Here is a 117,769-nt window from a genome sequence, read left to right as displayed (position 1 = left end):
TCAAGCTAACATAAAATACACAATAATGTCCTTATGTCTGCCCTTTTCCTAACATGGCTTCTTACACAACAAATCCTCCTTTCTGCTGCAGTGCCTCTGTTTGCCAGGAGATAGCAGCAGTTAGCTATGTAGCGCTCCCTCCGCTGCTCATCTTCATTCCATCTCAGACACTGCAGTGTGGGGATGGAACAAAATGTTCACTTACAGAGAAACAGTATCACGATTAGGGCTTTGCCTCTTGAGATATGATTGATGAAATATATCTATTCCGTGGCACAGGTGATGACTGTGCAAGAGTTCTGGCAAAAAAATATATTACAGGCCTCAATCCATGAAACCAATCTTCTATCTTTTATCTATCATGATTTTCAGAAAATGGGTTATGTATGTGTTTTTCTGTGTTTGTTATTTGGTCCAGTCCTCCATCCTGTGGGGATAGAGCATCAATTTGTCCCACATCCCTCTTTACTGTACCTCTAAATTTAGCCTCCTCTCACTCTTTCTTTGTCTCCCCTCTCTCTCCAGCCCTCCCCTCTCTGAGCCTTCTGAATGGAGGCTGAGAATAGATGGGAGGCTGTTTCAGTCCGAGCTCTTGAGCAGGAATGCCTATATATGGAGTCTTACACCACACCGAGCGCTGATAGAGTCGCAGGTACATCGAGTGAATGTGAGAAACTGTGATTTGTAAAGAGGGGTGGTGGGGGGGTCATATGCCTACTATCGTGTGTCTCTCTGTGTGCGTGTGTGTGTGTGTGTGCATCATCATAAGTGGGAGGCCAACTTTGTGTGTGCCTGTGCGTGCGCATGCTCGCACGCAAAAAAACCTCGACGCCAAGTGTGTGCGTCAGTCTGAGTCAGATAGTGTCTCATTCTGTCTCGTCATGTGTGTGCGTCAGTGCTGTTGCTGAGCGAAACTCGCTCCAGGGGAAGAAATGGAGGAGAGTGTATGGGAGGGAGGAAAAGAGGCAGGGATGGTGGGATGATGATGATGGTGGTGATGATGATGATGATGAGGCTGAGGGAGGAACAGGGGGCTTGACTATGACGACACAAATGCATCAGCCGCATTAAGTGCACTTTAATATAAATGCATTTGTATGACAACCAAATACACTTATAAGCAACACAATAGAACACTGGTCCACAATGTCCATTCTGCAGTAAGTAAGATGTTTTGAATATATTCCATCTTATGCAATAAAAATCTCTGTCTTATATATACAGACCAATAACAGTTTCATACAAATGTACAAATGTGTACAACCTTTCTGAAAAGAACATATGCCTATATCCACAGACATAATGCATATGCATTAACATCTTTTTCAAATATCACACATACAATTATATAATTTTACACATGTATATTAACTTAGCCTTTAATAGCTAGAACGTAGGAATCAATCCTTTACTTGACCGTAGACAACTCTACGTGAGCATGTCGACACCATGGGAATAGTACCATTCTCAACCCGTGTCGCTTGGTAACTGAATAGAAATAGCACCCCATCCCTATTTTCATTTTTTAAAACAAAACTTTTGTATTCTAACCCCTCTCAAAAAAGAAGAATCGCGCATTCACATAGTCAATTGTGCCTCACTACACCGCACTCCAGTGGAGCAACGATGTAACTGTCCATGTTGAATGGACATGGATAAAGAGTTCAGAGTTCAGCAGGTCAGGGCCATTTCAGGCACACAGGAGCCGCTATAAGCTGCCAGCATTGCAAATATTGATGCTGCAAGAATATCCAGCTGACTGCCTTCAGGCCAGGAGTGACCTGAAGAGCCCACATTCAGAGTCTAATGTACAGTACAGCGTAGCAGTGGATTTGTGGCATGATCAGAGCTCCGGCAAACTTCCAGACAATCTCTTGTTTGGTGTTACATCTCGTAAAGCAAATGGACACCTTCAACATTCTTGAGATCATCACATGCCAGGATCTCTTTACATGTTTTCTTTTTTTTTTGTTTGCACATCACATTGATACACAAGATTTTAGATGGAGAGATAAATATGAAATGTTAAAGGTTTTGAAGCCGCAAACTCAAAGCTCAAAGTATCTCAGGTTTTAAGTTGTATACTGTTTGAGTTTTGATGCAACCTTTAAGGCTGTGAGGAAGGAGTGCAACCAAATCAGAGCTGAAGTGGCTCTGAAGACTGTAAAGAGTTCTAAGCAAGAAATCTTTCTTATTTTGATGTATTGATAGATAGGGGTCATCCTAAGGATGTAAAAAATTTGTAAACATTTGACTTCTAATACATTTGAGGTTTGGGTTTGCGTTGCTGCATGTCAGGCAAAAGTGCTATAATTCATCTCCCTATTGAAATAGCAAGAAATGTTTGTTTTTTTTGTTCACAACTGATTTTTCACTATGAGTGAATACAAATGCGTGTCTGGAAGTTAAACAGCGCTTACAAGTTCAGAGAGGTTGCTCTGTCTGATCATATCTGAAGCTTGTGTTACAGAGAAGCTGAGAGATACCACATGGACTCAAAACCCAGTCAGTTATGAGTCCATACGGTTGCACCATCATGTAAATGTTGCACCAGTTTTGCAGTATACAGATTAATGACTGAACAAAAATATAAAGCCAATCTTTGTTCTTAGGAGACATGTAGGAGTTAAAGTCCTTAAGTTGTATATACATTATGTATATTTATACACTTAATTATTTTTTACTTTTCAGTAAAAGGGGCTCCACAAAATATGACAATATGCCATACTTAATGAAGTAAGTCACAGACTTATTTTAGAACGGAGGAACACTTCCACTCCCATCTGAAATGTAAAACAAGGAAAAGAGAGAAAGAAGTTAGTAATGCACTTTTAGAAAATGTTTCTCACTTCATTTAACAAAAATGTACTAAAACTGAGGGAAAAAAGAGGCTGAGTCTTACCTTTGTGGAAGCACTGTGGAGATGGATGACATTGGAGTTGATACAACTCAGGTTGTTGCCCTAAGCCAGGGGCGATCGAGGCACCTGCCCCAAACATGGGTTCCAGAACGGCCAGTTCCTCCAGGAGGGACTGAGTGCAAGACACGGCGGGCATGGGCGAGGCGATGGGCGTGGAGGTGGCGGAGCTGGGGGAGGCAGTGAGAATGAGGGGAGGGGAAGCTGGGATGGAGGAGCAAGAGGACACAGGAGATAACACCACCTCGATCTCCATTGCTTCCTCCGCTAGCCCCTCCCCTTCCGCCTTTGCCCCGGCCGCAGCAGCCACAGTCGCCCCGCACCCAGCCGAGGAGTTACATTGCGCCGATTGGACGCTACAGAAGTGGCCCACTCCCTCAAACTGGGAGGGTTGGCGCCAGCACACTGGGGTTTGAGGAGAGATTGGGCTGGAGGGACTGGGCATAGGGGAGGATGAGGGAGAGGGGGAGGAGATGCCGGAGGACTGGGGAGGAGCAAAGTCGTCTTGGATGAGGGTTTCTAGGATGCTCTCTTCAAACAGAGAGTCATCATCATCGAGGAAGATGGGAATGTCCAGACCTCTCCATGCTTTGATGGGATAAAACTCCCTAAGCATGTGGACTGAATCAACATCAGTGGTCTCTATGGCGGGAGACAGGAAGGGGGAGGGAGGGGAGGATGAGGGTGACATGGAGGGAGGAGAGAGTTTGGACAAGAGTGGATCCAGGTAGAATCCCTCTGCTAGTGAGCTGATATGCTGAGCTAAGAGGGAGATTTCTGCCCTCTCCTTCTCCCTCTCTCTCTCCAGGGAGAAAAAGGAGAGGCAGGGCTGTTTACCGGGTGATGCCTCAGGGGTGAGAAGGCCCTCAGGGGGACACTGGAGGGGCCCTAGTGGCACATCTACATACAGAGGACCCCGTACCTCGGGAAGGGTCATCACTGTACAGTCGCCATCTCCGGGGCTGTCAGGTGTAGGGGGCAGTTTCTCATAAAGAGAGCCACTGCAGGGATCGACAGGGAAGAGAAGGTCAGTGGTGAGGTTTGGTAGTGCAAGGGGGAGTTTTGTAGACAGGGTGGTGGGGGGAGCAGGGCTGGAAGCGGTAGTTGGTGGGGCTGTGGAGGAAGCTGCGGGGGCCATGGAGGTGGTGGCAGTGGCCGTGGTAGCAGAGGGAGGAGGAGTGGTAGTGCCAGTGGGGTCAAAGCTGAAGAGGGGTTCACCAAATGGGAAGCTAGCCCCTCCAATCTGTGGTGTGTAGGGTGGTGTGCACACAAACTCTTTGGTCTGCTGAGCTTGTGTGGTGGGCACAGGAGGGAGAGGCAGGGGGAGAGCTGGCAGTGGAGGTTCGAGCTGGAAGGAGGGCGGCAGGAGAATGTTCTGGGTTAAAAAGTCTAAGTCTGCTACTGTTTCAACAGTGACTGGAGTGGGAGAGGAGGCAGCTGAGGGGCTTTCAGTTGGATGCTGCTGAAATAAGCTTTCTTCCTCCAGAGAGGAGATACTGGAGCGAGGGTCACCCTCCAGCCTCATGGCCTCAGCAGTAGAGCTCCCTGGTTCATCAGAGGAACCAACGCTGCAGCCAGCGGTGCTGAAGTCAAAGGACTGGGCAGATAGGCCACTGCTGCCAGGGGTGAAGACCTGGTCTGGGCTGGAGAGGGTTTCTGGGGACTGGAGGCTCAGACCCTCCTGTTGGGAGGTACCAGAACTCAGAACCAGGGTCAGCTGGGTCTGCTCTGAGCTGAGCTGCTGACGCACTGACCAAGCCTCAGACTCACTGAGAGATAAAAGGAAAAAGAGGAGAAACATTGAGTTAGTCTTGTGTTTTTGGCTGTTTTTTTATCAGTGTTTTGTTTCCAAATTAATGAGTCCTGTGCAATTTTAAAAAGGCAGTACATACCTGATGATGTAGTTGTTGCTGCTGATGGGGATTTCTCCAGGCTGCAGCTGGAGCACCATATAGAGCCAAACCCACGACTGGTCTTGAGCTTGCACACGCACCACCATTTCAGCTCTGCCCTCCCCTCCTTCTCTCACTGTTGAGGAACAGTCACAGCACAAGTTGGCATCAGTTTGTTTTGTAATCCTATTAATCATCATAGTGTTTTTCACTGTGTGGATGTTGCCAGTAGGCACAATGTGTGTAACTGTGTGGGCATGCATGGTTGTAACGTGGTGTGTGCTGGTAGGTATGTGTGAAGAAGAGTACACTTACATAGGCTGCGATGCTGAGCAGAGGCATGTGACAGATCCTGTGGGTGGAGGAGGCTGTACCAGGAGCAAGAGCGTAAAGCTGTCACATCAAAGCCAAGATAGGAGCTCACACTGCAAGGGAGAGTGGGTGGTTGATGTGTTAGCAGGATCATGTTTTACCCCTTTAGTTATTACATACACAGATTAACCAGTTCATATTGAAGCAACAAGTGGAAGATAGGACGTTTTTTGTGGGAACTCACCTATCCTGGGCAGCCTGCAGCCTCATGTCCCGGCCGTGCTGGGAGTGGAAACAGGCCAGGAACAAGTTGGTGTCAGTCAGGGGAGGGGTAGAGGTTGACTCCCTCTCTGCCCCGGGGCCGGAGCGGGTCGGGTGGGGCTCCAGAGGAGAGCAGAAACACACCCAGACAGGGTTGGAGGTCCAGTAGGACCCGGCAGCAGGAGCGGAGGAGGGGGGGGAGAGGCAGCGAGCTCGGATCAGAACCAGCTTGTTCCCAGCACTCTGCCTCCGCACGGACTTGGAGGTGTTGAAACGACAGCGGAAGAGACGATCTGCAAAGAGGGTGGGAGGAGATTCATTAAAAATCATACTCAGGGAAAAATATCTTAATTCTTATGAATTCCATATATCATCATATTCGTCTTACCCGTTTCAAGTGATGTAGAGGTTGACAGGTTGGTCCTCATGATTAAGTGGTCTGAGGCGTCGATGATATCATACACACTGTCTCCCTGTGCCACAAGATCCACCTGAAAAAATGCAAAACGTTATTTATGAAGCCCAGAGTAGAGCTTAAACACGTCTTTACTAAATACTGGTTAAATCAGAATTGTGTAAACTCACCATGGAGTGTCCGAGGTGTTCGGTGACGCTCTCTGACAGGTACAGGAGCTTCCCTTCCCCAGTCAGCAGCATCAGAAACCCCGGCAGCGCCTGCATGAACTCCGACAGTTCGTTGAAAGACAGAAACAGTGAGCCCTCCTCAACACCAGCAGCAGTTCCCGCTTCTAGAGAAAAGATAAATGGGAAGGAAAGAACACAAAGGTGCTACATTTGTTAATAAAAGGTGGCTCTGATAAGTAAGAACATATTATACCTGATCCCCGCAGTAGAAAAACAGTGTCTGCAGTGTGTTTCAGCACCATGGACAGCGGTGCGGCTTATTATCTGGTGCTAAAACGTTTCAGCACCATGGACAGCGACTATTGCTACTTAAACGCATTTATCAGCTTCCACATTGGTCATTAACGATAAATGAATGGCATGTAGCTCAATATGTTATCAAAAATCCGATTTATATTAAGACAATTGCTTGCGGTGTCACTGAAACACTTGTTGATTCCACCACTATGAGGAATTGCAGTCAGTTTTTGCAGCAGTGCTACAAGAGACTCATCAACAGGTCGTTATATTCAGAGTACATTCGCGCTTACCTTGAGTAAAGAAGACGGATTTCCTGGTGTACATGCAGGCAAGTGACATGATGTGCAGGTATGAGAGCCGCGCTTTATCTGCCTCGGATATGGGCAACAAGTCCTTCAGGTTCCGGATCTCGGCGTTGATCTGGTCCCGTCGAGCCTTGGATGCTCCTTTGGTTGAGCGGTACATTGTGGCCGGTTGTTGCAGTGAACTATCGGAAATTCCTCCAGATGTGAGTTGCAGAGTTGCGAGCGGAGTGTTGTTTAACGTCGTGCCTCGGCTGAAGTCGGGGTGCCCTGTCTCCGAGGTGTGTTAGGAGACAGGTTGTAAAAGTGGTGAAGCTCTGAGGTGTGTTATTGGACTTTCATCTCAGCTAATTTTGTTTTTCGTCCAGAGCAAGGTTTAAAAAACCTTCTCCTGTCCTGTCTCCTTCTGCTTTAGTTCCGCCACAGCGTCCAGCTTGGATGTTGGACCGGCTGCTGGATGTCTGTCCCCCCTTTCGGAGTGCAGGTGAATCGGCGGCTGTGGTAGCCGTCTCTCGCACAGAAGTCCGGAACCCGTAAATCTGGTTGAGGGACTCTGCTCGCCGGTCACTTATATAGCCTGGGACTCCGCCGGAGTAGGGGGGCTCCCAACGCACCAACACCGACGTAAAACGGAGGGAGGGGGGTGGAGAAAAAGGGGGGGCCGAGGGGGGATAGATATGTCTCATATCAGTGTTCGCAATGGTGAAACTCTCCCCCTCCCTCTCCCGTGCCCTCTCCTTTCGGTGACTCTGCCTCGACGTCAGCTCTTCCCTCTACTCGGTGATGACGTCGGGATGAAATCGGGAGCTCCGGCGACGCAAAAAGCCCGATTTGGACAAAACCGAGTAAGGGGAGGAGCAAGCGTAAAACGTAAACGGAGTCACCGGACTCCGGTGTATTGGAGGAGGAGGAGGAGGTGGAGGAGGGGGGTGCAGGAGGTGGGGGGGATGGGAAGACTGGGTTGCGTACGAAAGAGGTCTCTGTGTTTATATGTCTGGCACCTGAGGTAGGCTACCTGTCACTGTTTGCCCCGGACCTGTCAGTAAACACGGCAGGTGCTTGTTAGGTGCGATTCATCAATTCATTTCGAGCACGTTTATGCTGTCAACATCTTAAACATGTGAGACGGATCGTGCTGCATGTCACACATTGTACCGCAGAGCTAAACACAACATGCTCAGTCACCGAGCTGCTGTTACAGGAGGCGGATATGGATGCTGAGGCTGTTTCACATCGCTCCGTCTCTCCGTCGCCTTTTATGAATGGAAATCAGTTGAAAACAATAATGACTGCATAAACCTACACAGAAATTTTCCGATAGCTGCCAGTTTTTCATGCTGTTAGACATGAATGTGACGCATCTCCCGCTCCTTCGCCGCATTTTCATATTTTTTTTCTTGTCGTTCAGAAAACCTCTGGCATAACGTCCTTATTTCAAAATAGGACACGAAATACACTGAAATGACAGTTAACAGGACGAGATATTCATAGAGAAACTCTGAATGAATGCTGTGGAGGTGAGTTTTGATTTTTGATAATGCCTTCATTGCATTGTAGAATAAAAAAACATGTTATCACAAAAAAAACCTGCCAGACACTCTTACTGGTCAACCAGCTTGACCAGTAAGGCACCAGTAGGCCTGATATGATCCTCAAATACCAGATTAGACCATCAAAACCCCAGCAACCATTATCAAATATGATCATTTTAATATTGCTATCGACTGTTTAACAAATGACGTTTATGTGTGATTAAGGCTTTGTTCTCTTTGTCTCTTTTAAAACTTCCAGTGACGATGTTCAAGAGCTTAATGAAAAGTGAATTTTTTTTAATGAATGACATTCATGAATAATTTGAGGCGCGCGCGCGGCGGGCAGTAAGGTATTGCGCAACCTGCAAACCTGTCGCCAGTAGCACGTGAGGTAAGCCGTGTTGTTTCTAAAAATAGACCTAACCGGTGACCGACACAAGGACTGCGAGGCGCGCCCCCGCATCCAGCTTCTGTCGTCCTATTTATAGAGAGGAGAATTCACTTTTAGCCCAGAAATAGATTTGTAGTATGTACTTCACATGTGGAGCAGGGCAGGGCCGGTCCTGAATATGTTGGTGCCCAAGGCGAGATTTTAGACTGACGCCCCAGAAGATTTAGATCAGAACCCCCAAAAAGGTGCAGCCTCCAGTCCAAAAACTTCAGATATGAATTCACACTAAAATCAACCACAATGGTACCTCCAGCCCAGACAAAGTCCTCCTAGTCCAGGCCAGCCATTAGGACCCACTACCACCCACCCTTAGCTCTAATACCAACACAGGCAATTTCAAATACATTAGCCTTGCAATGACACAGATGGAGTCTCTAACAACCATTTCCAAATCCAGTGTTATAGACCTAATCCAGGTCAGGCTGTTTTGCATACATATACTCAATATGATTATAAAGCACAAAAGGTCAAGTCAGTTATTTCAAAACACAGAGAATTTTTTTCTTTCAAATTGGACTGTGACAAAAAGCCAAGTGGGAGTCAAAGTGTCACTCAAGGAGTGTTTGGTGGCATCGTCTGAGGTAGCACATGATGACTGGTGGTTGTCGTGCAAAAACTGATAAGTAAGACTTTGGAAAATCAAATCAGATGAAAACTCATGTAAGTTAATGGGGAAAAAGACAGGAAGAATGTTAAGAAGGGACAAAATCTGTACGTATTTCCAAAAGCTGTATAAAAGCAAACCTGTTGGTAAGAAAAAACAACATAACAAAAACCAAAAAAAAGACAATTTTCCACTCATTTAGCGCCCCCTCCCTCATTTGGCACCCTAGGCAACCGCCTATGTGGCCTATATGCCACGAGCCAGCCCTGAGCAGAACATACACATATAAACACACACACACACCTAGATCTACTATATGCTGCTGGTCTCACACACACACATATGTTTCGTCCGAACAAATTATAAACACATTTGGCCGTTTTTATCTCTAATTATGTCCATTGTTCTGTATTTTACGGGATGGGAGGAGTTTGAGATAGTGGCAAATATGTTCCTTTGAAAACTGACTGGAGATAATGTTTTGACACATTTTGTCTATTTCAGTTGTAGGAAAGTGATCTAAAATCTCTACAGGTGTGCGCCTGTTTGTCTGTGTTACTCATGACATCTTACTTTGTAAATTATTAAGCCTTGTTTTATGGTTAAGGTTAGGATTAAGTTTAAGAGGGAGGTTATACATGTAGTGGTTAAGGTTAGGGGAATCCTCAAGGGAATTAAAGTCAATGCAATATTTCCTTAAAGTGATGGAAACAAGTTTGTATGTGCATTTGTGTCAGTGTTACAAACAAAATTCAACAAATAACACAACAAAGTGTCTCTAAAAGGATACAGAACCCAATCTTTTACCTTTTCTACCTCAACTTGATGAATTAAGAGTTAACAGAGACCCATTTATTAACATATGTCGATTAGTTTTGGGCCACTGTTTACTTTGACATTTTATAATATGCAGCTCATTGATGAATCATCCTGCTTCTTGTTGGGGATCCTCAGTGTTGCTTGTTTCAGTCCCTCTGTGTCTAGTTTTTGTCCTGTGTTTCTTGTCCCGGTGCTTGTGGGTCTGTTTTTGTGTCGTATTTCTTTGGTTTTCTTATTGGATGACTCAGCCGTCTCCGCTTCCTCTTCTATAGTTGTATTTTCATCATTGGTTATGACCCAAAGGCAACTAGAGCGTTACCAGATGAACAAAGAAGACTGATGAATTTGCACCTTAAAGTACAGTTGAATAGTATTTTTTTCTTTCCTCTAAAAATTACTCCTGGTCCTCTTAATCAATCTGTACAGTTTTAATTAACTTTACCTGGTGTCCTCCGGGTCCTGTAGAGACGAGAGATATGAGTTCTGCACATCACATGGCAGAGCAGCTCCACTAGAAGAGAGAGAAATACATCATACACCAGTCTGTTGCTAAAGCGGGAACCATAATGTGTCAGGACGGTGACATCAGTTTTCCTTTTGGCTGTTGTGGATGCAGCGTGACACTGGTTCATTAGTGTGTCCACTCGGAGACGTATGAGGGCAGAGGTTTGTTAACTGACCCTGAAAGGACTAAAGTCGAGTCATGCTCTTTGTTTCAGGTCCATTAAATAACCTTTTATGTGGTTTGATGTTGCTTCAGCGTGGTGTCAAAGATCCAGAGAATATTCCTCCTTCTGGATGTGATGATTTGAATCTGAGTGCTGAAGAGTAAAAGTGCCACAGGTGGGTCTGACTAGATGCACTAAGGTGAGGATGGATGTCCACAGGGCAAAACTGAAAACTGTAGTGTGTGTCATACATGTGAGATATCATGAGTTCAGAGTTCAATCTGCCGTTAGGACAATTCTTTTCTTGAGATTTAAAGTACCTATTGAGTTCATTATAGACTCAAAAATGGTTATTTTTAGATTAACGAATGCAGATTAATTAGCTTTATTTGGCTAACTCAAGATTTGACAAGCAAGTTAAATTACTTACAAGACTGTTGTAATCCAAGAGTCACAATATTTACATGAATTCTCTAAAAGCTAACAAAGTGATTATTGTTATGGAAAATACATAAATAATATAACAAATTACCCTAAATCTCTCTTAGAGCTGGAACTATAGATTACTCAATAGACAGTTGATAGAAAATGAAAATATTTTCATAATTCATTAATTGTTAAAGTCATAATCAAAATGTCAGACATTCTTTGGTTCCGGCTTTACTTTCTCTTACGTGAACTGAATATATTTGGGTTTCGGACTTTTCATCAGACACAACAAGCTATTTGAAGATATTTTGTGGGTTTTTCCCGCCATTTTCTGACATTTTAAAGATCAAATGATTAATAAACTAATCAAGACAATAATCGTGAGCTTAATCAATAATGAACAGCCTGCTGCATGTGATCAAATCTGGTCTGTAGAGGTAAATCTTGGGCTTTTAGCGTCATTTTGTCACCTTTTAGAATCACTCCTAAAATATATTTATATTGTCCGATTGTGAAATAGTTCTGTCTTCAGTGCAGGATGTTAAGGCATGTTATTTCTTAATCATTACTGTATATTGGCAGTGTCTAATTTTGGTATTCCTCCTTAATGAAACTTAATACTAACTCTTTTGCCAGTTTGTCAGATTCATTACTTCTGCCTGATATTTCACACAATTTATACATGTTTCCTTTCATATTCTGGTTTTCATCCCTTCATGTTTCTCTCATTGTCTTGCACCAAGCTCCCACCTTCCCTTTTGTTTTTCTGTCAACTTTCTTCACAAACAGTTTTTCCTCCTTTTATGCTATAGTTGTAACAGTCTCAGTCCTTATTTATACAGTCAGATTTAATATTTATTGGTTTTATCTGCTGATTGTTACATGTGTGCTTGTATAGACTTGTATACACTTCTGTCTCTCACAGCACCAAACTCTCAGGCTCCTGACATTTTCTTCAGGAATATCGTCATACTGCATGATTGCATTTCTTTCCTCATTTCTCTTGTTAAAAAAAAAAACGTCCACCCTTCACCTGCTGAAAATGTACCCACAGTTTATACATGATTTCTTCATATTTCAGCCTCTTTGGCTTCGGTAAGGTATTGAATTGTACACCACAAGTTGCTCTTTTTATTAGAAACAAGCTGATTACGGTCTTCTGCTTCTTCGTGTCATTAGAAATAGTTCAACATAAATCAGACTGTTCAACATAAGTACTCCAGTGTTCCTTTTTCTTGTAGAAAACAATAAGTTGTGCAGACAACAAATTTAAGTCCACTGCATAATTAACTGGCCTTTAAGCAAGTCTGTGGTCTCATCTCAATCTTTAACCACAAGAAAGTCTAATTTTCCAGAGGACGACTGACTGCAAAACTACTTTCATCTCTTGTCCGACCTTGTTGTTGTCTGTCACCATCAACGCCATCAGATAGATCCCAACTCTCATCATCCCTAAAAAAGGATGCCAGTGTTTGTACATGGTTTGTGTCATTCACTGAACCAAATATTCATTAGACCATCCTCCACATCCTTTTTTCATATTTACGGGAATGTTTTTCTGAACTTTCTGACGCTCGATCAGATGTGCAAAGTGTTGTTGTACTTTGTTCACTGTGTTGATGTCAAATGATATTTCGGCATTTTTTAATTATCATCTTGGAAAAGACCTATTTTCCTAGCAGGCATTAAAGCTGCCAAAAGTTGTTCACTTTATGTTGGAAATTTCCACACACAGTCACCAAAACCCAAAAGATTTACACTTATTTTGATGTAATTAATTTGGAGCTGGGATGCAAGGGTGGTGAGGACGCATGACGCTAGGGAGGAAACAGATCTAGCCAAACAATTTATTTGTTATAGTCATCATCTGAATTTGTGCTTCCCTTTTTGCATTGTAATTGAAATTTGTGAGATGTTGAAGGGAGCAGGTGTCACGGGTGCGAGTTAAACTTTTATGTTCTCTTTATTCTTGTTAATCACGGTTACCTTTTTGTCCCTTCAGTTCTTACCATATGCAATAATTAAACACTTAGAGTAGGTCATGACCAGCATAGAGACTTTGAATTACAGGCTTAATCACAAAACCAGGGTTAAAAAAAAGTGCCTGACAGTTACAAAAAAAGCATTTGAATAAACAATCAAATCAAAAACATGCAAAAATTTCTTTTGAGAATAAGAATGAATTAGTGCAAGGAAGCATCAATAAAATGTCTTTGAGGATAAACAGGCTTTGAGGTAAGATTTAAAACACTCAGCAGAGTTTGTTGACCTGACCTCCAAACTGTTTCATAATGTACGAGCCACAACAGAAGAATCTCAGTCACCACAAGTCTTGTTTGTCTTGTCTGTTCTGATGACCTGAGAGGCCCAGCGGACGTGTCTAGTATCATCACCTGACTGATATATGATGTATGTATGATGATATATACTTTGTGTAATCCCTTTAAAGTAAGCAGAAGGAATTTAAATTAAATCCCAAATTTGGTCATTAGAAATCTAGTGTGATGAAGAACTGGGGTGATATGGGAACGCTGTGGAGTTTTAGTTAGTAAACATGCAGCAGAATTTTTAATTTGTGAGGAGATAATGGGGGATTTGTTTGAGCTGTTGGAAAGATAAGAAGGGGAGTAGTTTGGCAATGTTCCTTAATTGAAGAGAACAGGACTGAATAACTAATTTAAGATGTTTATCAGTTCAACTGGGAGTCAAAAAGCATCTTTGCGTACTCTGAAAAGTGCTCTATGAATAAATCTATTATTATTATCATTACTAAAAATGAACCCAGGGTTTCTGGAAACCAATTTTGAAGCCAAGAAACCAAATTGCTGTGGTAAATTTTAAGGAAATTAGTGCCTGGATGCGTCATAGTTTCGTGCAGTTAAATCACAACAAAACTGCACTTCTGGTTCACAGTTCTTTCAAGTCTGTCTTAAAACTACAGTTTTTCCTCACTGTAATCATTCAAACTGCCCAAGACGATATCCCTTCTTAATGTGCCTCCAATGTAAGCAATGGGAGACAAAATCCACAGTCGGTCTGTGTAAAAATCCAAGTTTATTTTACATTACTGTAATCTGAGGCTTCAGCAGTCTTAGTTTGTCAAATCAAGTGGATGTTTTCCAAAGTTATTGTCATTTTAGTCCAGAATTCCCTGTTTGTGTTTGGATTGACTGTTTCCCTGTGAAGCTTCAGTGGTGGGATGAAAACACAAAGAGGTGTTGTACTTCAAAATTGTAACTTTGGAAAGTAACAACATGATTTGACTTGGTCTGAATTATGTAAAATGGTCAGATTTGAAAGTTCCCCAAATTTCACAAACATATAAATCTATAAATTTGAATTTTTTTCATGCCTTATGAAACTCGATGTACAGTGATTCATTGAACAGCACAAAAACAATCTTCTGCACTCAGACTCAGTAAATAATGCGAACGATATATGAAAAATATAAACATTTTCAAACAAATAAAGGGTCAGCAGGGTAAAGCAGGAGTAACTGGTTCCCTGCTGTCTGAACGGAGCACAGCTTTAAATCTCCACCCTGCTGCTGCTGCTGCTGCTGCTGCACATGTGAATCTCATTTTTGTGACTAAGCAGGCACCACTTTCTTCAAGCTGTAGTGTTTTCAGAGAAAACGCCTTGAGAAAAACAACGCTGGCAGACTTTCTCTGGGCAAAAAATAGCACACATCTTTATGCAGGAGCTCCAAGAAGAAAAACACTCAAAGTTGTTTGTGTTTTTTTTCCACCCAGCAGTCTCGTAGGTACTTAAGCTGTCCCGCTGTCCCACACACTCTGTTGTCTCAAGCGCTGCCATTGTTGCGGTTGTCATGATAATCCCTGCCATTATGAGACAGGGTTGTGTTGGTATCATAGGTGGGTGGCAGAGAGGAACATGGCTGTGGAGAGGCGGATATGTGAAGAGCGAGGGGTCGGAGGGATGAGTGCCTCGTCTCCCTGACAGCAAATGGACTCAAATGAATCCAATTAGTTGGTCGTCTTTGTGCCAGAAACTCCGGTTTGTCTCAATATTCATGTGGAGGCTCATTTAGTCGTATATATCCCTCTTAAGCACAATCACTCACTGGGGCGCATTAACTTGGCCACTCACTCGCTCATTTTCCCACTCACGGATACATTTTTCCCCTCACTTGTTCACTTGCTCACTTACTCGTTAACTCACCCGTTCACTCAGTCACAAGGGGGAAGGACTGAAACAGGCTGTAGCAGGAGAAATTTATTTAAAAAAAAAAAAAATCTGTGCTGCTGTCACTGCTGCCCTGACCCGCCCATTTTCACTCATTCATGCACTGACGCATCACTTGCTCACTCATTCATTTAAGTTTCTCACTTATTTTCTCTGTTATCATACATTCACTCTGTCACTCACCTGCTCACTCACTCTTATGGACATATTAATTTGCTCATTAACTCACATTTTCACCCATTCACTGTTCACTCACGCTCACACGCTTCCTCATCGACTCACTCACTCACTCTTACCTTCACCCGCTCATTCATTCACTCAGATCTTCACTAAATTTCTTTACCTCTTCATTTACTGGCTCATTCACTCGCACACCCTCAATCTTTCACACACATTCACTCTGTCACTCACTTACAGTACTCTCTCATTCTCTCTCTTCACACATTCATTCTTTTAGTCACTCACTCACTTTTTCTTTTATGCACATATTCCCCTTTTCACTTGCTTCCTCACTCACTCATTCAAATCTTAATTTGTTGACTTGTACCCTCACTTATTCACCCAGATTTCACATGAAATCACTCACTCACTTTCTCTGTTATCCACATATTTAGTCCTTCACTCACTCACTCATTCACTTGCACACTTATACCTCTCTTAGACACACATTCACTGTTCTCACCCACATATTCACTTGCTCACCCTCTTACTTGCAGTCACTCACTCGCCCATAACTCATTTTGTTATCTACACATTAGCTTTTTCACTCACTCACTCACTCACTCACTCACCATATATTTACTTGCTCACCCCTCTCACACTCATCCAGTCACATTTCACTCATTCACTAATTTAATCAATGGCTCCCCACTCACTCATTCACTCACTCACTCAGTCAGATTTCTCCCTGTCATTCACTCTCTCTGTTATCCATACGTTCACTCCTTCACTTGCTCACTTGTTAACTCATATTCACTCACTCATTCAGCCGCATATTACCTTGCTCACCCTCTAACTCACAATCACCCATTTTCTCTGTTATCCATCCATTAGCCTTTTCACTTGTTCACTCATTCATTCAGATTCACTCACTCACACATTAACTCACTCACTCTTTCTACCTACCACTACCTTCACTCACTCACCCACTCATAAATTTACCCATGCATTTCTCTCATTCACCCAGATTCACTAACTCACATATATTACCTTGCTCACCCTCGCAAATTCACCCAGTCAGTCCCCTTTTACACACTCACTCACTCAGATTTCTCATAATTATTCACTTTCTCTTTCATCCATACATTCACTCTTTCACTTGCTCACTTGCACACTTGTTCACTCATACATTCACTTATTCACCCAGACTCACTCACCCACACATTAACTCACTCACTCTCAAAATTTATCAATCACTCACTCATTCATTTACTCAGATTTCTAACAATCATTCACTTACGTTGTTGTCCATACATTCACTCTTTCACTTTGCTCTCTTGTTCACTCATGTTCACTCACTCACTCACTCACTCACTCACTCACTCACTCACTCACTCACTCACTCACTCATACCTTTACCTCAAATTTCCCAGATCACAAATTTACCTCAAAGGTCTTTACAAGCACACAACACCCTCCATCCTTAGATCACTCACTCATTCACACATGTACTGTATTGCCTTGCTCACCCTCTCATATCATATTCACACATTAAATCACATTTCTTATTTACTCAGCAATTCACACAATCACACACTCATTCATCAACACTCACTCTCTGTCACTATCCTCCACACACACACACACGCACACACACACTGAGCTGGTGTACAAAGGGCGGGAATATTCTGGCTCTTTCTGTCCACAAACACTCGTACAGTCACGGGCAGCTGACTCGCCAACAACAGGTGTGACTTTCTCAGCTCCGGCCGCCGTTGGCAGCGACTGAAACTGCGGATGAGGGACGAGCTGCATGTTCCTCCACAACCTTAGTCATCACATCACAGGGAACAGATAGGATAGATCATCAGTCTCTGCTACAGCTCCATCATGGTGTGAGTTATGAAAGTTTATTATCACAGACACAATACCACTGATTTTACTGATATAATATGTGAATTATTTTTGGACCACTTCAGGGTGAGGAGTAACGGAGATGAGGGGGTAAAAGGAGTGGAGAGTATCTAAAATGCTTTCAGGGTAAAAGAAAAAGTGCAGGGCGCCCCAGTAGCTGAATGGTTACTGCGCATGTCACATAACCGCAACGTCGCTGGCTGGTTCCCAGCCAGGGACCCCCGCTGCATGTCATACCCATCACTCTCTCCCCTTGTTTCCTACCTACCTCTTCACTGTCCACGTGCCAAAATATATATTTATGTATAACCTTAAAAAAGTATGGTTCTCATGTCAGAGGTGAAAGATACTTGTCTTTTTTTCTCTAAGACTGTCTTTTCTCTTTCTATTTATTTTTACACCCAGAGAGTCAAGGTCTGCGCTCTGCTTCTTGAGAGGAAGGAGCTAATCTGTCGCCTAGCAACACCTCCCACTCCTGCATCGAGGCGGGAGCGAGAGAGGATGTGGAGTAAAAAAAAAAAAAAGGAGAGTTGAGAGGGGGGAAAAAAGATAGAAATTTAGTGACACAGAGAAGGACAGCTGGGAACACTGGGAACTGACCAGCAGGCGGACATTAAGGGTATAAAAATCTGCATAATCACATCCTAAAAGCTAAAATACTGTAGGCCTATACATGTATATTTAGACTTGTACACACACACTCTTGCTAATATATGAATGCATGCAAAGACACACACACTGTTTTTTTTTAATCTGTTCTGTTGTTTTTACTCTCAATCTGTAATTGTGCAATTTGTTTGTTTAGTTGTTTTAACCAGAATTTAAATCAGAAACAAAGGTTGCAAATGACTGATAGACATCTCAATATAAAGTACATAACATCTGTTGCATTGCTTCTCACTGTGTAACAATGTTTATCTGTATTGTCCCTGTGGAATAAACCCATACATAAATGAATAAAAAGTAGATTTCAACAGACAATTCAAGAATTCATACATTACTGATATGGTCTTATCAAAATTGGGATTTATTTGTGTAAAAATGGACATGTAGAAGCTCAACTTTGATTAAGATGAATTACATCATTATTCAGTTTGCTGCATGGACACTAAATGTGACATTTTTCAAGATTTATTTCTTTATTTGTTATGTTTGAGATATCTGTTGCTACATTTTTACATCATAACGTCAGTTCTCAGGGGGCTCTTGGGTCTAGGATGATAGCCTATTTAGGTAAAAAATAGTGTCAGTACAACCTGAAGTACAGTATAAGATAGAGTCCATATGGGTTAAGCCTTATTCAAGGAAACCAGTTGTCTGTGTCACGGCTCAGATAGTACTGGAGATGTGGGGGAATTGATTAACAATAAGCCTTGCTGTAACAGCTACTCACAGGCCACAACATGTACTCAGTGTTTCACTTTGCCCACGATCAAGACAGGATGCGGACCCCAGAGAGCTTGACTCATCTTCCACGTGCTGGGTCAGCCCCGCGTCCTCTGGTTTGTCGCCAAAATGTGCACTGATGGCTCAGAGTTCATTTAGGTTAACTAACAGATGCTCATGTTAGATAAGTCCTGCCGTCTTGATGTTCAGCAGTTAATCAACAGGACAAATAACCACCATGTGACTGTGAAATCTGTATTTTCGTATTTTAAAGAGGTTTGTTTTCTTTAACAGTTCTGAATATGACAAAAAAAAATCAAAGAAATCAAGAAATTTAGGAAATGTTTATTAGATCCCTGGACTTGTTAAAGAATTGTGGGTAGCATCTTAATATCCACCCTTTTTTTGGGAATTTTTGCCTATTTTTGCATACCCAAATGGAAAAGCTTAGAGCAGAAGAACTGTGAAGCCATGTATTAGGTTTCATTTGAAAAGTAACATCTTCTGGTTCTGGAAATGTGCTTGTTTAGCATGTGGCTAAAACAACCAAAAATACATCAGTTCAAATATGGCTCAAAATAGTGTTTTTGGTCCTCGTCTATAATGAGTCATATTTGAATAACAATAACTAGGACATGCTTTACGCTAGAACTATGCAAATCACCACATACCTTCTACATCTTGTCAACCATACCTGTATAAAATTCCAGACCTCTAGACCCAACCTCATCAGATCTAGGGAGTTTTTAATTTGTGGTGTCACTGGTGTCCCTGAACCTCTCCAAAACATCTCCAAGTGGCCAAACCGTGCCAGTTGCTTTTATTCATTACTGTGTGATGCTAAGCTGCTTACAACTGGCTCAAGCGGGTCACCGGCGACCTGGTGGATGTTAAGAGGTTAAACTGCAGGTCATCCTCTAGCTGCTCCTCTCACACTCTGGAGACACATATATTAGGTGAATTTGAGACTGTTGGACAGTGGTTCCCAACCTTTTTGTCTTGTGACCCTTGAAAGCAAAGAAATCTCTGCTTGCGCCCCCACTGCTTGCACATGTCTACCAGATGTGACTGGTTAAACCAAAGAGAGATTTTTTTTTTCCCCTTTGTTTTATTTTGATCATTTTAAGAATCCTAAAGAAGTTAAATTATCCAGTAACTCACAAGAGAAAAGCAAATATTCAAGGAAACTACGAAAAAATAAGCATAACTTCATATAGCAGTAATGTGTTTCCTCTTCTGTCAATCAAATATATCTTGTGAAATTATTGCTCTGGGTGAATCCTACCTCTTACCAGTGCATGCTGGGATATGCTCCAGCCCCCCTCATGAACCTAAACAAGATAAGCAGTACAGAAAATGTAAGATTCATTAATGCAGGCCAAATTGTGTTTCTAGATTGATTGATAGATACATTTTTTATCCCGATGGGAAATTCATATGTCGTAGCAGCACCATACAACCAAGAGAGCAATTAGCAACATAAAGCAATGTTAAGAAGAAATTAAATCTAAGAAAACAAAAAAAAAAACATTCAAGTTGCAACAACTGAAAGTGATGATGTTATTAGTGCAAAACTGTTGATGCCGGTCAGATAAAGTGAGTCTAGGTAAAGTAGAGAGAGAGAGAGGTAACACTTACAAAAACTGTGTAAAATAGGCTGATACAGATAAATAATATAGACAGACAGAGAATGTAGTTATCATCATTTGTGCAGAAAAAGGACTATATAAAATATAAATAGATAAATAGACACAATGGCCAATAGCAGTGACTTTATTATGAGGCTGTTGATGTGACAAAGTAAGTACAATTCAGTCATTTTCACATGGATGTAGTAGAAGAACTGGACTAAATGTCCCAGCATGTAATCATAATGCTTAACATGCGTGTTATCAGCTGCTCAGCTCACACTCCGACACCTTCTAACTTCATGTCGCTTTGTCAGATTTGAAGCCTGATGGATCCATCGACAGACAGACGCAACCTGTGAATATGAACCATACAAACACCCACACACACACATACAGCTCCACCCACACTGCTGCTCTTCACCTCCTGTCTTTATCCATCACTCACTGCCTCCCTTCTCTCGGTTTTGGCTTTGTGAGCCAGTAGCCTTGTACCTTTCTCTTCGCTTTTCAATATCCAGTTTATTTTTAGCAGCCAGAGCACAGAACAGGGGGCAGAAGTTTTTCACTAGTGCTCTTAGTTGTGTTCGAGTTCTCTGTCTCCTCAAGGTCCCTGGATTATACTTAGACTCAGAAGAGAACATGGGGACAATAACTCGGTAAATAGCTGAGATATTTCTATTAAGGATGGAGTCCGCCACAAGAGGCTTTATTACTGTGTGAGACTGCACGTGTCTCTGCACAAGGACAAGATCAGTATCAGAATATGTTTGACATGTATTTATGTGCATTTTTAAAGATGAAACATGTATCGCAGGAACATCTGATTAACAGAACATCATTTTTTTCATTTGGAAATGGTCACTAGCAAATATTAATTTAGTGTTTAATATGTATATTTACATATTTATATAAGTATTGTGTCTTTTTTTTTGTGGTGGACACATGCAGAGTACTGTACAGTAACATACCAGCACAGACACTGACTCTTTCTCCCCACAGTAAATTGGTGCTGATGCAGGGTTGCCATGGTGATGTGATGTAGATGTGTTACATCATGAGAGACCTCCGAGCAGCAGATCCTTCATTGAGACTCCCTCTCTATATACCCCCCCACCACCACCCCACCTTTGTTTCTCTCTGTCTCGCTCCCCCTCAATTAACTCTCACCCCCCATTTTTAGACTAAAGGTCGAGCACATATCAAAGACCGTGGACGGAGCGTATGGACGGATTTAGTTAAGCTCAAGTGTTGATTTGAATGTATGACATCCGGACATATGTTCAAGATGAGCAGCCGTAGCGAGGTGTTGCATAAATGCAGAGAGTGGGTTGATGTTCTGACAGAGACAGCGAGAGTGAGGGAGGAACAGATGTGCTGAATAGGCTTCATTATCAGCCAATAAACTACATTTGTACCTTGTTCTTTTCTTAGACTTGGTCCATTTGTCCTCTTTTCCCTTGCTGTCCTTGTGCAATGTGGCTCAAAATACACCGCTATTGACCAGGCGTTTCGAAACAGATCACATGACATCCTTCACATTACGGCTTTACTTCATTTTGTTCTCCCATTCTGTGTCTGCTGTCCCGAGCAATTTACAGATTCATTCATCCTGGGCTGATTCATGAATGGATGGGGGTCAATTACTTGTCAGCTGTGGCTTGTTAGCTTTTTTTCCCCCTCATTGAAACCTGTTTTCTATCTATAGCGACTCCAAAAATACATTTACACAAACAAGACCTGTGTGATGTCAACAAGCTGTAAACAGGTAACAGGTTATAGATAAGCCTTTTTCCAGGAAAGCAGCCTTTCACTGGGTATTATCATTGTATTGGCTTGTTAACAGAACACAAAATTAGAGACGACTATAAAAAGCAGGTTTGGAAATATCGCCAAATTGCAATATTGCAGTCTTTTAATTGCCTGTTAAGAAGCCTGATTGTTGTGGGTGATTTGTTGTGTTTTAACCTTTCAGTGGGAATTTATCTTTTTTTAGGATGACGCACGTTTTTAGTCATTTTTTTGTCCCTTTTAGTGACATTTTTCAGGTGAACCACAACTCTCAGGTGCTGCTGTCAGTTCAAAAACTTCACCTGAACTTCAGTATTTAGTTCACTGACTCCTCTGAGTCCTGTCCAAAGACTATCCTCTGCATAGACACAACAGCACACTCTAAAAATATATAAGAAACCATATAATTTAACCATATAACCTCTCCCTTTCCACTATGCCCTGTTCCTCCAACATCACCATTGTTTTGTGTGTTGAATCGCTACTTTTCAGACTAATGTTTCTGTAAATCTGTTCATTCGTCAGCTAGGTTGTAACAGTAACAGAACAAGCTTGTTTCAATACAGTCTGTTAAAAGGTTACAGCCCCACTGTCTGTACCTGTTTAGATCACCCTGTACTTACCTGAGCAGGTGGTTGTTGCCGGTTAGGTGGCGCTGAGAAGGTAAAATGCCATTCACTGGTCAATAGAAGCAGAGAGGAGGTGGCTGCTTGCTATGAGGCTGAAGATTTTTTCTGTTTTGCTTTTTTTGTGCTATTTTTGTCTCTGTTTCATTAAAAATGTTATTAATAAATACCAACTTTTTTAGCACATACTCCTACTGGTCTGCTTCTTCAACATCCCCCTTTTTAAAGTTTTCCAGTGCTAAACAACATCTTCTGCTTTATGTGGTGTGGCGGCGCTACAGTACGTCTTTAAAGCAGAGTTATTCTACTGTTTTGATTTAAATTGCTTTACTAATTTTACTGTATTTTAATGAAATGTCACCGTCGCTGCAGTATGCTGTGTAGCCATAATAACAATAAAATATTGAATTGGATTTAGGTGGCAGATACTCAGCATATAAATATTAAAGACTGATGAGGATCAGAAGCAAAAAAATGTGATCAAGACATCCCTGGTTTGAACTCAAGCTAACAGAGGCCCCTTGACCTGTTAGGCTGCAGTACCTGTGCCCGTTAGACTTTTTTGGTAATCCGTCCATGGTTTTTTGGCAGATGTGAGGGCTCCTGTGTGACTAGGCTGCTTATTTTGCCAACTTGGTTGACAACATTTGAGGGGACAATCAATATTTTTACCAGGATGAGAGATAACTCTGCAGACTGCATAGTGAATCCACAGTGAGCTGTTTCTAATCTGAATTCACAAAAACAGTCACAGCTTTCGGCAAAAACTCACAGACCAAATAACTGTTTCACAATCAGTTTGTGTTTTTCTGATTCACAAAATTCCACTCCAGCTTCTACTCTCTGCTCTCTGGCATCCGCATACCTTTCAGTTTTTCCATTTCTGTTATTTTTCTCAGGGCTGAATGTCTTTTCAGCATAGGTCCCTTTGCTGCTATACACCCACACACCCCTAGCAACACGTTGTCGTTTCTTGGTAACCACATTTACGCAATGAGTAAAGAAATTGAAGGTAGAGTAGGCATGGGTCGAGCTTAGAGCCTTATATAAATCCATCCAAGGCTCCAGAGAAACAAGAGAGAGAGAGAGACTGTCTCAACATCTGGACCTGAAGTCTCAGCAGCTCTCATTTAATGCAGCGTCTCAGCTCGAGTTTTGTTTGTTTGAATGACAAAGTCAGACAGAAATGTTGTAAAAGTGCTCTGTGGACACCTGAATCTCCACATAAAGTACATGTTTTATGTGCAGTCACCCTCTCAGACACATGCACAGTCATATTTTTAATTACTTGGTTGTTAATTACTGAATTGTGACCCAATATCCTGCTCACCGCGATGCCCTGCACTAAATTCCCAGGGTGTTCGTAGGAGATTACACTGACCCGAGGTAATGAACATACCCAGCAATTGAACCTGTAATTGGACTAGACTGATAAGCTAATTATTTCCACAGCTAACAAGAAATGACTCCTGTTGTATTACAGAGGGGCAATTCAGGGAGCGTTTCACATCTAAGCTGCTGTGTGATTTGTGGAGGTCACTTCTGCTCTGATAAATGCTTATAATAAAAAAAAAGAAAATCCCACAGGATTTATTTCTAAATAATACAAAATCCAATCAAAACCCATTACGTGTGGAAAATTATTCATCCTGTCAGACAGTCAAACATGTGATTCCCAGTAGATTTAAATGTAAATGCCTGCTGCTTTTTATCCATGTGAGTAGCGTGGCTGTCGGTCGGTCCACCTCCTTCAGACATAAATATCTCAATAACTTTTCAATGGATTGACATTACATTTTGTACAGACATTCATGATCCCCAGATGATGAATCTCTTTCATCTAGTGCCACCATGAGGTTCACATTTGTGGTTTTGAGTGAAATGTCTCCACAGCTAATGGGAGGCTTCCCATGAAAATTTTATACAGATATTCATGATCTTTGTGAACTTACAGTATGTTTCGCTGACTTTTCATGTTGCAAAATCATCAGGTCAAAATTAAAATCTACTTTTTTTATCTATCTATCTTTACAATGAGCGTTACAGCCTCACAAATCTGCTAGCATGGCCACATTCATGTGCCCCTCAGGGTGAATTATAGCCACTTAATGGTGATCCAGACTTTTCCTCTAATGGCATCATCAGGTCAAACTTTTGTCCAATACTTCGCTTTATGACTAAATACTAGCAAAACTAATTCACATCAGCCTCAGTCGTACTTTGTAACTGTAATTAGCATTGTTAGCATGCTAACATGCCGAACTAAGATGGTGAACATGGTGAACATTAAACCTGTTAAACATCAGCATGTCATGGTGAGCATGCTGACGTTAGCAGGTTTTACTGTAGATGTAGGTTTTTTATCATTAGTACATTAGATATAATTACAATTAGACTTTTTTCTCTGACATTTCCACACAGCCCTGTCACAGGAGCTCAAGTACCCCTTCACCACCAACCCATCATGTTCCAAATGTGCTCATTTGAATCCACTTTAAACTGTATGTTGTAACGTTATTGTTAATTATATAAAAGTGGACACAGTCTTGATCCTGGAGTTGTTGGTGCTGAGGTTTAGTCTCTTTTCTGTTTGTTTGTTTTTTCAGGGGGCTTGGTTAAGTTTGCATTTATTTCTAACACTTAGAGTAGTTAAATGTTTTAACCATTTATCTGTTACTTTTTAAAAATCAATTTCAACTCTGTGTTGACTTATCTAACTAATTTTGGTGTATTATTAGAATTAACTCATCCTGTGCACATTGTAGCTGGTAGTTTATGATTATAAACAAATACACTGATCACAAATATATAGGCTTTTTTTAAACAATCATTATTTATATTTTTTTCAAATTAGTTGATCTACCTTACTGTCTTTCCAATGATCCCCCAGCGAGTGTAGAGGCACCTCTGGCTGGTAAACACTGTCCTGTTGGACTTCATGACTAAAAGTGCCGTAGAAAACATCATTATCATCGTATCATCAGTATTATTAGTCATCCAAAGACAGTCAGTAGAGACTGAAGATACCATTCATTTTCTTATAGAGCAGCTGGAGTCTGCCAGTAATTTAGATTAGCATACTCTCATTTGTTTCATTTTGCTGTCATTTGTTTCTACTGTGTGATTCTTAATGTATTTATGAAAAAACAGAGTCTGAAACACAACTTGTATATAATATTGTGTTTGTAAAAACCAGCAGACATTGAATACAAACTCAGGGGGTTGTTGGTTAGTCACTGATGTGCTTGTTTACATAGTATTGTATAATCATTCTCTCCTTCCTATCACCCTCTCCATATATATATTTATATACTGTCAGAAATATCCAGAGGAGAGAGCTATTTCCTGCCTCATGCCCTCGCTAATTTGCACTCCCTAATCACTTGACCCTCTTTGTATTGTCAAGCCTGTTTTTGATGTCCCACAGATTCCACTGCCCGCTCTTTTCGTTAATGAACTAATCTCGCTGCTCGGTGGGTGTGGGTGGAGGGAAATGACACTCCACCTCACTCTTTCATTCATAAATATAATACCTGCATTGTGGTGTAATGGGGAGGGGGGCATGGAGAGCTTTTGTAATGCAATAGGAGGAGATCAAATCAGGAACAGATTGCACCTCCATCATGGGAGCACGTCACAAACTAAGAGACAGAACAGAGAAGGTGTTTTTTTTTTCTGTCCGCCATGTTTGTTCCTCTAGTATGAAGTCCTCTAAAGTGATAGTGGTGTGTTGGTGCACTCTGCCCTTCTCTGCTCTGCATGCATGGGCCTTCGAGTCTCTGCTTCCGGTCCCACGCCAATCCCCCCGCTGCAGCCTACAGGGCACGGCTTGCCCAGATATGAGATCATACTTGGGCGAAGGTGCCAGAAATGAGGCCCAGGCGCTCCAGCAGTGCCCTCTGCCACCTGAAACACTCCTCCCACTCGTCTGTGTGGGCACTGCCACTCTCAAACACATGCTCTCCTATGTAAACACCCACACCCTGCACACACACAGACACACACACACACACACACGGACAAACACATACACATGATACTGGATGCAAACACACAGAATCAGGTTTTCTTTCTGTGCCGAGTGCCAACAGGAAATGCCAGGGGGACTTGTGCCACAGCTTAACGTGAACAAACACACACACACACACACACAGACCTCCTGCCCTACTGCTCTCTTTAACACCATCACCAGGCTCTGTCATGTTCGATCGCCATCACAGTCTTTTAAACTCTGACAAGATGCCAGGTTACGCAAGAGAAGAAATCTATACTACAAGATATTTCAGAGCTCGGGGTGTATTTGTGCGCTTTAGTTGCTGTGTTGTACTTTATTTGTAAAAAGTAAAACAAAGTTGCCATCACTTTTTCCCTCCCACAGGTGTATGAGTTCATGGAAAAAACTGGAGAAAATGTAGGCTCACTAGTCAATCAGGTTATAAAACCAACACTCTCTCCTCAGGTTGTTGCTATTCTTGGACTGCTGAGAGAGGAGATCTGTGTGATCTGCTGCCTCCTGGTGGCTGAAAGCTGCTTGCTCAGATTACATAAAACGAGCTGTGTGTGTGAGTCATCACCCCCCAGTGAGGACAGATGGGAGGTGTGTGTGTGGGGTGTGTGTTTGTGTGTAGGACTGGGCGGAGCAAACAGCAGTGGACTGTGAAATAAGGGCTTTCCCCTCTCTCTTTTTCTCCCTCTCTCTCTCTCTTTTTCCTCAATTTTTTTTTGTGGGTCAGGAGAATCAGTTAGCACACAAGCGGAGTGACTATGACAGCAAAAATAGATCAGAAAGCTGCAGAGCTTCAGACCTCTTTAATTGAAACTGCAGCCATTTGTTTCCGCTCTTGCCTAATTTAGGGATGTTGGGATATGGATACAAGATTTAATCTCCCCCGTCTTACTGCAGGAGTCAAACATTTTATATTATTAGTGAAGAGGAGAGAAATGAAAATGAGGCAGTGAGCTTTCCGTCTCTTTGTTATCATACTAGTATGCAGGCAGTTCAGCTTGGAGTGAAGTGTATTTTAGTGTAGAGGTCATTTTGGAAAGGACTGAAATAAATAGAAATAAGGCTACAGCTAACAATTATTTTCATTATTGATGAATCAACTGATTCATTTTTCAAAAACACTCAACACTTTCTTAAAAGATAGGTTCACAATTTTTCTAGTCTGTCTTAACACATCAGTGAACACTGACACATGTTTTTCTGGCTGTAATCATTCCTCCTGTTCATACTGACCATTAGAAGATCCTGTCTGAGTTAGTCAAGTAAAGCGGATATCTTTCACAGTTAGTCTTTTTAGTAAACATTTTCCTCTTTGAGTCTTGACAGACAGAGTTCTGTTCAGCTGTAGTCAAAGGATTGTAACAAAAAGAGGGAATTTGGCACTAAAAAGACTAATATTGAAAGATATCCTCTTGATTTGACTCGTTTGGACGACTTAAGCTTCATATTAGCATCAAGTAAATTTTTAAATACGTTTTTCACAAAAGGCAGCTTGTGGATTTTGGCCCCCATCACTTACATTGTAAGTGCATTATGAAGAGATCTTCTAATAGTCAGTATGAACTGGAGGAAGAAAAATATGTCAGTGTTCAAGAAAAACATGTCAATGTTCATTTGGGCTCCTGACTGTTGTTTTAGGACACACTTGAGACATTGTGAACCTGTCCTTTAAGGTAATGCTAAAAGACTAGTGTGCAATGAATAATATTAGGACCAAATTAGAATAAGGTTAAAAATAAGAAGAATTACAAAGTTTGACACTAAAACTCTGGCTCAACAGTCATCTGGACGTTATGTTTCATGAACTACTGCCAGAATAAATGCAGCCACTCCTGCCACAGTCGGTTTATGGGAAGATGGATTTCTATTATTATTATTATTATTATTATTACTATTATTATTCTTTTTTACTTTTTGCACAGACTTATTATTTTAAATCCTGTACTCCCTTTTTTAGGTCCCATGCAAGGGAAGAGAAGGAGGGTGGATGTTGAGTGTTCCTGGGCAATGTGAATTATTCCATGTTGAATGTTTATGTATGTAATATGAGTATCAAATTGGCCCAGTGTATAGAGGGGCTGTGCAATATTTCAGTTTAATCAATCATTTAATGATTTCATCAAAAGTGTCAGAATATTGTGAAAAAATGTTCCCAGAGCCCAAAGAAACATCTTCAACTTGCTTATTTTGTCCAGCCAACACAAAAATAATCAGTTTACACTCATATAAAACAAAGAAAAGTAGCAAATCTTCAAATTTGAAAAGCTGGAACAAGTAAATTTTGGGCATTTTTGCCTAAAAACATTTTGGCCTTTTTAAGAAAGCACAGGTGTTACTAATAACATTAATGATGGCTCTGTTCCATTCAAGTGTCCTATTAAGCCATGACAGTGTGACAGTGATCCAGTACACACAACACCAGCGCCTTGAAACTGGAGCAGCTAAATGGAATTCAGCCAACATTAGTTTTATTATTTACACTTGTGCTTTTCCTACTGCGACATCTCAACATATCCTCTAAAAAAAAGGCCTATCGATGAATTGTTTCAGCTGCATGAAAGAATGAAATGGCAATCAATTTCACTGAGACACAGTTTAAAAGGTATATTGTTTTATTTGGGTTCAAATCTTAGACAAAAAAAAAAATACAAAGTACAACACAATCAGCAATGTGACGAACCTACAAACGGCAGTGACGGAGAGCTCGAACAAAGGAATGGACCGTGGAGGGTAAAGGAGGAGCAGGGATGCTGAGGTCTGAACTGAGTGGTTACTGAATCACATCTGTCAACAGGAAACGGGGCTGATAAAGTGACAAACAGAGCGGAACCAAAAGATAAGGATGTAAACTGGTGAAAAACAGATTAATGTAGTGACGCTGGGTGTGAATCATTCCATCTGAAGGCAGACAGAAAAAAAAACATGTCGCACAGATTTGTTATCATCCTGCACAGATGAGTACAATCCCTTTTTATACACACTGACCACAGAATGATGCTGTCAGATATGTGTAAAGTTAAAAAAAAATAATGGTGAGAACAGACAGATTAAATACAAGGGAACACATTTGACTGGGCTAATTATTTTAAAGCTGCTATTTATCTGTGAGACATTGTGTCTGTATGCTGTTCTGCATGTATGTTCTTATACTTAACATGGTGGGCTGACAGAAATGTGTGACTTTTCTCAGAAGACTAAAAGCTAAGAGTGTAACATCACAGTGACTGGTTGAACTGCATTGACCACTTGTTTTGCATCTGTGTTTCTCTCTCTCCATCTTTCTCTTTGTGTCCCTCCACTCTTCTTCTTCTCCTCCTCCTCCATCTTTAAAAGGTGTACGGCCCGACGTAGATGGAGAGTCTGAGGGCGGAGCTGGTCTGGTAGTTGCCCTGATAGCTGAGCAGCGGGTTAACGGACACCATCTCCAGGTCCAACGTGTACTCCCTCGGCCCTGACACGGCACGGGCCAGCACTAGCATGGCACTGATATTATTGATTTGCTGGAAAAGACAAAACAAATGTTATTGAGTACATATCTGCTGCTGCAGAAATTACCGTCAGTGTGCAGGGGACATGAGTCTTTGAAAGCCCTGCGTACCCACACAGGTGTTTCCGCTTACTATCTGATTAGACTGTTCAGCAAGAATGATAAAGGTGTAGGTTGTCCCATCTTAACAGGTGCTACAAACATAAATGGGACACATGTTTTTTGTGATTTTGTTATTTTTATACTGTTATGATGTTGGATATCTTTGCTAAACATGATCAAAGTTACAAAACTTGAGGTGAACGTATTTAAAAATGCTCCCTGAGAGACAAAAACCAGGGCTTCAGCCTGCTCTGAATGCTTCTTTGCAAAGTTACCTCTACATCCTCCTCGTGATGACGTCAGATCATTCACATATGCCAACAAACAGCTGTCCGTTCCAGTTGTTTCATGAGTTGTTTGCGTTGTCCACTCACATATTTCGGATCGTATTTAGGATGTATGGATGTATTTAAGAAGTTTATATTTTGATTAAAGAATGAGAAAAAGAAGTGAAATCTGACTACTACTGTTTGTTTATGTAGCCTCCGGAGCTTGAAGCTAACCAGTAAGAACAGAGTGGGCTTATCGCGAGGGGGACCTTAAGGAGACAGGAGCTAAAACAGCCTGTCTGAGACAGAGGCCGAACTGAAGGCCTGGAAATGTGCATGATATGTCCCCTTTAACTGTCCCAGGACAGTGAGTGAAATGTCAAACGCAGCCTGTACGAGCTCACACAGGTCTAATTAGTCAGAATAAGTGAAAACACATGTGTGTAGGTGTGTAGATGTTTTAAGATAAATGACAGGTTCACTGTTTTCAACACAAACCAAGTTTGTTTTTTAACCTAAGCAAAAAAGCTTTAACACAGTAACCTAGGCATTAAAATCCATGTTAAATCTTGTTCTCACATCAGGATATTTACAGTACAGTCAGACAGGTTTGTATCTACTACATGAGGCCACAACCATCACTTCCTATGAAATATAACTGACTTTATGTCTTGTTAGTAGCACAGATGTAGGTATGTTTAAACAAACTGAACCCCTCTTTTTATCAGCAGGACATACAGACATGGCTGACTATATCCTGTGAGTTCATTAAAAAAAAAAAAGATAATTTATCAATTACATTATCTTCAGTGAGAAGCTGCAGCAGAGAGGTTGGTTTCTTAATATTAAAGCTATCAGTAAGGCCGGGCTGTGCAGGGTAGTAAACAATGGGAAAACAACATTTTAAATATGTCTTTGTTGAAAAAACACAGCAGAAACAACAACCTCATCTTATGACACTAAAGCTTTCCTTGGAAACTCTGGCTAAATCATTTTTTTTTTAAATTTACCAATACTTAATCCAGTCTGACCTGCCACTCTAAATCAAGGGTAAAAGAAACTCTTAATATATTTGGCCTTTATAGGAGGAATTAATTTGTTAAGATGCAGTGATATGAATGTATAGAATGTGTTAAAGGACTTTTTAAGTAGTTGTGGTCAGGAAAGAATCACCATCTTATTAAGTGCTAACCACCAGTAACCACCAGCTGACTAATGTTTAATAAAAAGACAATGTTTTCTTAATATATCCATCTAGCACTAAATAAAAGTGTTTTTAAAGGTCAGTGCACTTTGAATATGAAAGATGTCAGAATCAGTGGTTCATCACATCTCTTCTCACCCTGATGTAGAAGTCTCCGTTTTCGTCACCGGAACGGATGCGGAAGGTGTTGTAAGCCCCCGGGGAGACGCTGGTGGCCTGAATCTGGAAGATATCGGAGGGGACGGAGCGCTCGGAGGTGATGCTCATGTAGCGGTGGACGATGGAGAAAGGCAGTTCTCGACAGGCGGGTTTGTTGACAGGACACACACAGCGGCTGGCAGATAAAGTGATATTTGGTGCAGAAAAACATCAATAACTGACATGTGAAGACAGCAATATGTATGATGCAGCAACACTGAGTTCAGCTGAATATACATGCACATATATATGATGGAGCAGAGTCTTTATAAAAATTAACTGTGAGCTTTAATGTGTGATAATCACTACATCTAATTGCTATGATTTAGTTTTCATGCCTCTTATGAAAACAGCAGTTCATAAATCAGCCAGCAGAGGGGGTAACATGACTAAGAAGAAAGTTCTCCTAACATCTGGATAAATATTGAACAGTAGCCATTTTTGATCCTTCATGTTTTTCTAAAACACATTTATACTACAAAATCATCTGGGATATGTTAATATTGACCCACACTTGTTACCAATCCAGCACTTGTTCACAACTGTAATAGTTTTGTTATTTCACTGCACCGTGTTCAAAAGAAAAGGTTGCAAAGCTGGACTCATATGTGGAAAAAGTAATTGGAGTAATCTTGCAGTTTGAGCCATATTCAATAATGGGGCTGGTTACGTTCTGAGCAAATACATATTTTAGTAATTGGGAAAAGGTGTATGTGTATGTAAAAGCGTGTGTTTGTGTATGAGCACACACAAGCTTTCATAAGGTGTTACTCACTTCTCAGACACTTGTACGTAAGGCTCTTGGCATCGGTTAGTGTCCACGCACTGGTATCGTCCGTGGATATTCACACACGTCTGCGTCTCAGTACACTGGTGTTCACCTGTTTCACATTCATTTATATCTGCAGAGGACAAACAACTTGTGATTTGTTTGTTTGAACAGAACAAGACAGGACTGTACAAGAGCAGAGCTGCTGTCAAAGAAGGAATAAGGATCGAATCAGTGCTGCATTTCTGACTCTGAAAGCACAAAGAGGAAGGTGTTAGTCGTGGGAGGAAATGGAGGCGGGTCTGCTTACCCTGGCATAGTCTGGTGCCTAGCAGCTGGTATCCTTCTGGGCACACACAGGAGAACTTCCCTGGTTCGTTGACACACTGGTACTGGCACAGGTAACTGGAATAGCTGCACTCATCAATGTCTGTCAGGTTACACGTTCAGGTTTTATTAATTTCCCATCATTAAAAGCAGAAAAGGAACAGAAAACAGAGCTTATTCCCAATATAGAAACAAGGTATTTGCTGACTGTTGAACACATGCTTTAAAGACAGACAGACAGACGAGGTCTCTTACCGTTACAGGCAAAGCCATCAGGCCCCAGCTCGTAACCCGGGTCACAACGACAGAGGAAGGTGCCGTAAGTGTTATAACACTTCTGAGAGCAGGGGGCACCCATCTCACATTCATTCACATCTGAGAGGATTGAATGGACAGTGCAGGGAGGGGTATTCAGAACTTTTACTTAGGTAAAAATAGCAATACCACACAGTTAAAATACTCCATTACAAGTAAAAGTCCTGCATTCAAGTTCAGACGTATTAACAGATAAATGTACCATCAAAGGTGAAACTACTTGTTATGCAGAAATTACCCTTTTTATAATGTTATTATAATCTAAATACTTTATTAAATTTTCTGATGCATTAAGTGAGCATTTTAAGGGGTACTGCAGTGATTTAGTATTGTTTTGTGACTCTGCTTTGTAAAAGTAAGATCCAAAAACAATAACCTACAATTACCATAATGCAACTGCACAGTGTGATTTGTTAGACTCCCTCCTGGTAAATGCGTACATCTTTTAAACCCCACAAACTAACTTTACCTACTTCTGTTTAATCTGTAAAAATTCATCATATTTTCTAAACTGTATTTAAATTTTAATACACAAAGTAAATAGTAAATATAGCTGTCAAAAAATGTAGTGGAGTGAAATGTTCATTATTTCCCTCTGAGATGGAGTGGAGTAGAGGTATAAAGTAGCATCAAATTGAAATACTTTGGATGTAAGTGATGAATACCGAATGATTGTGTTTTGTGTGACAGCAGAGTGTCATAATCAGAGGGCGTTACTCACCAATGCAAGATCGGTTATTTCCTGCCAGCTGGAAACCGGGTTCACACTGACAAGAGAAGGAACCGGGGACATTGACACAGCGATGTTGGCAGTATCTGTACCTGCACTCATCGATGTCTGAGAGGAGGAGGAGGAGGAGAAGGGAGTCAGCAGAGGGATACCCACATTCCTACGGTTTATTACGCTCACTCTCCCAGCTAAAGTATATCTCAAGCTGCTTAGCTACACTTATGTATAACAGGGATGATCTCACCAATACACTCTGTGCCAACCTTGCGGTAACCATCCGGACACTGACAGGTGAAGGCACCCAGTGTGTTGACGCAATCCTGGCTCGGCTGACAGTCATCTTCGTCTCGCTCACATTCATCAACATCTGTGTTTGTGGGCGATGTGGTACAAGGACACAACATGCAAAAAAACAAAAAAAGTGTGATTATTGTGAGCAAACAAAGCCTCATCCAACATGACTGAATGATACAGTGTGACTGTTTGAGGGCAGACGACGGACGGCTCTGTTCCCCTCATTTGCACCCGACAGCTGAGAATATCACATCATATTGAATCATGTTTGCTGTCTCATGCGGGCGAATACCTCGCCGCTGTCCTCCGGCACCAGTGCCTTTCTCGCTAGCAAGTCCGTTTTTTAAAACACAGCAGCTGTCCTGGTGTGAAATCTTCCAAATTCCTACACTGTCTGTCTGCCCCCCGTGGACACATACTCACTCACACCCACGCAGATTGCACCAACATGCTGCCTCCAGTCCCAACACCTGCTACGGCCACCTGTCCCTCACAATCTGTGGCCCGCTGACAATAAATTTACACAATCACACACACACACACACACACACAAACATGCTTAATGATCACTCATCCTGTGGCCACCTGTCTACCTCCAACCCCCCAGACCTACAAAACCAGACACCCACCCACACAGCTGTCTCCCTGCGGCTCGTAGCCCAGAGGGCAGGGGTTAAAGGCCTCGGTGGGCGTGATGGGGGCCTCTGGGGCCGGGATGACTGACGCAGAGCGGGGAAGGCACAGGTAGCCTCCATAGTGGTTGAAGCACTTCATTTCCCCTTTGCAGGCATCTGGAATAGTCTCGCACTCGTTTATGTCTGATGGGAGACACAGAGACACATAGTTAGGTACTGAACATGAAGTGCAGACTGCGTGTCCTTGTTAGGAATAAATCAAAAAAACAGGACATACCACAGAGAGCAGAAGGATGATCAAAGCTGTTACTATTCATAAGGATTAGGTGTTGAGGTGGAATAAATGCCTTTAAGAGTGCTTTACCTTTGCAGTGCTCAGTCTGAGGGTCCCAATGATACCCATCTGTGCATTCCTGCAAGGAGAAGCAGAGAAAAAGAGAGTGTGAGAAAATGATGGAAAGAAAGATGTGAATAGCCCCTCTGAGCCAAGCAGTTGCATAATATATTAATAATACATAATAAATCCCCAGTAGTGGGACATGAAAAAAGAGTAGAGGATAGAGAAACTTGTTTCCTCTGTATTTGTGTAGCAGTGCTGAGCCAGAAAGACAAGAAGTCTGTTGCTCCTTCTTAAAAGGATGTGTGACATTTTAAACTGCTTCCCTTGAGCCAAACGTCACTTCAAAACGACAAAACTCAAACAATTTAAGGCCACTGTTTGGAAAAAGGATTATTATCATTCTGGAAAGAAAATAGTGCTTTGACCTGCATGGAAAAGAAAAACTGGGCCTAAAGAAACATGGAATTAAAACCAAAAATACCCCCAGCTAGCACTATCATAAAACACTGGAAAGCAAACACTGCTGTGGAATATTAAACCAGAAGAAGATGAGGGAATGTTAAAGAAGCTCAGAGAGAAGATGGAGGATTTGAGGCTGAAATTTCAACACAAAAAAAAGTATGGCAGGTATGATATATGGTATAGAAGCAAAGAAGAGAAGATGCAAAGAAAAAGAAGAGAGACAGAGAGAGGAAAAGAGGAGGAGGAAGAGAGATTCATCCATCCTTACCGTGTAGGTGTCACTTTCTGTATGTGGCTGTGAAATAGCACTGCGGAGGAGCACAGACACACATATGCACACGCACAAGATTGACACACAAACACCCTGCATACTAATGCACTAATTGTGGTGTGAGATGGGACAGGAACACACGTAAAAACATGCACACAAACACACAAACACACACACACACACACACTCACACACACACACACAGCTATCAGACAGGTAGAGCTGCTTTAAAGATGAGAGAGGCAGCCGACTTGTGATGTGCAGAGCAGCCAAGTGGTATCTGTATTTCAGAGAGAGACAAGAAAGTGGAAAAAAGACATAAAAAAGGTAATGTTAGAAACTCGGAAATCAAAAAATGGTTTGATTCAGTCTCAAAACACACTTGTGCTGTGCTTTCGAGCTCGGCGCTGTAAGCTGTTCCCACAGCTGAAATGGATAAATCAACTCGAAGCAAAGAGCTGCAGCCAATTTTTAAGTAGTCAGTCTGAACACAAACAGTTAGCTTCTTGGACTTGGTTCACTGTTTGTCGACCAAACAGTTCCCCCTTGATCGCAGCAAGAATAAATTGAATGAATCACTGCCAGGTAAAAACATAAACATCGTGACGTGCTCCCTCCTTCAGCTGAAAATAACAAAGTCAACATCACAGGAATACTTTCATATTAGCTGCTGCTAACAGAAAGCCCTCTGTGTCTTCAGACTGGCAGACTACAACTCACTGGAATGATAGTCTCGCTGAGCGCTGCCTCCAGAGGTTCGGTTTACTGTGTATCAGAGCAGCGTCGGTGGGAGCACATAAATTCTGGTTGTTGCTCGCATATTTTACAACATTTTACATCTCCTGCTCAGCTGCTTCAGTGTCTGAGACAAATTCAAATTAATTTGTCTCTGTGACAAGGAATCTCCTTCTCTGAAGATGCTGTCGTTGTGTCTCTGTAATGGATGAGTGCATCTGTCTTTGTCAGAGTGTTCTCCACAGTGTAGTGTGTTTTTGAGGTAGATTTATAGTGAATTATGTATGCTGAGTATTCTGAGGGCCTTGCTCTCAGCAGAGACAAAACAATCCTTCAGTTAATGTTCCCGGAGAGGAGCTATAAGTGTTTAAGCTGACTCTAAACATAAACAAACCATCTATTCCAGCTGCCGCAGGCCAAGACTGTAGAAACAACAGGCCAGTTGAAGAAATGAAAAAAAAAAGTTTAAGCAAGTGTTGTTTGCAAAGTCAGTGAGCTCCAGTTAAAATACATGACAGGAAAGTTATAATCACTGCCTGTCTACGTGCATACACACACGCACGCTCTGATATAAATTCCACATGCCACATTTGCAGGCATTGCTTATTGTTGTATTTCATATTGAGACAACCAGAAGGCTGCACAGTGACGTGGACTCCCTCAAATACTAGATGGGTGACATCACCGGCAATTTGTGACACTTGTGCGGTGAAAATCAGCAAAACATGCCTTTGCTCTGTGAGCACAGACGGTAACACATACCATCGTGCAATCAGACAGCCACATTACGTGACCTCTCTGACTTGGCCCGGGGGACACTTACAACCAGAAAAAATGTGACCCAAAACCACCCAAAAACAAACTGACCATCAGTGCGGGGTCCAGTCACTCACTGGCTACTGAGTGTGGGCAGGATGGATGCGTGGGTGTTGCCCCGTTGCCGCTTGAGATCAAGTGGCGGTGGACCTCTGGAATGCCCGTGGCAAGGATGTGGGCGCCAGTTTTCAGCTGGGATGCCCTGCCACAGCAGTGGTTCCCAGAGTATCAGGTTCTGGGAAACCCCCCATGGTTCGCATAAGAAGACAGCTGGTGCCAAACCTCCAGCCACTGATCTGAACTTCCCATATCTCTCCTCATTGTGTAGGAGGATGTGAGACAATGACGCCCTGGTGCAGAAGTTCATCGTCTGGTGTTTGGATAACCGATGACGTAGAGGAATCTCAGTATAACAGTTGAAGCCTCAACATATCGCTGTTCTAACACCTGTTGTGCACTGTATTTACTTATTTACCTCTAACGATAAAATAATTATAATCTCACATTATTTACCATTTGGGCCTCTGCCTCAGTAACAGCACATTGACACATTTTTAAATTCACACAGTCAGCACAATTTAACAAGCAAAATATCAGGCAGCTCTTAAAAGTGACCACATGGGGACCAGGAAAAACACACATTTAGACCACACACACACACACACGCTGTCATATCTCGTAGTGTATACATAGCTAGCTTTGTGTTGTTCTGCTCGGTTGTGCGTGGAGCAGCTTGAGAACACGGTGGCCCAGTGCGCTACAGCTGCGCTCTGTTACCGTTGTGGCAGTGAACCTGCAAATGCACACACACAAATCACACACAGCAGCAGCTTCACTCCTGTTCAGGGAAACTCCAAAGTCAATGACGGATAGCAGGCCTGCAGGAGAAATTCACACACTGTAACTGTACAAATCCCTCCTGAGCTGTTGTGCTCTCCCAGTGGTGATGCTGCTCTGTCTCCCTCTGTTTAAGTGTGTTAAAGGGCTGTGATGTATTAGTCTGTGCTGACAATGTGGCACCAGATGACGGGCTGTTTTCAGGGATCGGTGGTCCTTCCTGCTTTTTATAATCCCACCAGAGTCGTTATACAGTGACGGTAGAGCTGTCACATGTTAGCTATTAGGAGTATACTGTATAAACAGCAATATAAAGGGCTGTATAAAAGCAATGTCTTGCAATGTGATGTCATCCAGGTTTCAGGAGTGTGTGTGTGTTTGTAGCTGGCACCTGTTTCTCTTGTTTAATACGGACTGTTGAAGTTTCTCTTATAAATTCAACTTTACCCAAATTGTTTCGCTGCAGTTCCTCTTAGAGTGACTAAACTGAGATTGGGACACCCTCTTTAAGTGTTGTAAAAGAAGGAAGAATTTTGCAATATACTGTACAATAATACATGCCCTGTGACTCACTGCCTCTCTTCCTGTCTACCCTCCTATTACAGTGTCTGCAACACGGAGCCAAGAAGCAAACTACACAGACTGTGGGCCACGTTATCTTGGCTCCTCTGAGGAGCCAAGTGTAGCTGGGAGTGCAGTGAGCAGAGCAGAGCAGAGCAGAGCAGTGGTGCGACTGTGACGTGTATGGCCTGTACCAGAAAAATAGTTCAGAGGTACATCTCACCTCCTTTACTTCTCCTAAAGCGCTGACAAACTTGATAAGTCATCCACTAGTTCTCTATTTGACACAAATCCCTTCTTACGTTGATGTCAGACATGAAAGAAATGCGAAAGTACTCACAGACAAGTCTTTCCGGATGAGTCTCAGTCTCCCTCTGGCCAGTGTGTCCTTCTGCTGGCTGCTGTCGTCCCGGCTGAGTTGGCGTACAGAAGTGGTCCCTTAAACTCCTGCCTGCATGACCCTGAGAGAGTGAGTGGGGAGACAGCTGGAACAGCTGAACACATGCAAAGGGAGGGAGAGAGAGAGAGAGAGAGAGAAGGGAGGCCGAGAAGAGAGGAGGGAGGAGAGAGGGAGGAGAGAGGGACAGCCCATTCTTACCCCCCCTCTGGCCCCCTGCACTGCCATCCTCCACTCTCCAAACCCCCTCACCCTGACCCCCCAGGATACAAATTCCTGGTCTGCGGCCCAAATACCAAAATTCCAAATCCGTCCAAATCGCAGGCGGAACAACAACTCACAGATTCACACACATTGCCCCCACCCTGTTACCCAATGCCCCCTCTTACTGGTCCCACAACACACCTGGTTTCATTTAGACTAAACCCCCACAAAAGCCCCAAGCTCTCCCACCCCTTTCCTCCCTCCCCTTTCCCATTTACCCCCCATCTATCTATACTTACCTCCCCCATCCTTTCCTTTTTTTTTTTTTTTTTTTCCATAAAGCGACTAAAACTCTCGCTCTCGTCCAATCTGACATGCAGGATATTTATAGCTGGAGAGAGAGAAGTTAATGGAATGTGGACAAAAATTAGAGAGTGGAAGAGAGAGTGTATATGTGTGTGTGTGCACGGAGTCCTACTCGGAAAATTTGTCTGCTTATTTCATAGAATAAACTGGTGGCGCTTTCTGGGATAAAATACTGAAAATAAACTACTATCATTGCTCTTGACCAAAGTTCCAACTTTTCTGCTCTCTGTTTGTACATGACTAATCCATTACTTACGCTTGGAATCATTTCCGGCAGTATTTTTTTTTTTCTTTAAAAAATTGCAGTCTGTTATGTTGCAAACTGGTTAGGATGTTGCTTAACCCACATTTGTCTTATTAGTTTAGGTCTGACCCAATTGTAAGTCACTTAGTATTTCCCAAAACATACATGCAACAAACATTAACTACTCATCTATAATTAAAGGCTTGGTTCCAAGATACTGTGAGATGTAAGACTGATTACAAAATGACTGCATGCATTAAAGTTGATAATCTAATATGTTTTAATAAGCACGCTAATCTTTATATTTTTAGAGTGCAATTATGCAATTTTTAAAATTATGGGAGTAATTACTATATTTTTCTCCAGTTTTTTCCCCCAAACTAAAGTGTTTTGGAATAAAACCTTCACTTAGGCAGGGATTGTTGATTTGTCCTGTGTTTCTGGGTGGTGACAGCTGTCATTACGGAGAGAGGGGGGGGTGTTGTTAAAAGTCACACCGACGGCCCCCTAGATAGACCAACTGTGGCCCCCTGGCTGGTCCCTTATTGCAATGACCACACACAGACAGCCCACACATTGGCTAAGGTTCAAAATCATGATGTAAATGTAAATCATCATGTAAAATCTAGGACATCGATACAGTTTCTACACTATGCTGAGCATAAACTGCTGATCCAGAGCTTTACAAATCTCCTGCCACCTTCACTTTTGGGGTGTGCTCTATATCTTTCCTTCTGTCTCTAATCTCCACCCAAGACTCACAAGATCAGTAAATCCTGTCTCTGGAATGGGTTAATGATAACATTTCTTCGATATAACCCAGCGGATAAAACGATAACATAAAACAGAATGACATTTTGAGCGATAACATAAAACAGAGTGACATTTTGATGTAAATGTGTTCATTTTATTTACAAACCAGATTTACAGACACTGCAAAGAACACTAGGAGCACAAACAGGGGGGAGCAGAAAGCGATCATGGGGATTGAGAAGCCAAATTCATCACCGCTGATGAAATGAACAGAGAAAGCACAATCCAAGGGGCTAACATAACAGCTTCTGCCGGGGTGGGGTGGGGGGTAGAAAACAAATCGAGAAAAGGAGCGGGAGGGAAGTAGAGAGGCGAGCCGCGAAGAAAATGCTTTAGTCATGATACATTTTGAAGATACAGCTTTTGATGACGCCCATGTAACGGTCCCACACAACCTGATGTCTGAGGGGCAGAAAAAAGAGGAATAGAAAGAGTAAACTGTGAGTAAATGGAGCAAAGGGATACTGTAACTCTCATGACAAATTATAATTGTGAAATCTGTGTGAAGAGAGTAAATGAGGCAATCTTTGTCCACTCAATGTAATGGAGAGGTCTATGTTTCTTTTTTATGAATATCTCTTTGTTAAGCATGTAGTGGTGCAGGGCTGTGTAAACCGTTAACTACATTCCTGAGTGTTTGCATGAGAAACAAGGTAACTACAGTTTAAAAAATCAGGGGCGAGATAGGGTGACACCCACTGGTAGAAGGGACAACAATATCAGGGAGGATTTTAACATACAACTTTATGCTTGAGCAGCATTTCAGGACTGCCAAAGTGTATATCCTTATTTGGTTATTGGTTCGTTTCCCCAAAGCACTTGACAATATCATGACTGTATTTCAGGCATTAGGTTGCCCCCATGGGAATACGTAACCCTGGCAGGGCTGGTGCCGAATTTTACCTGATAAGCTTTCCAGAATAAACGCACATTAACTCACTTGAATGTGTCCAGTATGTGTGCAGAGTTGGTGTAGTGAGTGAGGTAGAGTTTCATGTCCGCAGCTGTCCATCTGTCTGAACGGCACGGCTCAATAAACTGAGGGAGAAAAAGAGGGAAGGAGGCGTTACATCACACCGTCTCAGAGCCAGACCGGAGCTGTGTCTGGAGATTTGTCTGTCTTTGCTTAAAAATGAAACTACTTTTTGAATAAAGTACACACCTTCTCGACAAGATCAATGAAGAAATCTCTGACATCTTTTGTGTTTGTTAACTTTGCCGCAATGTTGACAAGGCCTCTGGAAAGATTCTACAAAAACGGGAAAAAAACCACTGTTAACAGGCAAAACTATAATCAAAAGAATTTTATTTACAACTTCCCTTTTTCATCGCCTTTCACTCGCAGTTACATTTAAGATATGATGAGGGTTTGGAGTTTCTCACCTTGAAATTAGCCTCCATCTCATTAAAAGTTTTAGTTTTTCCCCTGAGGGCTGTACAGACCAGACTAAACAGAGAGACCAGAACACACAAATCAGGAGTAAGAGTGTGGATAAAATTACATTGCAATGTCAGTAACATTTTTCATTAATCAACAACAAATGGTGTAGGCTTTTGTGTTTGTGTGACCTTTTGTGTTGATCCAACAGATCTTTGTCAGTGATTAAAATCTTCAGCTCTTTCAGCTCTTGTAAAAACTCTTTATCAAGATCCACGTCCATGTCTTCCACCATGTTGTCTGTGATGAAAACTCAAGTCAGACACCGTCACATCACATTAACATATTGTTATTACTACTTACTCTTTTTATTTTGTTGCAGTCAGTTATTATATCATCACTCAGATTCTGCTGAACCAAATTAACCCTTTTTCATTTTTCTAGTTATTTACAAATTTGAAATGTGTCTTCTTTCCAATGGTGACCTGCAAAACCTGAAGGACCTCTGGTGGTCAACAGACCTCACTGACAGAGTCTCTGCTGTAAATGTATTATTCATAACACATAATTAACATCGACAGTGTAAAATGGGTTCTCGTGCGAGAGGTTTCAGCCTTCTGCACGTTGAGTCTCACTGTTGCCAATGTACGTTTTATATTTTTGTTTTTCTTGGATTTAATCACTCGTCTTATCGCTCTGTAACCCTCCAATTCAAACAAAGTAAGACAGTTGATTAATATACCTGTTACATAATTCATTAAGAATGTTATACGTGTCCTTTACATCTCAGTAGAACAACAGAAATCACTCACCGACTGCCCCAACTGTCCAGTTGTTGATAAGCAGCCCAGCACAGAAAGCAAAGTCCTGGAAAGTGAGATACTGCAACTTTCTCTTTCCCGTCTCAAAGCGATTGTTGGCAAAGAAAACAATGGCAGCATAATCCCTGAAACAAGCAGAGGAGGTATTACAGAGCTTATTAATTAAAACAAGACAATCAGAGTGCTGTTGTTTTCATTGGTGCAGATATCCTGAATATGATCTTTTTAAGTAATGTTTGGTTAAAATCATCTAACGTTACAATACCATATAGTGATTCATCATAAAAAACCGACATTATCAATACATTGTAAAATAAACCTGACGCAGCAAGGCTTGTTCCTCTCATGGATTACCTTGCAAGCTTGTCGGAAAGAAGAAAATGCTGACGTATGTTCTCCACCAGGGGTCCCTTAAGCTCTTCCACGACTTTGAAAACACGCTTGAAGTTGTCAAACTGGAATTAAAACACATGACGCAGGAGATTTACTAACGTGACTAGCGTAAAACCTGCAGAAGAAGTTGCAGAATAAATGACATAAATGCAGCTGTAATGGCCCTTTCACAACTAATAAACTGTCCCCGCTGCTCAACATTTTCACAAACTTCAGAAAAGCAGCTTGGTGAATTATGGAAACCTGTTATTCACATTTTGAGCATACAGTATTTTCTCACTTTTCTGCATTTGATGTCTCTCCTCATTTTATCAGAGTATAATCACTGGCCTGCTTGGGAGGCCTTTTTTTCCCCACTGTGTCACGTGGACACTAACAGTTTTAAAACTGATGATATGATACAGGGCAGAGTGCATTTTACCTGTCGTCTGCAGCTTTTCAGTGTAACATTTGTCTTGGCACCGATATCGTCCAAGTCTTTTTTGGTTCCTTTTGAGAGTTTCTTTCCCAGGACCTCACGGACAAATGCATCATCAAAGGCGTAGTATCTGGATAAGGAAACACAGATGCAAAAAGTGGAGAATAATCTCATCTGCCACGCCAGGGAACAAAATAAATAAGTGGGGTTGAATAAATAAACAAACACATGTTATGGTAACAACTATCTTGAGAGGAGAAGAACAAAGTTCAAGGCAGAAGCAAAATGTTCCAAAAGAGGAAAATACATGAGTCCTTAAATAAATGTTGACAATGAGAATGCAAAGCCTCCTGTTACTCAGATCAGATCAGAAGAGACGTTGGAATCACATCAGATAATTAAATGAGAAGAAATGAGAGTTTCATTGCCGCACCTCTCTATGAGCATGGCTTGTCGATGAGGTGGGATCTGGAACAGCAGTTGGTTGGCTAGTTTGGATGGACTGTGCAGCAGACGCTCACACATCTGGAAAGTCCTGTACTGGTCCATGGTGTCACTCAGCAGAACATCTGCACTCGCCTCAAACTCCTCCAGCACTCCTCCTTCCATCCGTACCTTCACTGCATCATTCACTGTTCATGTGGGTAAATCAAGACAAGCTTGAGTCACAGGGTTGGTGATCCAATCATGGCTAAAAAGTTGTAAAGTGTGCAATAAGCTATTCTAAGGAATGGTATAAACATACTGTAGCACTTTACATTGGTTACTAACAATCTGCATCACATGAAGGTGAATGTCACAGTATTGCTCCAGCTCATTAAAGGCTTCATAATGTGTTTTCCAGTTTCTTTTACATGTTGGATGCTTTAGGTCAGTGATTCTTAAACTTTCTGGCTTGTGACCCATTAAAACACATTTTTTAAATTCAGTACTGCTTGTCACACTTGCTATGTTCATTTTGTTACCATTTCAGCCAAAGAATGATGTTGGTAGGTCTGCAACTACCAATTACTTTCTTGTTCGATTAATCTGCCGATTATTTTCTTGATTAGTTGTTTAGACTTTGAAATGTTAAAAAATGGCATTCATGATATCTCAGAGGCTGCGGTGAGGTCTTCAAATAGCTTGTTTTGTCTCACAAATGGTCCAATTTGTTAGGAAATTCAATTAACTGTCATATGTGAAAAGAAAAAGGGAAAATCTTTACATTAGAGAAGCTGGAGCCATCTTATTTTTGGCATTTATGCTTGAAAAATAACTAAAACGATTATTTGAAAATTAAAATAGTTGCCAATTAATTTTCTTTCAAACAATTAATAGATTAATTGGCTAATTGTTGTTGCCTTCTCAGATTGTTTCATAGAACAGCTTTATAAGTGTGAAGAGCTAAAACTAAAGGCAAAAAGCAGAGAAAAGTCAAGACAAACATATCTTATGTAGCAGCAAAATCATGATAATGATCTTGAGACATCTCAGATTTATCTTGTGAACATTTAGGCGGTCCTGAGATGCAGCAGGAAACTAAAGCCAAACACCAGTCACACCAAGATTGTTCACATCTTTGGAAAAATTACTCCCAACACACCAGGAGTCTCTAGAAGCACCTCTACTCCTAATTTTGTCCAGTCTCCCTGAATACACCGTAATACTCAGAGACCCAGAATATTATAAATACATTGTGTGACCCACAGTACCTGTGTATCCATCCAACCAGAGCTGGTAGACCTCCTCATCCATGATAGTGGTGTTACCCACGAACACATCCAACTCTACTGCCATCTGCATGGAGGCAGAAGAGCAAACACAAGAGGGTCAGGAGATGTTAAACAGGAAGCGTTTAGCTCAAATAACCACCAACAAAATCAGCTGTCAGATTAGTTCAACACCATTTGAAGTGCTAAATACAGCCCGAAGGGTGCCACTATACCTTGTTTGGAGTGTTATCCCAACCAGTTTTAAGCTCCAAACTAAAGTAAAAGCTGACCTTTTAAGTTTACCGCAGCAGCCTAAGAGATAAGCTTAAAATTAGTTTCCATGGCTTCCTAATTAGCTCACTTCTTCCATTACATGCTAGCATCCAATGCTAGCTACGTCGCAAAGTTACCAGAATAAATTAATGACCGGATCTCAAAACGCTTAGTTAAGACCAAAATAACGTGTCGGTGTAATCAGGTATCTAGCATAAGTCTTTAAGTTCGTCTTTAAAGCCCGAACATACAATATATCAAATGGTAGAATCACTGTAGTGCTACTGTCAACAACAGCAGACGCTAACACATACTTCCGGTTTGTGACGTCACAGGAAAAGCTCAGCTGCAGTGTTGTCTCATATTTTTCTACATTAGTTATCTCCTCATTAAAGCTGTGAAGACATATGAATTGTGTCAGAAATGTAATATAAACAATATTTCATTTTTTAAAATTCTGCTTCATATATTTACTTTACATTATACATATTAAACCCTGGCTGTGTTGCACTTTTGTTATGATCCTGACAGTTGATAAAGATTTTTTAAAAAAAGAAAAAAATACACAACCTATTATTAATGCTGTATTCAATTGCTTTTATGTTGTGTAGGTGCAGATTATTGTTTAAACATCTAATAGCCTACAGCAGTGGCTCGCAACCTTTTTGGTATCAAGGACCCCCAAACTGATACACATCAGGCCGCAGACTCCTATTTAATAAGATGTAGTCTCGGGGGTCCCCATCTGATAAATTTTAGTTATTCCATAACTGTCTATACTGTATATCTGCAGATTAACAGTGAAGAGTGTGAAACCTATGAACAGAATGATCATCCTCATACATTATCTTATTGGTGTAAGTTCCAGTCAAAGAAATAATAGTGAAATTAAAATATCCTCCATATTTTGGGGACCCACTGGAACCCCTTCAAGGACCCCTTGAACCGCTGGCCTTCAGAGCCAATGAAGGTGTGTTTGTAGGCTTATATAACCTACAGTATGTAAACCTATGTAGTAAACCAAAACTGGCATCCGTTCACAAACTGTAAAATGATTATTACCACATATTCAATATTCACAGCGACATTAATGCGAATTTATGTGCGTTTCTTTGAAATGTTTACGTTTCAGTGGATGCTTTTGTTGTCATTTGTCTGCTACATTGTAACACGTTCGAATGTTCTAACGCTGTAACAATGTAGCAAAGATTCTGAGCGCGACTGTTGCTATGCAGCGTGTTCCAGTGTTCCAGTTCCAGTGATCCAGAGCTGACGTCACCACATCAATTCTGGCTAGACTTTTAACACAATTCAAAGATGAATATTGCTCCTAAATTAGGCCGACTGTTATTTAATACGTTACTGTCATTTATAGATTTGATCTTTTGTGCTTTTAGGTTCTGATTGTGTAATGAGCTTTACTGGACAACATCAGTAGGTGGATATAATGTGAGAGACAAACTAAACCATTGGACATCAATCTAATAGCCTATGAGACAAAAAAACACCGTGATTTTATTAAGACTCGATCAATTAAACTACACGTGATTTTAATCAGCGTTAGAGCATTAAAAGCACATAAATTTAAATCAGTGGTTCACAAAGTTTTCACGTCAAGGACCCCTAAACTGATACAAACGAGACCACGGACCCTCATCTGATAAGATTATTTGCTTTTAGATGTTTTATTACAGAAAGTGTATGAAACTCATGACCAAAAAATCATATATTCTGTCATTGTGTTACTTATGGATGAAATTGTAGTGAAAATAAATTATTCCCCTTTTGGCTGGGGACTCCCTGGAACCCCCTCAAGGGACCCCTGGGGGGATCCCGGACCCCACTTTGAGAACCACCGATTTATACAGTCATTATTAGGGAAAGCATGATAACATATTATCATAATTTTATTTGGTAGCGTGATACAAGCGATAAATGCACAATAGAATAGAACTAACAGTTTCTGGTCGAACTATCTTTCTATTATTTATTTATTTATTTTTATTGAATCTATTTATTTTGCATTCATTGTGTACCCCCATTTTTTAAACCAATCCTACCTCTTGAGTGACAGTGATTTGACTTCATAATGCAATTAGTGGTTAATAAACCCAATAGACTCAAAACTGGGGGCTATCCCTTTACAGTATAGACTCAAAACGAAAATGAACGATTATAAAGAGACTCGCATTACAGGCAATACAGCCTATTGTTGATCTCTGCCCTTTCATTTGTGCTCTTATAGTTATTTTCAAATGTGTCGGATCAGAGATAGGCCTCTGTAGGCTGTGAGCGCCGGGCCCTGTATGAGCTTTGCTTGCTGCGTGTACACAATCTGCCCTCTTTTCCTCCGGCGATTAATCTAAATAAATCCCTGTAAATCCCTCTCCTCTCCCTCCCTTTCTGTGTTTCTGCATGTGTCCTTCAAATTCACAACATGGGGGGAAAAACGACTCAGTCAACATGTCTTTTCTTCTCGATGCACATCGACACTCTCATTTCTAACCTCACATGACACCCTGATTCCGTCCCCAGCTCCCTCTTGCACGGTTAACACCCTACATTGTTATGGCCTCAGTGAAACAATGGAGGTGGGACACAGGGCGGAAGGATGTGGCTGAATGCCTCAGCATTAAACCCATGGAAAAAAGCCTGCAGTCACACTTTCCGCCAGTGCTGAAAAGAAACGAGTAGACTACAACCAGGAGTCACTCATGATACAACTATGATAGGCTATACTGTGCATTTCTACCTAAAGTGAACTCCAAAGGCATGTAGGGCCTGTTACTGTATATCTCATCATGCAAAGGTTTTGATTGGGAACTTTAATGTCTTATGTCATTTGTTTTTGAGGATGATGTCTTTCCAAACACAGAAAAACCCAGAGGAAGTGGCTTCCCACAGGCCTTTCCTGCTCATTTCCTTTATAGATACTGTTCATCTCTGGTGTTTTGATTTCATTGCATGATACATGTAAAAAAGAAAAATATATCTGTTTTTGAATCCAAATGGGGGCGCACAAGTTCCTCACTGAGAGAGCGCAATGAAGAGCAGCTCATCCTCACACATCTTGGTGTTTTTCTCATTTGTAGCGGAGCTCAGCTGGATCTCAGAGCAGCTCATTTTATTGTTTCTTGTATTATTATTATTATTCGTCATATTTGTGAAACGACCATGCTATAAAACCGGCTATGTCGAAGAGTCACTGGAAACCACTGAGGAAACCACAAATATGTGTGATTACAATCTGACCGACGTGTCAAAGCAGCAGGGCAGCCATCATAAAAAGTACTACAACATCCTGTGAGATCATTCAAAATAAAAGCATGACTGCGTCCAGACATCAGAGAGTAACGCAAAACGAAGGAAAGGAAACATTAAGAATAACTTGCACATATATAATTTAGTTAAATTGACATATTTTTTCGCAATACTGCCTCTCCTTTCATTAAAATTGTACATGTTGGTGCTTTTCTTTGAAAGATAGTGGCGCTTCACTGCCGGTAGTGCGTCAAGCTTGACGCGCAGCTCCCCGCTGAACGGAGTCACAGCCGTGAAAGTGGCGGAGGAGGCGGACATTGTTGTGGTAACAGTACAGCTCCAGAGGATGAGCAGAAATGATGCACTCAATTTGAGCGGATAAAGGGCGAGATTGGATTGTGGTTCATTTTTTATCTAATCAATTAATCGTTTGTAAATAAGAGGAAAGGAAAAAGCTGCTGCACCGTACGGACTCATCCTCTAGCCACCGGGGAACTGAGTTCATTCAGCCGAGGCGAGCGGAGCAGAGCCTGATGAGACGATGTCAGCGACGTAAAAGCCACAACATCTGCAGGGTGTGCATTCGAGGCTGCTGGATTAAGCCTCCGTGGATCGACCGGGCCTTTATACGTACATACAGCAAAGAGAGAGAGAGAGAGAGAGAAACCCCACGGTGCTTCAGTTGCCTTCAAAAATACTGCGAGAGGAGGTAAAATAAGGACAGTTGTATTCCTGGAGGCCTTTGGAGAACACAGCCTGCTGTTGAGAGGATGACAGATTGACATTAATGGAGGTTTGCGTGGTGCGTTTTCATACACGACCTCATTAAGGCATTATCCACGGAGATCAGACACTGGGTTCAGCACTGCGCCCACAAGAGGAGAAAGTATTCTAAATAAAGATATCACATGTGTCTGCCTTGATCTGGCCTCCGGTGGTAGCCTATAATGACTCCATATATGACATCTGGAACACACTGGATGATGATGAGGATGTGAGCACTGACACATTTCAGCGCTTTTAATAGATTCTCAGGTACCCCTCTTAGGTGTAGGTTTGTTTGTTTGTTTGTTTTAATATAAAATGGGTAGCGAAGCTGAGATGTTAAACAGGGAACTGTCAAAGATGTCTGACGAGGATTTGCTGGCGTGCTCCAAAGAGGAGCTGGTGAGCCGGCTGCGTAAAGAGGAGTCGGAGAAAATGTCAGCTCTCATCCAGCGCGGACGGCTGATAAAAGAGGTAAATAAACAGCTGCAGGGACACCTCCTTGAAATCAGGGAACTGAAAGTCATCAATCAGCGCCTGCAGGAGGAAAACGTGGAGCTGCGAGACTTGTGCTGCTTCCTGGACGACGACCGGCTCAAAGTGAAGAAGCTGGCCAGGGAATGGCAGCTGTTCGGGCACCACGCAGCCAAAGTGATGCGGGAGGACCTGGGCGGGTACTTGAAAAAGCTCGCCGACCTGGAGCGTATGCAGGACGGGCTGGTGAAGGAGAATTTGGACCTGAAGGAGCTGTGCCTGGTCCTGGAGGAGGAGTGCGTCAGTAGGAGTGACTCCAGTCCCGGAGGGTCAACCGAGCTAAACCTGCCCTGCATGGTGGCCCGGGACCTCGGGGACGGGAGCTCGAGCACAGGCAGCGTGGGAAGTCCTGACCAGCTTCACCTAGTGTGCTCACCTGATGACTGATGAAGATTGTGAGGACTTCTCCGACCTGAATATGGAAGCTGTAGACTAGGGGGTGAAGTGATTGGCAGAATGAGGAGCTTTGTCAGACAGTAAAAAATCAAATTGGTGCAAAAGCATTAGAGCCTTTTGAATGCTGCAAGATTTGTGTGCCATTAGGATTTGACTTGACAAAGATTCTACCACTACAGACATTTTCAGGACTTACAGAGACATTTAATAGATGTTTGCCACATGATAATGTATCAGAATTTTACAGTGTTTTTCTAATGAGTCTTCTGTTTTTTGGGGGGGAGGGTGGGATTCTCCTTTTTCAGTGGTCTGTTGTTGAAAAAAAGAAAAAAAATGGGACCAAAAAAGTGGGTCACATAAATTTATCTCATGCACTGGACTAGCCGACACTGGTAGAAAGAAGCCTTTTTTCTATTGCACTGGACAGCGTTACCATGGATCTTTAAATCACAAGATCTAAAGATTCATTTCAATCCAGTTTTGAGCCATATTTAGTCCACTGAATTCCAATAGCACTGAAATAGTTGTGATAAAAGAAAATATGAAACTATTTGATATTTGCTTTTTGCTAGATGCCCAATAATGTGTAATATTTTATGCACTCTCTCTTCCTCAGGACAGGATTGGAGTGCCATATGTGCATGATGATTGTCACAAAATTTGTACAGGCCTGTTAACCAGTCTGATGTGAAGGCCCTTCAGGTTTACTGTGGGTGGGGGCTGCTTAATGTGCATAATGTACATGTGCTAGAACCTGGGCAGAGCCAGCACACTTTGATAAGGTTTTGGATCAGACAGGATAGATGTCCTTGGACCTCACTCAGAGCTGAACTGAACATGCCTATGTTGTGTCACACACACTTTTTTAAAAATCCAACTGGAAACTCTTTGTAACAAACTGGAAGATCTACAAGTTTGAATGATTTCTATTCACATGGGCCAGAAAGCCGAGCTGTTTAAATTCACTTGTGTTACGTTTTTTATGACATTGTTGTTGTTGATGTTCAATTAGCATATCACAGAGTTTGTTTAAGTTGGCAAAGATCAGCTCTCTCTTCTGTAACTCATGCTTTGTATCTACCCTGTAACATTAGGGATACTTTTAACTTTGACCCTTCTTTATCTTGATTTATCTGTATTAACTAGCATTACTAACCGATTTCAGTTTAAATCATAGATAATGCACATGGATTAGAAAAGATTTATTTTGTCTTTAGCTGTTTATTGGTGGGCTATGCTCGTAGTGCATTGAAGAGCTTTAAATACAGTGGGTATGACACTCTGTGGTGTTTTGACCTTTCTTTGTGAGTCTGACTGTACAGAAACAAGCATTTATATTTACACAACACAGAATGAAGGATTGATTTCTGTGCTTGTTGTTGTGACCTTCGTGTCCGAATCAACCACACTTGATTGATGCGTCGCTCATGTCATACAGGGCTGACTTTATGGATGTTCATCAGTTTTATTTTTGGATCCCTATTTGCACAGTCTGGAGAGCTGGAGAGGGTAATGCTTTTACCCACTTAGTGATGGACAGACATCCTTTGACAGTAGCATACACACAGATTTCTTTTTTTTTAGCTCCCAAGCTCTCAATCAGACTCTCTTTCTGTCTCTGTCTCTCTCTCTAACCCCGTTTTAGCAGAGCAATCCAATGCCCTCTGAGCCATGTATGTATTAGCAAGAGATTCGCTTCATTTTTGGGAAATGGAGTAACAGAGGACACAGTGTTCACAGTTGAGGGGCATAGAGCGGTCATTAGAGTTTATGTTGCAGCCATCAAAACCCTTTTACTGACTCTCAGTATTTAAGAGCTGCAACTAACAATTATTTTCATGATCGATTATTCTGCAGATTATTTTCTCCATTAATAGATTAATCATCCAGTCTATAAAATGTCAAAAAAAATAGTGAAAAAACAAACCCAAACCAAAAGCTTTTCAGTTTGCAACAATATAAAACACAGAAAAGCAGCAGATTCTCATGTTGATTAAATACCTGAAATGATTAATTGAATGACCGATCAAGTAGATTTGTCTTCTGTATATCAATTAATTAATTAATTGACATCTTGTTTCAGTTCTACAGTATTGTGTGTGTATATATTCCAGTTTGTGTCAGCTGGTGTCTCAGTGTTCACTTTGCAAAATTGCACACTTAACATGATTAATTCTAAACTGAATCAGATGAATCTGTTGTTACAAAGATGCATTTCCTCGTGCTATTTGTTTTGGGATTTTTTTACAAATAATATTACACAATCACAGTTGTCACACAGTGATGAATCTTTGTTCTTTATTGTCTCTCAAACAGTACAATTTTGACTGAAGACAAAAGTAAGGCACTGCCCACCAAAACAATTCATTTGTCAGAGGAACTAAGAACATTATCAAAAATATATTACACTCTTAAAAAATAAATATGTGACAGTATGATCTATATTAACTCCTATGGTCCAGCCTTAGTGGTCAATTGTTTGCATAGACAATATCAGAAATTCTTAAAATACGCATAGAAAAAATAAGGACCTTTTATTTGTAAGTACTCTATTTTCCTTGGTGAGGACATATAAAGTGTTATATAACACGAAACAGTGTAACATGTCACTAAATACAATATCATGTAGACTTATTTTTATTAATATATTATTAGAGTTATCATATTCATTCCCAGATAGCTTTTATAATTTATATAATATATTCTGCATGCAATGTTTCAAACATACTCCTTATGCCACCTTACAGCTTTTAAAATCTGAAATATAAAGACTATATATTTAAAATATTCAAAATCTATAAAGAGTGTAATAATCATATCCTGATAATGCCGCAAATTTGCATTTTATCTAAGTGTAGAATTTACTTTCTAAAAAGATGAAATGAAGCAGATTCACACAGCTCACATTGAAATGGTTATCACAATCATCGTTTTCATCTCTGTCATGTTTCCCAGAGATCGTTTTTGTAACACACACACACACACACACTATGACTTAGACTGTGTCAGGACTGAACTTTAGTGTTTTCAGGATGACAGGGCCGTCAGTCACAGTGTGAGGATGGTCGGGGAGTGCAGGGAGTGATCTGATTGGTCACCGCTGCTGCTGCTGCGGCGATGAGCCACCCCACAAGGTTGTGGGGCTTGAGAATTGTGGACATTTCCCTGATGTGATGTAACGTGGGATGTGTTGGAGGTGCCAGCTTCTGAAGAGGCAGAAGGATAGGTGAAAATCATACTGGCCGTGAAGGGAGTGAGAGAGGGAGTGGATATGAGGACCGGGGTGTGGAGCGACTCTGCTTCAAAGGTAATAGCGGAAGCAGACGATGTCACAGGCTTGGTAGGGATGGTGATCTTTGGTTTGGGCTTCTCCATCTTTGTTGGCACTTTTCTTGAGGGTCCTGGTCTGCTGGAGTCTTCAGGCTCCATTTTGATGCCTCCTAAAGTGGAAAGTCCTGGGTTTGGGTCAGAATCTGAATCAGAGTCCTCTCTTTTACAAATGGGACGATGAGCCTCCAGTACCAGCTCGAGCTTCTCTTTCTCTTTTTGTAATTCAGCTATTTCCTTCTGCAAACTGGACTTTTCATCCTCCAGTTGGTCAGTTTCCTACACGGACATACAAACAGACATAATGTAAGCATTCCCTCATGCCCAGATTGAGATCTTATATTTCAAACATCAATGTTTTGCAGTTTTTTATAATGTACACTCACTTGTTGAAGTGACTCGGTCAGCTCCCGACGACGATTGCGACATTTTGCTGCCGCCAGTTTATTCCGCTCTCTTCTTACTCTCCGTCTCTCCACCTCTTCATGAGATAACTGATGAGAAAGAGGAGAAGAAGAGAATAAGGTTATTTGAACAAAATGAAATGCAAGCGTCAAAGTCTAAAGCTGGATTGCGTAACCATCTTGCTTTGGGCAAACAACAAATGTAAATACATCAAATGTACAGGGAGACGTGTTTGGAGTCCGCCATTGGCAACATGACACAGGAGAAATACTACCACCATGTGTCTACTCTTAGTCATCACAGTCATGGCGGCTGAATTACTTGGAAACGTCTGAGCTTTTGTGCCTTTGTAACACCCTAACTCTGACTACACCCAGTGCCCTACTGAATAATTACTGTTGGTCCAATGTTTCCCGCCCTTACAGGTTGATGAGTCACCCCTCAGACCCCAACGGTGAGTCAGGTGTGAGTCATAGAACATGACTTGCCCCTGTGAGTCACATGACATCCACTTCCTGTACCATGAAATTGCAACTCCAAGAACAAGACTATGACGTGGGATACATGCCAACGCGTGCCCGATGAAACACACACAAAAAATAATTGTATTGTGGTCGTGAGGAAAATGATGATGATCTTAAAAAGGTTAAAGTTGTAATGAATTGAGTCATTATAATTTCTATCTTGTTTGACATGTAACATTGCTCTGCTAACAAAAAGCAGATCTTTGCAAACAATGTGTCACAGGTGATCATTTCACTGAGTCAACATCGACTCAAAGTAAACACATCAAAGAACATAAACAGTGTGCACAACAGACTAAAGATTTCCTCTTAAATTATCTAAGAATGGAAAAATTATTTACATAATGTATTATGGAACATTACTAAGTAATCTTCCTGTTTCTGAAGAGAGTTAACTTGATTGCGAGGCTAAAGGAAATTGTGTCACAGAGTATTACAGGATATTACACCCTTGTTACACAGGCGTGATTGAGCCACTTTCCACACCCCACAATCTGGATTCCCACGAGGAAACATATCAATCACAAAAGGACTCCTGTCATTTTCTCTCAGGTTGACAACTCTCACTTTCCAAACAAACCCACAATCATCAGTGTTTCTTCAAAAGATGTTTTTTTTTTATCAGTATATACTTTCAGAAGATTTCAAACTTTGATATTTTAGGATTTCTTACATGATCATCGGCCCTGCGCCTTGTTGAAGTCGTAGTGTTTGCAGCTGCTCTTATGACTCCTGGTCTGAGAAAGTGGGATTGGGAAGGTGGTGGACCCAGCGGCCGTAACCCTGAGAGGGAAGGGTAAGGAGGTACTGGAGATTGTGAGGGACCTGGTGGATGCATGAGGGAGGGCTGGACCAGCCACTGGAGGTCTTGGTTGGTTGTGATGGCATTGAGGCTTGGTACAAATTGACTGCCAGCCATGGTGAATTTCTATGAAAAACAGATTAAAAAGAAAATAAAGTTGTGGAGGTGGAGGGTCTAAATCCAACACTTGATCAATAACAAAACACATGGTTTCACAGGTCTAAATTCAAAGTAATTAAAGTAAAACATGCCTAATGGTGAAAAGCATCATTATTATGTATCTGAGGTGGCTTTTGTTCTTCTATTAGACACATAGCATAACAACAACTTGTAGAATACTTTTTAATTAATATTTTTATTAATTATTTAGATTCCCTCCATTAGAGGGACAAGATGACTCAGAAAACAGCTAATACTTACAATCAACCACAAATAAAACATTTCTTATTCTAGACACAGAAATTACATATGATATAACAGCAGTATTACAGGTTTATTACTTTATTATAGCCTGACTAACTTTTTTTTAACTTTTACAGTTTAGATTATGTTCTATTACACTGATGTAAGCTAAACTGTAAAAGTTACGCCTAACTAGGATAGCCTTTAGCTTAGTCAAATGAAGGTAGACCTACCTGCTCCTGTTGTGTAGTGGAGGTGCTGGTGCTTCCCAGGGATACAGAGTTTGACCCAGACGCGCCTCCTGTGTACGCTGGGTTGTCTCGTCCGTGGCTCCCAAAGTTTCGATACATCCCTCCTGCTTAAATAAAACAGAAAATGATTTCCAGATGGGGCTATATAGCCTTCAGGTCTCGCGAAATTACTTTCGAGATGAGTCTCGTTAGTGAATTCAAACTCTGGGCAAGCCCACCTTATTGCGGTATATCGGTAGAGTCCAAACGGGCACGTCTTGAAGGGGGAACAAGGAAGGAAATGCCGCCTCGCTTTTTTTCAAATCGCCCGAAAACGTCTAAAAACGACTCTCAGCACAACCTCTCGTCCTTAGTCATACACCTAGAAGCCAAAGTCTGGAAATGATTGTGAGGTTGTAAACTCTTAAAGCGGCACTATATGTTCGCCACGCCCCCCAGTAGTTACGGGAAATAGTGCTGTCTGGAATCTCTCACGAAGTTCACCACGTGGGTATGACGTCATTGCCCATATATGGTGAGGATTTCCTCTTAAGAGTAACACGGGATCCCTCGCACAGAAGCAGCTTCACCTCATGGTGTGATACCACAAGTTTACTGTACAAGTGCTGTATTTGTGTTTTCTGATGGAAATAATACTACAATTTCCTTCTCTGCTGGTATTTTAATAACATTCTATTGAAGCTAAAGTAAAAATGTAGGTAGCAAATATAAAATGTACTTCACTGAAATTATTGTATTTACTATATTTTTAGAAGGGAAGATGTTATTGGGTGTGACAATTTCAATGAGCTGAGCTGATAGAAGTCACATAAGACTAGTTTTAAAAAAGCTGAGAGGACCATGTTCATTATTGTTTATAGTGGAACTTTTTTTATATTACAGAAAGGTTGACTACTCCTATATTGTTTGATGCAAATGGACCCACAGTTTTTCCATTTCCATAGCTAATGGAGTGTTGACAACATTTATATTCAGCAATATGTCATTTCACCTGCAGATAAAAGTGAATGACCCACAATGAAATTACTGGGTTTAAATTGATACTGTAAAGCATCATACATACATTTTGTGAAATAAACTAATCTTTAATCATTAACACAATATGAATATATGTTTTATTTATTAAATTTTATTATTTCCAACTTAATTTTTTACTTTAATATTTTTCACTCTGATTTTCATCTGCAGTCTCTGGGCAGATTGATGTTATACATTGAAAGAAACAAGATATACAAAAAGCAGGCAAAACAACAACAAAACACACCAACTTACATTTCTAGTTTTCATTTTCAGATCCTTTTCAGAAGTTATAAACCTATTGAAATGATGACAATATTTGTAATGAATGTACACCACTTTTGTAAAAACATAATCTGGAAGCAACTCTTGTTTTTTATCACATAACTATCTGAATTATTTTATTTAGGGGATTCAGTGGATGACTCGCTACAGTTGTTCTTGTAATGAGGGGAAAAACAGCATGAAGATAGAGGAAAAAATGCTACTTCTATATTGTTATAGTTGATATATTATTATATATGATAACAATTTGAAGATTGCATACAGGCATGATTATTAAATAGATGATGAAGTGTGGGCAAAGCTTGGCTGCATGTGCCTAATTGTGTGGAGGTTGTTGGCAGTCACTCTCCCTTTACAAACCACATCAATGTGCATGCATGCCTGTGGAGATGAGTCAGTCGAGTGCCACAAAGCTGCTGAATTATTTCACCATCCGTTTCAACGGCTGTTTTTTACTTGCAGGCACAATATAGCACCTAGTAAAGATTCAAAAAATGCATGGTGTAGATTCAGTAAGCTTAGTCTGTCACAACAGCTGCTGACCTTGCGCTCCCAAAGGACAGAGTTCCCGGCATGGGCTGATTTCTCTAAGCTGCTGAATGTCTCATATTACTGCTGATGCTCCTCCTGGGAGTTAGGATTGTCAATTTTTTGAAAGAGTCTATCAGTGAATTGCAAAGACAATTACTAGTCAGCTAAAAATACTCTATTTAGGGGTAAAGAAAAAATATATAGCGCAGATTAAACATCTTCATCTATACAGAAACTGAGATATTGTACTGTAGGCCTCCATCTCTTCATGATTTATGAATGAGAATAGTGAAACTGCTGGGAGCATGACACTCTACAAGGCTTATACCTGTTGCTCATTGACCCATTTGACTGCTGAGTCTCACGTGTCAGATTTCAACAATATTACACCCTGTAGTAATGAGGACACACATGCAGGATATTTTTTCCATATGGTTGATGGTATCAATGAAGGAAATATGGAGTAAAGGTGAGCGTCAGATGACTAAAGCTTCAGGAATGTAAAGATGACACAGCTACAGTATGTCTCTAATTGAGACATGCCATAACATGTTGGACACCTTTTTGCCTGCGCTTGCACTTCCACTCATCCACTAGCTGTTTCTTTAATATTTTATTTGACCAGGAAAGGTCTGCTGAGCACACATGACCAATCTGATTAATTAAAACAATAATTCATTTTCATGTTGAAATATGTGTTCACATACAAGTGTGTTGTTGTTTTCTATTTTCCTGCACATTTTCCCTCCAAAAGTTAGCATTCTTTGGGCGTTTGAAGGAAGTTAACATTCCATCACATTTTACTCACCCTAAAAAACTCCTCATGTATTCACATTACTCATCCACACCCACACACACACACAAACGTGCTTCACAGAGCATAACGGCATCTTCATACCACATACACTTAAATCTATTTGATTTAGTGGGTGTTGCAATTTACGCCTTGTCAATTCATGCTTAAGTACTGTGGGCAAACCTAGATAATCTTACTGTGATTGTTCAGTGCAGTTTTGAACCAGTCTGTGCCAGGACAGTATTGATTGTCCTGATCATGAATTGCTGAAGTAGTGTTGACATACAGTGAGTAAAGTATATGTCATTGCTATGCCTATTGCCTTCAACGGTGACAATATGAATAAATTGTGTCTAAAGAACATTAGTATGACATAAAATATTACAATGATCCACATACAAAACTGTAGACAGCACTTAAAGAGTATGGTCTAGACCTGCCCCATGTGAAAAGTGCCCTGAGATGACTTTTGTTGTGATTTGGCACTATATAAATAAAATTGATTTGAATTTAATTGAATTGGTGTCAGGTTTGCGGTATTAGCCGTGAAATGTTTTCAATTATCTGAAGTAAAAGTACTCGTTCTGAAGCATGATCCCTTCAAATTTTCATTTAAATAACAATATTGGCATTAAAATGTACTCAAGTATCAAAAGCAAATGTAAGTTATGATGTAGAGAGGCGCTTCAAGGCGCTGGAGATGTCTTAATGAGGAAGTAGGATTGCAGCTGCTCCAGGTGGAGCTAAATTTAATTTTGGGGATACTGTTAAGTAGTTTACTGTTTTACAATTTTATCATATGTTCTGTTTGCAAAATTGTAATCTGAAAAGTAACAAGTAATTTCAGCCTTGTGGGATAAATGTAGTGGAGTTAAAAGTGCAATATTTCCCTTTGAAATGTAGTGAAGTAGAAGTACTCTTTGATTTCTGGTGAAATATTGGATCATTTGAACATTTTATTGAAATGAAACCATGTGAGAAGTTTAGAGGGAAAAATCACTACTTGGTGGAGCTGTTAACAAGTCATAGACATCTGAAATGTGACCCCGACTACACCCTGCTTTTTGTAATGCATCAAAAAGGTTGAAAACCACTGGTTTCATCTTTAACAATGTGTTGTATTTTAAAAGCTTGTTATATTATCCATTGTGACAAATCTTCATCTGAAAAGTAACTAAAGCTGTCAAATTAATGTAGTGGAGTAGAAAGTACAATAGTTCCCTCTGAAATGTTGCAGAGTGGAAGTATAAAGTAGTATAAAATGAAAATACTCAATAAAACAATTTTGAGATACTTGTAGTACTTGTAGTACCTCAGAATTGTAGTACAGTTACTTTCCAGCACTCTGTAAATGATGTGTTGTTGAGCTGCTGTTTCAGTATATCTGCTGGTTTGTTGGTTGGTATTTTCTGCTCAGAGTTGGCTCCATGAAGCTTAAATGTAACCTACCTGCTGTTCCCACAGACAGTTAAGAATTGGAGAGGAAATAGGAAGCAAACTAACATTCAGACATGGAAGTACTAGTCTTAGCTGTGTGATAGTGTTACTGTGTACGTCAGGTTGTGTACTTACATGGTTTTCTGCCACGCAGGCACCGTGGATGGGAGGGACTAGCCGAGCAGCCTGATAGCCACGTAGCAACGTTAGCTGTGTAGGTAAGTGGTCTTTTATCCTCATGATTTACTTCATAATCAAAACATTATCCATTAGACAAGTTGTGTGGGCATTTGTAACTCTACTGTTGATTATGTTTATGTCTCCTGGCCTGTTCAGCCGAGTATCAGCTGAAAATATGATGCTATTAACTTAGCTCTCCTGGCTAAGTAGCTAGCATTAACTGGCAGCAGAAGTGGTGAACGGTAAATAAGTTTATACGTAGGTTAGCTGAGTCAGAGTTAGCATAAAAGTGTTACAAACCAGGCTCTTGTCATTTAATTCTAAGCAATGTTAGCTCTGGGAGAACATCCTGGTGCTTTGTATAGCTAACAGATGTTAGCTAACAAACAGATGTATCCAGTTAAATATAAGCTGCTGTGTAGCTAGCTAACGTGTCACTGTTTTTATTTCAAGCTAACGTCAGCGATAGATAACGTTACAATGGACCTGCCTCATCATGGATACCGAGCAAGTAAGTGGAAAAATGAATCACCATCATCGTTTTACAAAATTTTGCAAAATATCCTCTCACAGTGTCTACTTCCTATTTGCTTACTGTTGCAATACCCATTGTGCTGACTACTGCTGGTGTTCTTCATCTGACTGGCTTTATACACTAAAATTAATGTAATCAGTATCAGCACTGCAACAAATCATAGCGTCATGAAGGTTATGATGTCCACTCTCACTGATATACATGGGGTTGAAAAACTCCTTTCATTATAATGCAATACAATTCAACAGCATCACAAATTAGAGTCTACAAAATGACCGACACGTTGCACCTCTCAGAACATTTTTAGAGCTGCAACTATAACAATTAATCAGCTGATTATTTTCTCACTCAATCGTTGGACCAGACAAATGTCAGAAAACAGAAAAACGCCTGCTACCATTTCCTAAAGCCAAATGTAACCTCTTCAGAAGTCTTGTTTTGACAGTTAACAATAATATAAAACAAAGAAAAGCAGAAATTTCTCATAATATGAGAAGCTGAAACAAGAAAATGTTTTGTATTTTTACGTCAAAAAATGGCTTAAATGATTATTCAGTTATCAAAATAGGTGGCAATTGATTTTCTGTTGATCAACTAAACGATTCATCATTACCACTCTAAACATTTGCCACAAAAACTGAACCTTATAACCATATAACCAATCATGGAGACCAGATTATATGCAGGACTGTTGTATTACACTGTGTTAGGTTTGGCTAACTTTACCCAATAAACTGGCAACTGAGTGAAACTTCAGAAATCTTCAAGGACACAATCATAGTAGTTTACTAAGGGCAATTTTAATAATGGACGTGGGTCTATTTCTGGAGTGGTAAAATGAAATGAGCAAGAGATAATTTTAGCTTGCTCACTTATGTAAAGAGCTTTGTCTTGCTTTAGAAAAGACCTGATATGATTGGAAGGCTTTAAGGGATATGATAAAGCTAGTAAATGCATGAGACATCATGAAAGTTTTTAGATTTCCTTTGATATGAAGTCAAATGCCCCTCACTCATGTCCATGTCATGCCCATCTTTTCCCAGCTAAGCCGAGAGCTCGTGCAGCTCCCCCTGGTGCAGAATCTGTCCTGTTTGATGATACCAGCTCAGCAGCACCAGCAATGAACAGTCAGGGATACTACACTCCTGGGTACAATATGGGAGGGCCCTCAAATGACATGCAAGGAGGTATTGGGGTGAACAACCTGTTTGCTGACCCAATGGCCAACGCTGCCATGATGTACGGCTCGTCCTTAGCCAACCAAGGAAAGGATATGGTAAACAAAGAGGTGAGGAACAGCAGGTTGTGGTCGAATGGGGGGGATGGGGTGTTAAACAAATAACACATAAATAAGGTCAAGGTCTGGGTTGGGTGAATGGCACCACTTTGCTGACATGATAATGTGATTCAATCACAAGTGGAGAGCTTTGAACTCTGGTTTAAATGCATCCCAAAACACATATTGAAGCATTTACACTAGGTTTGAAGTTGTGCTGATGCTGTATGACAAAGCACGCAGATCTAGACACAGTCTTACTTTTAAAACATGTGATATTAAGTAAAAACAGAAGCACAGAGCAATCACAAACATAGTGATTTGGTTTCCAACCATGTAAAAGCAGATGATGTTTTTCTCCATCTGGGTGGTTATCTTTTTACCACTGTATTTAACCTCTTCACCAAAAAGTGATTATTTCCTTTATAGAGTCATAATTTAAAGCTTTTGATGTGTTCTTTCATCGGCAGTCACCTTCCAGGAGAAGTCTAATACTTCCAGGCTTTCAGCTACTCGCCATTGCTCCTCTAGCTGATCCAGAGCATTTCTTATAGTTGAAACTTTAATGTATACATGTCACTTTTTAGTAGACAGGTTTTCAATCAAACAGTCCATTTTCTAATAATGTCCTCCTTTCCAATATCAAGTAACAGTTATTGAATTTCCTCACCCAGGAATAAATGGTGAACAGTTTCAATGAAAGTATTGAGAGTGGATGACACATAAATAAAACAGATGTTGTTTTACTGGATGAGCAACTTTAATACACAGGTGGTTCAAAGTATATTCTGGGTTTCAAGCCAAAATGATGCACAATCCTGAGCGCAGGCAGAGCCTTCTTTCAAAATGACTATGAGTCAGCTGTATTTATTAAGTTTGGCTAGACATACGCTTCGCATCTGTTAAGTTAATGTTTGCACTTCCTTTGTCTTTCAGATTGGAAGATTCATGTCTGTGAACAAACTGAAATACTTCTTCGCCGTCGACAGCAGATATGTGTTGAAGAAACTTATGATCCTCATGTTCCCTTACACACATCAGGTAATCAGAGCCTCATCCCATCAGACTTTGTCCCACATCAACGTACAGCATGACACAATATTTAATAGTTAAAGACATGCATGATAATTTTCTCTGGTATCATGTTTTCAACCACTTATCAGCCACTTTATCACTGGCAGAGGGAGTGTCAGGGTTTATTTGTGAACATCATAATGCTATGATTGCCAATGCGGATATAAAAGCACACTGAGCTCAGTTGATTCCCACACATAACTTATTCAGATTGTAAATTAAGTCACCACTCTAAACATTCTGTGCCCTGATAATGTACAAACTACACAGAGTTCAAGTCTCCTTATAAGACCAGGGTCATATTGTTTTCACAAAACATTTGTAATGTTAGTATAACCTGCATAAAGTACCTCATGACTTGGGTTTACATAAAGTCTGGTGATATTCTATTTTTTCTTACTGTCAACAAATTCCAAACAATAAAACTAACTAATTAACCCTTTTAACATGTTGTCTGTCTAACCCGAGGCTGTTATAGCTTATTCCTCTGTTTGAATTGATGTCACAGACCTGTCCTGCTGCTGTGAATATAAAGTAGTGCCCTAAATCCGCGGCTGAAAATAGTCCAACAAACACTTGATTGGAAACATAAGTAATGTTTGATTCAGAAATGATTCAGCCTGTTTAAAAAATAAAACTATATACTTCTGACCTGTTCTTGAAACATCTTTATTAGGAATGAATGGCTTTGAGCCTGAGTGCCACAGACAGGTTAGGAAAGTTGAAAAGTAATGAAAGATGGACTGAAGAAGTTTCGGTTTTGGTCATTTGATGGGATTTGTTAACAACAAGAAAAGTACAGAATATGGCCAAACTTATTGTTTAACTTATATAGTTTTAAGTGTAAGATCTTAGTCTGTATTCACTCAATTCTTACTTAAAATGGATCATCTACCACTGCTGTTGCCCCTAATTTATCACTGACCTTATCAAGCTTAAATTAACTTTCATATATATATGTGATTGTATAAACTATTGTACTGGTTCATGCTAGCTAAGCTATTCCATCTAGTATCCCCTGCAGCTGAAAAAAGGGCAGCAAGCATCATTTCAGTATAACACTGTAGGGCTGAACAATTAATCTAAATTTTTATCGAAATCGCAACAAATATTGTGCCTCCTGCAATTTTCAAATCGCAGGAGGCACAATATTTGTTTAAAGGAGAAATGTGTGTCAAAATACCATTTTAAATTAAATATTATGCTACAGAGATGTCCTGGCTGACAACATCATATTCTACAGACTTAAGAAAACATCTTTGTCTGGCACAGATTCCCGCAATAATCACACCATCATCATTTTAATATGTTTTTCAATGAAAATGAGAATAATGATGTAAAAATTATCATTCCCTCTAATATCACAAATGATAACGCAATCGAAATAGAAGTTAAAATAATTTCAATTTGACTTTTTCAAAATCATTCATCCTAATAACACTGTTATATAGAGATGTTACATATTCATACTGTGTTTGTGGACTCTTTGTAGGATTGGGAAGTTCGTTACCATCGGGATACTCCATTGACTCCAAGACAGGATGTGAATGCACCTGATCTTTACATACCAAGTAAGTAGAACATTTAACTTCAGATGTGTATAATTAAACTTTGGGATGCTTGTACAATATGATAACTTTCCTTTTCCTTTTGTCTTTAGCAATGGCTTTCATTACCTACATTTTACTTGCTGGAATGGCTCTTGGCATTCAAAAAAGGTGATATATTCATAAATTCTTCCTTATCTAATTTTATTTTATGACACCCACTAAATGTGTAATAAATAAATAAATAAAATGTGTAATAAGTTAAATAAATCAGGACTGTGTTTGTTTTTGTGTGAAGGTTCAGTCCAGAGGTGCTTGGACTGTGTGCCAGCACTGCCCTCGTGTGGATCATCATCGAGGTTTTGGTGATGTTGTTGAGTTTGTACCTGCTGACCGTACACAGTGACCTCTCAACCTTTGATCTCATCGCCTATAGCGGATACAAATATGTTGGGTAAATATACATTAAAAATACATATATTGAGGGTTACGTTTATGTCAGAGCGTTAACTCAAATGGGTAACTAAGTAAAATAACTGCTAAATAAAAGGTGTAAACAAAATGATCAGCTCAGAGGTTTAAAGATAGTTTTGTAGGTGAGACATTTTAATATATAACCAGATTTACGGTAACTACATTAATTGATGCTGATGATGTAGTTCTAGATATTATAAATACTCTTGTATGTGTCTTTCCTCTAGGATGATCTTCACAGTGCTGTGTGGCTTACTGTTTGGCAGTGACGGTTATTTTGTGGCTCTCGCCTGGTGTTCTTGTGCCCTCATGTTCTTCATTGTGAGTATTTGGAGTCGTCATCAACATCATCCACTATATTTATAGGTCGGAAGTATGTTATAAAACAAAACCAAATCACTGGACTGACTAATTTCTGTACAGTACAGTAGGAATGAGAGCATGTGATCATTACTCCACTATAAACTGGACCAATTTTATTTATTTTTTTAACAAATTATCTTTGAATAATCTGGTCAAATGCATTTTTGAAAGTTTCTGCATCAAAATATTCAACATACCATCTGGCAAAACCTGCATACTTTTTTTATGTTATTTAACACCACACAAGCATAGTTATAAGCTGGTGAGAAATAGAAGGAAAAACTGTTAACCTCTTTTGTTGTTTTGAACAGATGGAGCTTGATGTATTTATTTTACATTTGTTTCTTTTCTATTTTGCCATTGAGCCTGAGTTGCAGGTTAACACACGTTTCGATCTCCACAGGTTCGTTCTCTGAAAATGAAGATCCTCCCTTCACTCTCATCAGACTCCATGGCAACTGGATCAAGTGCCAAACCCCAATTTCGCCTTTATATCACTGTGGTCACAGCTGTCTTCCAGCCAATCATTATATACTGGTTAACCTCTCACTTGGTCAGGTGACTGTGAGGTGTTTAAGAACCCAAAGTCCAAGTGTATTGGACCCAAATAATGTGGTTGTTGAGGTTCACTGTTTGTACACCTGCCTTTCTACGCTCTTTTGTCAGTTAACTCAAAACATATGTAGACAGTGTTGAGCTGCTGTGTGTGTTAGATGGACATGTTCATAACGAAATGGTGTCGTCAATTTAACCAGAAAGTATGAGACAGAAAATGTCACATCAGGAGACTTTTGTTTTCCACCGTGAGTGTACAGTGATACTGACAAATGCTTATTTTTGGCCACCTAACTTTGAAGACAAGGGCTTTTATTGTAAGATTTGTTTAATCATAACTCCAATTCAGTTCAAGTTTCCTTTTTATATGATGTCCCTGGACATACTTCACAGTATTTACACAAACACACATACACAAACACAAACATACATTACACACATGATTCAAATATCATTTTTCTGGTATGTTAATGTTGCTGCATTATTTCCCTCTTTTTGTGTGAATCCTGGATATTATTTATCTAAATTTCACAAAGCATGACAATGTTTGGAATTTTTGTAGAAAAAAATAAATATATTTAGCTTTGTGTATTCAACTCTGTTTTTCCTCAGTGTTTGTTTCTGTATGGAACTAACTTCTGTATTTGGTTTATTGTTTTATCTGAAACATTGATTTTTGTCAGTTAATAAGATTCATTTGTAAAGATCAGTATTTTTTTTAGTCTATTACTGAGATAGACACAATTATTTTACTCAGAAATACTTAAGTATAATTTTGTGGTACTGGCATTCAACATGAATATTGACATTTAGAGATATTCAGTGTTTATTGTTATATTTTAGAGCTGATGAAATATGATGCCTTGTTAGAGCTGAAACAAGCCAAAAGTACATTATTTTGCACCACCTAATATTGTTCTACCGTCACTACTTGTTTATTGAAGTAAAACTGTTGAATGTCGTACTTTTAAAGAGGTATCATCGCCTGAACACTCTCTCCTCACAGACAGTTTTGGTTATTTGGTGTGAGACTGATAATTGCCGCGGGAGCGCGCCCGGGCACGCGCAGACTGCAAAGCGTCCTTTCCGTTTCCATGGAAACCGCGGACGGCAACACAGCACGGAGGGAGAGGTGTCCGACCCCGGTCCTAGTTTTAGAGATCATAATTTCACCTTTAACTTTTGAACGACGGTGTTTTGGGCCATTTAAGAATCCCCGAGTCCTGCCAGCATCATCTGTTAGACTTGGTAAGTAATAGTTTCATTCGTCTCGTCATGTAGCCGCTGCTAATATCACCGAGTTGGTTACCTGTGAGAGGAAAAGGCGGCTTTTCTTGACTAGATGAAACTTTATATTGTTCCGCCATTTCCCAACTGAACTGCTTTGTAGAGCCATGTGGTGTTACATCCAAACTTTTAAAGCGCTACACATTTGTTTTTAAGTGTAATTAAAAAATCGATTAGCTTTCTTAGTTTTTGCTTTATGTCAGGACAGCCTCTGGATATATGAGCAACCTTGACTTTCTCTACCGGACCTGCACCTGTTCTCCACCGGCCACGATTTGCGTCTATTATGAACTGAAGGTGTTACGGTGAGAGTGGACACATAGTGGACTTTGAACGTTTTAGTGGATGTTCATCAGAGTGGAAAAGGATGGCTTAACATTTAACTTCATCAAGCTGTTTAGCGGTTTCTTTTGCAGTATTTTCCTTGACATCTTTTTAGTGTAAAACTTTTATTTGTCCTGCATGTTTGGATATTTATTTGTGTTGAAAAGTAGTATTTAAATTTTGGTTTGCTTTTACCTAAAAACCGATAAAACAGGAAAAAATGCAAATACCTCCGGTGCAATTTCGCTGCTGTTTTTTTCCCCTAGACACACAGCCAGGGTCTAAAGGATAGAGGATGTTTGAAACAGAAAATTATTGATTTGTGAATCTGGATTATGAAATACTTTATTAATCATGAGTGCCACCATAAATATAGGACAGACAACAGGTACACATCTCAAGTCAGTACAAAAGACAGGGAGAGCACAGCACCATAATAAATAGTGTAAACATCAATGTCACTGTACTGGTATGTTAGTGCTTTTATATGACATCAACATATTCATGGACACCAACATTACCACAAACCTCAGAACAACCACAATTATAAAAAAAAAAAAAAGCTGACCTGACCTGACCTGACCCAGTCCTCAATGCAATCCTTTCTCACAGCAGTAATTTTGATTCCTGTTTGACTTATTTTTCAGCAGAGGTACAGCTGAATGACAGAAGTTTCCTCCTGGGAGAGAGATGGAGAATAGCTCTCATACACTGCCACCCTCGTCTCCGTGTCCCACCACTCTCGGAGGGTCTCTGCCTTTCTCTTCCTCGCCACAGCAGACCTGCTCAAATGGCCGCGTCTCGCTCCCGCTTTCACCTATTTCATTCCCTCCATCCCCTACCTCACTTTCTCCAGCAACAGCAGAGTCTTTTCAGTCTTCCTCCCCTCTTTCACACTGCACAGCGTCTCAGTGCCTCGAAGGACAAAATGTACAATGCCTCAGCCTGGCGAACATATCTGACCAAGATGACCTGACCTGCCTCAGCTGGCTGCATCAGAGGGGCAACCTGCTACCGCTACAGCCCCTTCCCAAAATGGCACCACTGCCTCAGCTAGAGTCCTCCACGTCTTCTCAGTCTTTTTCTCCTGGCTCCTCCAAGCCGCCGTACTCCTTCAGTAGTCTGATCTTCATGGCGATAGAAGATTCACCGGACAAGAGGCTTCCAGTGAAGGACATCTATGAATGGATTGTGAACAATTTCCCCTACTACAGGACAGCGTCTGGAGGCTGGAGGAACTCCGTCCGACACAATCTATCCCTGAGCAAGAGCTTCCGTCGCATTCAGAGGGACAAGAGCCAGGTGGGTTTTCACACTGAGGGCAACAGCATCATGTAGTGAGTCAAGAAGTTTGTTTTTAAATTGTAGTACTGAGGTTCAGGAGGCCATATCTGAGGGCATCCATCTTACTGAGATGTTCTTGTGCAACATAACAAATCCAACTGTTAAGACAAAAATTAGACCTCCTTAAAGGGAAATTATTATGAACAGCACATGTGTTGCAGCTGTTATACAGTCTGATCTGTCAGTGTTGCTTAAGACTAATATCTTTGATTTCTTGTCTGTTGATTATTTGTTTCAGTCAGTGGGGAAGGGATCGCTGTGGTGTGTGTGTCCAGAGTACCGGCCGGCGCTCCTCGAGGTGCTCAGAAAGACGCATAGTTATCACAGCACCAACAGCAATCTGATAAACAAGCCTGAACTGTGAGTATGATCGCACAGTTTAAGTCTTTATAAGTCTTTTATAAGCATTAGGGATGCACCAAACAGTTATTTTCATTCTCAGTTAATCTCTTTTTTATTAATCTTTTAGGACATAAAATGTCAAAAATAATGATTTTAAATAATATATAATAATTGCTGATAGTTACCAGAGCCTAGATTGACTTCTTAAAATTGAGTATTTAGTGTTTACAGGAGCAAAAATTCCAAAGTATTACATTTATAATTAAACAATATTAAACAAAGAAAAGCAAGCAGCTTTTTACATCTGTGAAGCTGGAAGTTGTAACCAGCAAATGTGAGGTATTGTTACCTGATAAATGACCAAAACAACTGATAATCAAAGGTGGAGAAGATACAATTTTTGTGTTCATTAACTCTTCATCAGATAATGAACTACAAGTAAATTCTAAATATTAATGGTGATACATCTAGTTGGTTAATCAATTCATTGATTGACAATAAATTTGATAGTTGGTTAGGTCATTTATTAAGAAAAAAGGCAAAACATTTGATGGCTCCACCTTCTCAAATGTGAGAATTGCCTCAGTATTTTAATATTTTAAGAAGCTATTTGAAGACTTTTCTTGAGGCTTTTGGAAATTGCAATGGCAGTGACAGTTTTTATACAAAATGTTTTGTAAAAATATACAAATTAATCCATAAGGAAACTAATCATTAGTTAAATCCCTACTAAATATTAATAATATGTTCATTTAGCCTCCCTGGATATTATTTTTTCTACTGGGTTGGTCATTTTTATGTTAACACTTAATATTTTTGTGGACCTCTTTCTAACCAGAGCAGTATATGTGATGATGTTGTTTTATTTATCTGTAGTGTGTGAGGTGTTTCTGAATAATTTTGCATTTTTAATGACGCTTTTTTACTGAGGTATTTTAAACAAAAACACATCTGACCGACTAAATTTATGTTTAAGTATCTGTCTAACTATCTTTCCTCGTTGTGTCCAGATTGGAGGGAGCTGACTACGGGGTGCCTGCGGTGTGTGACTCTATGGAAATCTCAGGTTAGTGATGAGGAAACTTCACGGCAGGCTCATGTCCTTTAATTAGCACAAGAACCCGCATATTTGACCCTTTATGAATTTCTTTTAGCCTACAATATTTTATCAATAGAAAGCAACAGCTCTCTGTGACACTTTTATTACCTGCAGCTTTTCTCCCTCTCTGCAGCGTTCTCAGCATGCAACATTGTTCCTGTGTTTGTGTTCAGTTGTCATGGCAACAACCTTTTATTACCTTGGCAACCCAGAAATAGCCTAGCTAGTCTCCTTTATGCCCCCTCATTTTATTTCCAAACCTATGCACCATACGTACCCACATGCCCACTGAAGAATCTGACAAGTGGCTGCATGAAAACAAGTTATTATTTATATCTTTATTTATATAAAATATACACAAACACAAGCTTTCAATTCTTCTTTCATTGTTTCTACTCCTGCAGACCCTCTTTCACACACCCTCCTCCTGTCCACGCCCTCACCCCAAACCCTGATCACTGATAATCCATCTTTCGCTGAAAACCCACCTTGCCCTTTGACCCCGGATCACGAGGAGCTCGTCACCATGGAGTCGGTCGATTACCAGCAGGAGGAGGTCAGTGAGGAGATGGAGAAAGACCCCCTGTCAGACAGCGGGTACATCGAGTTACACTACTACCAGTCTCACCAGTACCAGTACCTGGTGCTGCCGGGTGACACCGAGCTGGACCTGGAGACTGTAGAGATCCTTCAGCTCGACGCCGAGGCCCAAGAGGCTGCTGGATCACTGCTGGACCTGGCAGGAGGTGGATATTAATATTATATCCAACTTAACAGTCACAACTGATGCAATGCTTCAGTCCGCGACGAGCAAATACTTCAACAGACCAACAAAAATGGGGATTTATGTTTTAACAGTCTTATGGATAATTGTTAAATCAGCTGCTTCTTCCCGTTGACACTGCCCTAAGGTTTGCGTATTGTTATGTAGTTAGTTAAAAATATAGATCAACTTTTCTGATGGACTAACAAGACTATGAATCACATTACGTCACTTGATTCAGGAACTTTCAATGCACAAGCTGATTTTTTCTCTCCTACCATACACTTGTCCAAACTGTGACATGGACATAGACTCATGAGTGTAACATTAAACTGAAAACTATGAAAAACTATTAAAATTATACTCTAAGATATTCAAAGTGAGGAGGAAAGTATTAATAGAAGTTTTTAGGTTTTGCACTGTGATTTTTTTTTTTTATCAGGCTCTGGTCATTCTCAGGGGTGGAAGTTGTACTTCCAACTCAAGTAGAAGCACTGTTTGTTAAGATATTTCTCAACTTAAAGTAAGATTTATATTGTGTTAAAAGCTGTTCAAGAGAAGTACAAAAGTAGCTCTTATGAGGAGTCACATCTGTTACTGTTTCAATATGAATACACCCCACACTTCTAATTCTTAAAAGTAGTGACCATCTTTTTTTATAATTAAGTTTTATTAGACACTTAAAGCAAAGATAAATTGAATAACTGCTCATTAGGGCTGCAACTAATGATAATTTTCATTATTGATTAATCTGTCAATTATTGTCTAGATTAATCAATTAGTTTTTGGTCTATAAAATGTGAGTAAATGGTGAAAAATGTTGATTACTGATTCCTAAACCTCAAAGTGATGCCTTCAAATGTCTTGTTTTGTCCACAACCCAAAGATATTCAGTTTACTATCATAGAGGACCAAAAAAACCAAGAAATATTCACATTTGGGAGGCTGGAACCAGAAAATTTGGGCATTTTTTTCTTAAAAAATGACTCAAAACAATTAATTAATTATCAAAATAGTTGACAATTAATTTTCTGTCAATCAACAAATCAATTAATTGAATAATTGTTGCAGCTCTATTGCTCATTATATTTTAGCACTGTAACTGTAGCCTATTCTGAAATTGCTGTCTTTCCAAACAGTAGTCAAGTAAATAATACTTCATTAAAAGATGACTTAAGCTATAATCTAAAACTGTAGATTTAACCCAAAAAGTATGTGAAAGCACTGATCAATTACAGCAACATAAGTACTTCCAGTTTTGATTCTAGTTAGTTTCTTTACACTCACTGGTCACTCTGTTGATCATGTTTGTTAGAGTTGATTTTAGCTTCAAAATGTGATGCTACTGAATTCCTGGAAATGTTAAATGTTTTCTGTAAATTTGGATAAACCTTGATGTAATCTTGTAAGCTGAGATGTTTTCAATCAGGAATTGTTTGATTTAAATTTTCAGTTAAAACTATAAGAGGAACTCACTGCCATTTCAACCCCTTTACATTTCAGGGTACTGAATTTCTGTTTTCTGTAAATTGTATGTATTTTCAAAAGCTTTCGATTTTGTAATCTAACAAATAAAAATCTGTTATGCTGTTCTTGTGACCTAAGACTGTATCTCTCTGCTTTTTCTGTTCAGGCAACATATCTGTTTTATTTTGGGAGCAGTACAGTTTAATTACAGTTTATAAAAAATGTTTGTATTATATGTGTGGGCATTTTACAAACCTCTGTAATCAAAAACAGTCTCTTCTACACATATTCACATAATATGTTGTCTGAAACCCTGTTGCCAAGCTACTTATTCCTCTATAGTTCCTCAGATATGATTTGCATATAGGCAAACTCCTGTTTTACATTACCTGCCCGGAGGTTCCGTATTCGTAACTTTACGTTTAAAAACTAAATTTCCCATGTCTGCGAGAAAACGAGGGCACACTGGGTAACGTAGTTCGTAAACAAATGAAGCACTAGCAGGGAAGGAATCAATGAAACTCTATTTCCCAAAGGGCATTGCGCGGGTTGATAACGGAAGTATGCGAGTTTCGTGTTGGAAAAAAGTTTTCATGGTTGTTTTCATGCCAGTGCAAAAAAAGAGTAACGTCTCAGTCGTTTCTCGACTCTCATGAGTTTGTGTTGAAGCAGTTTGAAGACACCAAAGGTAACAATACACTGAAAACGGGAGTTTAATCAAGCAAATAAGTCATATTCGAGCTGATTTAGGGCGTAAATCTTGAAATGTCGTTGCAGTGTTGTGAGTTTTAACAACTAATTTTCTTTAACAGCTAACAACGGCTACATGTTAGCTTTGTACTGTGTTAGTTTGATGTATGTTGTGCGCTAACATGCACCGTCAGCTAGGTAGTTAGCCCGTCAATAGTTATGGCGTTAGTTAAATGATTAGCTGGTCAAATTAATCCAGGTTAACGTCAGAGATCTGTTTAGCTTTAGTAACTTTCTGCCAGCGTAGACAACATCGCTGTCAGTGTGAGCGGCAGCTGCCACATAAAGCAATTTAAATTATAGAGAGCTAGGTTGTATAGAGGTATCGTTACTGTAATTTACAGTTTAACGCTAGCTAGTTATGAAGAGAAGTTTGTCTTGTGCAAACAGTCAGTGAGATTACTAAACAATGATTTGGAAGTGCAGTGATTGCTTCATGGCATCTACTTGGTCTACCACATTCACTGCAGAGAAATGCCAGACATACTTTATTCTTAGAGCCACACCTTCTGAGGTGTTGAGATGTTGGTGAAAGGAGAGAGCAAGCAGATAAGCTGCTTATGAAAGCAACTCCCTGTTTACTCATCATGGGAGAGAACATCCTCCACAGAAAGCTGTAACAATGCAGCCCATTGAAGGAGCTAAAATGAACATTGTATTTGAGAGCATGCTGGATCCACAAGCTGGGGGCAAAACAGCATGACACCCATAAGAGCACCCCACAGTCAGCTTTATACAGAGCTAAACATTGTGACTGATGCTGTGCAAGAGTCAGTGCATGTCTGATTTTAGCTACAACAAGCACAGCAGAGATGACATTTACTGTCAGAGTAAACAGCATTGAGTATAATTATCACCCAACTCTCATATCTTAATGAAGCTGGAAATAAAAGGCTCAGCAACATGATCTTCAAATAATATGCTCTGCAAGCCCACAACTTTGTCATGATTGATTAATCTACTTGTCTTTCCATTTATAGATAAATCTGTGACTCAATGCCCATCACAAGTAACCAGAGCCTGAAGTGCCAGCTGGCAGAAAAAAACTAGAACTGCAAGGACTTGTTGATTAATCGATTAGTCAATGTTTTGATGATTGTATAATCATTTTAGTCATTTTTAATGCAAAAACACAAAAAATGTGCTGATTGCAGCTTCTTAAATGTGAGGATTTGAAGCTTTTCACCGTCATAAATGGCAGTAAACTGAATATCTTTAAACTTTGGACTGTTGATCAGATAAAACAGAAGACGTCATCATGAATTCCAAGAAATTATAACAGGCATTTTTCACTATTTGTTGACATTTTATAGCCAAAACAATAAATCAAAAACATAGTCACACCTTTAAAACACAGAGGCCATTCAAGGCCTTTACACAAGGTGAAAAAAATGCAACATTTAAAAACACAATAAAAAATAGAATAGAATAAAATACGATTTAAAGGTATACTATGCAGGATTTTCTCAAAAAACAATGTATGGACTCATACAAAAATAATCCCTCTCAATCATCACTTATAACCCACTAGAAGTGTGTGGTGGTGTATCAGGATGTTTCTGGGGAACCATTGGGCAATGGGTGTGTAGCCCCCAACCAATAACATCCCACAGGGTAAATGGGCTGCATTTATATAGCGCCTGTCTAGTCTTCCGACCACTTAAGGTGCTTTACTCTATGTGCAAACATTCAACCATTCATACACATATTCATACACTGATGGCAGGGGCTACCATGCAAGGTGCCAACCTGCATGGTAGCAATGTAATGCATTCACACATTCACACACCAATGGCACAGCCTTTGGGAGCTATTTGGGGTTCAGTATCTTGCTCAAGGACACTTCCTCATACGGACTGGAGGAGCTGGGGATCAAACCACTGATCTTCCAAGCAGTGGACGACCCGCTCTACTTCCTGAGCCACAGCCCATTGCGGTCAGGACTTGTAGCGTAGCAACCAGGTTACATCGCTGTCTCAGTCTCTCTCCTCTGCTCTGCTCTGCTCTCGTCTCGTCTCTGTGTCATGGAGAAGAGGTGCAGGTCTGTGTGTCTGCTTGACCGGGGGTACGGCTGAGCTACACACACACACAGTGGACAGGATGAATCTCTGTATTCACACAAAATCTGGCAATGTGTCACTTTCCCACAGGGTTGTGCGGAGTATAGTGAAACAATCAGAAAATAACATTTTATTTAACTGAGTCACTGCTTTGTTCTCGCTAACACCACACCCTCATTCACTCTCTGTCTCTGTCTCTCTCTCTCTCTCTCTCTCTCTCTCTCTCTCTCTCTCTCTCTCTCTCTCTCTCTCTCTCTCTCTCTCTCTCTCTCTCTCTCTCTCTCTCTCTCTCTCTCTCTCTCTCTCTCTGTCTGTCTCTCTGTCTGTCTCTCTCTCTCTCTCTCTCTCTCTCTCTCTCTCTCTCTCTCTCTCTCTGTCAGTTAAAATTAAATGAAATACACATAGACAAAAATGATGTTGACAAAAAATGATTGCAAAATTGCAAAAATGATGACAGAAGTGCAGTTATGACACATCATTTGCTCCAAATTCAATAAAGGAAATAAAAATGCGGTAGAGAAATTAATCAAAGGGTTTTTAATTTCAGTTAGATTATATGGCTGTTGTTGGCCCCATCTGTGTGCAGCTCAGTAGCTGTTTTGCTCTGGTTCTGGTTCTGGCTGTAGGCGCTGCCACTTGTCTGCTCCCCAAAGATCTATTAGATCAAAGTATTCGAGATCAGAAATTTATTTTGGCCCAAAGCTGTTAATTGATGTATAAAGTCAGAGCAGCACTTTAAAATCTATTATCTATCTATAAGTAACTGGAAGGTAGAGCTGCAACGATTAATCGATTAGTTGACCGAGAGCAAAATAATCAGCAACTGTTTTGCTAATCGATTCATCATTTTAGTATTTTTTAAAGCAACAATTCCAGCCAGTCATTTGTGAGGATTTGTTGCTTTTCTTAGTCTTATGTGATAGAAAAATGTTTTTGGGTTTTGGACTGTTGGTCTAACAAATCAGGCAATTTGTCACCTTGGATTTTAGGAAACTGGCAGATTGATCGATTAATGAAAATAACTGTTATTTGCAGCTGTGCTGGAAGATTAACAGTGAACTGTTTTGGTAAAAGTCATTTATCAAGCAAACAGCAAAGATTAACTGGCTGCAATTTCTCATATGTGAGAAATTGCTGTTTTTCTTTGTTTTATTTCTTTATGAACTGAATTTTTTTGTAGTTTGGACTGTTTGTCGCAAAAAAAGACATTTAAAGACAGGAAACTGATGGATGTTTGACCTTTTTGTGACAATTTATAGACTGCACAGTTTAACAAAATAATAATGGACAGATTCCAGTTCAAACTGTTTTTTAATAATAATTTTTAAAAAAATAATATTTTTTTGTCTGTGATATCCACAGGGACCAGCACCTCTGAACAATGGGGAGTGAACCAGGCCCAGTTCAGGTCGTCACAGTGTGTAAGGAGGATCACTCCTTCACATTGGACACGGAGGCTTTGGCTAAGATTCTTTTGGCTCCTGAGGTCCGAGACAAGCATGTGGTGGTGCTGTCGGTGGCTGGCGCATTCAGGAAGGGGAAGAGTTTCCTGCTTGATTTCATGCTCCGTTACATGTACAGAAAGGTGGGTCACGTTATCACACGAAGTCTCGCTTCTCAAGACAAGTATGTTGATCCACATATCTGTCTACAGTACTCAGAGACTAGATCACAAGATGGCTACTAGCTAGATAGATTGATAGAGAGAGAGAGAGAAAGTACTTTATTAATCCCAAAGGAAAATTAAAGAGTTACAGCAGCCACTTGACATAAAATATAAAAACAATGAGTTAGGTAAAAGAAACAAATACAATGGGTTAAATTATAAGCAATAACTAAATAGACCAACTCAAATATATGTTACAAACTATAATATACTGTTTGCTGAGTAAACATAAACTGATAATGGAGTATTTCTGTGTTCACTAGTGAGTGGTTACAGCAGGTCATCCTGACTATACTCCTTCCTCTTCTGTGGAAAATCACTAACAGATGATGGCTGGAATGAAATCCTCCACACTGTCATCCCACATCATCGCCCGTCCCTGCTGTAACATGTGAACTGACTAGTTCACAGAGTAGTCATTACCTCAGTTAAGAGGTGGAGTCTGTGTGAATCCGTCTCTGCCTCTGTTTGTTTGTCTTAGCATATTTTATAAACTAATTCCTGGGTGGCATTACATTCGCTGTGCTCACTGATGAGTCTAAAGTGATTTTGGTGACTCCATTACCTTTGTTGTAGTGCCACCGTCAGGCGAAACTTTAATCTTTCAGTGCAGTGAAATGAACATCTAACTGAGGGAGATAATTATGTCCTCAATAAGACCTTTGCTCTGCTTTTGTGTTGTAAATTATGCAGAGCAGCCGGAATTTCTGCTTCTATATTTTTCAGGATGATTGAAGGAACATGAGAAGCCATATTTCAATTCTTAAGTAAGCTAGAGGGTTTCTTAACTTTCACCTTTCACTGAGTGGGCTTGAAAGTGTCGTTTTTGTGTTACTGCAGGGTGATGAAAACTGGCTGGGTCAGGACGACGAGCCGCTGACAGGGTTTTCATGGAGAGGGGGTTCAGAACCGGAGACAACTGGCATCCAGCTGTGGAGTGAAGTTTTCCCCGTCCAAAGGAGTGATGGAACAGAGGTACTCACGCGTTTTCATTTATTTATTTATTTAATTCAAGTTTGTTTCACTGAAAACAATTTAAGAAATAAAGCAGCTGTTCATTGAAAATAAATCTATTTACTAATTAATGCACATATCAAGACATTTCTGTGAGAGTTCCTTATTTTGTTTGGGCTATTTTTTGATTTTGTTCCCTCAAACTGCCTCTCCTATTCATTCGGTAGTGATTCACTGATCCACTGGACTGGTATTAGTGCTGAAACTGACCTTATTAAGCAGTTTCGGGTATCAGCCAGACGTGATTGATCCATATTAAGTACAGTTTATTTGTCATTATGAAATTCAGTGTTTCTGCTATCATTCAGTACTAGTACAGTAATAATCTCTGGTGTTACCTTACATAAAAAATAATCCACACAGTGAAGTAGACTGATCTTTAATTAGGGAGAAAAAGATTGCTGGTGTTGAGTTGGTGCTGTATATCAGCAGATAATCAGAGTTGAGGTACTGGAATTAGTATCAGGGATGAAAAAAGTCAAATTGGTGAATCCCTACTTTTCAGTTTTATGTTTTGTTGCGAGGCTCTCATCTGTTAGTTTGACTTTTATGTTTGAAAATACTGCTTCAATCTGTAAAAAGCTCTGTTCTTATGCTACTGATGAAGATAAGAGTTGAGTGAACTGAAACAATGAGACGGTGGTTCAGAAGTTGACAGTTCCCTTCCTGTTGGGAAAGTTTCCCTGAGATTCCTCGTCCTTGAAGCCTTTACTCTCATAAAAATGAAATACTTCCATTAAAGTGGGACGTAAATCCCACCTGTCACATATTAACACTCTCTCCTGTCAGTTAGCATTTTTCAGACTGTGTGTTTGTCTGTTTAAGCTCCTTGTCATCTGTGACAGCGGCAGTTCTTGGCTGTTTGACAAATGATTCAGTGTGTCTGCAATAAACACGTCATGTCATGAATTTATTTCCATCATGGCAGAAAAACACATTACACAAGCCTTCAGAAGATCCTGCAGTTTAAACTGAGATTACCAAACAGACTCATTATAAACAGACTGGAAGACACACGCTAGCCTAGAAACAAGAATGCCACAAACAACTCATAATGCAGCTCTCTCTCTAGGACTCTCTCCTTTAAAAAAATCTAATCTTGTGAACACGTAACTGTCTAGTCTTTGAATATAAGACTCCCACTATTTCAAAATGCTGGACTGCAGATACATTCCCAACTAGAGTTTCCCTCTAATGAAGACTAAAGTCACACATAAAGGCGTCATGTTGCATATTTTTCTCTCTGCTCCTGCAGGTGGCAGTAGTGTTGATGGACACTCAGGGAGCATTTGATGACCAGTCCACCGTGAAGGACTGTGCCACCATCTTTGCCCTCAGCACCATGACCAGCTCAGTCCAGGTGACTGATTCCTTCTCTCATATCGTAATGTTTCTCATAGTAAATTCCTGTAATGTATGCTCATGTCGTTTCTCTGTTGTAGATCTACAATCTGTCACAGAACATACAAGAGGACGATCTGCAGCAGCTACAGGTCTGATGACGTCAGAGGATATTTTGATGCAAAGCACCTGCTTTGATGAGACTTATTGTAATGAGCCCAGAAATGCTGCTTGTTTGAATATTTCCACAAAGTTGCACATGTTGAGTTATTCTCTTCTTTCTGGCCCTGACAGAAGGGCATTAGCAAGCAAGTCAGTCATTTTAGTGTTTGTGTGTGTGTGTGCGTGTGTTTTGCTTCTCCTCTGATTTTTGCATCTTTGTGTTAATTTTGTCTTCCTCCTCCTCACAGCTGTTCACTGAGTATGGCCGTCTTGCCATGGATGAAATCTTTTTGAAGCCATTTCAAGTAAGTAAGAGAAGTGGTTCGCAAGGTTTTCTAATATGGACTGAAACGTTTGCACTTAATGCACTTTTGCACATTTTTTCTGTACAGTCTGTCTGTACAGCCCTGTAATGTAACAAATAGAAATATTTAAAATCCAGACTGTAATCTGAAGTCTTTTTTGTTCTCTGTGTATGGATCCTTGTCTGTTGCACAGTAGTAAATAAGGGAAATTCGATCTAATGTTTTTTTGTTGTGTTTAATGAAAAATATTCATCACATTTATTTCCTCCTACAGTCTTTGATGTTCGTAATCAGGGATTGGAGTTTTCCCTATGAATACACCTACGGGTTCAAAGGAGGCAAGGAATTCCTGGATAAACGGTTACAGGTACCAATTTCCATCTTGTTGATTTGGCAGAGTATAATAAATACACTTAGACCTCAGCTACATACTGACTTTCTGTATTTTTCCTGTTGTCAACAAATCTCAAGTGCAGAGCCGAACCAGCAATGAACTCATTCTACTTACAAGTATTGTGTGTTTATCCAAAGCCTGATATATTTTATTCCTCTGCCTTAGAGCTCCATTGTTGTCCAAAAACTATTAAAAACACATCAGTGAGTCAAACTATTGCACTGGGTGACATTTTCCTTCCCCTGAAGAATATGGACACATTGGTTTGTTGAGAAACGACTCCAAAGGCTAATAACAGCTCTCAAGTTTTCAGTCTCAGGAGAGTAGTTCTGTGTAAGGCAGACGTCACTGCGCAAAGGGAATACAGTTCCATTACAGTGCTTTGCTAGCTTTTTGTGTTACATATCACAGCCTCTTGACTTTGTACTTAAGTTCTTTATGATGTACAATGTAGTACAAAGTAGTTTTTTGGACAGCAGCAAACATCTACAGCCCAAAGGAATAAGATATATTAGGCTTTGGATACACACACAATACTTGTAAGTAGATAAATTCATTGTTGGTTTGGCTCTACACATAAGATTTATTGACAATAAGAAAAATCTAGAAAATCGCCCAGCCAAATTGTTTAAATTCTAAGTTTGTGAATGTATCGTACTGTTTTGTTCATTTTTAAAGGTTAAGGAGGCGCAACATGAGGAGCTGCAGACAGTGAGGGAGCACATCCATTCATGCTTCACCAACATTTCCTGCTTCCTGTTACCTCACCCTGGGTTGAAGGTCGCCACCCACCCTGCTTTTCGCGGACAACTTCAAGGTAAGATCTCTAGTTTTCCATACAATTTTACCTTATTTAAGGGTAGTACAATACAATGAGTGCTGTCTTAAGAATTATTACACATATTTTGTCAGATGTGGCACCAGAGTTCAAAGAGCAGCTGCAGAGTTTAATTCCCAAACTGCTGCATCCGGACAGACTGGCTGAGAAAGAAATAAACGGAAACAAAGTCACCTGCAGGGGTCTGCTTGAGTTCTTCAAGGTAACGTCTTCTCTGTCCGAGTGTTAATGCTGAACCTTAATCAGTTTGTCATGTCTGATATTGTAAATTTTGTGTTACCAGGCTTACATCAAGATTTACCAGGGAGAAGACTTGCCACAGCCAAAGACTATGCTCATGGTACATGAACAAGACACACTCCTGTTCATAGGGATGATTTCGATATGATGTTTTGTTACTCTCTCTCTTTTGTATGTAATTTATACTTTACTTTTTTTGTCTCACAAGGCTACAGCAGAGGCCAATAACCTGGCAGCTGTGGCAACAGCCAAAGATCAGTACAACAAGAACATGGAGAAGGTGAGTTCACTTACATGGAAAAGTAATCCACACCAAGGGTTGTAGTGAGGTGCTGATCACTGGAAGCAGATTCAAAAGCAGGAAAAAAGTGTTGAACACTCTGGCTCCATGTGTATTTCTCTTTTATTTTGATGACATTTCAGCCTCAGGCCTTCTTCAACATCAACAATCATGACCAACAATCATAATCACACCTCTTGTGATCACTTTTTCAATGTGGAAACATCATAAGAGGGATTTTATTTCCATTAGTTTATTCTGTAGAGTGAGAGAGAAATGAATCATTTTAACTTTTCTCTGTTTTCCTTTCTAAGGTGTGTGGAGGAGACCTGCCCTATGTGTCTCCTGATTCTCTGGAGGAGAAGCATCAGTTTTACTCCCGAGGGGCTCTTCACACCTTCTCATCAACCAAGAAGATGGGTGGACAAGAGTTTTGTGACCGTTACCAAGCACAGCTTGAAAAGGAGCTGGAGGAAATGTGGCAGTCTTTCTGCAAGCACAACGAGGTAAGAGACTATTCTATAAATGTAAAACTTTGTGTGAAGATAGAAAAAGTTCATTATTAAACCTTAAAAATCTAACATCTGAATCTTACACATAAGCCACTGGTATACTGGAGTTAGTACATTAAAATTTTCACATACGCAGTATTTTATTTATTCCTTTTATCATACAAAAACAAGAATGTTTTTCCCACTCACTTTCATTCTGATATGAATTAATTATTATTGCATTCATGGCTGTTTTTGGAAATGATAAGACTCGAAAATTGTTCTTAATCGTCTATTTTTCTCTCTTTGTTTTTGTAAAAGTCAAAAAATCTCTTCAGCGCCTTCCGGACACCTGCAGTGCTGTTTGTCCTGGTGTGCTTCCTGTACGTGGTTTCAGGTGTGTTGCTCTTTGTCGGCCTGACTACCTTCGCCCTGGTGTGTGACTGCACTCTGGGCGTGGTCATGATGGCTATGCTGACGTGGGCCTTCATACGCTACTCCGGTCGGTACCGGACTGTAGGGGGAGCCATCGATCAGGCTGCGGGTGTCGTCCTGGAGCAGGTGAGAATACTGACCTGCTGGTCAGTTTTTATTCAAAGATGTCCGTACATCCATATCATTCAGAGCTTGTAGTTTACCATTTTTCAGTGCACTGCCTTATAAAAACCACTAGAGGGAGCTATTGATGCTGGCAAGAACAACAAAAATGACATTTAGCAATCCTGGGACAAAAGAAACTAGTAGCAGTCTAGTTTAAGCACATTTTAAGTGTAAATGTAGATTAAGTACATTTCCTGTGCTGTTTGAAATAGAAAAGTGGGTATTAGTAGAGTTTAAAGTTAAAATATGTTCATCCTATTGTACAAAAGCTTGTTCCTGTCTTTAGTCCTTCAGTCACTTTAGAAACAGGAGGAAAGACTTTGCTGAAGTTTGGATGTTCTTATTTTGTACAGAGCCAGTGTGACAGGAAGTCAGAGTGTATGGTGGTCAGCAGGGCCAAAGTTTACACACAAGCAAAGGCTATTATAGCTAAAGCATTTTCATTGTCCTACACCAAGTCATTTCTGACCTTTGACAGTAACAAAGAATTTGGTGTCATCAGAAAAGGCCGGTAGTCATGTGGCTGAATGAAATCACAGGTTAACCGTGTGGTTTGTTTGCAAACTGCCGTGTCCACAAGCTGAGTCACTTAAGTGTTGCCTGTGGGCTCAAATGACCTGTTTAAAGGCAGCTTTCTACTAAAGGAGCAGATTTGTCTTTGGAAATATATAAATATAAACTTGTCAAAGGCAATGTGATAATAAACAGTTGCTATTTACACATCCAGGAGACGCAGAACAACATAAGCATCCCATCTGGATCAGCCTGCTACATGTTGGATGATGTTCACCAGCTAGTTGCTAACTTTGTCAGTCAACTGTTTGGTGCTGAAACAGTTGCAAACAGTTTGGCTGTTGCTCCTTGAAACAGGGTTGATAAGACTGTGGAGACTAAACTGAGCCGCACAGTAAATGTGAAAGCTGTAAATCAAACCAGTAGAGACAAAAATATGTATATGCAGAGTTGGAGGTTATTATACCCAGGAGGGTTTGACTATTGCAACCCTTCTCAGAGCACATAGTCATTGCATGGAAAGAGGAATGATGCAAACTAAGTTAGATTTCACTTACAAAATAATCAAGAATCCAGCTCCCGTTTACTTAACTAACTACTTTAGTCTCAACAGAGATCATCATAACTGTGCAACAAGAGTCTGTAGATTGTTTGTAGCTTAACAAACATCATTCCTTTCAAGCAATTTAAGTGCTCTGCAGGGAAATACACATTTTTATCCACTGCTGCAGTTCTCCAAGTTCTCTGAAGCAACAGCAGACTGAGAGGGTTTTAAACATTTGGTAAAGAAATAGTTGATGAAAAGCCAATCATAAGTTTGTCTTGCTTGTTGTATGATTCTTCTGTTTTTGTCTTTGTCTGTTGGTTAGTTTGACTGTGTGTTTTGTTACTGCATATGTTTTTTTAACCGGTCTTCCCTGACTTCTTGATCTGCCATTTTACGCCCTTTTCCCCGACCACACTTAAAATAAGCTTTTAGCTTTATTGTGTTTTTATCCTTGATAATTTAATTGTATGTCAGGACTGAGGGACTGCAGTCTTGCATGTACTTTTATTGTTGTCAAATCTATCAATCATTAAATTCAGTGTTAATATTATAAGAATTATAGAGCTTTAATTAGGATAAAACAGCCACAATTAAAAATGTATGAGCTGTATCAACAGAGCCGAATAGAAAACAAAACTAATTCCACTAACAGCCCTCAGCAGCCACTCCTGTGTTCACTTCTGTTACTTTCACGAAACCAGAAGTGGTTTGAAATAATCGACTGCACTCAAGCTGGCAAGGTTAAAAATATGACAGGGAGGCTGAGAGGTTTCATCGAATTAACCACAACACAGAAAAACTGAAGTCAGCCAGTGTTGCAAGAAGCACTTTACATAGTATGCGGTCGAATTAACCTGCTTCCCCTTTTCTCCCTGTTTCCAGGCCACGGTGGTGTTGAACAAGTCAAGAGGGACAAGCATCGCAGAACAGAAGAAATCCAGTTAGAGGACCTCTGAACCTTTTTATAATCTCGATGCAATGCAACCAGCACACAACACAAGCACACATTCAGCACTAAAGCCTTATCATGCCACCCACTGGAACAAACATGCAGCTAAACTACATTGGCACGGGCTACAAATGCACAAGTGGTACAAAATGCCGATTTACCAGCATCTTTATTGCGCAAGTTACTCTGCGTGTTGAAGCCCAGGCTCAAGTAAAGGTGACTGGATTCACTGAGACGGGGATCAAACCATCACAGTCCCTCCGATTGATACTTCATGTCTTAAAATTGACACTGCCATCATTTTACAAGTTTACAATTGGTCTTAAAAGACAAGTCAGCGTTTACCTTGAAACTTATAAAACACTTTAAATTGTATTTAAGTCGAATGGATCTCACTCGGCGGTATATTGTTCAGACAGGGGTAGTCAGGGTGCTTTCCAAACAAAGCTTCTGCAGTATATCTTTATAATATTTACCTAAAAAAAAACAAAAAAACAAAGCGCTGGCTTTAAAGCTTCTACATTTATACATATTTCTTTGTGGCTATATTTTTTTTTACTTTGTGGCCTTAAAAACATTCCATTCTGTTTGTAGATTTACTTTATCTTTGATATAGACTTGCATTTCTAGAAAGGTGAACTGTCACTACTTTTGGAAGGAGGAGAGAAAACGCACTTTCTATATAAAGCACAGCAGATTTTGGAGGCTGTGTGTAATGCTTTGCTGATTATTCCTTGATGGAAATATGTTACACTTTGTAGATTTTGCTACTAGGCACTAGACTCTTATAAGAGAAATTATATATAGGAACTTAATTCTGCAAAACTCCAAAGATAATCCTTTATTGGAATACTCAATGGTGTTGAACGACCAGACAGCCAAAGAGTTCGCTTTAAATATTGTAACAAGTTTAAGTTATACTTTGACCTTGTACTCTTATCACTTCAAATATATATAGAGAATATAAGCTGAAATTTAGTCTGCAGTGTAAACAGAGTTTTATCCATTCAAGCATTAAAAAATGGCAGTGAAATTAATGAAAACTAAGAAAAATCTTTGTCACTGAAACATCAAATGTGTTAAACATACATGGAACAAATAAGAAGACAGACGAGAATACACACGTAACGAGCAGGAGAAACCTGCAGTAAACAGGACTGTCGGCCTGTTTTATGTAGTGCAGTGAGAAAGTACTCTGAGCTGTGTCGTTGTGATGTAGAATAGAGTGCACATTGGTGATCTGGCTACAAGTTAAAGGAAAATGTGGATATTTAATCTATTTCACAGTTACTTATTCTCAAACATCTGTCAACATAAAACAGCTTTTAGAATATGAGCAAAGATAAACTCTTTTTGGGGGTAAAAAGGACCATTTTACATTTGAATCCAGCTTGAAACTATCGCATGCTCGGGTTAGAGCTTAGCTTTGAATGACTTGCACGTTAAAGAGTTTATGTAATATAGATATAAAGCCATACTACAGAAATGAAGAAAATAATAAATTGGGGGTGACTTGATTCTTAAGTTCTCATGTACATGTGGCCATTTAGTCAGTCTCCTGCATTTTTCAAAAATCTGTCATACAGAGAATTAAAAAGGTAGACTGGATTTGTTTTTGTGTATTTTTTTTTTCCATTGTGGGGCCAAGCAGGGCTTCCTTTAACTTAAGCCCTACATCTCTGAATTTGATCAAATGCAGATTCTTTCAGAAACATTTGACTGGAGAAGTGGAATGGCAAGCATTTAGTAAAATAGGCCTTTTAAACACCATGAGAGTTTGTGACCTGTAGCCTGAACTGATAATACATCGGGCACCTCAACAACTACCCATACACACAAAAATAGGGAAGAAAAAATGCTTTAATCTCACAGTAATTCCATTAGGTGCAAGTCATGAGAATACAGGGCTAAATGTGACCACACAAACACTGAGGAGTTCAACATTTTTCGACCATCGTTTTGCACATTCCACGTCGATCCCTTTCCACAAGAGGAGGAACCTTCAGGATGTTTCACAGCATTTACTATTGCACCCTCCCTCCTCTTCGGTGCATTTTGTAAACAGCTTGTCCCAAAAGTGAATCAATGCATGCAATTATTTTGGTATCTGCTATTGTAATCATCTCTTGCAAGGGGGGGTTGGTATTGGCGGCCTTGTCTGGAGAAATGCTGTTTTATAAAGAATAAACAGAGCTTGAAAACTGTTAACTCATCTTTCCGATCTCTTCATTCAGACGGTTCGTTTCTTAAAAAGTGCCACCGGGTATAAAACTCACTCCAAGTCGTGTAAAACTGAAGACATTCCCTAAAAAAAACACACACACACACACACAAACAAGTTCATCATTAAAAGCTTGTTGTTTGGCAGAACAGTGGTCAAAGCCACTGAGCATTATTTCCTGTCCCAGTTGTATTTTATAGACATGAATCATGTGAGGTTTAAAAAGACATTTTCATTTGATTGTAACGGTGCAGCTGTAATTTATTCAGTCTTATATTGCATTTAGTATTTGATTTGATTGTATTAAATTGGATTAGATTTGATTAAACAAAGTACCTGTATAAAGAAATGTTGTTTAGCATCTAACCAGATAGCGCAAACAGTAGCAAAGTGCATAAAGACATTATAAATATAATTGATTGCACAAAATAAACAAGAAACCAATATGGAATATGATATGAAGGGGTTTAACTATGATATGCACAATATAGACAAATACACAGAATTAGCAAATGTAGCTATATTTACATCATAGACAATAAACTATTGTATGGTACGAGTACATGTTGCATTATGCATCCAGTACTGAACTTATATGTACATTATGAGCAGTAACAATACAGTATGCACAATAGGATAAGTTCAACTATATTATGTACAATGTAAACAAAGAGCTAAAGAAGCCATTAAACTCCAGGACATCTTACATTTGATTAACTGTGGTTCTTTTGTTAATTGTAGAGCAACTGAAATGTATATTTGAGTTCAAAATAGGCAACAAACTGTATGTGTTCATGTGCTTTTCATAACATATGTGTTTTTATTTTGGGGGGAGGAATGGGGGTGTTTTGCCCACATAATGAATGTAGGTCATAGAGTCTTTGTGTTTACAACCACAGCGCCGTCGGTTGCTATAGCTACACATCCCTAAAAAAATATATTAACACACAAAATAGCCACATCACTGCATCATGTGATTGATCTCATAGGTGTGATATTATCGCGGCAGCAGCTGTCGTTTTATTCTCGTGTGTGGCTTCAAGCTCCCTGATTTGACGTGTCATTCCCCGCTGCCTCTCATCCTCACACCGGCCCTCTCTCTCTCTCTCTCTCTCTCTCCCCGCAACGCGATGCCGTGCAAAAAAAAAATCTGCTATAGCGAATTTCGTGTCCCTTGTTTCCTTATATGGTGATCAGCGTCGCGGCCCGACCCTCCTCGTGCTGTGAGCGAGGCGCGCGTGCACTGACCGCCGCCGCTCACCGTTCACTTCCATATTTGGAAGTGAGTTCAACAAAAACCCGCACGGGAGGGGAGGGGAGGAGAGGGAGAGGGAGAGGCCGGGAGACAGGGAGGGAGAAGGAGGGAGAGGCCGGGAGAGAGACAGAGGGGAGAGAAACCGGGAGAGTCTGGGAGAGAGACCGGGGGAGACAGGGAGGGAGACAGAAGGAGAGGCTGGGAGAGAGAGAGAGAGGGGGGAAGACAGTGGGAGAGAGAGGGAGAGAAAGAGGATGGATGGCGGAGCATTTCCTCCCATCCTGAAAACCGCTTTGCGCGCGGCAGGCTGCTGAATGTCGGTCAAAACAGCGCAGCACGAGCACTTCATTTTATTATAATCACCCCTCGCGCCATTGGTCTAATAATTAATAGCACGGCTTTATACCCCGATACTCAAATTACACCATCACTCACATTCATGGTCGTGTATATGTAAGATATGCGTTCATGTTTGTTTTTAAAATGACTTACAATAAAATAATAATAAATAAAATAGTACAGCCGCAGAGCAGCAAAGCTTCGTATGCGGTCTGACAAAAAGCTTCATTCATAATCTTCCTGTAAATAAATAAATTATTAGGCTACGTCAAACACTAATGTAGCACTATTAAACCCCTTTATAACCTAGCACATTAGATATTATTAGAGGTTTTTTTTTTTGTTTTTGTTTTTTTTTTTTTTTAAATTCAAATTGACTTCTATACAAACACATTATTCCCATTTGGTATGTTTCATTTGTCCACACCTGCCGACCGTCAAAAATAAAAATGACTAAAAATATTAACAGAAGATGCTAGTATAACGGGGGGGAAAAGAGATTATAAATAAAAATAGTAGAGTGCTCACAGAGAAAATGTTCTCCCATATATTGATGCTAATTATTACCATTCTAACAATAATGCTCAGTAATAGCCTTTGTTAAACGAGCCTGGGCTCATCAATTAAATTATTAATATTGCTTTGTTGTATTATCTGTTTAATTCGTGTGTGCACACGTCATCAATAATTATTATAATTATTTAATTTGTACTGCATTTTTCTTTCGCAGTGGATCTCAAAGCGCTGCAGCGTTTAAAAAAAAAAAAAAAAAAAACGTATAAAGAAAATAACAAGTTAAGAGGAAAACACTTAATATGATTAGACTGAAGAGATTAAATAATTAGTTCAGTCGTGTCCACACCATGGATGTATTATGACAACCAGCAAATAAAACAGCCGGACTTTCATGACATGCGCTCCCGCTCGTGCACCTTGCTCGAGCCGGGCTCGCGCTTATAGGCGCGTTCACGCTTTGTATCCAGAGTGAGCGCGACGCTTCATCATTACAGTCCATTCAACACACACAGACCGACTCAGAGCTACAACAATGGTAGGTTTAACGTCGTTTTTATCGCGCTTTATGTATCTTTAATGGTTTTACTGCCCAATATAGAATTAACCTCAAGATTTTGGGGCGTTTGTGATCGATTTAGTTTCATCTTTTTTAGATGATATTATTGGTTTTAGCATCAGACATGAGAGCCGGTGAGGGCAGCAGTGTGTGCCGCAGGAGCCGCTGCTAGCGCCGGGGCTAAGCAGGCAAAGAGCCGCTGTGCTGTCCGAGAGGCGGATGATACAGCTTTCACAAAGCGGGGCGAAGCCGCGTTTTATATTCAACATACTCAGCGAACTTGCTTTAAGGTTATTTTTAACAAGAGTGTGACAGTATACCAGATAAGCTGCTAACGGTCCTAAACAACGGGCGCCATTTCGTTCATCTGCCCGTGTTTCAGGCACAGAAACCCGCATTACAAAAGGGCCCTGCCCGTGTGAATATCCACTCAGCTGTCATGACGCTGCTCTTCGGTGTTTTCTTTGCATCGTGTCTCTCTCTCCGTCGATGCTTCCACATAATAGTAATTATAATACCGGCAGGTGCAGCAGCGCCTCGGGGCCAGCTGGCTAACGGTACTGTGAGCTAACGTAGCTGCTAGCTCAGGCAGACAGTGACACCATCATGGCGCTAGCTGAGATTTCTTGTTCTTTGTCTGTTCACGGCTTCACCGCTAACAGTCTGCTGGATGCTGGTCGACTTGGTGCTCTAAATCACGTTACATTTAGTCCACTCAGACTAAATGGACAGTTTAAGTTCGTTGCCGAGTCGCATTATTGCCACGAAATGTGTGAATTGTCAGCCGATCAGTCGGTTCGACCAGTTTCTCCTTATATAGCAGCTAGCGCTCACATGTGCGTGTGCTGCATTCACGGCCCCACCCTGAATTTGGTGCAAAGACCATTTTGTTTGGCGCCGTATTATAACTGGATCTGCCGTTATACTTAATTTGCTGCCATTTGTCATGTGAGATTTTTGCCGTGTATTTAGCAGGATGTAACACATATTTGACAGATTTGTCAACATTATGTAACGCCGGTTTGTCAGCACCGGATCCGCTAGCTGAAGCTAACGGGCCGCTGGCTCTGGATCTTGATGCTCGGTGCTGCGCATCTTTTATTAGTTGCGCATCTAATTTGTACAGCAGTTTAAACAGCCTGCACGTACGTCACGCTATTATACTACTACACGACACAAAGGGGGATTAATTAACAGATGCCTCTATTCATTCATACATAGTCATCAACCATAAGAATGATGAATGACGGCATATGCGTTATTTATTTGTGCATCACTGCAACACGGAAAAATAAAAAAAAATCATAGCATTATATATCATAATCAATGTTATTCTATAGTTTTTTGTCACCATCCAGCTGTGTTGTCTGTTGCTGCTGAGTCTGCACCATTAACAACCTGACATCAACTAAATCTGCCCATCGCACACTTTCCTTTTTCCCTATCCAGTGTTTTCTTTAAGAGTTTGAATATGAACCTATTAGTCCAGTGTTTGCTAGTAAAATTTCACCCTTGTGGTGATGGTGTGAGGCCTGTAACCTTAAGTGTGTGTGTGTGTGTGTAAAAGAATTAAGACTTGGACTGTGACTAGAGTTGTATTGAGTCACTTGAACCTTGACTTCTGTAAAAGAAAAGTATCCCTGGGTAAGATTAGATAAGGTGAGGCCTCAGCGATCACCATGGTGATATTAGCTTGCTGCTACAACAAATAAACAGAACATATAAACCACGTTCATGGCAAATTAGGTCAAAGCAATTCAACGAGGGGGAAAGGTGGAGAAATGAAGCGTTTATTGACTTTAGAGATCATCTTTTCTTATTATTAAAAGGTATAAAGAATACATTTAGACAGATGTGTCGTGCTGACTCATGCAAAGTATGCAAATTGCAGCTCATTTTGGAAGCAGACTTTGCTGTAACTGCTAGGAACATGAGGGGAAAATAAACACCAAATTACAATGCTTTATTGATGGGGGGATTAAGGAATCGAGTAAGGTTGGTTACTGGTTAATTATTACTCTAAAATTCACTGTTTCACACAGGCCTTTCACACCCTGAGCAAACATACAGTCCCTGCCCGTGTTGCTTTGCTGTCGGATTCCTTTTCCGTCTTTCCTGCCACATTATTTCCTTTTCATTGTTGTCTCTTTTTTTCCATTGCCACATTGCTGTTAGAAAGCAGTTTTCTTCCATCTTCTCCTGAGACTGCATTTTCCTGTGATGGAGTGCCTTAAACAGAGTCAGAAGACCTGACTGAGTGAGTTTATGGAGCAGCTGTGACTTGGCGATGTGACTTGTCTTCTCCATTTCAACAGAAGCCCCATTGTCTGTGACTCAACCATGCAATGCAACGCTTAATTCCTGACCACACCCTTACCCACATGGTCATCTTTATGGCAGAGATAGTGTACATGGCTGTTACTCTGCCTGCAGACAGAGCTTATGTAATGTTTGTACCTACTGATCCTGCGTCAGTCACAGTGACAGACCATTACACACCTGTTAGCTGAATTTATTTAGTATTAATAATCCAGGTGGACTTTGGTCGAGGAGTGCTGGCCACTTTCTGTTCCTCTGTATTCTTCCAGTCTGACTTTATGCAAAGTAAATGGAATTAAAAGGCTGCGCTGACTCAATCGTCAGTGTTGATTTCATTTGGAGCAGCTGAGCTGACAATTGGATAATTTTCAGATTTCATTACAGAGCTACACAGCTTAACTCTTCACTACCATTATATTTGCTGCATATCTAAAAGAGACAATACTATACATAAAATGTTAAGTGTTGTAAAATTCAAAAAGCCCAACACTGTTATGAATATGTATGAACCTTAATTCCCAATTGACCACTTAAGATCTTATTATTTATTTCTGTTTTGTAATTTCTTTTTGTTTGTTGTTGTTGCTCACTCTTTTTTTTTTTTTTCTTTTTTTTGGCATTGTAAACCATGTTCTCTTGAGTATGACGTGTCTTTTTGATTGTGCTATAAAATAAATTTAAAAAAACTCTTCCACCAACATGGCTAACGGCTTGTCACGGCCACACCTTTTGCATTTCAATCCTCCTTATCAGTCCTCGTAAAGAGCATTCCTGTTGTGTGTGTGATAGTCACATGCAGCCCTCTCAGGCCCTTCTTCAGCTTCATGATGACTCTATTTTTCCTGTACTTGAGTCGTCACTTGTGGCCTGTTGAACACGATGGAAACTGTTGTCTCGATACTATTACTGAGGAATAAGGCTTCAACTAACAATCATTTTCATTGATTAGTGTGTTCTCTTTTTTTTTTTTCAATAGTTTGGTCCATTTATTCATAATGAAAATGGCCAAAATACCCATCACAGTTTCCCAGAAGAGAAGATAACATATTCATATTGTTTGTTTGTTTTTTTTGTCCAACCAGCAGTCTGAAACCTAAATATATATATTTAGTTTATATCACAGAATACTAAAAAAAAAAAAAAAAAAGCAGCAACCTGCAAGGGACTTCAAACAATTGATTATTAAATTGGTTGCAGATTAATTTTATGTATTATATCAGCCCTACTTTGTAACTTAAAATCATTAGTGTCCTTTTTTTACATTTAAAACATATTAGCCTTGGATCACAGCGTTCCCCAAAATTGATCTAAAGTGACAGAAAAACACCGCTTGACTTGTAAAAATCTTGATGGATTCCAATTTTATTTGCTTTTTTAAAATCATTATTTTCTGAAACCTGCATTCATTGACTGACTGGGTGAATATTATGGGTTGTATAACTTATTCAGGTCTTAGCATGTAAAGGTCATTATTTAAAAAAAAAAAAAAAAAATGTTGCTGTAATGGCGCAAACTGTAACTACTTGAGACTCTGAGTTAACGGATCGTTCTCTACACAGGCCTCCGGTGTGAAAGTCACAGATGAAGTTATCGCAGTCTTCAACGACATGAAGGTGCGTAAGGCTCAGGCGAACGAGGACGAGAAGAGGAAGAGGAAGAAGGCCATTCTGTTCTGCCTGAGCAAGGACCTCAAGAACATTGTTCTGGATGACGGCAAAGAAATCCTGCTGGGTGACTTGGGAACCACCGTCCAGGACCCCTACCAGCACTTTGTGAAGATGCTGCCCCCAGACGACTGCCGCTACGCCCTGTACGACGCCACCTATGAGACCAAAGAAACAAAGAAGGAGGACCTGGTCTTTATCTTCTGGTAAGGGGAGCCATTATCAGGCAGTAAAGTGTTTATGATACACTAATTATAATGAGTCATTATGATAACATTTGGTCTTAAAGATTTTTTTTTTTTCCTCCCATTCGCAGGGCTCCAGATAATGCCCCCTTGAAGAGCAAGATGATCTATGCCAGCTCAAAAGATGCTATCAAGAGAAAATTCGAAGGTGAGTATCAGATCTTACTGTGTTGTTTTGTTGATGACAAGATAGTTTGGGAATCATCGAGCTGCAGGTGCACATGTTAATTTAATCATTAATCCCAACCTTAACCACAGCCAATACATGCCTAAAAGCTGTACCACTTAATACTATTATAATAAGAATAGGTCAAATGATTGTGTAAGGTGAAAGACATCACACTTACTAACAAACCCACAGATGATTATCACCAGACTCTGCAGTTCTTCCAGCTTGTTGTCCGTTTTCCAGCCGGCAACTTTACTGTTTTTTGAATAAATCTCACTGCGCATCAATGTAGTTTCCAGACAAAGCAGGCAGCTGTTTTTAGTGAAAAAGCTTTAAAAACCAAACAGAAGACAAAGTTAGCGACCAGCTGGCGAACATAATGTAGCATTTAACATCTGAAGAGCCAGATGTTTCCCTCAGGAGTCGGTGGAGACCAAAGCAGAATTAAAAGTGTATGTTGAACCAACATCTGTCAGGTGTCCAGAAACGCAGCTCAGACTGAATATTAGTTTTGTTTCATGTCTACTGGATGTGTAAATGGATAATTTGCTGACATATTAATCATGTCAACATAATCGTATTATGTCAGTGTTGAATTTACAGCTTGTTCTGCTGCCCCCAAGTGGAAAAGAATGATACTGCTGTAAAATATCTAACACACAGACAACCTTTTTGGTTAATCAAGCTAGCCAAATACATTAGTACAATCATTTATTTCCTCTGATACCTCAATGCAGCCATCTTTAACACAAATTTAATGCTGCGTTTTGATGCGTGAGTGTTCAGAATGCACATCAAATCACATCTTGTACACCTACAAAACCTTACTATGGATGTATAGGACAGATGTTTTAGAAGTTTCCTTTGAGCAATAAGACCAAATATACTCCGTCAGGAAATATAAACTTGTCTACTGTCACAGATTTTGCTGTATCATTTATACTTTGTAGCTCTTGCTTAAAAATTTCTATTATTAGGTCATTGTGGGCAATGTTGCAAATCAATTACTATATTATGGCACTATTGGATTTTTACTGGAAGCTTGGCAGGTAATATTTTGCTGGATAGGAGAAATATTTCTCCATAAATGGCTTCTCTTTTGATTTTCCAGGAAACCTTCTATATTAAGATGGTATTCAATACAAATACCATGAGAGAGAATTTTATCGCTCCTTTTTTTTTTTTTTTTTTTTTTTAATCAGCTTTATGTTCAATAGACATCCAGCTTATTTAAAAGAAAAGCTTACTACCTGACGATGATGATCTTTTGACCAAAACCTTGTTAAATGTAATTGTACATTGAAATTTGTGTCTGTCTGAAAACATTAGTGTAATTCTGACTGTCTTTGTGTTTTTTTTTTTGTTTGTTTGTTTGTTTGTTTTGGGGTGTGTTTGTTTTTTTAAATTTTATTATTTTATTTCAGGTATCAAGCACGAGTGGCAGGTGAACGGTTTGGAAGACCTCAAAGACCGGCACACCCTCGCGGAAAAGCTCGGTGGCTCGTCAGTAGTCAGCCTGGAAGGATCCCCTATATAAATACTGCCCCCTCCTCCCCCCTCCCCTCCGGCTTCGATCATCGAGGCCTTTCAGACACATCTGTTGGGTTTAGCTGTTCATTCCAGTGTGGTTTGGAGAAGGGCAAAAGCAGAACCAGCACCATTTGCGGGACTCCTGGGGAGGGATATTGTGGGTGGGTGTGGGATCAAGTGACAGTTTAAAAAAGAAAAAAGAAAACAAATTCCACAAATGCAGACTGTCATTCCAGTTAACGCAACATAAAGAATATGAACAAAACACACACAAAAGAATAACGTAAAGATACAACTGAAGGAAGGATGATGATGATGAAGATTAAAAATCAAATACACATGTGTAAGGACAGGGTTTTGTTCTTTCCGGGTTCCATTTGAACGATTGCAGAGAAAGGGACAGGCAACAACCTTTTTAGTTTTTTTCCAACCATTGAATCCTGATTAAATAATTGTTCCAACTACATTTTTTTTGCCAAACTTCTAGTTAAGTTTTGTAAGTGTGTGTAGTTGAGACTAGGTGTAGTAAAAACTAATTCACTCTTGATTGCACAAAATGTATCAAAACCTTCTCTGGGGGAACACGGTTAAATATATATATTTTTCTTTTCTGTTTTGTTTTTCAATTGTTTTTTTTTTTTTTCTTTTTCTTTTTTTTTTTTTTTTTTTTTTTTTTTTTTGAACTTGCAAATTCCAAAACTTGAGTGATTCCTTTATTATTTCCAGTTCTGGGTCTGAAAACAATGGCATTTGATGTAGTAAACAAACACATTCCTTGTACTTGTCAAAACCAGGATCTTGATTAAAAACTTTGGTGTTATGAAGGTCTGATGGGGAGCGATGTGTAAATGAAAGACCGGCGGTCAGAGTTTAGACTGAATATTGAATGGTGGATGTTTTGTATCGTCTCCTTATCTCTAATAAAAAGCACTAAACTACTGACTTGTTCTGCTCTTTTTCCACTTTCTTTTTTTTATTTGTGCTTTGGAAGAAGGCCAACAGCTGTAGTTTTGGTTATCGGACACTGATTCAGACACTGATTTTAACTTGCATACTGTTGAGGTCATATTTGACCCTTTTTTGAGAGCAGTCAAAACACCATAAACAACATTTCAATTCAACTTTTTTGTGCAACTGTGGCACATTTCTATACATAGATGGTGTTCTGTATTAAATCTGACTCTTATTCACCATTTCTGAAACTACAATTCAAGTTCTTCACATTCAATGAAATGATGATGGCTTTTATGTTCTGTTTTAGGTAACATAAGACCGTAATATAGTGAGACTGAATGTTTTTTTTTTTATTCATTGACAAATAGTGTAAAACCTGAAGAATACACTTTCTGCTCTGTCAAAGCTTTAACGATTAAGCACCCATTTATTAATGATAAGATTTCATGAATTTTGTGGTTCCGAAATATTGTGAAGAGACTAATAATGAAGGAATAATGTGAAGCATAAAGACTCCAATTTGAGCTGCAATTCACTATTATTTACCCAATTTGGTCTGTCAATTGTCAGAAAATCCCATGTGGAAATAATTGAAAAAACTTGTTTTACCTGACCAACAGTGTAAAACCCAAAGATATTCAGTGTACTATCATGGAAGACAAAGAAAACCAGTAAATATTCACGCTGGAACCAGTGAGGTTTTGGCATATTTGCTTGACAAATCACTTAGGCTCCAGATTCAATTTACTAACTCATTGTTCACCTACACAGGTGTTTTCACTTATTTTCTTGATTAGACCTCTTCCTTTGCACTTCATATTAGACCTTTATCACTCTGATTGGTTCGTGAAGTCTGGTGATCTCATGAAAATCCGACCCAGATCCACCTGTGGAGGTGCGCCAGGTCTATTCATGCTGCAGTACCTGTCATGACCACAGGGTGGCACCACAGCACCACTCCTAAACCCGAGTCAAGACTAATGACACAAACACGGTCATAAATCTCTGTTTATTAAAATATAGCAATTATTTTTCATCAAAAAAATAAAATTAACAAACTTTCCATCTCTCCAGTCCACACAGAGACGAGCGCACTCGGCTGAGACTTAAAAAGCATCAATGGTGCGTCCATAAAAAGCTTATTTTAATTCTGTGTACTAATGTAAGTGTCTCTATCTGAATGCAGATTGTTGTAAAAGCAGCTCAATGATCCTTGAAGAGCTGTTAAAGTACCAAAGCGTGTGAGATGTATAGAAAAAACGTCTTCAATAAACTGACATCATCTACAGTAGGAAAATAATCTGGTGCCACAAGTGTTTTTTCCCTCTTTTAACAAGTGACTTATGTTAATATTGTGGAAACACTGACTGTGTTATTAATCTGACTGTGGGTAAAAGCATATTAAAGATGCCGTGGTGATGATCTCACAGGCGGATTTGTTTAATAGGACACAGAAAGCGAATTAAAGACTGGAGAGAAATGATTCATTGAAGGAAACTGGATCCAGAAGTGACCTCTGATTCACTTGTGCGCCACTAAAGGACGTTATTCTGCTTTCACTTTAATCCTTTTTCTAAGACAATTCACCCTGTATTCTTTTAGTTTTTAATTGTCTCTCTCTCCAAACTGTCTAAACTCTTCTCCCCTCTTAGTCCTGGACGCAGTCTAGTCGGTTTCCGTGCACCCAGTAACAGATCTGAGCAAACTTCAAAGGAGTGATGCGCACGGCCACATTGTAGTCCCGGTTTTCTCCATCTATCTCCAGCCACTGGTGTCCAGAGAAAATGCCGATGACCTTTCTTTCCCAGCGCTCTAAAGAGTTGTCCCACACTCGTCCGTAGACCCCTGAGCCGCTGGCTCCAGGTCGGGCGTCACAATGCTGGTATATCAGGTCACTGGACTCTTCTTCCACAGGACAAAATCTGTAGACCAGCTCTCCGGGTCTGTCGCTGTCAAAGCCAGAGAAGTGGATGCGCTTTCCCGCCAGGTCATCAGAGGATGGAGCTACAGAGAGGCGCATAAACGGACGGCGGTGAGGCCAGCGCAGCTCCAGCAGTGCGTAATCGAAGTCCATGCTGACCTCCTGAGGGCCCTGGATCCAGCCCTTAGGCACCCGGGTACGTTTCACCCTGACCCAGCGGACCAGAGGCTTCTTGGAAGAAGTGAGGCCGACTTTGGTGCCGTTGATGGATGGAGGAATCAGGAAGCCCACCCTGAGCTTACGTGCCCCCTTGACATAATCCTTCCCATCGTGCACGCAGTGGGCGGCTGTCAGGACGTGCAGCTGGGACACAAGAACCCCGGTGCAGCCCGTGGAGATCCGCACCGCCGTGGAGAAAGGGTAATCCAACAGAAAGTTGTCTCCTTGGATGTTAAAACGTCCGTCTGCGCCATAAATCTGCCGCCTGACCCGCTTGTGTCTGGGCTTCACTCTCCTCGGTGAAGGGTGCGCAAAGAGACTGACATCTTTCTCCACCTCATCCTCCACATCCACGGTGGTCAGAGTGCGGGAGCCGTCAGAGTACAGCGTTTCAAAGGCCAGTTTCTCAGTGAGCTGCTCCTTCTGGGCCTCCTGCTCTCCTCTGCGGTAGCAGCTGGAGTTGCAGTGAGTGGTGAAGTCCAGCTGAGTGTGAGCGCTGAAGCGGGAGCGGGTGAGAGGTGTCGGTGCGTGAGGGTGCAGCGCCGGGACGTGAACTTGCGGGTGGTGAGGAGGGTGCAGGACGGACCGGGCGAGGGGCAGGAGGAGCTGGAGGAGCAGGAGGAGGAGCAGGAGCAGGTGAGTCAGGAGCGAGCTGTCACGTGGCGTCATCGTGGTGACGGAAAACACTGAAACGGCACAGAAAATAATCAAATACACATAAAAAAAAAAAACACAAGAAAAAGCACCTTACAAACTTTCCTCTTAAGAGATTGCAAGAATTCCTTCATATTTGTCAAGAAAACATCTGTGGAAAACATTCTTACAACCACACAAACTGAACCACAAATAAATCTGGACTCTTTCACGCTTGATTGTTGATTGTAATAGTGAGCCCAGTTTACAAAAGCTAATGTTGCAACGTAGCCCTGAGTTTCATCTGGCACGGAGAGGCAACAATGAACCTCTTGTCCCTGTAATATAGATTACTAGGAAAATAGGATTTCAGCCTAACAGAAACAAACAGGCATTTTAAAGTTTGTTTGGTACAAATGTGACAAACAAATTCCAAAGAAAGAAAAGTTAGAGAGGAAGTGAAGTAGCCACAGAGAAGGCTGAGAAACCATTGTTTTAAATAAAGTTCAGATATTGTTTCCTTCAAGACAGATACACTTTATGGCTGCCTGAGTTGGTGAACAAGACGTTGTGAGTTTACAGTAAAAATCCTCAAATATTTGTTAAACCTCAGAGATAAGGAGGTGTTTCCCATCAAACATTAACTACTTCACAGTGTACTGTACGCGGGCTTTCAGGGCAGATTAGCAGGGACAAGGAGATACTTGATCCACTCTAAAGACTGTGGACCCGGAGGCACTCATGGCACGAAGAGAGCAGGTGTGTAAAAAGTGAAAAGAAACAAGTTGAGGCATGGCAGCGAAAAAAGAGCTTTATTTCTAACAAAAGGGGGTTGCAGGGTGTGGCCTGAGCGCACACCTCTGCGCCGTCACATGTGAAACTACAAAGGGGTTACAAAAAAAGGAGCTTCTGTGCGCAGAAAAATTGCACAGTTAAGTACAAATTTCCTTTCATGTTGACGTGTCAGATACATGACAGCTGTGGCAGGCTGTTACAGCTATTCTTAAGTGGTAAATTGGCTGGTAGTTGAGTAGTGAAATACATCTCCATATTGTGTGAGACAGACATGCAGCAGTATGTCATATGATCCAAGTACGACTTCTGAGTCATTTCAAGAGGCAAACCATAAAGAAAACTGTGTTCTCAATTATTTATGGTGGTTGAGAGTTTGTGTTTGACTCTAAAACTAAATTATCAGGCTCTGAACCAAAAGACACAACTCTTTCTAAGGTCTCAATCTGCTAAAATGATCCATCCTTGTGCAGAGGTGACAACATATAACTGGAAGCATTGGTTTTGGGCTGCTGCAGATTGAACATTAATGCAAAGAACCATTTTTTACAGTTAATGTGCATGAACAAAGGATATTACAAAACTGCGATATCAAAGTATACTCTGTCAGTAGACATGTTACACAAGTATGTATGCAAAATACTCCAGTCTCCCAGTCTGCAGACTATAGACGACTCCCTGTTCGGGATGTATAAGTGATCTAATCTAGTCTGATGTATGTAGCAGTCAAATAAAGTTCAGCTCTATCTAACATCTGTAATATACCAGGGGAAGATGGTTGAAAAGAGGCTTACGGGCCAAAAACAGTACAGAAAAACACATGAAACCTGCCATCCACACATCCCTCGTTTAATCTTTGACCATAGTTTCACCCTAAAATTACCACCTAACATATGGCTACATGAGGATATACAAATCCTTAACTACCTGTGAAAGCAATGTGAGTCAACCGGTGCAGCATAGTGCGTATCTGATACATTACCTCCTTATTTGAGATCGATAGTCCCGTGTTTACATCCAACTCACGTTCTCCTCCCCATCAGACCAATCGTCCAGGATCATTTCCCAGGTTTTCCTCATCATCTCTGCTGACAGGCAGGTAGTTTCTCTCCCTCTCCTCTCTGTTACGTGCTTTTAATTCTCCGCACAATGAAAATCTTTCTTGCACTTTTTTTTTTAACAGCGTGTACAAATATTAGCCTCCGAGCGGCAGCCTCTTTCTGAAACCTGCCCAGTTCAGACAGAGAGAGTCACTAATAAATGTCTGTCTGAACAGAAGTGTTTTCTCTCCTCCCTCCTCACGGTCCTAGCGCCCCGCCTCTGCCTGCCTGCCTGCCGGCTGAGAGAGAGAGAGAGAGAGAGAGAGAGAGAGAGAGAGAGAGAGAGAGAGAGAGAGAGAGAGAGAGAGGACAGTCCATATTTGACAGAGAGAGAGGACAGTCCGTGTTTGACAGAGAGAGAGGACAGTCCATGTTTGACACAGAGAGAGGACAGTCCGTGTTTGACACAGAGAGAGGACAGTCCATGTTTGAAACAGAGAGAGAGGACAGTCCGTGTTTGACACAGAGAGAGGACAGTCCATGTTTGACACAGAGAGAGAGGACAGTCCATGTTTGACACAGAAAGAGAGGACAGTCCATGTTTGAAACAGAGAGAGAGGACAGTCCGTGTTTGACACAGAGAGAGAGACAGAGAGAGAGAGAGAGAGAGAGAGAGGACAGTCCATGTTTGACACAGAGAGAGGACAGTCCGTGTTTGACACAGAGAGAGAGGACAGTCCGTGTTTGACACAGAGAGAGAGGACAGTCCGTGTTTGACAAAGAGAGAGAGGACAGTCTGTGTTTGACACAGAGAGAGAGGACAGTCCGTGTTTGACACAGAGAAAGAGGACAGTCCGTGTTTGACACAGAGAGAGAGGACAGTCCGTGTTTGACACAGAGAGAGAGGACAGTCCGTGTTTGACACAGAGAGAGAGGACAGTCCGTGTTTGACACAGAGAGAGAGGACAGTCCCTGTTTAACAGAGACAGAGAGAGAGAGAGAGAGAGAGAGAAAGAAGACATTCCGTGTTTGGATATTTGATACGGTGATGTGCTGGTTAATAAGTCACAGTCTTCATATTCTCACACTTTTTAAATACATTTTTTTACTCTCACAACATGTTACAATAACTGGGGGAAAAAGATTTATGTCTTTACCAAAGTAGAAATCTGAAATATTATTATAAAAGTATTTCTGTCTTCTCCCTAAAGAGGAGAAGATGGGAACATGAATGTCTGTACCAAATTTAATGGTAATTCATCATATAGTTGTTGAAACATGTTGCACACAAAAACATCTACAATGTTGTCCTTTCATCCCTCCCCAGGAGACTTGACAATCATTCACATTTGGCCTCATGTGACAACTCCAACAACTGTCGTGAAAACTTGGCCTAAGGTGACTCCAACGACTCTAACGACTGTCATTACAACAGCCAGGAGCACTAACTAACCAAGTGCTACCAATGACCTTGATAACAACCCCACAGAGCTTAAATACCTGAGACTCCCCACCAGCCAGTTAGACTTGAGGAAGCCCCATGGATGAGAGGCAAAACGTCTTCAACTATTGTCAAACAAGTCCAGTCACCCTTGATTCAACCCTCCTTGGATAACCATGACCTGCATGACTGAGAAAAAAATGTCAACGTCATGGTGGCGGTAGAGATAAAGTCCAAGGATCATCAAAGCCTTTAGGATTCATCATCTGGGAGCCATGAATGTCTGTACAAAATGTTGTGCCCATCCATCTTGTAGATGTTTTATTGGATGGCCTTTTCGTAAATCATAACTTTTGTTTTTATCTTGTTTTGGTCTTTTTTTTCTCCCCTCAGTGCTTTACTGTTCGGTCTGGCTACTTTTAAATGCTCTCTAATCTAATTATTTTAGCATTTTTTACAATTTACTCTGATGGTTTTTACTGTTAAGCACTTTGTAACTGATCGGGAAAATGCTATATAAATAAAGTTTTTAGTAGTAGTAGTAATAGTCGCTGAGACACACAAGCAAAAAATGGCAATCTCAAGGTGGCACTAACGATAAAGTCAAGGGATCACCAAAGTCAGCACGATTCATCCTCTGGGAGCCATGAATGTCATCCACTCAGTAGATGTTGAGATCTTTCACTGGATAAGAGAAAACATTGACCTGTTTGTGGTGTCGGAGGAAAAGTTTGGGGATGACCAAAGTCTGTATTATATTCATCCTCTGGGAACCATAAATATCTGCTCAAAATTTCAGTTAGACTTACAAACCAAAATTACCATCCCTTGAGCCACGTGGCCAGCATAAAAACATACTTCAATAACACTGTCTGTCCTATAGTTTGTTGTACAATATTGTTTGACAAAATACATTTAGATTCTGGAAAAGGGGTGTTGCCAATCTGGACCAAAATCCATTTATTAGCACCTGATTAACACTATTAACTACAGATGGCTTATTTTAAGGTGAGAAACATCAGTATTTAATGGTCTACCAACATTTATAACTATTATTACTTAGAAAGAATATAGGCAAATAGGATTTTTTACTAACTCCCAACCCAAACTTCGTTCTTATAATGGCTTATAACTAATCTATAAAACATTTATAAATTGTTTAATTATCCATTAATATTAAAATATAAACTATTTGAAACTTATAAAACCATATTTAAACATTATAAAGGGTTCCTTACTAGAATGTGGAGACATAACATTTTAGGTAGTTAAGAAATGCCAAACCCAGTTTTAAAATGCCTTAATGATCCTTTAATCTGTGCATACAGTTAATATAAAGTCGGGCTCCTTCAAATCTTTGAAAATCTTAAGAATGTCTAAAAATGTCTGTTAATTTGAAAGATTAAGGGACAGACTATTTCAATAAACCTTAAATCAAGTTATTAAAGCTTTTAATCATTCATATAAGAGGGGACCGAGAAGCCTAAACAACAATTAGGATTTCACTTCAGTTATTTAAGAATCAAATGTAGTTATTTTAGCCTTTAGAATTACTTGTTCCATAGATATTTCCCCATAATATGAAAAGTTTCAGGGGCTTTTAAGATACAAAACTAAGGTGTTCTGTTCAAGTGGTACAGACATATTGTCTTTAACCAATCAAGTACTTATTTTGTCAATAAAATGACAAAAAATAATGGCAAATACCACTCACAAGTTACCACAGATCAAAGTGATGTCTCTCTTTTTCTGATCAGCTGCCAAAAAGCCCAAAATATTTGATTTACAATGATTGATGATGATATTCCTGGAGCTGAAATAAGCAGTATATTTAAATGATATATGGCTAAATCAATTCTTAAAGTTGGATTTGATGAACTTTCTGTCCTATGTCAAACAAATTCATTGCTATTTCCGCACCGGTCAAACATTTGCTGAGTCCACTGTGACTTTACTCATTTATAACATTGGAGTTAACTGATGAACATTGACCTGACCAGAAAATTCATGTTTACAAAAGAGAAGCAAAAAAGTGATGCTTTAATCATAAAGTATTATACTTATGCATGTTTGAAAGCATAACAAATGGAGTCTTTGCTCAGCATATTTTACATCATGTGAGATCGATGCAGTGCATCAACATGCCTGGTGATTGTTTTTCCTTTACTGACTCAGTTTCAGATCTTAAGTGTTTATAGTTTCCATCATATTAAGCATTTGGCACTTTCATTGGTAGCCTACAGTTACACCCAGGCAAGAAGAGTCATGTTTCTGGCATGACTGGGTTTCAATTACTATTATCTGTGCCAGGAGCCATAATAGCTAGAAGTGAAAATCTACTCCTGTATGCTCAGAGATCATAGCTGGCAGGCAGAAGACTGTTGGAGCATGTTGGCAGCAGCGTTCACCTCGTCCTCTGCTCCCTGGCTGCCTGACCTTGATCTCCAAGAGGTCTTTCATCTCTCATTCAGGGTCTCTGCGAACCTGTGGAATTTGGGAAGCCGTGCAAAGACGCTCCCATGGGGTCGGTGTGGCTTCAGGGGTGCCGAAACAGAGCTCCCAGTCACGGCGACAGTGCTTTCAGGAATGCTGAGGAATCTCCCAACAAGGACACAAGTCAGGCTGTCGGCACAATGTGGCCGCTGTTGTCCTCAGTGCACGTCACCCCAGAGAAAACATCTACCGAACCTGCTTTGCACTGACTGTAATAAAATCTTCAGCTGGTTCTGTTCCTGTTCACCATGACTGCCTTCGTGTTGACAGATTAAGTGTAAGGAATATTCCCTTAGAAATACAGAGGGAAATCATTGTGGATGGGGAGGAAGGTAGCAGGCAAAAGGCCAGAGAAGTGTAAATGTGTAACTCTGTATGCATGCTGTGTGTAATGATGGTATCACTGCCTGTCTTCTCTGAGCTACAGAGAGCGAGCACAAGAGATTTCTTTTGTATGTGTGTGTGTGCGTGATTGTGTGTATGTGTGTGTATGGCATTGAGAAACTTGGCTCCTGTTTCTCAGTGGATTCCTCTCTTTCTATCCTCTTCTTGTCCTCACAAAAGTTTCTTCTCATATTCTTTTTTCCAGCACTATAAAAATCGTACACTAGATACAGACGCGATTATTGAAGGAATTGAAGGAAACGGTCTTGGAAATGTGTGTAACTGCTATTTTGCTGAGAGTTACATGAGGAGATTGATGTCACTCTCATGTCTGTATGGTAAATATGAGGCTAAAGCTGGCAGCTGGTTAGCTTAGCTTAGCATAAAGCTGGGGGAACAGCATGCCTGGCTTTGTGCAAAGTGTAAAAATCCGCCTAATGCTCACTAATTAACACGTTATATATCTTTTTTGTTTAATCTATACAAAAAATGAAGTTAAAAGAACATTTTTTTTTATAGGGGGGCTGACAGTATGTGTCTGACCTTCTCTTGACTGGGCGCAGTCTCCGTGAAACTCCAGGAAGTCACTGCTCCTGGATAAGAAATAGTCTGGTACATAACCTACATAAACCAACAAGTTGTCGTTTTTACACTTTGGATTTTGTACAGATTAAACAAACAAGATGTAACATGTTACTTGACGAGCTTTAGAGGTGCTGGTAGGAGTCTTTTATTACCTTCAGACAGTGCCAGGCTTGCGGTTTTCTCCTTGCTTCTAGGTGTTATGCTAAGCCAAGCTAACTGGCTGCTAGCATTAGCTTCATATCTACCGTACAGACATGAGAGTGGTATCAATCTTCTTGTCTCGGCAAGAAAGCAAGGAAGTGTATTTCTCAAAATCTGGAACTTTAAAGCATTATTTTGACAGACTGTGTCAAACCTGCTTATACATAATGGAAACTTTCCAGTCCATTTTTCTCAATTAGTCAACCTGTGTAAATTGATGTGTACGGTGAGACGTCTTTTCAAGATGAAAAAAAACCTTGTAGGGTCCAGTGTCCCACCTGTCTCCTGCCTGTCTTACGGTATATTAGCGGTTCCTTGTGTAACACGTGTTTCAAGGTTCATTCATGGTTTAGTTTTCATAAGAAGCACCTGCAGTTTGTTTGACAGTTTAAAAGTAAAGTCTGCCTCAAAACAGTTAAAAACAGCTGCTGGTGATATATCTTGCATTTCTGGTCCCATTCATTTTGTTAAACAGTGTTCATTAAATCGTTTGGGCTTTAACCAGCTTTAACCAGCTTATTATTTCCAGGGTCACAAGTGGTTGGAGCCAAGAAACAAGCTCCCAGCATGCTTTGTGTGGTGGAAAGATGTAAATAAACCCTCTAGATAGGTTTCTAGTCCATCATACGACTAATATAGACACTTACTTCACACATTTTAGACTGTAAATCCATCTGACACAAGCAATTGGATGCAGGGAGAACACGTCAGCTCCGGATGAAAGAAAATTCCTAGACTGGGAATCGATCCCATGACACTGACACACTGCTGCCTCTGTTTCATGATGTGTTTTTTTTCCCCACTGCTCTGGAAACTCAGGGGCTCCACGTCACAAACTGTGATCATTCGTACGTGAACACCAGGTGGGATGTTCATTTTATTCTCTAGCTGTGAAGCGTCAGGTCAGCCAGTGACTGTAACTGTGAAGGCCTCCTGGTCAGTGGGCAGACCAGATGTGGACATGGAGCGCTGCAGAGAAAATACTTGCTTGCCAAAGATATTGACTTCACTGCAGGAGTACTTGAAGACATTTAATGATTTTGATATATTGTGTTGCTATGATTAAAGGGCTACCACTTTAAAAACTCTGTTATCTGTGACCGATGTGAGTACGAACACTTTCTGAAGTTGTCCAAGGCGAATGAGTGTGTGTAAAATAACAAAAGTCAAAATTTTTGGTTCAGCATTATTATGCCCTTATGTACATTCAGCCTATAGGCTACAGAAGTGGAACCTGGTGTTTGGGACACTGAATGGGGGTCCAAGATAAAACTGAGCGGTCACTTTTCTCTAACTTTGTATCTTTTCTTTAAAAACTAGATTTTTTCACCTCTTCAGGCCTCTCAAAAACAAACATCAAATGAAACAATCTGAGAAGGAAAAAAATCTGTAATTGTTGTTTTATTTTAAGGGGTCACAAGTCAGAGGGTTTGGAAATCACTGGGCTACAGCTCAGGTGCCCTGTGGGACTGAATGTTGTGTTTTCTGTCTCATTCTTGAAGATAACTGGCCAAACATAAATTACATGATGTTATGTTCCAGTGTACGGATGCTGACATCTGTCTTTGATGAGACAAAGATAGCAGTCTCTCCACCAACAGTAGAATCAATGGACCAGAATAGAGAGCAGCTACAAAAAATGCTGAGTTTGGAGAAAAGGGCTGTTATTCTCTCTCTCTCTTGTTTTACTTTTACTCTTTTGCACTCAACAGTACGTGTATAAACTACAGCTGACATCTTCAAGTGCACTCCTGTTTTCTGGTGATCGTCAAAAAGTAGAAAGTTGGGGCACTTTAAGGGAACACAGTCTCTACGCAGATTTATGATATTTAAAGGGGACGTATCATGCACATTTACAGGTCTATAATTTTAATCTGGGGCTTTATTGGAATAACTACATGATTTATAGTAAAAACTCCTTATTTGACTCATACTGAACCTTTACGCAGCCCCTCAGTTCAGCCTCTGTCTGACACAGGCCGTTTTAGTTTCTGTCTCTTTAAGGCCCGCCTCCCGATGAGCCATCTCTGTCCTGATTGGCCAGCTCTTGGAAGATGCCCCTTGGCAGACTTCAGCCGTCTCCAGAGGCTACGTATACAAACCATGCAACAAACTATAGTAGTAAGATTTCACTCCTTTTTCCTCATTCTTTACATGAAATGTCATCTTGTCAAATACATCCATACATGTTAAAGCCTGAATCAGATCTGAAATATGAGAGCAGACAATGCAAAAAACACTTGGAAAAACCTTAGCAACAAGCTTAGCAACCAAAGCTACGGAGCGGACAGCTGTTTATGGGCATGCACGATGAGCTGATGTCACCTCAGTAGAAAAAAGGAAGAAAAAAACGTTGCAAACGAAGCGTTCAGAGCAGGTTGAAGCCTGAGCTTTTGACTTGCAGGGAGCATTTCTACATATTCAAGTTTGACCATGTTTAGTATAGATATCTGACATCATAACAGTATATAAATAACAGAAAAATACAAAAACCATGATCTGTCCCCTTTAACAGTGTAAGTTGTGTATTTATCCTCAGCTTCATGTCTGTCTCTTTAACACTCAGCTCCTGAAGGTCAATGACCTTTCTACTCAACCCCCAACACTATCACTGACCCATACTCACACACTCACACTTTCCAAGATGATTCATTTAAGAAAACAAAAAGATGCCATAAAGACTTTTCCCCCTCTGGAGAAACAGCTGTCATGTTCATTAACATTTGGCATTTTCAGGGAAGTACGTTATTAGTCTGTCACCGTACGTAGGGGAAGAGAGGAAAACAAATGACAGAAACTGAAAATGAAAGCCATCAGATTACCAGCTGTCTGTGTCACTTGTGCTCATAATTATTCAGTGTTTGTGCAGGATTTCCTAATATATATCTCATTACTGGTAGCTGTCTGAGCTGAGCTTGTTCAGTCTGGAGGAAAGCGGCTCAGAGGATTCCAGATGAGTGAGTTCACGCTGGGTATGTGTGAGCAGGCATACCTTAAATTTCCATGGAAATGGTGCTGTGGCACTGAGCACAAGTCAAAGCCTGTAATAGCTCCATATTGTACAAACAAAGTTCATCCCTTAAATGTTTCCTCACGGGGCAAACTAGACTGAGTTGTATACATTTCTACAATAAGGCGGTGGTCTCCTCTGCCCATCACAATGCCAACATGGTGGGCCGAGGGATCAAGACTTGTGTGACCATTCAGCTGACATGCTGTGAGGGCCCCATGACAGTTTCTCTAAGCAAACAGGGATTTATTAACAGGATCACAGGGTTTTTCTCTGAACTCTTTAATCTGATAATTGGCTTCAGATTCAAACAAGCCATATGAGCATTAAAACAGTAGACTTTTCATAACAATCCTGTAGCTCTTGACCTGGTCTGGCCCAAACCCTTCTGTCACTTAGGAACCACAGAAACCGGAGCCCTTTATAGAGAGCAGTTCTTTAAAGACTGGGGCTGTGAACACAAAGAATGTCCCTTTTCTCCTCTCCAGGCTGTGCCAGTGTTTTATGTCCCCCCTTTTTTCCATCCGGATTTATTTATTGCTTCTTCACCCGATCCCCTTTCATCAAAGCCCTCCCATCCCATCTGTCTGTCCTCTCCTCGTCATCAGGTCAAAACAGAACGGATATTTTCCACATTTCCACATGTGCACGTGTTGTTGCAAAGAGCTTCATCTGCAGACAGAATTACCTTGTGTGATGTTAGATTTTCCTCCCTCCTGATAAACATCTCATCCTCCTGTTGAGCAGATACCCCTCCTGCCGTTGGTCCCTGTTTCTCCTGCAGGGCCTTGTGGGTACGTATTCAGCCTCGACTTCCCCTCGGCATGATGTCATTTCAGTTTGGCTGCATGAACTGTAAGAGGAAAAGAAAAAAAAAAGAGGGGGGGAGAGAAACACAGTTAGCAAAAACAGAACGAAGGAATGCAAACTGACTGACTGCGATGAAACCCATCAAGAGAGAGGTGGAGTGTGTCTCCTCATATCTTGAACCAGTCTGGGCAGAGTGAAGTGTGTAGGAGGGAGTCTGCTGAGGTTGGAAGTCGTCCCAAACAGTATGCTGTCGCTCCGGCCTCTGGCGTCCTATAACAACCTTGAAACATCTCTTTGGCCTGCATATATGGAAGGAAAGAAAGGCATCTGTTGGTGATATACTGGTTACAACATGAACTACAGTCCTACGGATCAATATAAATCCATTTATCACTATTAGGTTACTTCACAGGCTGTTGTCAAATTAGTCAAAATGCCAGTCTGCTGTAGAAGGATGTTGGCTGAAAATATGTTGTGTTAATACGTTAACAATTAGATGTGAAAATAGTGTTTCTCAGTAAACTTATGTTGAAGAAAAATAGGACAAAAATGGGTCTGTCTGTGAAATAACTTACTTGAGAATGATACAACAGAGGACAACCAAACCCCATGATCTTTGACTCTTTCCTTTTTTACTGGTAATATTATTATTTTTATGTTAACAGTAACCCTGAGCAAATCTTGACCCTGAAAACAATACTGTCCAACAGGGAAATTAACAAAAACAAATAAAATTTCATGTCTCCAGCCCCTCATGAAACAAAACTTTCCACCCAAACTCTCAGTACAATGAGAAGATCTGCGTCAACATTTTTCTCAGGAATGACAGGCACAAAAGTTTGAGTTTAACTGATACCAGAGGGGAGAGATTATTCTGGGGAACATGGAAATATTGTTAGACGTGAGTATAAGATTTGCATTTTTTGGTCATATAGAAGTGTTTCTCCATCTGTGATCAACAGTGACATCTGAAGATAAAGTGACTGAAGTTGAGATGACCACACAGCTGTTGTACGTTGTGGAAAATGCAAACATGTGAGCCTCAAGTGGGACAGGCCCCGCTCAAAGCAAAGCATGCATAGTTCATCGCACCAATATGGTTTGCATATTGAGAAATCATCAAAAGGAGTAGCGATAGAAACACAGCACGGGCAACTGCAAACCATCTGACCACATGAGAGGGATCAAACTTTCTAAAGCTGTTCCCGTAGAGGAGATGGAGACAAAAAGCATTCAGGTCATTTGAGCAGGGGGGGGAACAAATCTGCTGTAAAGGACTCCGTAAACAGACGCAAATATTTACAGCCTCAGAGCGAACACTCTCAGTGACACTCTACTGTGTGTGTGAGTCCCTCTCCTTCGTGCACAGAGACATTGATGAGTGACCTACTGAAAAGATATTTTACCTCCCACCTGCATATCCCCGTTTGACCCTTCAAGTATGTGAGTTTGATCCTCTGTCAGCTCCCCGTCTGTCTGCACTGATAGTTTTTCCCTTAAAAAGATTCCAAACTGCTCTAGGTTGCTTTAAAGAGATATAGTATTACACTAAACATGTTACCTCACCACAACTGTAGTATCGCCAGTCATAGTTGTAGATCATCTCGGGGAATACAAGTTTCGTTAATTTTTTTAAACATTTAGAGTATTTAATCCTCTCGTGTGTTCTTTCACTGCCAAATTCTGTGAAACGGTTTGATTTCTGAAAACATGAAGTAAAATTGTGTCATTTCAAGCTACATTAATTGATTTTTTTTGGGCACTTGGATGTAGACAAGATATTCACATATTATATTGACATATATTTACACATTCAGGAGACAAGGAGTTACATTCGCATCCTTTTGGAGTCATGTTTCAGACCACCTGATAAATGTAAGTCCAATATTCTCTTAATCACCCTGATGAAGAGCCTGCACCGAAACATGTTGGTGAAATAAAGAGGATTTTTCCATTTAGGCAGCTTAGTGTTTTTCATGTTTAGTCCAATATTCTTTATCAACTCCTGAGAAAAATACCTGTTGCTTTCTTTACCTGCTAAATGCTCCACTATGTTCAGGAGCTAGTCGCTAACTCTGTCTACCATTTGGTGCTGGGCCGGTAGCACACAGTGGGTTTATTGGAGCTTATTTGCTAAAAACAGCTGCCCTGCTGCATCTGGAATCTGGTGTTATGAGAGCCGAGTTGTGGGCCTAGAAAGCAAAACAATGAGCTGAAAGATGCTAAAAGGCTAAAGCTGAGTGTGACTGCAGAGTTGTGGATTCGTCACTATGAATTACCCTTTTCACATTTGATTCACTGTTAAAGATCCCCTTCAGACATATTTTAGGAGATATAAATATCCTCTGCTTCTCTCTGCAATCCACTGTTTGGCAGGCTTCCATCTCACTTGTGACTTGTGAAGTTGCATCCTAGCCCTCGATTGGCTCCAAACTAGTTGTGATGTCACAAAATCATACTGTTACGTACAAGCCTTAAACTCAGATTTAAGTTGAGCACAAAGAAACTTTCCCCTTTCAGCAGATGAATGGAAACAGCCTTCCAGTTTCAAACAGTGAAGCCCAAACATCCAACTAAGGAACAAGAAGAAAACACATTTATGACTGCAGGGTGACTTTAATATAGGGAATTGATTAGTGCAGTTTATCATAACATTTTACTCACAAGCTTTGGTTTTTCATGTTTATGAAATTTGATAACTCCTGTCGCCCCCAAGAAACAAAATTTTATAAGTCAACACAAAATATCCCAGATAAAATGTTTGACCAACTACTTTGATCAATTTCAGTCTTTTGTCTCAACAATGAGAGCAAACATTCCTATAATTCGACACTAAATCAATAGAAAAAACTAAAATATCAACACACACACACACACACACACACACACACACACATCAGATCATGGTCACTTTGGGGGACATTACATACACTTACATTCATTTCCTGGAGACTTACTCAAACCCTAACCTTAACTACTACTTGCCTAAATCAAACCCTAACCCTAACCTAACCTTAACCTAACCCTAACTTTAACCACTGACCCAAAAATCAGTGTTTTAACAATTGGGGACACAGCTTTTTCCCCAATTGGACAAGCTGTCCCCAATTAACTAGTCCTAAGTCTGAAATTTGTCCCCAAAAGTAGCCTGTGACAGACTGACACACACACATATCAGACCATGGTCACTTCTGGGGACAGTATGTAGACTTACATTCATTTCCCGGAGACTTACCATAACCACTACTTGCCTAAACCATACCCTCACCCTAACCTTAACCACTCACCCAAAAATCAACATTTCACCAATTGGGGACAAGACTTTTGTCCCCAGTTGCACAAGCCATCCCTAGTCAATTGGTCTTACGTCTGGTTTGTGTCAGTGAAAATGGCTTAAATCATACAAACACAGACACACACACACACACACACACACCAGATCATGGTCACTTTGGGGGACATTACATAAACTTACATTAATTTTCTGGAGACTTACCCAAACCCTAACCTTAACCACTACTTGCCTAAACCTAACCCTAACCTTAACCACCGATGCATAAAATCAGCGTTTTACCAGTTACTAGTTACCAGTTGGACAAGCTGTCCCCAATCAACTGTTCCTAAGTCTGAAAATTGTCCCCAAAAGTAGCCTATGACAGACCCAGACACACACACGCACGCATGCATGCACGCATGCACGCACACACACACACACACACACACACACACACACACACACACAGACACACACACACACGCTGAGGGGGGCACCTGAGTCCTGAATGGAATGTTCTGGAATGTTCCGGAATGTTATCACCAGAGTTCTTTTGCTCCGAAGAACTCAGACAGGTTCCGCCCACAGGAGCAACGCGGTTGCCAGGTAACGAAGAAGCCTTGATAACCAATGGAATCTAGGCTGTGTGTGTGTGTGTGTGTGTGTGTGTGCATTTACCCCAGCCCCCAAACACAACAACAAACAAAACCTTTCAAACTTGTGAGGTAACATTCAGGCTGTGAAACTGTCTTTTAGATGATGTTGAGCTCAATTTGTGTAATTTTGTATGTTTCTTATTTATTCTGTCAATTTATTTCTTTTAATCACCCCCAAAATTTGTGGGACTGGTGGTTTTCGTTGTGAGTGCCCTGCATGACGCTCGAGAAGGGGATCCAGATGCAGCAGCCCTGACAAACTGCAGGCTGCCAGACCTCTTCACTCGACTTTTATCTGCAGCTGCTAATCCTTGCAGTTACATGCAGTATTGATTTGGGGGCACTACTCCCCAACGACAACAAAATACTACAGCAGTGTACATAATCAGTATCAGGCTCTCTATGCAGTACACTAAACAACTTGTCTGTGAATAAAGAGAAATAATTGAGGCCATTTTTCACACCAGCCATACACACCCATTATCATCAATCCCTCCAACAAACAAATTAAAATTTCTAACAGGGGCTAAATTATCAGTGCATGAGCTGTTCCTGCATTCCCGCAGTGAAATTAAAGCTTTTTTTCCACTACTCACCTCTTTCCCCCAGATATCTACTACAGGGATTTTTTACGATTCTGTGCTGGAGCTGAGCAAGTGAATGAGGAGCTGAGTGAGCCAACAGTGGGAGGTTTTCATTGCTTATAAAAAAACAAAATCTAAAAAGGAAGAGAACGTGGCTTTTTCTCGCTGCATTCTTTCCCTCATCAGGAATTCACTGAGGTTTGGCCACTCACTTTTTAGCGGGGCCTTTTCCTGTTCGCCTGGGAATAACAAGGCTGCCCGTTTCTTGTCCCAGTGCGCTTTGAACAGAGAAGCCGCAGACGGGGTTTCAGAGCTGTCCAAGCGCTCAGGGCAACTACACACCCACAGTTTAATCCTGTAAACGCTTCGTATGACACAGAAACAAAGCAAGCCCCCCACTCCCACTGTCCGAAACAGAACCCTGAGAGCCGTGGAGCTCATTTTACTGAGAATAATACTCTTCGGGTTCAGGGTTTTGTTCTCTTTTGAGCTGCCGGCAGATTGATGAAGCAATGACACTCATAATTGGATTCCAGCATGCCACATCTATGCTCTGTGCTCAGCTGGAGCTTATTGTTTTTGACCAACATTTAATCTACGGCTGATTGGGGTCCATAAATTCAACAGACAGGAGATAGCGCCGGGATTTAGGGCTCCAAAAAGGCATCAGAGCTATGACAAAACATTCCAGCGACAACTGTTTAATTTTAAACTTATCAAACAGTTATCCACAGCCAGATGAACAAAAAACCCGGAGGACATGAACGCCTGTGAAACTGGAATCATCACAAAAGCTTTGCAAATGCATGTCTGTTTATAATAAGTGGTAGAATCCAAAATACCCCATGCAAAGCCAAAGAAAACTTTGAGAAAAAAAATGAAGTGTTTCTGACACTAGGGAGCCAATTGGGGGAGACTTTTAAAGAAACGTTCTGTACCAGCAAAAACAGTAAAAACAGCTCATAAATGTCTTCACCTGTCTTGTTTTTCTTGACTCACCAAATATTTTACACAGGAGGAGAAAGAAAAGATGGGAAAATGATAAGAAAATAATAAGAAAAAGGCAGGAAGAGGCTTTTTAGCACATTAATCTCTCATTAACTTGTGGAAATGAGGATTGTATAACCCTAATTAAAATTACACCCCTTCTTAATCACTTTGGATCCATCTCTCCCACAGCTTTAACATACACTAATCCAACGCATCTGACATTTCGCACCAATTGTTCCTGTTTTTCCCTGAAGCATGCAAGGCAGCAGAAACGTCTGGCTGCTCGGTGCAGGCAGTGGGACGGGTGACAACAGTGTGTAATGGCGCAGAGAAAGAGAGAGAGACAGAGAGGCACATGAGGCGGCTGAGGTGGCCAAAGTCTGATCTCAGTACAAACGAGGCTGTGCTGCAGCTGTGTGTCCTCACGTTCAACTCCCATCTAGATCCAGATTAGCAACACTATTATTCAGCCAAGCTCCCATGGACAATTGGACATGAGTACACTAGGGTATACACTTACACATGGTCATGGGAGGAAGGAATGAAGAAAGGAAAGAAGGAAGGAAGGTAGGTAGGTAAGTAGGTAGGAAGGTAGGAAGGTAGGTAGTAGGGAAGTGCAGAGGGCCCACTATTTGTATTTGTATCTATATTTGTTGAGGCAGCAAAATTATTTGTATTTGTATTTGAATAAAAGTGGAAAGAGGCTTAAAAATCCTGTTTTTATTTTTATTACGCTTTTAATTTTAGAAAATTAAGGTGTTACAATAAGTGTTCATGAATAAACTATCTTATGAAGGAGGTCCCCACTCTGGGTCTCAAACTGGAGTCTCCCCGATCATAGACAACTGTGCTGACTACTGAGCTAAAACTTTCCTCATCGCCTCACTGCAGACAGACCTCTACCTATTTATACACCCATAACACAGAGACAGCACACTGTGTAACGTGTAAGGAAGAACTTCAAAGGAGATTATTGCTTTGCAGTTTTCATTTATTGCCTATTTTTTACAACCTAACTTTGTGGAAAGGAAAAGGGGAACAAAAGGTTATGGAGAGTCCCTTGGGAGCACTTCACGTGTGTCAGTAGCTCAGCTTTATCTCTGGGGAACACCCCCATCTCCAGGAGTGATGCCCTAATTAGGAAATGTGCGTCATGTAGCAGGTGGATGTGACTCCCCTTGTTGAGACCTGCTGATAGACCTAACAGCGGAGCAGAGGAGAGAGACTGAGATAGCGATGTAACTGACCTGTGAGCTGGTATTTGACATGTTTTTTTTTTTTTCCTTCCCGAAAACAAATAATTTTTAAAATATT

At 40.4% G+C, this 117,769-nt stretch overlaps 10 protein-coding genes across 16 annotated transcripts; 5 read left to right on the top strand and 5 right to left on the bottom strand.

Annotated features, from left to right (window-relative positions):
* Positions 1–1,063: 1,063 nt before the first annotated feature.
* npas4a (neuronal PAS domain protein 4a) lies at positions 1,064–7,198 on the bottom strand. The gene is made up of 8 exons (XM_044362814.1): positions 6,558–7,198; positions 5,968–6,131; positions 5,771–5,873; positions 5,366–5,675; positions 5,125–5,234; positions 4,810–4,945; positions 2,903–4,686; positions 1,064–2,783 (listed from the first exon to the last, which is right to left on the bottom strand). The coding sequence occupies exons 1-8, from the start codon at positions 6,730–6,732 to the stop codon at positions 2,755–2,757; spliced, it is 2,811 nt and encodes a 936-aa protein (XP_044218749.1). The 5' UTR covers positions 6,733–7,198; the 3' UTR covers positions 1,064–2,754.
* Positions 7,199–29,382: 22,184 nt separating this feature from the next.
* Positions 29,383–39,718, bottom strand: efemp2a (EGF containing fibulin extracellular matrix protein 2a). Its single transcript, XM_044364623.1, has 11 exons — positions 39,481–39,718; positions 36,189–36,471; positions 35,483–35,531; positions 35,113–35,301; positions 34,434–34,556; positions 34,181–34,297; positions 33,400–33,519; positions 33,128–33,247; positions 32,824–32,950; positions 31,989–32,184; positions 29,383–30,288 (listed from the first exon to the last, which is right to left on the bottom strand). The coding sequence occupies exons 2-11, from the start codon at positions 36,288–36,290 to the stop codon at positions 30,115–30,117; spliced, it is 1,317 nt and encodes a 438-aa protein (XP_044220558.1). The 5' UTR covers positions 36,291–36,471; positions 39,481–39,718; the 3' UTR covers positions 29,383–30,114.
* A 1,504-nt stretch (positions 39,719–41,222) lies between these two features.
* Positions 41,223–61,087, bottom strand: fibpa (fibroblast growth factor (acidic) intracellular binding protein a). Of its 3 annotated transcripts, none has more exons than XM_044364628.1 (11): positions 61,010–61,087; positions 45,869–45,953; positions 44,608–44,806; positions 44,178–44,304; positions 43,718–43,818; positions 43,355–43,488; positions 42,734–42,842; positions 42,548–42,611; positions 42,327–42,413; positions 42,105–42,202; positions 41,223–41,566 (listed from the first exon to the last, which is right to left on the bottom strand). In XM_044364628.1, the coding sequence occupies exons 2-11, from the start codon at positions 45,951–45,953 to the stop codon at positions 41,497–41,499; spliced, it is 1,074 nt and encodes a 357-aa protein (XP_044220563.1). In that variant the 5' UTR covers positions 61,010–61,087; the 3' UTR covers positions 41,223–41,496. The 3 variants fall into 3 exon arrangements, with proteins under 3 accessions (XP_044220563.1, XP_044220562.1, XP_044220561.1); XM_044364627.1 differs by lacking the exon at positions 61,010–61,087 and adding an exon at positions 46,102–46,479; XM_044364626.1 differs by lacking the exon at positions 61,010–61,087 and having other exon boundaries at positions 45,869–45,959.
* ccdc85b (coiled-coil domain containing 85B) lies at positions 49,603–51,249 on the top strand. Its single transcript, XM_044364634.1, has one exon. It carries the CDS (start codon positions 50,486–50,488, stop codon positions 51,086–51,088), a length of 603 nt encoding a protein of 200 aa, XP_044220569.1. The 5' UTR covers positions 49,603–50,485; the 3' UTR covers positions 51,089–51,249.
* On the bottom strand, positions 54,093–57,780 carry fosl1a (FOS like 1, AP-1 transcription factor subunit a). Its single transcript, XM_044364629.1, has 5 exons — positions 57,027–57,780; positions 56,791–56,912; positions 56,027–56,281; positions 54,811–54,918; positions 54,093–54,703 (listed from the first exon to the last, which is right to left on the bottom strand). The coding sequence occupies exons 2-5, from the start codon at positions 56,905–56,907 to the stop codon at positions 54,146–54,148; spliced, it is 1,038 nt and encodes a 345-aa protein (XP_044220564.1). The 5' UTR covers positions 56,908–56,912; positions 57,027–57,780; the 3' UTR covers positions 54,093–54,145.
* Positions 60,818–67,474, top strand: yif1a (Yip1 interacting factor homolog A (S. cerevisiae)). 3 transcript variants are annotated; one of them, XM_044364632.1, is made up of 10 exons: positions 60,818–60,835; positions 61,029–61,092; positions 61,508–61,565; positions 62,633–62,877; positions 63,802–63,906; positions 65,432–65,510; positions 65,600–65,657; positions 65,785–65,940; positions 66,188–66,281; positions 66,727–67,474. In XM_044364632.1, the coding sequence occupies exons 3-10, from the start codon at positions 61,535–61,537 to the stop codon at positions 66,883–66,885; spliced, it is 927 nt and encodes a 308-aa protein (XP_044220567.1). In that variant the 5' UTR covers positions 60,818–60,835; positions 61,029–61,092; positions 61,508–61,534; the 3' UTR covers positions 66,886–67,474. The 3 variants fall into 3 exon arrangements, with proteins under 3 accessions (XP_044220567.1, XP_044220566.1, XP_044220568.1); XM_044364631.1 differs by lacking the exon at positions 60,818–60,835 and adding an exon at positions 60,887–60,904; XM_044364633.1 differs by lacking the exon at positions 60,818–60,835 and having other exon boundaries at positions 61,033–61,088.
* Positions 67,475–67,961: 487 nt separating this feature from the next.
* On the top strand, positions 67,962–72,965 carry si:ch211-145o7.3 (forkhead box protein N2). 2 transcript variants are annotated; one of them, XM_044364624.1, is made up of 5 exons: positions 67,962–68,126; positions 69,140–69,791; positions 70,072–70,193; positions 71,186–71,241; positions 71,679–72,965. In XM_044364624.1, the coding sequence occupies exons 2-5, from the start codon at positions 69,180–69,182 to the stop codon at positions 72,029–72,031; spliced, it is 1,143 nt and encodes a 380-aa protein (XP_044220559.1). In that variant the 5' UTR covers positions 67,962–68,126; positions 69,140–69,179; the 3' UTR covers positions 72,032–72,965. The 2 variants fall into 2 exon arrangements, with proteins under 2 accessions (XP_044220559.1, XP_044220560.1); XM_044364625.1 differs by having other exon boundaries at positions 69,137–69,791.
* Positions 72,966–74,059: 1,094 nt separating this feature from the next.
* atl3 (atlastin 3) lies at positions 74,060–87,862 on the top strand. The gene is made up of 14 exons (XM_044363650.1): positions 74,060–74,192; positions 77,677–77,899; positions 78,821–78,955; positions 80,250–80,354; positions 80,437–80,487; positions 80,746–80,802; positions 81,077–81,169; positions 81,875–82,013; positions 82,109–82,236; positions 82,318–82,374; positions 82,483–82,554; positions 82,869–83,060; positions 83,367–83,606; positions 85,588–87,862. The coding sequence occupies exons 2-14, from the start codon at positions 77,696–77,698 to the stop codon at positions 85,648–85,650; spliced, it is 1,536 nt and encodes a 511-aa protein (XP_044219585.1). The 5' UTR covers positions 74,060–74,192; positions 77,677–77,695; the 3' UTR covers positions 85,651–87,862.
* A 2,533-nt stretch (positions 87,863–90,395) lies between these two features.
* On the top strand, positions 90,396–97,407 carry cfl1 (cofilin 1). The gene is made up of 4 exons (XM_044363259.1): positions 90,396–90,520; positions 94,420–94,730; positions 94,841–94,917; positions 96,363–97,407. Exons 1-4 carry the CDS (start codon positions 90,518–90,520, stop codon positions 96,473–96,475), a joined length of 504 nt encoding a protein of 167 aa, XP_044219194.1. The 5' UTR covers positions 90,396–90,517; the 3' UTR covers positions 96,476–97,407.
* A 1,005-nt stretch (positions 97,408–98,412) lies between these two features.
* LOC122990136 (serine protease 23) lies at positions 98,413–111,320 on the bottom strand. 2 transcript variants are annotated; one of them, XM_044363258.1, is made up of 2 exons: positions 110,830–111,320; positions 98,413–100,248 (listed from the first exon to the last, which is right to left on the bottom strand). In XM_044363258.1, the coding sequence occupies exon 2, from the start codon at positions 100,229–100,231 to the stop codon at positions 99,071–99,073; it is 1,161 nt and encodes a 386-aa protein (XP_044219193.1). In that variant the 5' UTR covers positions 100,232–100,248; positions 110,830–111,320; the 3' UTR covers positions 98,413–99,070. The 2 variants fall into 2 exon arrangements, with proteins under 2 accessions (XP_044219193.1, XP_044219192.1); XM_044363257.1 differs by lacking the exon at positions 110,830–111,320 and adding an exon at positions 101,970–102,264.
* Between the last annotated feature and the right edge of the window lie 6,449 nt (positions 111,321–117,769).

The sequence above is a fragment of the Thunnus albacares genome, chromosome 10 (assembly GCF_914725855.1).
Source record: "Thunnus albacares chromosome 10, fThuAlb1.1, whole genome shotgun sequence".
NCBI classification, from domain to species: Eukaryota; Metazoa; Chordata; class Actinopteri; order Scombriformes; family Scombridae; genus Thunnus; species Thunnus albacares.
The sequence above is the reverse complement of the archived record's forward strand: the minus strand, read 5'-3'. Positions and strand labels throughout refer to the sequence as shown.

Coding starts and splice junctions, on each gene's coding strand:
- npas4a (XM_044362814.1), bottom strand. CDS start 6,732: ATGTACCGCTCAACCAAAGGAGCATCCAAGGCTCGACGGGACCAGATC. Junction 5,235..5,365: donor CTGCAGGCTGCCCAGGATAG/GTGAGTTCCCAC, acceptor TCTCCCTTGCAG/TGTGAGCTCCTATCTTGGCT. Junction 4,687..4,809: donor AGCAACAACTACATCATCAG/GTATGTACTGCC, acceptor TTTATCTCTCAG/TGAGTCTGAGGCTTGGTCAG.
- efemp2a (XM_044364623.1), bottom strand. CDS start 36,290: ATGCAGGGTGTTTGTGTGTCAATCTTGTGCGTGTGCATATGTGTGTCT. Junction 35,532..36,188: donor CAGAAAGTGACACCTACACG/GTAAGGATGGAT, acceptor TTCTCCTTGCAG/GAATGCACAGATGGGTATCA. Junction 34,298..34,433: donor GGTTGGCACAGAGTGTATTG/GTGAGATCATCC, acceptor TCCTCCTCTCAG/ACATCGATGAGTGCAGGTAC.
- fibpa (XM_044364626.1), bottom strand. CDS start 45,959: ATGCAGATGGCAGTAGAGTTGGATGTGTTCGTGGGTAACACCACTATC. Junction 44,305..44,607: donor CAAGCCATGCTCATAGAGAG/GTGCGGCAATGA, acceptor TTCCTTATCCAG/ATACTACGCCTTTGATGATG. Junction 42,414..42,547: donor AGATGGAGGCTAATTTCAAG/GTGAGAAACTCC, acceptor CCGTTTTTGTAG/AATCTTTCCAGAGGCCTTGT.
- ccdc85b (XM_044364634.1), top strand. CDS start 50,486: ATGGGTAGCGAAGCTGAGATGTTAAACAGGGAACTGTCAAAGATGTCT.
- fosl1a (XM_044364629.1), bottom strand. CDS start 56,907: ATGTATCGAAACTTTGGGAGCCACGGACGAGACAACCCAGCGTACACA. Junction 56,282..56,790: donor CCACTACACAACAGGAGCAG/GTAGGTCTACCT, acceptor TGTTTTTCATAG/AAATTCACCATGGCTGGCAG. Junction 54,919..56,026: donor GGCGCAGGGCCGATGATCAT/GTAAGAAATCCT, acceptor CTTTCTCATCAG/TTATCTCATGAAGAGGTGGA.
- yif1a (XM_044364632.1), top strand. CDS start 61,535: ATGGACCTGCCTCATCATGGATACCGAGCAA. Junction 65,511..65,599: donor ACCTGATCTTTACATACCAA/GTAAGTAGAACA, acceptor TTTTGTCTTTAG/CAATGGCTTTCATTACCTAC. Junction 65,941..66,187: donor AGCGGATACAAATATGTTGG/GTAAATATACAT, acceptor TCTTTCCTCTAG/GATGATCTTCACAGTGCTGT.
- si:ch211-145o7.3 (XM_044364624.1), top strand. CDS start 69,180: ATGGAGAATAGCTCTCATACACTGCCACCCTCGTCTCCGTGTCCCACC. Junction 70,194..71,185: donor CTGATAAACAAGCCTGAACT/GTGAGTATGATC, acceptor CGTTGTGTCCAG/ATTGGAGGGAGCTGACTACG. Junction 71,242..71,678: donor TGACTCTATGGAAATCTCAG/GTTAGTGATGAG, acceptor CTACTCCTGCAG/ACCCTCTTTCACACACCCTC.
- atl3 (XM_044363650.1), top strand. CDS start 77,696: ATGGGGAGTGAACCAGGCCCAGTTCAGGTCGTCACAGTGTGTAAGGAG. Junction 81,170..81,874: donor TCCTGGATAAACGGTTACAG/GTACCAATTTCC, acceptor TCATTTTTAAAG/GTTAAGGAGGCGCAACATGA. Junction 83,061..83,366: donor CTTTCTGCAAGCACAACGAG/GTAAGAGACTAT, acceptor TTTTTGTAAAAG/TCAAAAAATCTCTTCAGCGC.
- cfl1 (XM_044363259.1), top strand. Junction 94,731..94,840: donor GACCTGGTCTTTATCTTCTG/GTAAGGGGAGCC, acceptor TCCCATTCGCAG/GGCTCCAGATAATGCCCCCT. Junction 94,918..96,362: donor TATCAAGAGAAAATTCGAAG/GTGAGTATCAGA, acceptor ATTTTATTTCAG/GTATCAAGCACGAGTGGCAG.
- LOC122990136 (XM_044363258.1), bottom strand. CDS start 100,231: ATGACGCCACGTGACAGCTCGCTCCTGACTCACCTGCTCCTGCTCCTC.